Consider the following 144,179-nt stretch of genomic DNA (forward strand, 5'->3'; position numbering starts at 1 on the left):
TCTTTCTACCTACCAATATGGTCTAGTTTGCCTTCTGGTCTGAGACAAAACTCCATTGCCACCTGTCTGGTTTTAATAAAATGAATTCATATTGCTATTTTCAGTTTAATATGCCAGTTTAGTACCCTAAACCAGATATTGGTATGGCACTGTGCTCTGTCTAGTTATTGTATTTCACTGAAGGACTAGACTCCTTTTGACAAAATACTACAGGAGTAACAATTAAACTAATTGTTGAAGCCTGTTTTCTAAAATAATTGAGGCTTTTCCATCCTGACACTAGCAAGCCCAGGAACAACAGCTCCCTGTTTTTTCCTTGCTTCTGCAGCTGAGCAATGTTCAGCAAGTGGCCAGTCTATAACATCATGCTACCTGTTGCAAAAAGGCTGAACTACTACTCTTCATTTTCCTAGCTGGGCACACTAATTTGGGCATGGTTGCACTGGCCCAGCTCTTCAGTTTCACAGCTCTTGTGTTCAGAGCTCATAACTCTTTAGATGTTACTGACCCATTGGCTGAGCAAGAAAGACACAAATTTCTCTATTAAAAAAATTCTCTACTCTGTAGCTATCCCCCAGATGATTATTTTTCGTTTCAGTTGTACTAATGTCACTTCAGGCTTGGTGAATTATGCCTGAGGACAAGTTCAAGCTCCTGTTACAACTTCTAGTTCCTTTTTGACAGTTCAGATCATCTTATTAATTTAAGGTTGTTAGCCAAATTGCTTCCCATTGGTTCTGCCTCCCTCAGCTCTTTTCACAGGAACGAGTTTCACAGTGAGTTTTGCATCCTGACTGCTCCTAAGCTCCTCTCCCTGGGGACATCCAAGTGGGTACTACAGATTTTGACACAGGGCACCTTTGCTGAAGCCCGACAGGCTGGCATGCCACAGGATGTGGGAATAACACAGCTCTCGAGTTTCTGGAATAAAACATTGCTTTCATGCAGGAAAACAATCAATCTGTTTTCTATCCCAACCCTGAAGTTTAAAGAAATGCACCCTGCAAGTGTCTAATTATTGTCTAGTTAATCTCGTTAAATCTCATGTCTTGCGTTTTCACTCTTCCAGACTAATTTTTTTTTCCATGCATGGTTTCCAGCTTCACCCTGACAAGATTTGTATAAAACACACTGGTTTCACGTTGGTTTCTGTAGCTGAAGGTTTATGCAAACCAATTCATATGAAGGAGCTCCTGCAGAGTCCTTGAAAATGAGAATACTGAAAAAACAAATCTTATCAGGATGAAGGGGGAAGCAGTTAACTCACATTATTTCATCCTAAATTACATTTCCCTCACCAGGAGGAATTTCAAATAAATAATGAAACTTCTAAGAAACAGGTTTTTTAGTGCCATCCATGTTTGCTCCCATTACAATTAGTAATTGATTATACTCATATATAATTCCTATAATTTGCTTTTCATCAATTGAGATGGGGGTATTCTACCTTGATTAGTGAATTCTGAGAGGTAGGTCCCATAGGACTAGAAATACATCTCCTAAATGCTAATTTCAAAAATTTAGGTTAAAAGGCAAGTTGAAGAGGTAAGAAAAAAAAAATCTTAAGATTTCAGATCTATTATGGATGCACAGTGTAAGTTTTTTATTATGTGAGCTCATTTGAGCATTTGTAACAAATACTTGAAGGAATTCAGTAGACAAAATGGAAAATTTCAACCAATACTGAGTCTTCCCCCAAGTGGTGCTAAACTTAACAAGCATTTTCTCTGTTTTTTCTGAACAAATATTTCAACTCCTGCAACATGAAAATTACTCAAAACTGATCTTTTAAAATATTTTATGCGTAGTAGTTGTTTTGTAATTCAAGAACTGCTGGACTATGAAAAACTAATGCTCTATTTAGCTTACTTTTTCACTTTTTCTGGTAACTGTTTACATGAGGATTCCAATTATTTCTTTATAGTTATCTTCTCTTTTAAACTGACTTCATTTTTATTAAATAGCTGCACAAGTAAGTTGCTTAAAACTACGATAATTACTTCTTTGGATTCTTGTTTTCTTGTCACAGCTGGTTACAGAGACACCACCTACAAAAAGAAGTTACATGGATATTGTGTGCCACAAACCACAAACAAAACAATTGATCCTCTGTCTTTTCAAAGTAAATGAGAACTGTTCTGCGGCTTCCAGATCCATCTTCTGATACAACTGCCAACTAGAAACATTTAATTTTGGTTTTCAGAAGCCCAGGATCACATGCAAAAGGCAATTTAAATTAAAATCAGACCCCTGTAATATCAGGGAATATTTGTTTCTCCCTCTTCAGCATTTTTAACCTTTGTTTCAAGTTATTAATGGGCAAGATGTCAATACTCTAAAATTGCAAGATGGTAAAATTTCAGTTTGGTGTGTGATTAGATTCCATGGGCTCCAATCATGAAATAATGAGGCAAAATGTAATGGAGCAATAATGCATCTAATGCACGGGGTTCCATGTTACAACCCTCAAAACCAATCAACCATTAATTCCTTTCCTTTAATTAATTCATATTAAGAATTACTTTTCCAACCCAAATATATTTTGACAGCCCGGACACAGCAATATTAAATATACAGCCTTTAAGAATATGTATGACTTTGAAGACATCCCAGTCCAGTCAGTAAACATATTCCCCACAAACCTGTGTAAATGGACCATACAACAGTTTCTTGATCAGGCAGTAGAGTCCCACGTCAGCTTATTTTGATTAAGAAAACATTGCAAGCTGTTAGCTGTAATTCCCTACATTGTTTCAAGAACAATTTCTGTATGGTAGGAATCCCAAAAGAAACTCACACTGAATAAATATACCAGTAACTATAAACCCAAATAATAGGTCCTCCATTAATATGATACCAGAGCACTCGTAAGTGAACTTTAATACATTCATTTTGGTTGGAAAAGATTTCTAAGATCATCAGATCCAACAAGTTACTGAAATGTCTGAAAACCAGTATTTCCCATCAATTTTATGTTGTTGCTGCTAAGCTAAACATAAACATTTTAAAATCAAGTGATGTGGTAGGTATAAAGATGACAAAATATTTCAGTCTTGAATTTGGCAGTCCAGATGGAGGAGTTCAGAAGTATAATGAGAATATTATTAAATTGTGTCTCAGTAGAAATAAAAGAAGAGCAGTACAATAAGAATTTTATCTTGTTTTTAACATGGACAGCACTAGTAGTTTTGTTAGCAGAGCCATATGAAGTAAATGGGGCCATCTGCAGGACTGAAAATGTCCAAAGTTTACAGGTCAACATGAAGCTTTCTAATTTCAACACTGATAAAAGCATAAATGGAATAATTTCACAGGGCTCCATTCTGTCCTACTGAGTTTTCGTAATTTGTTTAATCTAAGCACCATTCTGAGATTTACAATTAAGATGTTAAAGAAAGCTGCTACAGAAATAAAGGACAGTGAGTTACAGTTTAAAAGTAGAAACACAGCCAAATATTGAGTCAAAGCAGATGCATCTTCAGAATATAAGCTGAGTTTGCCTTCTCTCTGTACTGAGCTTCAGACTTTAAAGAAAAAAGAGAATAAAAGGCAGGTATGCATCTTTGAACTGCTTGTCCCTGAAAGACATTACAAATGTCTGAAAAATTAAGAAGGCAAATTAGTGGTATAACATTTTTATTTTACTATATTGACATTTTATCCACAAATACTTTTTCAGAGTAAAAATAGAAAATAATTGTTTCATGGAAAATTACAAAAAAAAAAAGGCAAAACACAAAAGAAATTTGTAATTATTAGCAGAGTATAAGTGTCTTTATTTAAAGAGTAAAAAGTATGCAAAACCCCTTCTGTTTTACAAAAACGGTGAATATTCTATGTTTTCCTTCTGGCAGCAACAGAAAATCCTTTGACAATATATTCCATATCTTTTGTTTTACTGCAGACATCAAGTTAGTCACAGATTTCTCCCTCAACTACAGACAGCGTGATAATAATTTTATACCACTTGAAAGGTTCTTTCTTTACTAATTAGAACATGGTGGAAAAGCAGATGGAGCCACAACAAAGAACCCCAAGGACCACTGCTCCTGCTGAAAGGCTGCAAACAACAACAGGATGTAATCACAAAGGATGGGAGCAGAAGTTTCCCCCCTGGGACTTACCATGGAACAAGAAGAGGCAGGGGAATGAAGTATTGATACTACTTTTCAATTTTGCTGTGTGTTTACCCACAGTCCAGTTTTATATAGAAAGCTGGTATTTTAAGCTTCTTTTCTTTTTATCCTGTATTTAACTAAAAAGGCCTCTCAAGAACTCTGCTAACTAGAACCAGTGACTTGTACTGGACTTGTGTTTAGTCACAGAATGTTGTTACAAGCAGTGCTGCTGCCCTCAAACATCAACTTCACATAATTCTTGGCTAAGCAAACCAGCATCTCCTGCACAAGACACCTCCAACAGCTGCCAGTCAGTGACATCCACTCTAACAGCAAGAAAAGGGGCGATATTGACATTTCATGACAGAGACATTTACATTTTTTTGCTCAGGGCTTACAATTTTTTTAAAAGCAAAACTACATGAACATGCTCAGCAGATGGAGTGCTGTAAGAACTCAAGGATGAAAACAACAGTAAGAGTTACTGAAAGAACCCAGAAAAAACCCTTTGATTTTATAATCATGTCAATGACGAAAAAACACAAGTTATAACTAAATGCAAACCTTCTAGTCAAACAAAAACTATCTGATCATCCCCCTACAACAAACCTTGTCCTCAACACATCCTTAGGATACACACAAGTCTTTGTATTCTCTGCCTTCTGCCTGCAAGTGTAACCATTCCTGCTCGGCTCAAGAGCAGCAGCCCAGTGCTCTCACTGCTCAGCACAAACACACTTTGTTCAGAATCTCACTGTTCAAGAACTTTGGGTTTAAGGTTTAAGAGTAGCTCGATCCCTAACAGAATTAAAGGTCTTCCATTGTTAAGTGTTACCAGAGGGGGTTTAATTTATAAAAAGTTGGTGAACATCAATGCTGACATAGTCATTATGCTGTTCATTAGCAGGAAGAGGCAAAAGCAACCCCCAAATGATACCATTCTCAGACATCAAAAGAAGCAGTCTAACAGACACTACAGAAACTCAAAAGCTGAAGCCTACTTTTTACTGCATGTGTAAGTTTGCAAGAAGCACTGAGTAGCTCAGAATTCAGGATATATCCCAACTATTTCTGACTCATCATCCAGACTTCAATTGCACCCAGCTCTGGAGCATGCATTTGGCTTAAGAAGCTTCAAAAATATCACTTGAAGTTCAAAGAGAATTTAATTTTAAACAAAAGGTACCTCTTTGTAGTAAATATACGTTAGACTGTACAATGATTGGGAAATTAAACTACAGTTCTCTGTAAAACTATTTTCAATTTGCTTTCTGTTCCTAACCAGGGACTACCGACTGTGATTAACTTAAGTCTTTGGATACTAAGGTTGACTAACATGCAGGTATAAGCACCTTGCAGAACACAGCACTAATACTCCCCACCAAAACAATCTACTCTTTGGGTGAGGGCTGTTCTTTCAAGTTTTTGAATTACCTGATGGGGGATGGCATGGGGGGAAGAAGTTCACCTTTACCTTCTGCAAAATGGCTAATATCATGTATTTCAAAACAAGCATTTGCCCTCATATATATATATTATGTGCATACTACAATGAAGTACTCATAATTGGCTTTTCACTTAAGCCATATCTAAACCCGGATCTTCTTCTTCAGCACTGATCTCCAGTTAAGTCTAGTCTTAAGTTTCCTTTGCTATTAAACACAGAAGCTATTTTAAGAACTTGATGCTTTGTAACATTTAACATGTCTTTCAGCTCCACTTGATTAACAGAATAATGAACACATTGTAAACTTTGAAAGCATCAAATTTCATTTGGTAGTTCAGCAGAAAACAAAAGACTGGAAAAGGCTGCATTCACACAACTGATCAACCTGGGGACTACAGGGACTCAATTTTTGTTCTAAGTGTTGCAGAAATTATTTGCACAGCTGTGGTCACAGGCTCCACCTCTCACTAGCTGCAGAAGTTGGGGTGATCCCTTAACTTACATTAAAATATATGCTGTTAAAAGATCCAAATTTATGCAAGTCTGAGTTCTTTATAGAAATTCACGTTCTGTATTGTACAATCAAGAAAACAAAAGAGTTTCCAATTCTGATCAAGGTAAGAGCACTAAGTGCTCTGGTTATAGAGGAAAGGCCTCAGGTTCCCACCTACAGGTTGCAGGGCTTAATTATCTTTCTCTGCTTGCAGGGATGCTGTAGCCAGTGCCACTGCTGTGACTGGCTGTGCAATGCCATGGAGCTGCATCTTGGCCAGTTTCTTCTGCTCACACTCCGTCACCAGGCGGTTCAGCTCTGCTGCGCTGTACCCAATCAGAGTCTTCAGGTCACACACGAATTTGTACACAAACCTCTTGCCTTGCACCTTGCAGATCATGTCTCCATCATAGTAATACCTGCAAAACAGAAATCAGCAGCAGAGAGTTTTAGCATCTGCAATTTTCATATGCATGCATTACGTACTTAAGGTCACTAGAGGCTAAAACATTATTCTTTTTCTCACCGAGATCCTCATAATTTCATATTCCAATATATTGCTTAGGCATTTTCTAATATGAGAAAAGGGAAGTGTTGAAAATTGTCTCTGTACCTTGGTATATTAAGGAGATATAAAACACAGCAATTATTTTACAGGCTACTGGAAGCACCAGTTCAGGAATAAGTCTTAGAGCAGTTTAAAAACATCTTGGAAGAGAAGATCTCTTATATATTTGCCTTAATAGGAAAATACTGTCTTTCCCCTTATTATGATCCTTTACTTTGCTTTTCTGAAGAAAAAAATTAAAGCTGGAAACAGGTTGAAAATTAACAAGCAGTTTCTATGATATAAAAGCAGCTATTCTCTCCATACTGTCTTCAAAGATAGAAATAAAGCTATAAAGGCATGGATGGGATTTGTGGGGTTTTGTTGGTTTCGTTTTGTTTGTTTTTTGTTGGGTTGGGGTTTTTTGGTTATAATTCATATGCTGTCAAAACTACATCTTTGCCTTTATTTACAACTGAAAGTGAGTTCTCTACCTATAAATATATTTTATATTGTATAACAAAAGAATTATCAGATTGGGCAGAAATATTGTGAGATAACAAGGTCTACATGACACCCCCCCCACCCGAGACAGTTTAGGTCATACCAATAAAACGGAAGTTAGAATTTTGCAGTTTTCTTGCTGTTCTTCTCTCACTACAAGCTTTAATAAAATGTATATAGCATTTCTCATTAAGGAAACTTAAGTGACCAAGATGTAACTTCGATTTGATAAGCTTGAAAGCTTGTGATAAATTTGGAATATAATAAAAACTCAACCAACATAACTCACACAATATCCTTTCCTCAAAACCGTCACCCAGATGTAGAACAAATGAATCCAGATTTCTTAACTGTCTAAAAATTAATCCTGACATGTTCATACAGTAAAGATGATTCTTGTTCAGTAGCAAAATTAAGTAAATTATAAGACAAACTTCTGAATCCCAGCTCTAGTGGAAAAGAAGTAAATAACTAAGAATCCCAGCAAATTCTTCAGACATCTCAAGTTCTGGAAAAAAAAAAGCTTTGTAATTTCTTACTTTTGAGAGTAAGGACCTAAGCAGCAGGACCAAAGATAGATGAGAGACAGACTGTGTAGAAAATAATGTTGGTATATCTGTTGGTTACTGAAATCATGCAAGAAACCACAGAGGTCTGTCAGAGTACAGGAAGTGTCAGAGTAGCTAATTATTGCTCTGTGGGTAAAGACAGTGTGGTTTGTTTACTAAAGCTCTCCAGCTTTTTCCTGAATGACATACAATTATAAAAAAGCTTCCTTTTTAGTCCTCCTCACTTAACCCCTCAAACTACTACCTGCCTCCATCAACTCCTCCATTTCCTTTTCTGCATCTCTCTGCTTACTCTTGGCTTGCTTCCACCCAGCAATTCTTCATGCCAGCCCTGCCCTCCAAAACATCTCAGCTGAAGGAACTGCTGTGGAATGGTGTCCAGCACTTTCAGCCTCTTACTGAGGTTTAGTTGCAGTGGGTTGAATGAACTCTGTAAACATGAGGGTGGGATCATAATTTAAATTCAGTTTTGAAGGAGAATTTTGTAGTACTGGGCAGAATTGGAGAAGGATGAGCAATAACCTGGTGTGTCCCTTGTGTATGAAAGGGAGCACTGGGTTCAGTGAGGGAACACTGGGCAGACTCTCATGTTGAGTATGACAGGGTAGAGGACATAGAGAAACTCAGCTCTGCTCTCCTGGGCCAGTATGAAGCAGAAAGCCAAAGTTTGTACTATGTGGCCATGGCATATGTCAAGTGGCAGTGGTCATCATTTTTTAAAGTTCATTAACTCTGTGCAAGCCTTTCCATTTATTGTAAGTCCCATATAATCATTCCTATCTCAAAAAATGCTGTAGAAAAATGCTTTCAAAAACTGAATATACTTTGAATGGCTTAGTCCACATTACTGATAGGATCAGAAAGGAAAAGGATCACAAGAAATTAGATCATGTTTATATGAAGGCCCAAAACATGCTAGAGTCCCACATCTCATGCTCAAAACACTCAAGTTAAAATTAGTTTATGTGGCGAGAGGATATTTTCAGTATTATGTTGAATGTATTTCTGATTACAGCATTTGCCAACTCAAAAATATAGAAAGCTAAAAATACATACAATTAAATACACATGGAAGTTCACAAAGTTACCAGAACATTCCAAGACACATGGAAACTTTGTTTCAGAATAATACAGGAGATGAGTTATTTTTCTTCAAGTCTCACCTCCCTACTGGATAACTAAACAGATCTGTATTTTTAGGACATTTACCAAGATATGCATAACAAAAAAAAGCTGCTCTTCCCTTTCTGCCTCTCTCCCCTAATCTCTATATGCCTGCTTTTCCTACAGCTGGGCAAAAGAGCCAGTTTATTTCTCAATAATGCCAACATAATTTCCTGTATTAATCAATAACTGACACAGTGATTTCAATACATTAGTAAACAAAACAAAAAATGTAATAATTTATTAAACTTCAGCTTGGCAACAGTGTTTATCACAGGAGTAGCAAGAGGCATTAAATATCATTTCAGACATTAAACTGTTAGAAAACATGTCAATGTTGATGCAGCTGCCAAAATGACACCACTTTGATGAATGTGATGTCTGTAATTCTGTGACTAAAATATAAATATGAAACTTTTCTAATAGTGATTTATTCAAACTGGTGTTTAATATCCCACTGATAAGAACATTATTCCAAAGGAAAAGCATGAGAGTAAGCATCAACCACTGCTCCTCCTTGCTATTAGTGACCTGAGGCTCAGGAACTCCTGTAAGTTGCATCTTTTAATACCTAATATCATTCAAAATATTTATTTTTCATTAATTTTTCCACTTGTCTGTCAAACACATAAAATAATTTTGGCATCTGCAGTACTGTGCCTAAAGAAGTTCTAAAACAAACAAAAGGGTACAGTTTAGTATGTGCATGTCATGCCTATCAAATGCTAATTAAATACTCCCTAATAGGGTAAAGAAAGCCAGAAAATGATACTTTACCATAATTTCTTACAGAGGTATTTTCAAATAAAAGTTGCTATTTTTATATAATGCTAGAGGAGATTACTTGAAAAAAAACGATCAAGCAAACAACACGTATCCAAAAGTGAAAATGCTAGTAAGTAAAACAGACCTCAATCAAAATGCAGCTTCACTCACACAAAAAGAATTTCTGAACCTGCTTGAATAATTTGCAGGATTAAGCAAAAAATATCTTTATTGAAAATAAATCAAGAGAAATATATTTAACAATATCAGAATAAAAAATCAGAAGTTCACTCTCACTGATTTCAAAGAACGTGGATGAATTTTCAAATTATTCCAGAGACTAAAACAATCAGGGAAAAGTAGTTTAAAATTCAGGTACTTGCATGCTTCCCTCTCCTCAAGTACCTTACCCACAGTGAATCAATAATACAAGTCCCTTTTATCAATGTCAAACTAAAAATCACAACGAAATGAAGATACTGAAACACTTAAATTTTTTCAGATCACTGTAATGTTGGAATCGCAACTATTGGAACATAGCTGTCAACTGTATTTTTCAATTTAAGATCCACACAATAAGAACAATGAAATGAAACAATGGATATTTGAAGTTAGAAAAGGTTCTTACATACAGAATATCACTAACAATTACATGCTTTATTCCATAACATGAGCAAAAAGAACACAGACAGCAGAACATAAAAATAAGTTAATAATTCACATATTTCTGTGTCTTTCATCGATAATCAGTATTGTTTGGCATGTTACTAAAAGCATAAACATTGAAGATAAATAAAAAAGAGGTATATTTCGGGAAGCGAGCAGCCCAAATTAATGATCTTGAAAAAAGAAAATCTAATTTCAAGAAATTATTCTACTAGCATCTTTAAAAATGAAAATAAGAAAAACCAAAACAAAGGCAAGAAGCCCAGCAAATACCTCTCCCCTAAGATTAGCAGCATCTCATTGCAAGGACCAGCTTCAGAAGATTTGCCTTTACTAAAAAAGCTGCAAGTTTTGCATTATGCTAATTAAGAATGAGGTAGTCAAATGAGAGCAAATCATTCCCCACGAGTTCCTGAAGCTGCTTACCTCAAAGCCCGACTAAGCTTCTCGTAGTTCATTGTGGGCTTGTTCTTGCGCTGTCCCCATTTCTGTGCAACCAGTTCAGGTTGATTCAACTTAAACTCTCCCTCATCACCAACCCAAGAAATACAGTCCCGAGCATCTTTGTCTGTGAGAAGTTCCAATAAAAACTGCCACAGCTGGATCTGCCCGTTGTTCCCTGTTAAGATAGGAATAACAAGTTTCACTTCAACTTGTCCTTTTTATGTTCCACTCATGGCTAAAACCTTGCAACCAACATATTAAAGCAGACCAACATAGACTACATGAGGGGAGGAAAACTTCCACTCAATGAATCCCTTCTAATGAGTCTTTTGCAAACATTTTCCTGCAAAGTCATCAGTACCCGTATTTATTAAAAAAGTTATGAATACAGGAAAAAATTAATCAAGATTTCACATAAATCTTCCCCTAGAACTTAAAAAAAAATACAACTCCACCAACATAATAATTTAGATGCTATCTGTCTTTAAAATAGAACAGATTTATCAAGAGTTGCTAATTCCTCTTCACACACATATATGTGTAATAGATGTTCTTTAAAAAAAAATTTGGTCTCAAATTTTCAACATGAAATATGAGAAACACAAAAGAAACCCCCTAATTTCAGTTTACATCAATGTTGCATCTTTCACATCTAATCATTAAGATATTTTTCCAACTCAAGTACCTGCAGTAAAATTCCTAAATTCTCAATGAGATAAAGAGAGAAGACCTGATAAATAAAGAGAGAAACACAGCATATTCCTCACTAATGTCAGCCAATAAAACCTTGGCCTTAAAATTCTGAATTATATCATTAGAGGCCTTTATAGAGTCTAAAACAAATAAAGACTTGAGGAAGAGAAGGAAGGATGTAACAGAAAAATTCACAACATCAAAGAGAAGCAAACCAAAAATGACAGCAAGAAAAAATATAGAAATTAATAATTAAAGAGTATGTACAAATAACAGTAATTCCAAAATTAAACTACAAATTTAGTGTGCAGTTTTCAGACATGCATTCATTTAACTAAAAAATATGAAACTTTATACATTTTGAAGTCACCACATTGGGGAAAAACAGAAGAGGCGCAAAACAGACAATAAAAGTAGCAGCTAGGCTACATTTTACAACACAGAGTTTATTTTCTTCCCTTTCTGAAAATAGAAAGAAGCTAAAGCTTGAATAAATGCCATGCAGTGGTTTGAGAGGACAGACTGTTAAGTCATGAGGAAATATATCCATTTTATTTGCAACAGGCTGGAAAAACTGCAGCATCATGTTGGCATGGTGCCTGTGTGAGCTGACCAACCTGCCAGGGCTGCCTGTGCTTACCACAGATTTTTTGTACCTATGGCTCCCTTCACACCACTCCCTTCACACCGACTCCTACAAACATCACATTTGGAGCTACAAAGACGTTTTTCACCAAACTGCAATTCAAATTAATTACTGTTACTGTTCAGTGCATTAGCATGTAAAAATATTGGAGTTAATACCTGTTCTGTTCCCAGGGGAACTCCTATCTTCCCCAGAGATCCTTGGAGCTCTCTGTACTTTAGCAGCTTTTGCACTGCTGTTTATCACTTTGATGGTGGTTGGGGTAGCAGGCTGTACAGATGCTGGTATAATCTGCACAGCTGTGAAGCAGAGAATGTTGCAGAACAACAAATTATAAATTGCTCACACAGAAATAGGCATATTTTATTTATTACTTGTATTATCATAACATCTAGAAGCTAGTTTTTTCCTTTGCTAAAAAGGCACACTGCATTAAGTCACAATGCTAAGTATAATTTAAAGACCTTTTTACCTCTTATATGAAAATTGCAGTTTTAGACTCATTGCAGAAGTGTCATATTACAGATAAAACACCAGTTTTAGTTTATTACTACGTGTATAGTTTATTACATACTTCCACAAAAAGAACCCAAATTCTCTCAAACCCTTGTTTTCATCTTCATGCTGTTCCCACATGATCTGCCCTAATGCCCTTTTCTCTACAGCCACTACACAACCTCCATAGCTGATAATCAAACAGCAAACACCTTCTATTGCAATGGTGTAGGAGGATACAGATGCCCCACTCAAACTGGCTTTAACTAGACACAACCACAGGATGCAATAAACATTATGTCTATTTAACATACAAGATGCTTATAAGTAACCTGAAAATTTATTCATTTTAATAATTGATGGCACTGCTTAGCTGAAAGAATGAGTTTCAAGTAACTGGAAAGTTACTTTAATGTACTATTTCTAATACTGGTTTCTAAGTAAGTAATCTCTTCCACAGAACCCTTCAGTTTTTTGAAATACTTTTTTATTTGAAATTAATATTTAAATAGATTCAGTCATTAATGCAATATATAACCTAAAGCCCTGAAACAACTAAGAACCTCAAATATGTATCCTACACAGTTTATTTCAAGAAAGTGAAAAATCTACCATCCAAAACTGAAGTTATAAACTTCCATAGTTCAGGTCAAACACTACCTTTCAGCCAGTAACAAAATACAGAGAAACTCAATGTTATGTTTTGAAGTTTAAAATATGTCCTCCTCCCTTTCCCATGGAAAAATAGTCTCTGAAGTGATTTTTGAAATGTTACACTATCATGCTCCTGAACTACAGTAGAGTGCTAAACCTGCACACTGTGAATTGTGTGAATTAATGCTGACAGAAGTACTTACGCTGATCAATTGTAACAGTTGCTATTTCTCCAGAGTGTTCTTGGCTAGCCAACACATCTACAAATTGGAAAAAAAACCCAGAAGGTTTATATTTAACTCACAAACAGTAAGACACCTGAAGATCAAAAACTTTCTTGTTTTATAGGGGAAAAGAAATAAAAATTTGATGTCAGTTTGCAAGAGACATGTACAGTTCATGGTCTTACAAGTGGAGACACTTAACATCTGTCACTCCTTTTTAGAAGGGTGTACATGGCAAATTTCCACTAGCTCCATCCCCAAAAACCTTCTGCTGTATTATGTAAATGAAGACAGAAATAGTTATTAATCTGGCGAGTTACCTCCAAGCATGGTACATGTGAAATGCACATATATGTTCCTGTAGTATGCACATACAGTGCATCACTTACCAGCTGTGTTGTGTACCATCTAAGGATTTCACTTCCTGTGCTTAAAAATCTCCACTTCAATATGACACAGAAATGTACATTTAATAACTCAAAATCAATGTTTAATTATAGAACTAGTAAATTCAGTGGTTGCACAAACTATGAAGTTTTAAAAAAAACAAGGGCAGGATAATCATTCACGACCTTCTACCAGTTATGAGGTTTGATAAAAGACAGGCAGTGTTCAGTATGCAGACAATGTTTCATGGCAGCAGACATTCTAATACCTTCTCTTATCTTGTATTCATACTCTTGTTTTTACCATCAAATCAAGTAAAGGAAAAATGACTGCTCATAATTGGTTTTATAGTTCAGGAAAAAAGTCTTAAAAAAAAAAAAAGCAAACTGCCATACACTTTCGAAGAAGCTCCAGGTGGCTCCAGAGGATTTCTCCCCGTGGGACACGCTGGAAGAAATCTTCTTGGCTGAGGTTGCAGAGGTCCCGCCCAGGAATGCTGAGTGTGTTGAGGTCAATGTCAGTCATGCTGAACTCCTTCATCACCCACACCACCCAGTGGAGCACCTGATCTGTTGACCACTGAACTGGGTCTGGAAAAGATGGATGAAACTGCAAATCACCTCATCATACAGTGCAAGGTTATTATATAATAACTTCCATAAGAGTAAAAGCACAGCATCAAGAAGCAGAGTTACTGAGACCAAAGCTACCTGGAAAGTTGTGGACTGCACTTAAAATGGTGATGGAATGGCGTGGGTTGGTGGGGTGACAGTAAAGGTGAAAGAATGATTTTCTTTAGAGAAAGTTTTTATATCAGATCTATGCCTGACAAACACAAAAAAATAATTTTCTTCTTCCACAGGTCTTCAGCTTCAAGAAAAGAGTACCTTGTCTCACAGAAGGATACTCTCCTTCAAAAATGTTGATCAGTTTGTGATTATGAAAAAATACTACATTCTAAACTCATTCACATCATCTCAATTTCTACTGACAAAAACCACCACTGGGTATGTCTTCTTCTTCCCAGAAGCCCCTATTGTATTGTACTTTAGGCTGGTGACCAAACCACTGTTAATAACACACTGAGATATTTTGTCCACTGCTGAGCAGTGCTTGCAGAGGTCACAAAGATGTGGCTTAGTCCAACACAGAGAACATGAACCACAAAACTAGCAAGAGAATTTTGAAGAGAACATAGGGCTTGAGTTGGCTGCAACCCATGTTCTCCTTCCTGGCCATTAGGAACACCTACCCTTGTGATGGTGAGTTTATTACAGACACCTGTACCAGGAATCCTGTTGGGATAGGAATTGGGGTTGTGTGATGTTCTGAAACTGCTGTATTCATTCAAGTATATCTTACCTCTGTGCTGGGTTTTAATGTACCTTGTATCACTCTACTAAACCAGAAATCCCATGTAATATCAATGATTTTCAAGTAAATTTGATATTCAATATTACATCCTCCACACATGGAACATCTAGAACAAACTATCTCATCAGACTATTTGACTCCAATGCAAGTCTTTCTGTTTTTCATTCAGCCACCCAGTGAGTAGACAGGGGGTGCACACAAAACTGAGGAGGGAGAGCTGACCTCCACTGACCAAAGGCATACTCCACACTAAAGGGAATACTGAGCAATAAAACTGAGGGCCAGTTTTTTTTCAAGTATCCCTTGCACAGAGCCTGTGTGAGCACTGGCCTACTGGAGGGGAGGGATTGCTTCTGCATGACCTTTTCAGCCAGAGCATCAAGTTTTGGGATGTTAACGTTGTATACAACGTGTTAAAATTTGTCGACAGGTAAGAACAAGAAACTAAAGAAGGACATCTACTTTTCAGATGATGTATTTTTAAATTCTGATATCCCAAGCACATATCACCTTGACAATTTTTTACTTTAAGATTTAAAAGAAATAAAATTAAGCATTAAGAAAAATTAAGAAAATTAAGATTTAGAGAAAGCAAAGTATCCTAAGTCTATAAACATTTATCTAGGAGCTATAAATGTAATTTTGGTTAACAGATAACAGCTACATGGTATAATTTTTCATTCATGGTACCTAAAACAATGCAATATAATCCTGTGGTAAAAGGCACAGCACAGGAGAGTTGATCTACCAAACATCAGCAGCAATGAGCTTCCATCAAAAAGCTGCTAATTTGTTCTCATTGAGAGAACACAATCTTCAAGGAAACAAATAATTACTTTCTCTAACCACTTCTGTGGTTTCCAAGCTTTCTGCTGCTCCATTTTCTGCATTTATTTCTCATAACAATTAATATTTTCCTTCCTTCTAGGTACCAAATATTTGAATTATAATAGCAGAAATACTTGTAACAGAAAAAAATATTTATAATCTCTAATAAAATCCACCCAAAACATAACATAAACATAAAACAACATTTCAAAGACCTACTAAATGCTAGTTTTCCATTTGCAGCAAACCAGAGAAGCCTGTAAGGATGAAGACAATGAACCACTACTTTTCTGGATGATTATTTATTGACTAGCCTTGACTCTTAACATCAATGCATCCCGTCTTCTGAAAACATTCAATAAGTAATTTTGGATTATAATGCAGAATGTATGAGCACCTTATTTCAGTCCAAGATCCTGTAATGTCTACTCAGAAAACAGTTAAAATGTTATTATTTTTAGGAATGTTATTTAGCACATTTTTTTTATATCAAGAGAACACTATTTTTCATAATCTACGGATCTCTGTCATAATGAATTAATATGATTTTCCTGAAAAATCTGCACTCCTATGGCCCAAAAATCATTGAACTTTTGAAGTCACAGTTGTGGGTTATAGGGTTTTCTTAAAGAATCAACATTATTAAATTTTATTTAAAATATTATTCAACATAACAACATCGGTTTAAGTAATTTTATTCCAATGTGATATCATGTGATAGCATGATGAAAAGTATGTTTCTGATAATACCTCACTTTTTTTTTCAAATATTACACATCAAATCCCTGATTATCAACAGACATAACATGAGGAAAACTATTTTTAAGTGCTTACCAATGAGAAAACTAAAAAGCCATGAAAAAGCCTTTGCTTTAGTAATCAAAAATATGCTATAAATATTGGCACGCTACATGTCCTGCAAAGATGTGACTTGATTGGAATTCTTAAACACTTCCAAACTTCCCCCTAGACAAATATATGCCAGTTTTACAGGTCTGCTCATATAGAACAGCTTCCTGAATATGTCCTGACAGTACATTTCTGTCAGCCACAAGAAGCAATTCAGCTGGATAATCTCCCAACCATGACATAGGCCTACATCCCACAGTTTCAGTTCAATCTTAAGCAGACATTCAGAGATGTTTTTTAAGCTAACATTAAAAGAGCAACCTGCTAAGTAACAATTAACTGCAACTAATTAACTAACTGCAACTAATTAGCAACCTGCTAATTAATTAGTAACCTGCTAATTAACTCCAAAAAAGATGATCATCTAGAAGAATATTTTTGTCTAGAAGAATACTTATTTTATTAAAATAATAAATTATTTTAATTTATTAATTAAAATAATATTTAAAATAATATTTTAAAAATATTTATTTATTTCTAGTAAATAAATAAATATTTATTTATCTACTGGAAGATGCTGAATCATCTTCTTCCAGTATGATGAAGTCCAGCACAACTTCTCACACAAAAGCTAATTTCAGCATTCTCCAGTCCATGAACAATTTGTTTCAGCAACTTTACAGGCAATGCCCCAATACCAAGTCTGTTCAATTCCACACACACCTGAAGAGCTTTATCACGAACACACATATTTTAAGGAGGGCAGGAAGAAAAGTGCTTTCTAAAAATTGTATTGACAAGGTAGTCATGGCACAAAAGCACACATTTAATGAAATTATTATGAGCATTCATTTTAATTCTCCTTGGTTTTTAGATTAGGTATTAGGAAAAGATTCCTCCCTTAGGTTTTCTAAAAACCTCCTTGGTTTTTAGATTAGATATTAGGAAAAAATTCAGAGGTGTGAGGCCCTGGCACAGTGCCCATAGAAGCTGAGGCTGCCCCATTCCTGGATGTGTTTGAGGCCAAGCTAGACCTCATCAAGTGGAAGCTGTCCCTGCCCATGGCAGGGGGTTGGAACTAGATTGCCTTTAAGGTCCCTTCCAAGCCAAACCATTCCATGATTCTACGATTCCCTTATGCAGAATACTTGCATTGTACTAAGCCATACCACAGGTTTTCTCCTCTAAAGTCCTTGAGCACCAGCCTCACACAGAACACGAGAGCAGCCCCGAGCAGAGCGCTATTACCGTAAGGTATTCCAAGGCGCTCCTGCTCCTTCCGGTAGCCCTCCAACGCCGCGGCCCATCGTGTCACTTGCTCAGATGTTTCATCTGAGATTGTTGCAATGTGTTTTGTTCCATCCAAGGTTATCACTTGAGCTTCCTCAACAAGGTGAGCTTCAGCCTCTGCGTGATGAGCATCTGGATCAATCACAACCTCCACGGTCTCCACAGGCTTCACGATTTCCAGGATGTTCAACTTGGGCTCTATCCCTAAGCATGGAAACACCACAAAACTTAAAGACAGTAATGCAAATATGACAAAAGCATTGTTTTGAAGCTTTCCGATTAGTAGGGCTACCAAACTCTTTGTTTTGAAACTCATTTGTTTTGAAGCTTTCTGATTAGTAGGGCTAGGAAAGAAGCAGGACACAGGAGCATCATCAAATTTCTGTAAGTGTCCTGAATTAAAATTACATACTCTATTATAGAGCATATACTTCAGTAAGGTGAATAACAAAGCCGTCCCCCCTTCCTCCCCCAGTATTACAGCTTCCTGTTCTATTAAAGTGATCTGTTTCACAGATCTTGAAAAGAATGTTCAGCATGTGAGTATAAAGTACAGTATTTTGGTCTGTAAGAAATATACCAAATTAAAAACCTCAGAACAAATAGAAAAAACAACCTCCAAAAGGACCCAGAACAAGTATCCAGCTTTACTCCAACCATAAGGCATTTCTTTCAGCCTTTACAATACTTCCCTGCTATCTCTAGGGTCTACACAAAGCAGTTAACATTTTCTTTCAGTACCCTGAAGCAGGCAGTGTGTTAAACAGCAAATTAAAAGAAACCTAGAAAATTCTTCACATCTTAGGCTTCATCAGCTATTAATATTTTGGCTTTTTGTCTGTTATTTCAGATATTAGATCACGGAGCTAACCAGGCATGTCTGTATCTATTCTGCATCAAGAAAGAACACATTCACTAATGCTTTGTATCACCACCTTCTCTGTTGTCTTCTGAGGTATTCTCTGTTGTGTTCTGAGGTCCAGCTGGTGCCTCATCTATTTTCACTCATTGCACAGAAGAATTTTTCAAAATTATTTCAATTTTTATGACATACAATTTTCATTATAATGCCAATAACCACATTTATTTTAAGAGATTTTTATTAAACATATTTTCACATACAAAAAGAATCCTTACAATTCTATTTTATCATGAATTGGAAAACCTTGACTATGGTTAGGCTGATGAAAGCAGGATTCACAGAACATTATATGGCCAGAGTAACTTCAGAATCTTGTACTGTAAAGATATTACTATGTGTGCTTCCTGTCTAATCTATATTAAAGCACAGCATGAGATGGTTCTGCAAGTAACAGCCTTAAATGCTAAATCCACAATCCAGTCATAGTTTGTAAAGGAAAACAAATTGAGTATGTACCTGTATTACAAGTAAGAAAAAACAAGACTTTTTCAGACAAGCATTCCTCTAGATTTTAATAGGCATTCAGCTTGAAAAAATATTAGAAAGGTAACAAACACTATAAAGACCCTGGAATACAAAATTCAGCAATGTGAAGTCAAGGACATGAAAATAGATGTTGACAACCAGTAGGTGGTTGATCAGATGAAGAATTAAATGTGAAGAAAAAGGAAACAAATACCTTACTTAGGAGAGAGTTTTATCTAGGCTATGAAAAATTATTATGCACATCACAGGCTTCTTTCAAAATCATATGAAAATGGGTAAGGGAAGCTCTTAAGGGTTAAGATTCTATTTTTGATCTTCAAAAAAGAAAGTAAAGAAAAAAGAGGTACAGTTCATTACTGCTCAACAAAATAATTCACGGTGTGTCATAAAACTACATGTCAAAAGAACTTTGTGCTTCATTTGCAATACAAACATGGAGATCAAAGCAATGAGTCTCTGTAGAGGAAACACCTTGTAAGTAAAAATGTGAATTAACAATCTGCCATCTAACTTACTGCAACACTAGAACAACATTAATTCCCTGGGTTTTCCTGCATCTCTCCTCACAACTCTTCTCCCTTTACCTACAGCATAAGAGATGACCAGTTCCAGAATCCCATTCCTCCAGAGGAAATAAGTTAGGCAAGGCAGAGCTTCTAAGAGTGTTATTAGTAAAATGAAAAAATAGAAATGCTATTTTATCTGCTGTAGAATGAAATGCTAAAAAAGACCTACACTTAAGTTCAACTATAGAAGAACTAAATTTCACCTGCTGTCTTTGAATTTAAAGCCAGCTCATCAAAGTTTGGTAGAACATTTGAACTGACATAGCAGCTTTTCTTTCAAGAAAGTCCAATCCACCACAAGGATTAGCATCACTGATTACTCTCAGTTGAATTCTATACATTACATAAGTGAGGGGAAAATAAATGTAAGTGAACTAAGAATCTCTCAAAACCTCATTCATGCATGTAAAATATGAGGATGGAGCAAGAAGCCATTTTTTCCCACCTGGCTCAAAGGGGTACTGTGGTCAAGAGTAACAAGTCCATGTTGTTGTTAGTGATCCAGGTATCTTCCTTTTGTTTATATCAATGCTAATTGTTTTCTGATATTCTGCCCTGCCATATTTTACATGCCTTCAGCAAACAGGCATGAGTTGCTAAAGTATCAAGGCCTGAAAAACAACACTGAGGAGTGCTCCAAAGTGACACAGAAGTACTTAATATTCAAGTGTTTCTTTTAAGATGGGAGCAGGGAGTGAGTGAGGGGGGGAGACAAGGTTTGATGGGGGCAAGAAGCTCCTTGTGCTATGTGATCATGAACCTCAGTTTTACATTAAAGGGAAAAAACAAAACACAGGAAGAACATTGTGGCAGTTTCAGTTTGAAACCAGGCAGAAACACCAATTTCATGTAGTGGTTTTGGTTTGCCAATTTGAGATTTTGCCAATTTTGAGATTTCCTGGATGGCGCACCAAGGAGTGTGGTGGGTTCAGTGCTGGCCAATGACCAATGCACACACTTTCTGCTGTGAGGTAGGATTAGGAGAAAGGCCAAGCAGGCTCAAAACTTTAAAAGGGTATAAAGAAAAATTTGTTAACGTTAACTAAAAGAAAGAGTTATAAGAATCAGAACAAAACCTTCAGAACACTTCTCCTCCCCCACAACTTTTTCTTTCCCACTGACAATGTAAAGAAACAAAACCTACAATTTCAATCAGTTTACCAGCTCTAGAATAGTCTTTCTTCAGTTCACTTAGGGAGAGAAGTCCCTCTTGTTAATGTTATGGAGACTTCTCCACGAGGGAAAAAAACCTAGTTCTCTCATGTCTCTCAATTTGTCACGAATAGCAGTTGCCTGGGGCAATCTGTAATCGTGAAGTCCCTCCCATTTTCCACAAGCTTTTCCCACAGCTGTGTTTATGGGCCATGTCTAATTATGGGGTACTGTTTTAAAGATGAGCTGTTCAAAGGCAAAAGTTCTCATTATTATTATTAAAAAAATCACCTGTAGCTGTTCCCACAGCTCTATATATAAATGGTCTATGAAGAGTGGTGGCTGTCTGGCTATAAAACATACAGAAGGGGCAAAGCAGAAAACTAGGACAAAAAGTAAAACAATGAAGCTGCTAGTTTCTGAGAATTTGACAAGGGGAAATCCTTTCATACCAGATAATACAAATAAAAATTATGCCTTAACAAATCCGTATCCAACTGGTTAATGTTCCTCTTCCACAATGGTTTATTCTGACTTCTCATCCAAAGAGAACAGACAATAGACAGTGATCATGGATCTTGATAAGGATTTTCAGTTAGCTACATTTACTTTCAAAATGTAATTGTTCCTAAAGCACACAAGCTCACTCACATCACAGGGATGAAACTGTCACCTACCTACACAAAAATGTTTTGCCTGAGTCGGTATTTGGTCTGATATGAGTAACTACTCAACCTTGAGGAAAAACCTCATACTATAACTGATACTATTCGACTAAGAGTTGTTTGGGTTTTGGGTTTGTGTTTAATTTTATTACTTATTAAAATGATATGAAATTATTTTAAAAACCATTTCAAATAGCATTAGTGCATAACATGTATTTTAATTTTACTACTTAGAACTAGAGTACACAATGAAAAAGACATTCTGAAGCTCTGTGACCATTCATTGATTTTCTCAATTTTACAGCTAGGAATAGGAGATTAGTATTGCTCACAACTATAGGTGCAATATTAGTTTGTCTGTACAACAGACAAATGTAACTGCTTACCTTGCCTAGATATTACTTGTACACTGAGTTGCACTGTTCCATCTGTTTTCACTCCTTGATCAAAAAGGCTTCTATCTGGGTCCAGCTTAAAAAAAAGCATTAAAAATTAAAAAATTAAAAATATGTATTAGTCTCATAGATACAGTAAACTTACTCTCCTTTAAATTTTAGAAACATTGGGTGCCTGCAGCAAATTTTCAGAAGAGGTGTACAAATATTTTTAGTACTGTCCAGACATAGCACATAACAGAAAAAAATTTATTGTATTTGAAACTTCCCACTTTGTTCTGTTTAAGATATTTTTGCCTACAGGAACATTTTTTGATGTAAAAGAAATAATGCAATAGGGGGAGGTACCTTCCACTACCTGAAAACTATCTACAGTTCCTTCTCTGAGTTTTTAACACCTTCATAAAAATTCTTATCTTTATAACAATATTTTCCTGTTGTTGCTGCTGCAAAAGCCACAGATGTCTGATTGTAACTTCAAATAAAACACAAAACATTTACAGTGTCTAACATGTGTCAATGCCTGTAAATATGAGGGTGGAGGGACTACCTCTATACCTCAATAATACAGAAACCTTCTCATTTAGATTAAAAAAAAGATTAGAATTCTGGCAGCAACAAATGATGTGGGCTACCTCAAAAGAAAGTAGTATGGTCATCGCCCTCATTCTTCTTTCACTTGCAAGGTGGTTTCTTAACCTCACACCAGGAACTCCAAGAATATTTTGACTGTATTCACACAGAGTTCAGTGTGCCTATATTAAATGGTCAGATGATAATGAACCTGACATAGAATTAAACTCTTAACTGTAGTTAATATTCCATATGAAGCATGAATTCCACAGATACTGGAAAAAAAAGGGAAAAAGTATGTAAAACACTTCTCCATTACGAAGTTAAATCTTTCATAACCTTTCAATTTACCTGGATATCTTGCAGACAAATCTCGTGTGCATCCAAGGAACACTGCAGTCTGGGTTCCAGCAACTTCTTAAGATTTCCAATGGGTTCACTGATGTCAATAGCCTGACTCACAAATTCTGCGGTGGTGTAGCTTTGCTCAACAATGCTTAAATAGCAAATTAATATAATAAATCATTACTTACATGTTAATAGAGCAGGCATAGGAAAGCTTAATAAAAGTTGGAAGTAAACTAGAGAAAAAGTAATTATGACTCTGAAATCTTAGTATCATGCAGTATTAGTTTGAGTACTCTTTGTTTAAGTAAAGTCAATTACTAAATTCGGTCTTATTAATTTTACAGTTGTGCAATTCTTCTTTCACCCTCTCACCATTAAAAAACTCAGGTAAATACCAAGACTCAGATCACATTTTTCAAGACAGTAAGCCATGGTGAGCATACTATATATTGTTAACTTGCATGTAGAGTAAATTAATTTTATTTGCTTAGCCTGGACTTTATTTAAAAGATATTCAAGTTAAAAGCAAACACAGAAACACAGGGAAAATAGAAGTAAAAAAATGCTCACATTTGTACATAGCAACTTTCCATGTCTTTTCACCAGTCAGTACAAGAATAGTAAGCTTAACACATAAAAGGGACAACCAGAAGGAAGTACAGCAACATGGAGCCATGAAGGAACTATGAGTCACATGAAGTGCTGTCCCGCTCTACAGTGACGGTACTGGCACAAGTATTCGGAAATGTCATTGTTATGGGACACGTGTTATAACAATGACCTTACAAAGCCTCTTCATTTACAAAGAAGGAAACCAGAATGTACACAGATATAGCCTGTAAGTGGTAAAAATACACAAGGAACTTAGAACAGTAAGAAACTACTAAGTGGCGTTGAATCAGTTCTCCAGAATAGGTTCTTAAAGAGTAGTTAACCTAACCTCAGCCTCAGTTCTTTCTACCTGTTGGAGACTGAAATGTTATGGTATATGGCTTAAACATCTTTATGAAGGACTTCTACCTGTTATAGCAAAAGTAGGTAACAAGAACTGCACCACTGCACCCTGAATGGGCCTCCTGACTTGAGGACCTCAACTGCAAGTTAACAGAGATAAGATAATGTGACCTAAGTCTGGGCTGGGAGAAAATAATACATTCACAAGAGTGTGATAAATGATACTCACTTCTAACAAGTTTAAAAGGTTTATTTAAATCTTATCAAAAATACAACAGAAAACTGAATAGAGAAAATATTACAACACCAGGAGCAAAGGATTTTTCCTACCATGTGCTCATCTACGCAATGGATGTTTAGTTTTTAACCATTTAGCCCCTCCCAAAGCTCTGCCTATCCTCCTTTTTCACTGTCCAGTGGTGGAGTTCACTTCTTTACATCTTGATTGGAGGTCAGGCACTGCCATAGTAGCAAGCTGATCCTCCCAAATGTTCCGACTACTCAGGTCACCCCGTAATAGCAACACAACAGGGGTAAAATATAACAATAAAACTTCTCCTAACATATGCATAATATTACATAATATTTGCCTTTTAATTGTGAGAGTCAACCATCGCATTACTTAGCTATCACAAAAGGATTAAACTGAGCACTTTTGGGGTAGAAGCCACACCCCAGGTTTTTCTGCTGCCAGGCTCCCACAGATCCCTACAGCAAAGCAGGGAAGGAGGAGAGGTTTTGGGTGCGTGACGTGGCCTCTGGCCAGATGCAGTGAGTACCCATCCTCCACTGGGCAGACTGGCACAGCTGTGGGGTCTTCCACCCCTGGAAGGCCACATCTGTGTGAGGGACAACCGTGTGAGGGACAAGTGAGGGGGTGTCATGGCTCATCAAAGGCCCCCCACCAAAGGGGTCCCCAGACCCTGCACTGCATGCGATACTCCCTGATGCAACAGATCCGCGGTCTTGCAAGGGACAGTGTCAAACCTGCCCCTCCACCAGGAGGTACCTGGGTGCTCCCACCTGCCCAAATGGATATTCATCCATTGGATTCTAACTTTTCAGCAGGGACTCTCACCACCAAGAAGACAAGATGAAGGGAAGCAATGAGATATCCTTGGTACCCTTGGAAGGGTGATATGCTTCTACTTAATATTTGCCATTCTCCCTGACCCCACCTACCACTTCCTTTTCTATTTCTTTTGTTCTTTCTTTCTCTTTACCTCTTATATTATTAAATAAAATATATCCATTTTTTTGGTATCAACATCTAAGCTCATTTGATTTAATCAAGTTTTGGGGTATATTTCATACCTTTCTGGGTTCGATCAGTTTTATTCAGAGAATTAATTTTCTTTGCTTTTCTGTGATTAACTGGATTGCAACACTATCCTATGCATTAAATGATGCTCTGAACTTCCAAACACAGTAGTGAAAATTAGAAGAGAAGCATTCAAAACTAAAAATCCAGGTTGAGGTAATTAAATCAGAGGCTATCCTGCTTCAGAATGTACAGTTTCAATAGCCCTAACAATAGTATAGTTGATACCCAGCATCATTTCTGCTCTGTTAAAAACAAATCATCCTGTACAAATCCTGTGTAACAGTAAAGCAAAGGAATGGAGATATAGAAAGGTTCATCTCAATTACAGAAGGATCCACTGAAGCTGAAAGGTTTGCAGCACACACACAGACATACTACTACACGAAAACAGGAAAAGTAAAGTAATAATAACATAGCAAGAGATGACCGAAACAGTTTGGGATTTAGATAATTAAGGTTGAGGAACATGACAGCACTACACTGATTTCCTTTAGTGGCTACATATCAACTTCTGGAAAACCACTCTTTAATTAGACAAGAAACAGCAAAATTAATTAGTCAATTAATTGCTGCCTAAAGATGCCAAAAAGCAAAGACAGTACATACCTTTCTTCAGTGCATTCCTGTTTCTCAGTTCCATCAATCTCAATTTCTATCAGCTCCTCTGCCTCTCTCTTAGTCATGGCTGCAACGTCTTAAGAACGGAGCTATGAACAGAAAATAATTTTTTGTGTATGTCACAGACCAACAAGACTAGACAATATTTTGTGCCCTATCACACACTTTTTAAACCAAATATCATAATAGCCTTTTAAAGCCAAAAATAAATCCAAAAGCTAATACATATTTCACAAAATATATTACTATACCTATTCTCAAATAAATGTTCTAGAAGCAAACATGGGACTACTAAGACATTTGCACAGATCCCAAAGCCTGATTCTCTTGGAGGTACCCAAATTTATGGATTTTTTTTGTTGTTGCTACTGGCCACCTACAGCAAAGCACATCTGAAAATCCAAACTACTTCCTAACATGGCTGAAAGATGCTTATAAATTTAAGCAGCATTTTACATGAAATGATGCAGGAGGCCGTTAGGAAGAAGATGCATGATTTCTTCATAGGCAAATAAAGTCAACAACCAAGTGTTTGTTGACTATCCCTTCTTTTCATCCGTGCCTCCCACAGGTGAACAGGTGAACATGAGCACAATGAACGTATCTCGTGAAGTCTCAAACTAAAGCAGGACATTAGTAATGAAAAGAAAAGCTATTCTGTGACAACATTCTCACTAACACTGCAGATTTTCATGCCCTGTAAAACACTGTAATCTGTTGGGAACATAAGTGGGAAACAAAGAATTACAGCACTTGGTCTGTAAAGACATAGTCTGTTATTACTGTTTTTCACTAACCAGCACATATACCATAACTATAAAATACATATGATAAAAACCAGGCCAAATTACATTAGCAGTTTACAATAAATAACATAATGAACTCACAGCAAAAGAAGTAGGAATTAGAAGTACATAGGAAGAAAGAAAGAAAGAAAGAAAGAAAAAAAAACACTGGAGAAAAAGCAAAGCATTACTACTATTTAAATATCCAAAACAGAAGAGGTCACCAAGATTTCCATCCTGGAATCATCCTTTCCCAGGTATTACTCTATTCCACCCCAACTTTAGCAAAAGTATCTACTGAAGACAAGATAATAAGGATATGCATTTAATCTTTAAATCTTCTCAGAAGTAATAGTAACCAACTATGTTTTACAGCTGATACAACTGTCTAAAGAAATTCAAACTACTCATCATCTCCTTCAAAAACTGTTTTGTAAGATCAGCTGTCAAGAAATTAAGTGCTCCATGTGGTTCATTCTGTAAGAAATTACCAAGGTTAGGAAGTAAAAAATCACTTTATCAACATGCCACCACTAGAAGCAAACCCAGAATCTGTTCATAGATCTGGCTCCATGAAAATCTCCAAAGGTCTGGTGTAGTGTCCACTGAATAGGGCCCCAGGAATCCAATTCCTGTATCACTTAATCTTGCATATTGTTTTCATGATAAATGGGAAAGACTGAAACACAACTTCTGAAGAATGCAGACAGGCTTAAATATCCGAATGCACTGAAATCCACGTGGTTACAGGTGATCTGTCAGACTGTTAAAAAATATTTCAAACCCAAGATTTGAGCCATGTCTCTTGCCAAAAACTCCCAAAGAAGCAAACTGATATGATAAAAAAGGGGTGAGTGTCTTTCTGTATTAGCAATCAGATTAAAAACACAAAACAAAGGTAAATTGTCTTTTTTGTGATGGAGTTTACCAGTAAGGTCACAAAGAGGTTAGGCTGGGACTTCTGCTCTTTGACATATTCATACATTATTTACTGAGAAAACAGTGCAAACTTAAAGAAAGAACTCACCACCTCTATATGTTTCTGGCAGAAATTATTCAATACAGCTAAATCCAGAGTGATACAGAGTGAGAAAATACTACTGCCCAGAGTAGCAGTACAGAGTTAGTTAAGGCATTTAGAAGTCCCTATGGATTGGACTCCAAACTGGCAGCTGGGACTAGTAACTGTTCATTCACTCCCTCTTCAAAGGCAGTTCATGATTGAATCTCTCAGGCTTCGCTGTATTTCCAGATCCCTGGAGGGACAGGAAAGAGGAACCCAGGCACAAAGAGCAGGTGCACAAAAAGGAACAAAGATGGTTCCGCTGAGCACACATAGAAAGAAGGGAGATGGGTATAAAGAATAATAACATAATGCAAACACATAAATTTATTAAAGTTCATAGAAACTTAAAGGGGAAAATTATTCAGTCTTCCCTATACTAGCATAAAGAGATTTCTTACAATAGAAGCATTTCACATGAAGTCTAGCAGTTTGCTCCTACAGGATGATGCAGTTTGAAAGTGAATATAGGTTTAGGTGAAACTGAACTGCCTGCCCCTTCCCTGAAGGCCACTGAGAGACAAGAAGGCTCAAAGAGCCTGGCTTGCATGGAGGGTTCATGTGGCAGGAACACTACAAGAGCAGCATTTGTTCAAAGGAACATAAAACCTGTGGTTTTATGAAGGTTCAGCCTACTGATTTCTGCTTGTTTCTCCTTTTTCCTTCAACCTAACAAGCCCTAAGACTTACCTGGCAGCCAAGAAGAAGACTGACCTCTACTAAGATACAAGAAGGCACCTGTCAAAAGAGCCTTTTTCCCAGGTGATAGCCCCGTGCTACTCCAGTATCTTTTACAGTAAGGACAGTAGTGCCCCTGCTCTGTTTAAGATCCATCTTTTCCCTAGAACACAAGGAGTTAAGCAAGGAATGAGCCCACTGTGAAATGGCACAAACTTTCTGAGCAGAATTATGGTTGCTATCCCACCAGGTGAAATGGGGTCCAGTTCTGGAGCTCATACACATAATCAGCTGATACTGAAGCCAAATCACTGGAGTTATTTGTGCTCCAGAGAAGCTCTGGTGTGTGCAGCACATGGTTCCTATCTATCATATTACCCAAATTTAAGATACCAAAACAAAGCAGATAGCCTGTCCTTTACAGATCAGCTTTTACAACTCATGAGCCAGTTCAGTTTTATGATGGAGACAGTGAAGCACTGAATAGAGTGGGGGAAAATCACACCAGATTTGCTGTGTTTAACTTCCCTATCAACAGCCTGAAGTGAGACAATAAAGCCAAACTGAGAGCTGTGGCTGTGCAGCATGTACCTGGCCGAACATGAGGAAGCAAACTATGCAAGATTCACGGGATCAATTAGGTTGAAAAAGACCTTCGAAATCATGACTGAACACCTTGTCAACTAGACCATGGCACTAAGTGCCACATCCAGTCTTTCCTTTAACATCTCCAGGGATGGCAATTCCACCACCTCCACGGGCTGCCTGTTCCAATGTCTAGTCACCCTTCCAGCGAAGAAATTCTTCTTACTGTCCAACCTAAACCTCCCTTGGCACAGCTTAAGACTCTTTATTACTGGTTTGTGGAGGAGCAGGGCCTGACGCCCACCTGGCTGCAACCTCCTATCTGGGAATTGTGAACAGATTTAGGGATAATATAATATATAGTCCCCCCAGCTCCTCCTCATCAGCCTTGTGCTCCAGACCCTTTCCCAACTCCGCTGCCTTTCTCGCCATTTGCTCCAGCCCCTCTAGTGTCCTTCTCGTTCTGAAACGTAAACTTTTAAGGAATTTAGAGATTTTAGAGGAGCTAAGATTTTAGTTAGAAATAAGATTTACTAGTTAATTAAAATAATAATAATAAATGAGTAGGCCTTGATGAAGTTAGGAGTTAGTAGTTAACTAATAATTGATTTCTTGTCAGCACAATGTTTAGTTAGATGGGTTTATAATGAAGAATATAGAAACTGACAAAGAGCTTTAAGAATATAAGACAATTGTGGGCATCCTCTGTTCTGAAACCAATTGAAGACAAGGAATGGGAGTTCTACCAAGAGTTCATTTGTCATATTTGCATTGAAAAGATAGAAAGGTCAGAAGGAGGAAGACTTCATTTACTTCCTCATTTTGGGACCCCTCCCCATGGAAGGGACACCGACCCATTTCAAGGGACAAACTAGGCATGCTTAATAGCTTTTGGAGTGATCAGCATTGGAAGAGAGGAATGGATGTACCAAAATGATGAATATGTATTTGTATTTTGTGAATTCAATACTTGTATGGATTAAAAGACTCTGTAATCACCTGGAAGGCATGGTGTGGATTTGGGAGCTATCCTGCACATTGCCTGGCGTCGAATAAACACACACTTTGGGACTTTAAACTGTTAGAGAGTTTTTGTCCATCACAGCTGGATATCGGTAATAGATCAATATCCATATTTTTTAAATAAATCAGTTCAAAGTGGCTCACAACTCCAGCCACATCACTCGAGGGGCTTCTCACCGCTGCAAGGGGAGAACCACAAGACGCCACACATCCTGTGACGTTTTCAGCCGAAATAATGTTTTTTTACAAGCGGGGATGATTTTTCACCCGCCGGGGAGGCCTGGCGAGCCCCGCGGCGGCAGCGCTGGCTCCGGTCCCCGAGGCCGCACGGCGCCGCCTCCCCGCGGGCCCCGCTTCCCGCGGCGCCTCCGCGTCGTTGTTTGAACCCGAAACGGAAATGGGACCGCGGAGCCGCCGGGAGACAAACGGAAACAAAACACGGGCCGGGCCGCGCTCACCTGCCGCCGCCGCCGCCCGTCCGTCCGTCCGCTCGCCCGCCGCACCGGCACGTCCCGCCGCGCGTCCGCCTCAGGGAGCTCGCCCAGCTCCGGCTCCGGGAGCGGCTCCGGGAGCGGCTCCGGGAGCGGCAGCGCCGCGATCGGGGCGGCGCGCAGGCCCAGCGCGGGGAAACGCGCGACAGCGCCGCGCCCCGCACGAACTACGAGTCCCAGCAGCCCCCGCGGCTCCGGAAGGCCCCGAGCCGCTTTCCCTCGGCTGGGAGCGGCTCTGTGCGGAACGAGGAGCGCGGGGCTCTCCGCTGGAAGCGGCTCTGCGTGGGTACCACGCTGCCGGGTCTCGGTGGGAAGCGGCTCTGCGTGGGTACCACGCTGCCGGGTCTCGGTGGGAAGCGGCTCTGCGTGGGTACCACGCGTGCCGGGCTCTTCGCAGGCCGGGCGGTGTGCGCGGCTGCCGGTGTGCGCGGGGAGGAGGGGATGGGGACGGTGATTCCCGGCGCGCACTGCGAGGGCGGCGGGGCCGGGCTGCCCCGGGGGTTCGGCCAAGGTGACTCTGGGGTTGGAATTGTCGCCTTTTTTCCCTGCTTTGACAGCGCGGAGAGCGGAATTCACGGTTTGTCTGGGTTGTTCTGTCGTGGTTCCGTGCCGGACGGGTCGCGCACCCACGGTGCCCTCGGGTTCAGTGGTTGCTGGAATTTCCCCTCCCCCCACGCTATTTTAAATAACCTTTGAATATAACTGTTTTATATATATATATAAATATATAAACCTTTATATATATATATATATATATATATATATATATATATATATAAACCTGCTGTTTTATATATATATAAATTTATATATAACCTTTATATATAACCTTTGAATATGCTCCTTTGAAATAACCTCTGCTTTAAAGTTCAGCCCCAACGTACATTTTTCTTTCTTTCTTCTGCATTTATCTTAATAAGATCTTAAAGGAAATATTTTTTAAATACTTTTCTGGTTTTTGCTCCAAGCTGTTTTTTTTTTTTTCCTGCTTTTTGAATGCGTTTGTTATATCGCTGTGACTGATTCTTTATTCCTGCTTTTGTGTTTTATTAATGGTTAAAGTAGTAGTGCCATCATGATCCTGCAGCAGATCTTGCGGCTTTCCTCCCTTTTCCACTCCGCCGTGGCCACTCACGTGCGCAGGAACATTGGGCTCTCTGCCATTGTCTTCAACAAGGCAAAAGAACTTGACCCAGTCCAGAAGCTCTTCTTGGACAAGATCAGAGAGTACAACACTAAGAGCAAGTAAGTAAAAGAAATTGTCTTAAGGAGGGGGCTGATGGCAAAAGGGGGAAATCTGTTGATTTTGACATAAGAACATCAGACCTGAAGTGGTTGGTTTTTGACAATTTGATACTCCTGGTAGGCTGGTCTGTAAATATTTAAGGTGTGTTTTCCTGCAACGCTTACGGTTTCACTAGTGGGAAAGGTTGTTCTTGCATGTCTAATAGAAAATACCAATTTTTTTCCCTTAAAAAAGAAAAAATGTGATGTCATTCTTCTTGGGCGGTTAAACCACACAGTTAAAGTCTCTTACATGCTGCATTAATGTAGTGTTATGTTAATTTTTACCCATCTACATACTCTATAAATAGGGGGGGGGAAAGGCTAAACAAACCCTTTCTTTCTTTTTTTTTGGCTGTTTTCCACAGTTATTCTGTAGTCTTGTTTCCAGAAGCTGAATGGAAATAGCCACCAAAATCAGTTGAGAATTAATGGAATTATCAGGATGGTTCATTTAACATCTTAAGTTAATAAGCAGTTCCTAAAAAATGGAACCCTAGATTCTTGTAATGTTTGAATGAACTGCTGACCAGGAAACAAAAACTATAGTAATTCTGTGTAATTTATTCTCGGGAAATATTCCTGGGAAGGAATTAAGATGCTTCTTAGCTCTGCTGGTAGTAGACATGTCTGTCCTTACTTACAAACCCATCTGTGTAGGGAGGCAGATATTTGATGGTTTTACCAATTGTAAGCATGGATCCTGTGCTGGTACAACGGAGTGCTGGCAGTCTAAAGAGTTACTATTTTAGTTATCTGATGCTTGAATCCCAAGAAGCTCCTGTTTTGCTTCTTTAGTATTCAAAATGCATTTTCTTTGTAAGAACAGGTAAGCTTTACTAACTGAGATAACTAGTTCAGAGACAGAAGAGTTGGAAATCACAATTTTGTTAGAATTCACCTGGAACAAACAAAACTAAGAGCCTGGAGAGCCTCCATACTCGTCAGTGTTTTTGCCTCATAAGACCACCTTTTGTCTCAGGATTTTCATCCCTGATAGTTGGATTTTCATCACTGACAGCAGAAAACCTTTACCCTGAGAATCTTGTTTGTGTGTAAGGTAAGGAGGCCCTAAGGTGTAATATGTTGAGTTTTGGAAATACCTTAAATTATTTCTTTTGACTGGATGTTAGGAAGGTTTTAATTTATAAATGGGATTGAAAATGTAGAATTTTCCATGTGAAATATTAGAACTGAGTTGTTAATCACAGCTTTTAATGTTTATTAGGCAAACTGGAGGGCCTGTTGATGCAGGACCTGAATTTCAGAAAGATATGAATGAATCCCTTGCAAGACTCCAACGGGCGTATGGTGAGGGAGATCTCACCAAGTTTCCAGAATTTAAATTTGAGGGTGAGTTAACAACTTTACTGAATTCTAATTGCAAGTAGAGACATGTCCACTCACAGTTTTTTTTACATTCCCCTTTAGTTTATATTTGTACCATTAATTTTTTGTAAAATGCCCTCTGGGAATCTTATGCTTTTCCACAGTTCACATCTGTTTCCATGTGACTCCTGTTTTGATTATTTGCCTTTTCTAGCAGAGGTATGGTTTTCATTATACTAATTAACAAAATTCTCAGTCAGATCAGGCTATCTTAATTGTCCTTCAAAAAGAAGGACACCCTAAAGAAAGAGCTCAAATAGAAATAGCCTAGGGTCTGTATTTTTCTCATCTTGCCAAAAAGATAAGCGGACTGTAATGTGAATATCAGTCTTAATATCATCCAAACTGTGCCTTTTTTGATTTTGTAAGCATCTCTGGAAAGCCACTGATCTCAGAAAATGAACATAGGACTTAATTTCCTTACTTATGGATATTTTGTGGCTGAATTATGTTAAGCCACATATTTTTTCTTCATTGATTTGGTTATGACTTCTGTTTAGCTGCTCTAAGTTTGTTTTAGCATGGAAGGGAAAGGGCAGACAGCAGGAGGCTTGGTGGGTACCTGGCAACCAGCCAACGCCAAGCAACCATAGTCAGCAACTTGCAGTTCTGATCAGACTGTCTGGGAATTCTAATTTAGACTTGGAGCACACTTGAAAATGTTTTGGATTTTGTAAGTATTTTAGTTGGGTAAAGTTGGTATCAGGTTGTTACTGGTGCAGATAAAGCAGAGTACTTGTAAAGTAGAATCTTTGGTTTTCCTTTTTTTTATTTTTCCACAATTTTAGGGAGGTAATTTCTCTACGTTCAGTTCTATTTCCGTGTCATACGTGAAACTATACATATTAAAATTGTACTTGTTTTCGTAAGGAAAAAGAATTTGTGTGACCATAGGAACAGAGCAAAGCACAGACACAACGTGACTTTGTTCTTTTGCCACTGTTTCCTATCTTTGATCTAATTTCATTTAGGCTTCAAATTGTAATTAATATGAGTAATTATATGAGTAGAAACATGAATTTTTTTACCTTAGGGATGCTTACTATAAGCTGAGCCTTGCCTCTAAGACTTTGTATTAATGACAGCAGGCATGAGTAGCCCAAAGTCCTAACCTTTGTGAGCTGTACCTTTGACATCAAGAACTCCTTGGTCAGTGTTTGCATGTGGAGAGTATCTTGCCAAGTTGAGTTTAAATTGTGTGCTCCTCTCTGTTACTACACACTGATGATACACTAATGAAAGGGAGAGAAGAGAGATTACTTGTTATTAGAGCTATGTTGGAAATATACTTGTCCAATAACGTTCTGGTTGACTTCTTCAGTTTCTCTGCTATCTTCTCCCCTATCCCAGGTGTCACTAGGAGCTGTTTAGGCAGAATATTACTGAGGCTTAGCCTTGATACATGACTCCCACAAGGTGGAAAAGACCTGTCTCCAGCCTCGTTACTGTTTACTGCTGCCCACAATTAATCAGTCAGTGGGGGTGTAGACTGCAATGCACTGCTTTAGCTTGCCAATGTAATGGTTAGTTTTCTTTGAATTACAAATAAATTGTGGTGTTTGAAAATGGAATAAAAAGAGACTAATAGGAATTTTCTCTCTCCCATTCCTCCTGTAGAGCCCAAGTTTGAGGAGACTCCAAAGTGATCTCTGCATCTTGTACACCAAACAGCAATGTACAGGCATGGAGTTGCTGAAAATGGCACCAGTTGTAATTTAATAAATGTAGTGCTTCAGTTTGATTTCAGTGGTGTGAAGAAGTTCTTAACTGCGTGGTGAGTGTAGCTAGCTGTGATCACCAACTCTTACATGACAAGAGGCAGCTGAATAGTGCTGCTCAGTGTTAACTGCAAAACTCCTTTGTGTACTATGCTTTAATTCTTAGATATTATAACATTTATAATTATATATCAGGAAGGAACTATTTGTTCTGTTGAGTTTATCCAAAAGGCTTCTGCAGGAAAAAAATCTCCATGAACCTTAATTCTGTAGCAAAGCCCTACAGTAGTGATGGAGCTGCACAGTCAAAAGCATAGGCACAAATGCCCTAATTCTACACTGCATCAATGAACACAAAGGTGATGAAGTTAATCTTCCAGAAGAAAATGAAGTCTTCTAAAGATATTGTAAGGTGTTAATTTCTGTGACTGAACTATTGACACAAACACTTTAGCTTATGAGGAGCTATTTATTTATAATAATTATATCTGAGAAACTACATAAGCACTTCGACAGTTAGAGTCTACATACTACAGTTTGAATTGTATGGACGTGATTTTTCTTCAGAATGAAACTACATACACAGTCTACAGAGAGGCTTCCACATTAAACACTAAAACACTGATTGAGCTTTTATTACAGGGGGATTTATTTTGTCAGCATAGTGAGTTTACTTCTACACACTTTGAAATTGTATCAGATTCCCAAAATCATCTCTAAGTTTTAGTAAATCAAAATTGCAGGAGAAATTTGAGCCCTTGACAATGGTTGAGACACAAGTAGTGAGACTATCTATGAAAATTATTTTAATAGATTGTTCCAAGCTGCAAGAGTGAATCTTGTATTGCTGCATATACATATGAACAAAATGAGAAGCTTTCATGCAGAACTAAATTGAAGAGACAAGTTAATTTGTCTTTAAGTTTATTTGGAAGTTGTTTTGGTTTTTTTTTAATGCCATCACAGCTAGGTTGACTAAATATTGGTAGTTTCTATTTTGAGCATGCAAGACATGGAAGCAATATTTATAGAGCAGAAATCAAAAGATCCCTTGATGTTGTGGTTTAACCCCAGTTGGCAACTAAGTATCCCATAGCCTCTGGCTCACTCCCTGTCCCCTCCCCCTACTGTAGGGAAGGGAATTAGAAACAAAATCTGTGGGTTGAGATAAAGCACTTAAATAATTGAACCAAAGTAATAATATGGGAAAGAGGGAGAAAACCTGAGAAGCACAAGTGCCAGTCACCACTCACTGACTGATGCCCAGCCTGTTCCCCAGCAGCAAATGGTCCCTCCCAGCCAACTTCCCCCAGTTTAAATACTGGGCATGGTGTTATATCCCTTTGCCCAGTTCATGTCAGAGTCCTGGCCCTGTTCCCTCGTGGCTTGAACACCTTCTCACTGGCAGAGCATCAGACACTGAAAAGTCTTTGACTCGGGGTAAGTACTGCTGAGCAACAACTGGAACATTACTGTGTTATTGACATTATTCTAATTCTAAAGAAATCGGCTCTGTACCAGCTACTAGGAAGAAAATTAACTCCCAGCTGAAACCAGAAAAGTAGTAGCTGCTTACTCCATATCATTTGTCATGCTGGATCCCACACTTCCTGATACACCACCACCTTTCCCGTCTTTTTATAGATGCACGCCATTTCCTTAATTCCCATACAAGTCTGTTGAATTAATTTAGTCTGTGACTTTTGGCTTATGACAGTCATGACTTGTGAGTGTTGGATTGTTACATGTTGAAGCCAGTTCTGATTCCGTCGCTGCTCTGCTTGACCAGTTACATCAACGTTCGTTCTTAATATGGCAGTTGAAGGGGAGTTGGGTTCAGATCCCTAAAGCTGGAGGGGTGGAGACAGGCACCATGAGGTGCCCAGTGCAATCATGGGCATGCAGCTGATGTAGAAGTGCTAATACACAGCAATTAGCATCACACAATGCACTGGCTATTCAATCAAATCCACTCAATGCACAAACCAGACTTGCCCATCCTCCTGTCTTAACAAGTGTGCCCAAGTCCTCAAGCAAAAACAATCCCATAAATGAGGTTGCCTTTGCCCAAGGCAGGAACAACCCAGACTGTCTTCCGCAGTACAGTTTTCATATGCACTACAATAACTTTATTCTCTTCTACAGTAAAAGTTTTGATTGGGCAGGGCCAGCCCACTTGGCAGATCTAGTGCTGACTCACCAGGTGGCCTTTGCCAATGTGCATCCCAATGTTTGAAGGCTGCCCCTGGCCGTTGCCCTCAGTGTAGTCTAACAGCCCAATGGATCATGTTGTTTTTCTCAGGTGGTGCATGATACAATATATCCACTAAATGCCATGTTCCTTGGCCCAAGCATCTGTGAGTATTTTCCAAGTATTTCTAGTTCATTCTGTTCAAAAGCTTGGTGATGTTGCTCAGGGCCCCTGTGAAATCATTCTTCTGAATCACGTGATAAAGAGGGCTTACATGGTTCGGGATATGCATTTCCAAAAAACCCACATCTAAGCTTACTTTTTGAAGAAATGGATTAGAATTCCATTCCATAGGATTAGGAGTAAATTCAGCCCTTCCACTCTGCCTGGGAAACCATCCACTGGAGACAGGAGTAGCAGCTTTCCTGGAAGAACCCCCATTTGGGATTGTTTTCCTTAAAATTCATATGTCTAAGGTCGAGGTAGGTCTCCCATCCCAATTCTTCATGCCTTCTCTGTGGTCTCAGCTAAACCCACAGGGTATCCCATGTCATGTACCTTCCATATCCTCCCTCTTGAGCCAATGCTTACTGTCAGTAGCATGGGTCTGTAGAGGTGGGGAATAGAACATAACCTCTTTGAACTGCTGAAACTCCTGGGACAGTTTATCTGATAGTTTCTCCACAGATGAAAGAGGAAGAGAGATTGTCTTCACATTCCCAGAGATGGCAAGCCACCGTATCCACAGATGGTGGTGTGATGTCTTTTTAGAGTAACACTGGCAGTGGGTTGGTGTGTACTCTTGGTACACTCTGCAAACTTCCACCACGTGGGTCACATACAAATTGGTCTGGATCTGTGGGGAACCTTGTATTGTCCAGGCCAAAATAAATCTCTAGCATGGCTAATTCCCTCAAGTATTGGATATCTTTCCACTTGCATGGTGACATGTAACATCATTCTTGTAAGGATACCTTTCCTTCAGGTTTGACAGGAGTTGCTTCCAGAGGCTGGTAACTTGTGTCTCTCTTGCAATCACCTTGTCAATGCATGCTTTCTTAGAAAGTGATTCCTACCCTCTAATTCCAATCCATTAGTCCCGTTATCCCAGCATCAGAACAGCTGGCTGGTAGTATGCTTATCATGACAACAGCTGAAATATTTATGTATATCCTGCAGCTCACTCAGGAATAAGTTTTGAATGGTTGCTTCTTGTTGACCTGTTACTGAAGTTTGTATAGGTACAGAATGTGTTGGTGGGGTTTCCGTAGCCACAGATTTGTTTCTTAACCTTAAAGAAGGCCTGAACCATATGCAACAACATACTGATTGTTACCAAAAGGACCAGGTCGGTTTCAGGGGTAGTCACAGGATATGCAAAGTCTTTAAAATTCTCAAATGCTCAAATTGTAATCATCCTGGAGGGGAAGGAAGGTGTTTTTCCCATGGGTTTGCTCTGAGGGTAGAAGGCAGTAGATGTAACTGTGGATAGTTTCCACCAGATGGCTCCCAAAGGGCAGCGGGGACACGCCAGACAGGCTCCTGACCAGCCATTCCATCATACCACAAGCCAGTACAACACAGAACAACACCGTGATAACCTTAGCCTAGGCCTAGAGCAAATGAATCAGTATGGTGACCAGCAACTATTAAACCAATACAATGAAGGCTTATAACAAACTTGTTTTAACATGCTTTAGTCAGATCTGTTTTTATCTCAACCTTTTGAGTCCCACGTTGAGTGCCAAAAAGAACTGCCAGCAGCTCAGTCCCATGTGGCTGCTTGCTTACTGTCCCCACCCCAGCCCAGTGGGAGAACTGGGGAAAAAAAAAAGTAAAACTGGTGGGTTGAGAGAACAACAGTTTAATAATTGAAACAAAGTAAAATAAGATACTAATAATGCTAATGACATTAATAACAACAATAATATGAATTGTAGTGAAAAGGAGAGAGAGGAGTAAAGCCCAAGAAAGGCAAGTGATGCACAACAGTTTCTCACCGCCCGCTGACTGATGACCAGCCTGTTCCCCAGCAGCAGTTGGCTCCTCTGGGCCAACTTCCCCAATTTAAATACTGAGCATGATATTCTGGCGTGGAGGTGGTCACTGAGCACCAAGGCTGTTTGAGTTCCAGAAGTGTTTGGACAATGCTTTCAGGAGCATGGTGTGATTCTTGGGGTGTCCTGTGCAGGGCCAGGAGTTGGACTTCATGATCCTGATGGGTCCCTTCCAACTCAGCTTATTCTATGATTCTGTGATTCTGTGCATATCCCTTTGGACAACTCAGATGAGCTGTCCCAGCTGTGTTCTGTCCATGCTTCTTTTGCAGCTCCTCACTGGAAGACCATAGGAATCTGAGGACTCTTTGACTTGGAGTAAGCACTACTCAGCAGCAACTAAAACATCAGTGTGTTATCAACTTTATTCTCATATTAAATCCAAAACACAGCTACTATGAAGAAAATTAACCCAGCTGAAACCAGGACATTGATACTTTTGTATAACAAGTAGTAATTTGATGTCCCTCATAGAGGCTGAAATCTTCTAAATAAAAAAGGACTTGGTATGCTTGAAATCCTAAATGAAGCAAACAAGGTTACAATAAATAATAGTTCAAAGATTTTAAGCAGGTTAATATTTAGTGTACATTTCAGAAGAAACTAAGGCACTCAGCTTGACAAGAAATGTGTCTGATGTACTCTTAGTAAATGTTTATTCTTTTCTGAGACGGGAGATCTACAATGTGCACTCTACACATAAATACAGGTATCGAGCAGCTCTGTTCAGCATCTGATTTTTAAGTGCATTAACAATGATAAGCAGATACCATAGCTCTTCAAAGCTTTATCTTTCTCAAAGCAAACAGACTGTCTCAGGAAGTTTCTTATATACATACTAGATCAAGGATTAAGCTTATGCAATTTAGTATATTTTGTTTCAATTAAGGAAATGGGTGGTGTTCAGGGATCTTTTAAGGTTACGTCAGTAGTACTCATGCTACTTAAACTCCTAATGTCCTTAAACTGTAGATGGTGATATTCAGTCACTCCTAGTTGAAGTTTTACTTAGAACTCTATTCTTTTAGCACCAATCTCTAAAGCTGGAATGATGTAGGTGTAGCTAAAGCCCTTGGAGCCGACTCAAGGAAGTGGGGGTGGAAGTAGTAAATTCAGCTTCCATATTTAGTCAAGTTTTTTGACCCACATTATTCTTAGAAGAGTTAGAGCCAATCTTTCTCTCACTGCTGTCTTGGTCTGTGTCTCAGTTAATTACTCAATGTGTACAAGAAGATGCAAAGTATGGAGCAAAATGCTGCAGCTGTGTTGCACTTAAGACTATGCAATAGGAAGCTGTAAATGCAAAGTGTTGCCAGGTATGGGCATGGCAGGAGTGAGGAGATTGCGTACATGTGGAAAGACATGACAGATCTAAGGAACTTTGAAGATATCAAAAGCTTTTAAAATACACTACTGAACACAGAAGACTTGCCTTTTCACTTGTAGATTGATAGTTCATCTTCTTTCTGTTAACAGAGCAGGAAAGGAATACAGGTTAAATAGCTACTTTTCCAGTACTTCCTTTTGGGAGCTTTATATATGAATGCATTTTTCCAGATTTCCAGTAATCCTTGGGGATTTTTTTCCCCTTCTCTTATAAAAAACTTACAGTAACAAATCCATTGAATGCTTTTAGATATCAGTCATGATCTCATAAACCACTGCCAAATACCTTCTCTAGCTTGTCTTTCCCAGTCTTCCAGTTACACTTTTTGTCTAGGTCATGACCAAAACTAAAATAGCTTGAGGAATTTTGACTTGCTACTGAGAAATTTGAGTGAAATAAATCCATATCAAAGGAATAGACCAGGCACTGTCAGAAAGTTTCCACCAGTTATATTTTTACAAAACACTTCCTGAAATAACTTACGGATATGAGAGCAGTTCAATTTGGTTCTGATTGTCTTTTGTCTAGTTTGAAGAGAAGACACATGAATAGCTGAGTTAGGAGTGTAAGCTATAACTATGTAAAAAGACACATATCTGTGTATTTACCACATTAATGTAATGATTCACTTTCTGACCACCACACTAGTTTCTATTTAAGAAAGCAGCTAGTGTGTAGGATCAGATTTATCTCAGTGCCAAGAAAGCTATTGCACAAAAATATGTTAGAAAGGCTGTAAAAATCATTATAGTTACTAAAAAATCTGAAATGTAAATGAGGTTTGCAGTGATTTATGTACTTGCTTACTTACTGGGAAGAACTTTCCTCTGAAAAAGAAAGAAAAGAAAAGAATTAGTACAGGAATAGTTTCCTTAGCTGATCTGAAGTTTTTTGAAGTAGTTATTCCTAGAATATTCAGCTCTTCAGTTTCTAGAAGGACTTTCTGACCCAAATGTCTCTTTTTGGTGTAGTGAGTTTAGGCAGAAGAAAGATTAGGTTGCTTTCAAGGGTAAATGAAGCTCCAAGTGGACTCTAACGAGCAGCTCTGAAGCCTCTGGTAATTTCAGGCAGCTGACCTTTACAGACCCCAATGTTTGGCATCTGTTGTTGCTGTGCTCAAGCCTATAGGTACCAATGTAAAGGCTACAGAGAGGGTTGCTGGATATCAAGCTTTATACAGCAATCCCTAAATGCAAACTTTTCCCATGACCCAGAGGAAGAAGACAGTTAATTTAGTTTCATCGGAATTTAATTGGTCAGGCATTGTTGACTAAAGTGGGCTTATTTTATTTTGCCTTTATTAGGCATTCCTTATCAAAACTAGGGTGGAGAGGTTCCAAGAACCAGAGTCAGGCTTGTTGCTTTCCCTAGGTTGTTGTTTGGTAGCCTTAAGCAACTGTGCAAACATCTCCGTGTCATTTTCAAAGTACCTTTTGCAGTAGACGTTGGCAGAATAAAAATGTCTGCACAAAATTTGTTGTTTTAATGCTCTCTAGCTTTAGTACCATGGAGCTAGAACCTTTATGGAAAGGAGGACATCATCAGAATCATAAAATCATGGAATGGTTTGGGTAGGAAGGGACTTTAATGATCATCTGGTTCTAAATCCCTGCCATAAGCAGGGACACCTTCCACTAGAACGGGTTGCTCGGGACTCCCTCCAACCTGTCCTTGAACACTTCTAGGGATGGGGCATCCACAGCTTCTCTAGGCAAGAGAGAATGTAATGGAAATACTGCTAAATAAAGACATTTTTTGACTCAAGAAAGGAGTGATTTTATTCTACTTACTTGCAAAGTAGCCCTTTTTTTGGGCATAGAATACTCCAAGGCCACACAGAACCATCACCAGAGCCACCAATACTACAGCCACAATGATACCACTTACATTAAGGTCATCTGTAATTATAAAGCAGAAGTCCTCTGTTCTAAATTGTAAAAATTTCTACTGGCTGGATTTTTCCCTAATTAACACAGGCATTTTTATATCTATAGGTGAGCTTTGGCCCAAGATGCATAAGTTAATTAGTAACAGATGTAAGTAAGCAGTAAAAAGCCACTAATGTCCCACAGTCACTAACAGAAGTGCTTGGTACACATCAGCTCCTTAGTTTGGATCAAAAGTAAGAAAAGAATAAGAAGAACCAAGGGATACATATTTTTTATCATATCTACCCCAGAAAAATATTACCCAAGTCATATATCTCTGAAGAAAAACATAATGAAATCTTTTTAAGTGTTAAAGTAAGTTTCATCATTTGCTTAACACAACTGAAACAACTGGTGGCAATTGAGTTCCACTTGTAGAGAACTCTTCAAATTAGTTACTTGAAACTCAATGATTTTTAAATTTTTAAATAATAAGGCTTTTAAAATACAACACAATAAAGTTGAGTTTCCTGAAGTTAAACTCTACACCAGGCTACTGAAACATCTGGCCATTTTTATTTTGAAGGTGATGGCTTGACTTCAACCATGACAAAGACTATACTCATATCCTGATATAATCGCTAAGAGCTTCAAACTTATTCATTTTAGGAAAACCAAAATGATCAAGAAGGAGAAACATTTTCATAGGTTTTTGTTTTGTTTCCATTTATTTGGATCCCAACTTTAGGCTGACATTTTTACCCCAAAACCTAACAAATTTTTGTACGATTTAGGCTGACAGCAGTTTAGGATTTACTGCATATTTTCACAGAGTGATTCTATCTCAGTAGCTTGAGGAAAATTTGCTCATAATCCACCAAGAATGCATTAAAACCCATGGCACAATGATTTTCAGCTAAGTTCCATGAAAGCAACATATGGAACTTTGCAGTTCCATGTGCTGCTTTATGGAATACTTGGACAGGGTCTTCCCTGCAGTACTTAATAGAATTTGTTACCATTTGCTTTCCTATGATATCTGCAAGAACCAGTTGTATATTTTGCAAAAAATCCTCACACATTTTGGTTTATTAAAGACTGTTACATTAAGATTTCCCATGAATGAATCCCAAAAGGGAGGCTTTATATAAAGAAAATGCCCCAGTGATCTGGCACACTCTTCTGTAAGCCTTCCACAAAAGCATTTGGAAATATTAAAGTTCTCATATAGCTGATGCTTTTCTGTGAAGTTTAGTGTTTAGCAATCTAAAAGCTAATTACTCAATAAGGAGCTTATTATTTCTCCTCCCCACAAATGCCATAATCAAATAAAAAGATTTAATTCAATCTGGTCTTAGATTCTTAGCTACCATGCAATTACATAAATCCTACTGCAAGATTGTTTTCCACCATTATTTTCTTTAACACATACCAACTTGCATTCGCTTTACTGAACATTTCTGAGATAATCCAATCCCATTGGAGGCTTCACAGAAATACTCTCCAGTGTCATTCTTTGTAACTGTATTAAACAGCTGTTAAGAAACAATCCAAAACCATTATCAGGGGAAAAAATCCTGTAGGATAGAAATTTTGACATGTCAATGTAGATTTGCTTGTTTTAAACAAATGAAACCCTGAAGGCAAGTAAGAAATTCTGTTCCATTTCAACCTCGTAACAGCTCCCTAGTCACATTCCCTGGTCCTTCAACTTTTACTAGTTGCCTAAGAGGTTCCTTTAGATGGACATTTAAACTCAGTGGAGTGTATCTACAAGGAAATTAATTTTCAGTGGACCAGAACTTTATGCTTTTTAAATAATAATAATAATAATATCCACTTTTTTAGATGTGCTCTAATTTCAGAATACTTGAAATCAAACTGTTTCTTCGTTTTATCAAAACAATAACACCAGTAACTGATCCTTCAAAAAACTTGCCACATACTACTTATGATGCAATGTCAACAGAAATTTTTCAGAAGAGTTGTTTGCACTTTGTCTTCTTCCAACAGAGAAATGGTAAACAGTACTATTTATTAAATACTGCTACTGTAAAAATGAAAATGAAATGCAAACGAGACTAGCAGGACATCTCCCCTTCCACAGAAGAGCTTATCTCTTGCTTGCTAGTTGGTGCAATAACTCAGAGCATCTTGCTCTCACATGAGCCTCACAGGAGCCTCGGTGAAGTAACTCAATCAGGACAGTTTATCTTGTAGTGAATTATTTCATTGCCATAGGAGTGATGCTTTCAGCTGACAGTAAACATCTTGCTATGGAAGCAGATGTGAAAAGACAAGCTGGAATTTCTGACTGACATACACTTCACAAATTGTAAAAGCTACACCGTATTTTCACAAAGCAAGAATCTTCTGCACATTCCCTGCAAAAGTGTGAGCTCTCCTCACCAAAGTCAGTACCCCACTTTGTGGTTGCTGTCCTGGGGGCTGAGTGTAAGAACTCTTTGTACCCTATCAGCAATGTGGTGGTAAGTTACATTGACTCCTAACCTGCACTATTTCCTTGCTAGCCGTAATATAGATACCTTAAAGTCATGCACGATTTTATGTAATCTACTAGTAGTTCTTTTATTTTACACTGTGTGATAAATAAGTGTTTAAGGCCTCTTGTCTGTAACTTTCTGCCAATTCAGTAAGTAACTCTATTTATAATAGATCTAACTGTTCCCTCTTAAGAACTTGTGAGCCAGAGAGATTTAGGTGCAGGTCACCTAAGTAGAGCTGCTGCAAAAAATCTAAGCCTAAGGCAGGGCTTTTCTAAATCTCTCACTTGATCCATTACAAAGAGATGGATAGAAACTGACCTCATGTCAATTCCAGTATTTCTATTTCCATAATTATTAGACTTGTTAACTGTGTTTTTTTAATGTATGCCATACTTAGATATTTTCAGAAGTGATTAGTAAGTTTGAATAGTGATTAAGTTTGAATAGTCCACCTGATTTCCGTGATGAGCATTCAGAACATCTGAATGCTTAGTCATACTTCAATTTCCATGTTTGATTCTGCACAAGAGTAGTGTTTTTAGAATAACTCTTTACTTCTGAAAAATCTCAGCTTCCTAAGTAGCATCAAGTTCTTTTGAAGGATCAGTTAATGGGGTAAGAATGAGAGAGACAGCCAGCTCTGAAGGCAAATAAAACCCAACATTACGACCCACAAAACAAACTACAACTAAAACGAAGAGCTAAGCTTACTTACAGTCCCAACTCATTCCCACTGACTTCACAGGTCCTGGATGGGAACTTGTAAATAGCATTGGAGTGCAGAGTTTCTGTACTGCCCTCAGTGCTGCACTCCCCTTGAAGTATATGAAGCTACTATTCCAAATTTTAAGGTTCTGTCAAATATATCTCTGTTGCCATACTGAGACCTCATTCTCACCTGGCACTAGTTTACCAACTCACAAGGTAAAATTTGTCATGTATTTCTAGATTCTCAATTATCACTACTGCACCCTCGCTCCTCACCCAGTTTGTACGTGTCATTCAATGTCTACGGCTTGTCACTGGTTTGAGGCAGAAACCACCTTCTGCATTTTCTCAGCACATTTCAGCATGACATTGACCTCCAACAAAGACCTTGTGAATTTCTGGATTTAGATCCCTAGATAATTTTACTGAACAGTAAATTTGGTCTCCTCGATAGCCGTCTATGACAGAGTTGGTTATTACACTTACCAGCGTGCCAGACTTTTTATTCATGGTGTAAGTTATGTTTGCTGCTCTAGCACTGCCTGTTCCTGTCTTCTCCAGCAAGGCAACACCATTCTTGTACCACTGGTACTCAGACGGAGGGGAGCCCTCAGTTTCCTTACAACTCATCTGCACGACCGTTCCTGTCATTGCGGAGCTGGGTACCTCACACACTGGAGTAGTCGGAGCCACTGGACAGTGAAATTGAACTTGTTACAAATGTACTTATACTGTCCACATGTGTCAGAGTCTGAAATAGTTCATGCCTCAAACATTGATGTTAAGTTTTGCCCATTATAACAAAAACTGTATTAAGAAGCTACAACCAAAGAAGCCTCCCTAAAGATACCTGACTTGGAGTTCGGACTGAAAGTCAAATGCTGAGATTAAATAAAGTGAAAACTCATTCTTAATCACCTGAAACAAGCAAGTAAACATGGAAAAGGATGTGCGGTAAACCCAGCAGCCATGCTAAGAATCATCTTGGGCTTGCTTTGGAGTGAGGGAGGCCATAGACTGTCACTGATGGAGACAGGAATGCAACGTATACACACCAAGGTTCATACAGCAACAGCCAGAGTTTATTGATGTGTGCCCTCTTATACAGGGGCTTTGAATTTCCCATGCTTCCAGATATTATTGGTCAAAAGTCTTAACTCTGCACAGCTCACTGGCCAATGATACAGGTGCATTCCTGGTTCAAAGGGATTGGCTGGGGTCCCCTTGTTTGAACTTGAATTCAGCCTATTGACTTAAAACCTGGGGACTTGTTTACTACTTATTCTCTAACGAGTTAGGCTGGTCGGGTTGGTATCTGTTATGGCCTAATTATCTGTGCTGCTATAGACCAGCTATAGCTGTCACAGTAGCCCACAGGAGCAGGCTGGGAGCAGGTTTGCACAGATTTTCCCCCCAGCTGATGTAGGGGGAGGAAGTTTCGGTGTGTTGTAACCTCTGCTCAGGGGCAGGGAACCCATCCTCCCTTACACAAACTGGCTATGGAACCACCAACCTTGGGAAGGCCACATCCATGGGATATTCATGTGAGAGGCAGCTGAGGGGGTGCCTTAATCCATCAAAAGCCTACTAAAGTGCTCCCCAGTGTCATTCCTGAAGCCTTGCACCACTGGACTGCACGTGATACAACAAACCCAGCATGTAAGAGACAATGGTAAACTCCCCCTGCCCCCCAGGGGAGGAGCCTGGATTTTCCTACCTAGACTGAGTATTTATTCACCTATTAGATTCTGTGCTTTCAGGGGGGACCTTCACCACCAAGACCAGCTGGAGAGGATCAGTGAAACATCATTGGGATCCATGGAGTGGTGGTATTTTCCTTATTCTGTCCTTGTTACTCTCTGTCCCTCTCACCTATTTCTTATTTCTCTCTCTCTCCTTCTCTCATATACTTACTATTAAATAAGCCCCATACTATTGTCACTGGCATATGATCTAGTTTGCTCCTTAATTCGGGCAGAGGCATTTCTAAGAACTTTCCTAATGGGATCATGGTAACATGACAGCAGGCTGACAGTCATTGTGAGGAGGCAAGCACTTGTGCATGTTTGATAACTAGCATATCAATGAAATGAGGTGTAGGAGAAGGGCTGGAAGGCACAATCCTGCTACTGAGAGCACAGTAAAATTTATGAGTTGCTAAAAATGAAAGAGATGCTTACTGCCAGCCTCCCCCCACCATATGCTGTGTCATCCTGTCTCCGGTCTGTGCACTTTCATCCAACCCTAGAGTTTGTTTCACCTCGTTTCTTGTATGCAACCTCTTGTTCACAGACAGATGGGATAACTCAGAATCTGAAGTCCAGCAATTGGCCCCTTCTCTACCCTAGTATTTAAAAACCTAAGTGAGGAGGAGGAAAAAGAATTTTTGTATTAAAAGGAGTCAATTTTTGAAAAGTGAATGTCAGAAAGATTCACCGAGACATTGGCAATGGTCATAGGTACTTTATAAACCCCAATGTGAGGACCAAAACCAATTGGTTACTACATTCCAGTTTAAATTAAAAATGAACATTCCCCCACACAGATGCAGGAGAACTATTTGCTCCTTCTCCTATGAGGATGAATGTATCTTTTTTGATTTTTAATATGAACAGAAAAGGAATTAAATTTTTTTTTTGGTACTTAACATTATATAGAAGAAAAATAATGGTGAAGAGGCATCCATGGAACATTAAAAGAACAACTGACACCTTAACTAGTATAGCTGGTTTTTTCTTGGTTAATTTTAAGATAAAAAGCAGAGATATAGAAAACCAAATGAAATACTAATTCACATTAACTTTCAAAAAGGTTTGTAAGCAACACGTGCTGCCCCCCCCACTTCTCTTTGGCCTTGAGGACTTCAACTTTAAATTAAGAAGTCACATTTAAAACAGAAAAGCTGTTGGGAAAGTAGAAGACAGTGGGGTTACCTCATTGTTGATGCTTATCAGAAGTTTGTGCATTTATCATCTTTTATGAAGAACTTAGAAACTTTATGTATAATTTTGAATGATCAATTATTACTATCTTTAATAGGACAAATCTAGAGTCTACAAAAACAAGTATTTTCTTTTGTCCTTGTACAGGTAAAAAAAAAGAAAACTATTGGCCTCTACCACTCATCCAGTGCAACAAATACCAAACCCAATGTGAGAACAATGTGCTCAGTATTCACTTTTCCATCAATTCCTTAACTGGGAAAGAAAACAAGACCCACAAAGAACAACTTCTCCCCAGCAGGCACCACCATCTCTCCTGTGAATAAAGCCCACTGACTGCCAGCTCTCTGGCTGTCATTGCACAAAAACTCCTTCCAAAACCAGGACAAGACTGTAGCATATTGGAATGAACTTCTGCTTGTGAATATTTGATAAGTGTTGACAGATGCTGACTTTCCAGTGCCAAACACCATGATCATCTTATCCAGATTCTCAGTCACTGAGCGATTTCAGTTTTGAGAACTGAAACTCACTCTGATTTAATAAAACCCTAGTTAAGTCCCTTTCTAATGCAAGTGTGACTTTTGCCAAGCTCTTTTGTGATGTTGTACAATGTTTGTGTGCAAGTGTGTTTATAAACCCAGCCTGAAGAAGACCCAAAAACCCAGCAGCCACATGCTGTGTGGACAACCCTACGTTCAGCACCCCAACACCTCATCATCCAGTTTCTTTAAAAAGCCTAAGTAATAAAATTGGTACCCAATACTGTGAGAGTAATAGTAGCTTCTCCCAGGCGTTGCCCCTCTTCACTCTTGGCACTGATTTCACAGCGGTAGGTCCCAGAATCCCTTCTAGTCACATTCCTAATTCGGATTCCTGTATTCAGCATCTCTGCTCGGCCTCGAAGATCACCTTTAGGGAGAACAAGACAGAGAGGTTTCTGCTCTTTGCTTATAAAATCATAGAATCACAGAATGGTTTGGATTGGAAGGGACCTTGAAGATCATCTTGTTCTATCCCCACTGCCATGGGCAGGGACACCTTCCACTAGACCAAGTTGTTCCAAGCCCCATCCAACCTGGTCTGGAACACTTCCAGGGATGGGGCAGGCACAGCTTCTCTGGACAACCTGTGCCAGGGCCTCACCATCCTCACAGGGAAGAACTTCCTTCATATATTTCCTCTGTATATCTAGAATAAATTTCTCCTCTTTCAGTCTGAAGCAAATATCTATGCCTCATTGGCTTATTCTGGAATCATGTGCAATATATTGACATTTTACATCATATTGTACATGAAACTATTGCTCATTTGTTCAGTGTTAGTTACCTATCAGCAAAGAGCAATATGTAAGCCCCTTCTCAAAACAGTATGAACCTTCCATTTAGTCCAAAAAAACACCTTCAATTCAAAAAACCTCCATCTGCCATACATTATCCACTTGGAATCCACATTATCCATTTTTCTGCAGGTGGTTCAAGAAAATACATATAGCAGTAGTGAGGTGACTGAAAGACATCCCTTTCCATTAAAGGCATGGCAATCACTAACTCAATTGCCTTAAAGAAAAGGTTGTGAGTGAGACCACAGCAGAGTATTTGACATTTTAACCTGGCAAGAAAAACCTGATGGATTTAGCAAAAACACTGCCATCAGACTTCCTACAATGAATAAGTCTTTTTAATTCTACAGCTTATTATGAAAGTTACATGCACACACAGAAGCATGAGTCTGAGTGTTTCTCTAAATTAAATATATGCAGAAAAAAAACAAGTTCATCAAGGTCAACACATCTGCAAGCTCTACAAACTAACAAAATCTCTGTGCTTTTATTTCTCAACCTTTGTTTGTTGTGTACAATGTAACAGAGACTCATATGTTCTCCAACACACAAAGCTGAAGAAATCCTTTTCAAACCATACAAAGAGAAATTCTACTTCTGAAAAGAATACAAATAATTTATAATATATAGCTGAGTTTATATTTTATGTATATAAAAAATTCTGCATTATTCATATCTAAGCCTCCTGCTTTACAGGAGGCTTGAGAAACCTCTTTTTAGGATGAGAGTGCAGAGCCTGCAGTAGTTTAGGGGAGTTTACATCCGCATGTAATTTCATTGTTGAAAAATCCCAAGGAATCTGCAGTACCATTTTTCTTAGTCTTCAATTTTTATTATATTTAAGTTAATTAAAAAGTAAATAATAATTTATAAAGAAATGTCTTTTTTTTTCCCCTGACAAGAATTCTCTTTCTGAAAAGGACAGCTCTTCTATATGAACAGCCAAGAGCCTTCTTGTTCAGTCTTATTCTTGGTGTTGCTCCCCAAGAAAGAGTCAATAGCTGTGCTAGAGAATGACATGTTAAACCATGCAGTACTGTACCTGTAAATTCACTGTTGTAGTAGACAAATGAAACTCCTTGAGACTGGATTTTCTTCCACTCTATTCTTAAACTCATCCCTTTCGAAAATTTGTGTTTGCAACTAAGAATAGCCTCTAGAGAGAAGAAAAAAATTAATAAAGGCAAAAGGGAAAATTAGAGATTTTAGTATTGTGTTGGTATACATTCAAGCTCCCTGAAATTCATGTTCCTCCTTCAAAAGAACTTGTACAGTCAGCAATGGCTAGATCTACTTCTCAAAGTGATGCTTCTCCAGATTTACACACAGCGGGGAGAAAGAAACCAGTAATTTTCTTATACTTCAGTGGCTTTTGGGTCAGACCTCAGATGCTGGGGATTCCCATGCTGGATAGGGTTTATTACTTTCCCCATCTAACATAGGAATATCTACTTTACCAATTACATTCTTTATTACTACCCTCATTTTAGTTTAAAAATTTCTGACCAGATCATCCCTAAAAAAGGCGACTCTAACCCTGTTATAAACATATTTTTTGAAGTACCATTCTGAATTCAGTATCAATAGCTTTTCTGTTTAAATGTATAACTTAATGGAGATGAAAAATATTCCAGTAAGATGGTTAAAGAAACAAATGCAATATAGACCTTGCTACCTGTAAGCTATCAATTTTCCAATATAGACCACAATATCCAAAGTAAATAAAATAAAATCCTTTTTAGTTTTGACAAAGACTGTCTAGCTTTCATAATGCTAACATGCACTGTTCAAACATAATCAACCATCACATTTCTTTACAGTCTAAACAAATGAGGCTGGAAGGTAATTAAGAGCTGCAGAGAGATCTACTCCTTTGCCCTTCAGAGTCTGATTTCCTAGGTCTGCTCAGAAAAGAAACAAAAACCCAGACTGGTAGCCTTGGTGATACCTCATAGGGGTAAAAAAAAATATCCAGACTTGAAAGAAAAATTGAGGCAGGAGAGCATTCCTTGCCAGAAACATGTTACACATGCACTGGCTGTTTTGAAAAACATACTGTGCACTCAGGAAGTCTGAGGTTCCTGACTTCAGGTTGAGTGTATGGGTGGAGGCTTCCTGAATCTTAAGATTTGCTAGTTTCCTTTCCATTTTGTTTTTGTATCCTTCTAACAAAGAGAAACCATCATTCAAGCTCAGCTTGCTTTTGCTACTGGCCTGCTGACAGTTGGCTTGTCAAATGAGCTGGTCTGTGTTAGCTGACACAGAGCTCAGCTGAAGTGTTCCCAGCTGAACAAGTCACCTCTGTCCCAAATGAGCTGCCCTTTTCTTGCATGCCACATGTTTTTGTTTCAGAAAAAACCTAGCACTGATGCCCACCCACTAATCTTATTCAGAGAAAAGGAATGGATGGAAGAAAGGGAGTGTGCACAGAACAGAGACAACACAGTAAAATCATCCTCAGTTATAGCTCCCCTCTCCTGCTTTTTCCCATAGGAATGGAGTCAGGGAGAAGTATTTTCCAGAGCAGGTGTACTTGATTTGCATTAAGGTAGGTCCACAGGATACTGTGCATCAGCACTGGTACTGCTGGGCCCACAAAAGCCCTCTGGAATCGTGGAGAGATCTGCACAATATTTAATTTGGATTTACAGCTGGTCTGGAGGCTATCATTGGCGATAGAATTATAGAATATCTCGAGTTGGAAGGAATGCTAAGAGTCAGTGAGCCCAACTCCCTTCTCCTTGCAGAACTACCTAAAACAAAACCATGACTAACAGTGTCACCTAGATGCTCCTTGAGCTCTGTCAGGCCTGGTACCATGACCACTCCCCTGGGAAGCCTGTCCCAGTGCCTGACCATCCTCCTCTACAGTAAGAGGAGTTAGAGGAGAGAAGGAAAATGCATTTCAGACCAGCTGCACTCACAATGGAATAACTGCCTATTGGCCCCACCATTCCTTAGTTCTCACATGGAGAACTTGGCTTGGCATCTGGGCTGTGCTAAACTGATTCCATTCAATGTGCAAGTAACAAAAGCCAAAATACAAGCCATATACCACATAAAAAGACAGAACCTGATCAAGTTTTAGTATTACCTGAAACATTTCTCTGTGGTTTTGCCTGCCTTGAGCTCTAAATGGATTCTGTCAAGAAAAGAATACTTAACAGAAGTCCAGATGACAATTTTAGAGACCTCTAAAATAGTTGATTATTAGCTCAAGAAGCTGAATAAGGTTTAAAGCTCAGAGAATGGGTTTTTTGATCCCAAATTCCTACCTCTCTCCACTCCAACCAAATTCGAAAAACAAACCCACATAACCCACAAACCTCACTCTACAGTACTCCCCTTTCTCATCTACCCACAAAACAGGTTTTCCTCTTTGCCTCTCTAAGTTCTCCACCCCATTATTTGAAGTATTTTGCTATTTTATATATGACACACACATATATATAACATATATAACTATGTAAATAGCCATTACAGCTACTGACAAGTAAAAACAGCCATTAAATTATTGTTAGTTGCAATTAACAAACTTATATCTGTTCTCTCTAGTCCCTCACTTTTCTGTCTTGTAAGATATTTAATGTTTCTCCTTTCCATCAGCTCCCATGGCAGAAGTCACAGGGCTGACACACAAGTCACAGAACCATAGAACAGGTGAGGCTGAAAAGGATCTCTGGGGAGCACCGAGGTCAACTCCACCTCAAGTAAGAGAAAATGGGGACAAGACCAAGATAACACAGAATCAGTGGAGAGAGTAGGCACAAGACCCCTCAGGAAAGAGGAAGACAACCTCAATAGCTGCACAGCTTCTGTATGCATGGTTTGCATGTATTGTGTATACAATAAAAATTATCACAACAATGCCCATACTATACCCTTGAACTCCTCTGCTTTTACATTTTTGTTATCTGTTTCAATGGAGATTCCAGACACATCAGGACCTGCAAGGGGACAGCAAAAAAAAAAGACAATTCAGCAATAAACATTTGTGATTTCACACGTAATTTGGCAGCTGCAAGCAATATTTTTGAGACCTCCTCACACTGTACAAGTTAGACATTGCCTATGAGAGAGTACAGACAAAGAGCTAGACCAGGGCTGGCCTTGAACAGTTAATCTTTTTTCTCCAGGTTCTGGCATCTGTAAAAAATAAGTAATATTTCTTTTTTACAATGGCATAATGATATTTAAGTGTATATAGACAGTAAACATTTTATGCTATGGTAATGTCTGTTTATAACTGGGGAGATATCTATTAATCCATAAGTATATTTTCTATAACATTCTTATTACAAGGCATGCACATTTTCTGAGTACCACTTACAGATTCTACACGGTGAAAAATACGTACAGTAATTGGCAATTATCTCAAATTCTTCTTGAAAAGAGAAGGAAGATAATTAAGATTTATCTAGTTTTAACTCAAAGAAAGAAAAAAAATCCTCATACACTCTTGGATATCTCCTTGTTGCATTCCACTAAGGGGGAACTGCGGGGGGTTCTTCTAAAACAGATGTCTGAGGATGGAATTATGTGAAATGAGGCAAGTATTGTATCTGAGAACCATTTATTGGTAGTGAAAAGAATGTTGCCCTACTAAGGAAAAATAGAAAAGCCAGAAGATGAACAAGGAGAAGGAAAAAGAATGGGCAGAGAAAGAGACGGGGGGCAACTGAGAGAAAAAATGGGCATTACTACCAGAATCTCAGGGTGGGCTGCTGATGTCCGGCTGGCAGGAGGTGTGTGAACGTGCCCCACCAGGGGAGCCTTTGCAGCTCCCAGAGCAAAGGCTCCTGCAGAAACATGAACGGGCAGCCAGAGACGAGGTGAGCGGCGCTCGAGCAGGAGCTGCAGAACTCTGGACAGGTCATAGTGGGGGTCGTGGACACAGGCTAGAGCTGTGATGCAGAGTTGAGAGCAGCTGGCTCAGGCAGGAACAAGGCAGGCAGGGAGAGAAGCAGGTCGGGCATCGCCAGGAGCGCAGGTAGGCAGGACAGGCAGGCTGGAGCACACCAGGGAGATGAAGTGGTAGGGCAGGCCACAGGACGTGGTCAGCAAGTGTCCAGCCAGGGAGGGGTGACAGCAAGAGAGGAAGGGCAAGCAAGGGCCAACGAAGGCAAAAAATGGGGGTAAAAGAACCAGCTAGTTAGGGCAAAATGACAAAAAGCTACTAAGCTTGTGATACAGTTATTTTTATACCCCTGTCTCCTCCCAAGGTCTGCAATGCTGAGAGGAGATCGTTGGCCCAGTCCAACATTCCACTGCAGCCCATTGCCCTTTCACCATCTGACTGGAGAACCTCTCTGGAGATCAGTGTCCTCAGTGGTCTCCTACTAACTGCCTATATTATATGTGAGATGGTTGCCAGGGAAAGTCTCCTGAGAGACAGGGCTTTCCATCTTCTCCTAGCTGCCTCCTGCAAGTAGCACTTGTACAGCCTCTCCCCCCACACCTCCAGTAATTTCAAACAATATTGAAACAGAACTTAGAATTAAATTGGTTCCTCACACTCATGTATTGGGAGCACTGAAATTCCAGAAAGAACATGTGAAATAACCACTAGACCTACATCAACCCCCACCCAGCTACCAGGAATTGGCGCAGGTATTATAATTAATCCACATCAGGCTAGCAAGTGCTTAAAAACAGCTGATCACAGTTCTTTACACAGGTCTACTTCTTTTTTCCTGAAAAGTATCTCAAGTTCTCTTGGTTTAGTACTAGTTTAGAAGACAGCACAGACACTTTTAATGCAGTCCATTTCCTCCGTCTGCATCAGCCAACTGAACAATTGCTACAGCAAGTATGGACAAGAACTGAGAAACTGTTTCATCAATGTTTAGAAACTTGACTTGGTCAAAAACAACCTTCTTTTGACTGACAGAAACTAGGAAAATAGCAAGATTAGACATTCTTAAGCATGCACCTCCTTCGTCTATCCCTAAATAATTAATTTCTCTTTCCCCTGCTTAATGGGGGAAGAGTTGCACAGACCCTAGCAGATGAATATCTAGTCTTGACCTGAAGACACAAACAAATTAACAATCTCTTGATTCTTAAGTTCTTTTAAAAGTTTTGTATGCCTTCTGATGTTTACATATTTCTACTAGAGTTCTCACACACTGTTCATGTAAATAATGATTTTTTTACATTCTTTGTGGGAGGAGAGAATTGATAGACTGTTAGTTTAACCAGTGTAGTGAGAGAGGTAGCAATTTCTTCCTTGAATCACTTTTAAAATTCTATACATTACAAAGTCAGAAATAAAAGTTTCTTCCTTTTACTCTTTTAATCTTAGTGTGAGTGTGTAAGTTATTTCGTGTCCTAGTGCAACAGATTGATACCAGGGGTTGGCCTGACCCAGGTGGAGCACCTTGAATTCAGTCTTTTTAAACCTCATGACATTCCCATGGGCCACTTCTTGAATTAGTCCAGGTCCTTCTGGACGACAATCAAATCCTTCAAGTGGGGCAACAGCACCACTCATCTTGGTGTCACCAGCAAATCTGCCAAGGGTGCACTCGATCCCTTTGTCTATGTCAATAATGAAGACACTAAACAGCACTGGTCCCATACACCATAGTACCCTATCATAGTTTTCTTCTCCATTAAAGATCATTCCTTATGGTTTAAGTCTGACACAACAGAGGGAATTCTTCATTCATTCTGTTCCTACGACCTTTTTCCTCCTTAATTTTCTAGAGTTTTTTTCAGCATCCTTTAAAAATACAAATTACAGTTCTACAGGTATCTATAATCACTGCCTCTGAGCCATGGAGAAACACTCAGAAATGGTGTCTGAGTCCCTGGTATTTTAGCAAGAGTTCAGTTATTAATTCACTGTATATTGTGGTGGGCTGACCTTGGGTGGCTGCCAGACACCCACACAGCTGCTCTCTCACCCATCCTCCTCAACACCACCAAGGAGAAAATAAGATTAAAAAGCTCACGGGTCAAGAGAAAGACAGGGACTCAGGGAGTTTAGTTAGCAGTTACCATCACAGACAGAACAGACTAACTTTAGGAAAAACTAATTACTGCCAGTTTAAAACAGAGTAAATGCAGTAGTTGTGGGAATGTGTTCCTCTCTGCTACTCCTTCTGCTTTCATATGTGCACATTACCAAAAGATACAAATTGTGTATAGCTATCCTGTCTGTAATATGTTTCAATTTTATCCACTTTATGTTACCCCAAAGAATTATAATCAGAAGTTTATAATACTGAATAAATAACACATGAAGAATTCTAGCAATGACATTTACATACCCTGAGAATACTGAAATAGCAAAAAAATATTTGCACTAGAAATAGCACGTAGAAAATTTTTTCATCCTTCCAAGAATGAAAACTTTACTACTGAACTTTAAAGAAAGAAACTGTAATAATCCTCTGTATGAGCCCCCTCACACCCTGTTGAAACCAGAGGAGAAAACCATTTCTCCAGCTCCTCCCAAAGCAACCATTTCTCCTGCAAGTCTACACACAGCCCAGTTCCTTTTTTTTTTTTTTTAAATTTTCTTTTTAACCTATTAGGTCCTATTTAGATTCATGGGAAAAAAAATTAACATGTGACTTTTACCCAAACCATATTTCTAGAACAATATCCCTCTTGCCCCCTCTCCCCCCATATTCTAGATGCCAACAGTTAACAAATCACATTTATCTCTTGAAATACCATCTTCCTTCATGATGGGGAGGAACATTATATTCTGAGACTCTTGACAGCAGCTAACGCTTGATAACATTTCAAAAGGAAGCCTTTCTAGGTGTCCAATGTGTGGATAATTTGCAAATTATTTACAAATTGCCATTTCATCAACCTCTTTAGTCTGGACACAAAACAGCTCTAGTACAACACCATGGTATTATATTTGTAGTTTCATGGGCCTGGAAATTTCTCTCCTTCTCATTTATACAGGTGTCATGCAACTCAAAATATTCAATGATCAAAATATTCACAGAATATGAAGCCAGAAAAGGAAAACACATTTTATGACTTCTGGAGCAGGATCATGGTATTTATTTTCCAGTATGAAAGTCATTACAGAATTACTTTGCATGTTTTTTACTGGGAGCTTGCAATTGCACAAAGTCTCCTTATTTACCCTTACATCAAGGGATTTATAGAATACATGGAGATTATATTATACAATACAATTAAGTAGAAAATATGAGAAAGAGGGGGAGAAAGGGAGAGAAAGAAGTTCAGCATACACACAGCCCTCCTCACATACACAAACCACACATATACATGACCCTTTTCAAGAAGCTGTAGAGTTCAAACACTAATGTACGCTGGTGCAGAGACAGCTGACTATATTAAAACCATTATATATTATGATCAAACAGAAAGATAGGAGAAGTGTTTAAAGCTAGAACATCTCTTCCGTTAGACATCCTTCAAGAAACATCTGTGCCAAATATTCAGAATGCAAGTCTTCAGCTTTGGATTGTAAATTCACCATATAAAGAGCAATAGTGAAAAGATGACATATTACTGTACCAGTAAACCTTCTATTCAGGCTGCTTTTTAAAGACCAGAAATAAAAAAAGAAAAAAAAAAAAAAAGCTGCTTTCACATGTCAGTAGCTATATTTGTTTGGAAGTAAACTCCAAAAAACCTCACTTTCCATTTGATAAATACTCACAGCTGTAAACTGAAACTACTAGCTAGATGAATCATTAAGGAAAAATATGTTAGTCAAATCAAATAAAAAGAAACAGTGTGCCTGGAAGAAATTACATGAGAACAAAATGAAAACAAAGTTAAAAGTACAGGAGACAAAACAGTTTTGCATTTGTTTTGCCAAGTTCTAAACAACAGGTGGTCTAAAGCAAAGTTTAACAAAGAGTTCCTGAGGATACTGTAAATTTAGGAAGTCCAATGTCTCAAGAATAAAGGCAATTCTCTTACTGAGCTCCCTGAAAGAGAATAGGAAACCAGACATTTGTTTGGTGTCAGCATCCTTCAGACGTGACCACTTCAGGGTGAAGCCTCACCTACAGGATTAGGTGCTGATGCAAACTTGTCAGCCATGGAACTACCTACCACAAGGCACTCAAATGACACCTGGAGTTTTGCCATTGTCACGTCATTTAAGGACACCTGTTTTGGCTCCCTTTTTGCCACACTTCACAGAATTCAGAGAATCACTAGGTTGGAAGAGACCTCCAAGATCATCGAGTCCAACCTATGCCTCAACAGATCAACTAAACCATGGCACCAAGTGCCACATCCAATCTTTTCTTAAAAACACATCCATGAATGGTAACTCCACCATGGGATCATTCAGCCTGGAAAAGAGCCTTATTGCAGCCTTTCAGTACCTAAAGTGGATACAAAACCCATGGATAGGGACATTTTACACGAGTATGTAGTGAGAGGACAAGGAGGAATGTCTCTAAACTGGAAGAAGGCAGGTTTAAATTCGATATTAGGAAGAAATTTGTCCTTGTGAGGGTGGTGAGGCACTGGAATAGGTTGTTCAGAGAAGTTTTGTGTGCTCCATTGCTGGAAGTGTTCAAGGCCAGGCTGGATGGAGCTCTGACCAACCTGGTTTAGTGGAAGATGTCCTTGCCCATGGCAAGGGGATTGAAACTAGATGAGTTTTAAGGTCATTGCGATCCACCCCAAGCAGAGAAGAGGAAAGGGAACTAACTCTCTGTGAAAAAAATCTGATCAAAAGCAGAAAAGTTTGAATATACAAAAAAAAAGTGATTAAAACCAAACAAGATTAGATGCTGTTACCGAAAAATTGATATATTGTATTTAATAGTAAAAGAGGGAGAAAGAAAGGGAGAGGGAGGGAGGGAGGTTGTTAAACACCTTTACTACAACAGGCAAAAATCTTTCATAAAGATGTTCAAGCCATAAACCATAACATTTCCATCTCCAACAAGGTTCCTTCAATCCAAACCATTCTGTGACCCTGTGATTAAGTTAACAACATAAACACAGCCTTAAGACCTCAAATTTTGAACAAGAACTAGAGGAAGTTATCCCACATCACTGCAGGGAAAATAGGCAAAAGAAACTCAATTTCAGTCACTCAGTTACCTTAATCCTCAGCTTTGTGGAAACTGTTAAGCCAGCACATCCATCATGGTGTTTTTAGTCTTAGTTTTCAAGTTAAGAAAAAGAAAAAAATAATTAAAAACATCTTTAAAATAAAAGTAACAAAAGACTGAAGTTTTCAGAGCCAATTATCTAAAGTTATCAGTGGGAGTCCTAAGAATTTAAGGTCATGTTAATGGTTAATTTTATTTCAGAGCCCCAAGGACAGTTGGCTCTGGAAACACAAAACTTGAAGTGCTTGTAGAGAAGAAAGTGGAAGGAAAAAAAGTCAAGTGGCACAGGGCAAGAAAGCAAGAGATTATTTAGGTCAACCTTTCTGAAAAACTGAACACAGAAGTACAACAATTTTAGACAAACTCAACAGTCTCCTAAGAGCTTTCAGTAGTCCCAATACTGAAAGAGTACTGCATGAGAGGGGGAAATACTGAGGAAAAAATTATGATTTAATGTTTTATAATTAATATTCAAAATGTAACATTTAATTCCCGTCAGTGTTTATATTGCTTCCTTCTTTTCTACTCACACAGAAGAGAGGAAGGGTTTGAATGCACAGAATGTGCAAGTTGCAAAGGTTCAATGTAGCATGGAGTTTACTCTAACAGAGAGACATCACAGAAAGCATCTGCTGTTAGCCAAATAAATATTTATAGCTCGCACTTTTACAAGTCTCAAAACACCAGTACTCCTCTTGTCTCCATGGCAATTCAGAAGGAGCTTCTGCAAATGGGGGATGGGGGTTTAAACTAGTCAGGCTCTCAAAAAAAGCCTATTTTCCAGCCACCTCCTGGTCCTGCTCAGCAATGGTTTCCACAGCAACTCATTGGCAGCTCAAAGACAGCTTGTAAATGCAGTGAGAGCCTATAGCTGCTTCAGCTGTTGCTTATTTTAAGATGCATCAAGATGCTGAGAACATGTGTCTAGTGCCATCATTTTTTCAAAAGACTATGTGAATAGGCCATTGGTGTAGAAGTCCCTTACCACTGCTGTCCCATCCCCCTCGTATCATACAGTGCAAAGCCGAAGCTGAACAAACAGATTTCCCTTTGCATTTCTAGGGGTAACAATCCAGCACAAAGACTGCCCTGTGCAAACACCTCGTGAAGCTGTATAATGTTATTACATTTGCAAAATAAAGCTTGGTACCCAGTGCAAACCAGCGTGTCCATCTGAAGTCAATAGTACCAAGACTGATTTACATCAACTGTAAAATCAGCTCTGAAACACAAGAGAGTTGGAAAACCAGAGGAAACAAACAATACCCCACCACTCCCCAAATGAGCACAACCATTCTAGCCCTCAATTTGCCATAAAGATCTCTGAAGTCTCCTATAACCTTTAAGTGACTTTTGCTGGAATTGCCAAACAATTTGGAAAGAATAAACACTTTCATGAAGTCACCTCATTTATAAACCTATAAATACACCCATTATTTATCTTAAAATCCTGTGAACAGATTTAGTTTACGTTCAAACTGTATCAACCAGTATTACTTACAATTCCATTATATTCCATATGAAACTGGAGTCTTTGCTCATTCAAAACCAGGGAAGTCAGACAAGTTCCCTTACTGTTGGAGCATATTTCCAGATTATTAAGAAGAACACTTTGACAGTATAATTTTAAATTGTTCTAAGTAAATACATTGGTAAAGTGAGGTGTCTCATCCTGTATTTAGTCCTATTAATTTAAGCTGGAACCAAATTTCTTGTACATCATAAAGTCATAAAATGATTTGGGTTGGAAAAAAAACCTTAAAGATCATCCAGTTTCAACCTGTCTGCCATCCTCAGTCCCTTTCAAATGGATCTTCTCAACACTTTGTTGATTAATCTCAAAATTTCTATAAATCACACTACAGAGGATGGGTACATACAACAGTGTATTAAGTTCTGGCTTCTAAAGGCATAGGAGTAGCTAACTAACCAGAAAACAGCAAACATCTCAAATAGCAGGTAGGATAGCAAATTTGGCCAACTGCAGACAAATGTCTCATTTGCAGCAAAGTATAATGGCCAAGTCAGCATTGCCACATTATTTCCCACTATGTTCCACCAATGAAGGAGATAAAACATCTGAAATAGTTTAAATTTTTTAAAAACCCATTCTCTCTGAAGCAAATATTGACCTAGAATACACTTCTATAGGCATTCCATGTAACTCCTTGAGGTGAGTTTTTTAAAGGGTGTTACATATGCTTTTTCTCATTCAAATTTTGCTGACTTTGGGACACACTACTGTGACTTCATTGTACTTAGCAAGCTCATTTAAAAAAAAAAAAGGTCCTTCCAACTTTTTGGTAGAATGATCTTTAAATACTCTGCAAGGATCTTGTGCAATGCTTTGTGACTTTAGGGTTTCTGAGATGTTTCCAGTAACTGGGGGTGGGAGTGGTGGTTTCACTTCTGTAAATGTCACTTGAACCATGAATTTTAGGACTGCATCCTATTAGAGAGCACTGAACTTAGTTTTTAAGCTTTTTATCCTCCAGACTAAAGACCAGGTTCTTTGCCAGTATGAACAGGGAACATGATGACCAGTTCTCACAGCTAAAATAATATTGTAATCCCTTCCTAAAATCCAAACGCAACGGCCAAATTGCTCATCCCATTTTCACTCATAAATTCTTTTACATTGCCAAGGTTGCTCAATAGTCCTTTCCTGGCAGAATCAACAGCCATGTTTGATGACCAGTAACTTCAATCAACTCTGTAGTTTATGGTATGAATGCATATTTTTAACTTTAATTCTATGTAATAGATAATTTGGTTGTTTAATGGAAAATTTTATAGAAACATCTTCTGGCATGTTTGAACAACACAAGCCACTCTAATTCCATTAAGGCTAACACATGCCAAGAGAAGCTACAGCAAGGAGAAGATGTTTTTCACACTCTAAGGAGAGGGTTGATTAGAAGAAATCCTCCGGAAGGCAGAGGTAGGAACAATAGGTCACAGTATAAGAGGTGCCAAGTTTCCTTAAAGGAAACAAAGAAAATTAAACAACTCAACTACAAAACACAACAGTCTTCATCATAGTAAAAGCTACACAAGCAAAGCAACACACAGGTATTCAGATTAGAAAACATTAGAACAACACTGGAAAGTTACACAGGAAAAAAGATTAAACAAATTCTATTCCTTATCTATTTTAAAATCAAGCATAAATTTTAACTCAGTGATCATCACAGCTTTCCACAGGAAAGATGTTTTAGGAGCCGCATCCTCAAGAGTATTTCCCTGATGAAACACTTTGCAGCTTTGCATCAGAAGAAGGGGAAGCTGAGCATATGAGCCAATATTCACAATTCAGTGGTTTGCTCCTTCATGTAATGGGATTTGATGATCTTGTCTGCAGGTACTTACACTAAGCTCTTTCACTGTCGCAAAAACTGTTTCAGAGTGATTTATTATGATAGTGTATTCCACAATTCTCTGCTCTGTGCCCAAAAATGGGTATAGTATTTTAAGACCCTGTAGCCCAAGACCTGGTGTGTGGGGGACCAGGGGGATGAAGAGTTTTGCTTTTGCACGAGTGTTTTTAAAAACTCCCTGCCCAGCATTTTCATGGCTCTGTGTGGCATGGGTTTTGCTGGGCTGGTTTGGTTTTTGGCCCAGGCAAGAAGCTTTTCCTTTTTTTTGGCTGGGAGGTGCTGCAGTAGCAGTCTTTGGGCTGCCTGAAGGTGAACTGAGCAGCTCCTTGTCAGAGACCAGGGACATTGAGTCAGCAGGACGGAGCTGCCCTACTCTGGTGCAAGGGAGGAAAACACACTGAGAGGCTCCAGCCCAGCTGCTGCAGCTGATGTGATCTGCTGTACTTTGCCCTGGGGAGAAGGTTGGTGCCAGATGAGTCATCCGGCCTCTGTCTGCTGCTGGAACTGCTCCATGAAAACTTCTGCCTTCCAAGATGGAAGCTGACACCATCCCATATTGCATGTTGAGAGCAGGTAATCTCTGGCACTTGGGGTCTTTGTTCCAGTGTGTGGGGGGTGAAATCTAACTGTTTGATATCTAGCAGTTATTTACTTTTTTCCCTGCCCTGTGGGCATTCTGTTTCTTAATAAACTATTGTGCAGTTTTTTTCATTTTCATCTATTAGTATTCATTTTCTATTGCTGGAAAGGAATTGTTGGAACCCATTAGAGGAGGCAATTCATTCCAGAGTATTCTCCTTTAAATCATCTCAAACTGAGACAAAAATGAAACAAACAAAAAAAGATGTCAGCAATCCTGCAATTCTGTAAAAATACAATAAAAATATTTTTTAAAGCCATGATTTTTTTTATAGTAAACCACATGTAATTAAGGATTCTGCCCCCTTAGTCACTACTATCTACAGCATAACTTCCATGCTTAAAAGTCTGGTGGCCAAAATGTCTGTCTACAATACTTCAGTAACACATATAATATAATCAATTTAGTTGTTTAATACCAAATTTTATAGAAACATCTTCTGGCACATTTGAACAGGATTGAAGCCACTCTAATTCCATTAAGGCTAACATATGCCTACAGAAGCTAGAACAAACAGATATTTTTCACACTCAAAGGACAAGGTTGATTAGAAGAAATCAACATTACATTTCTAGAATACTTGTTAGAGTCAACAGATCAACATATTTTATTAAGCCATGCCTGCCATATAAGCAGAATCACTAAAGAAAAGATCTCCAGGACCATCAAATCCATCCCGTGAGCATTCCTGACCTTGTCTCTCAGATCAGAGCACTGAGTGCTGTGTCCAGTCATTCACTGGACACCTCCAGGGGTGGGGACTCCACCACCTCCCTGGGCACCCCATTCCAATGCTTAAGATCACTTCTCAAAAAGAGTTTCTTCCCAAAGTCCAATCTGAATGTTCCCTGACACAACTCAAGGCCATTTCCCCTTGTCCTGTCACTTGTTCCCTGGGAGAAGAGCATGGTCCCCCCTGGCTACACCTTCCTTTCAGGGAGTTGTAGAGAGTGAGGAGTTGCCCCCTGAGCCTCTTTTTCTCCAGGCTGAAAATTCCTAGCTCCCTCAGCTGCTCCACATCAGATTTGTGCTCCAGACCCTTCCCAAGTTCTGCTGCCCTTCTCTGGACATGCTCCAGCACTTTCATGTCTTTCTTGCAGTGAGGGCCCAGAACTGGACACAGGATTTAAGGGGTGGCCTCACCAGTGCTCAGGACAAGACAATTATTGCCCTGGTCCTAATAATACCACTGTTTTGTTAAAATTATCTAAAAAAACATGTAATACATCATTTTTTCCATCCGGACAATAATATGGTTTGTTCCCCTTTGAATCTGATCAAAAGCGTTTGGATGGGTTCAAAAGCATTTTCAATCCTAAAGAAGTTAATCCACCTAAGAGCTGTGAAATATATCTATTGGAACTTCATACTTGTGGGGTCTGTTCTTTCCAGCTCAAACCTCACCATTTTGTACCTCTTTCAACAATCAGAATCAAATTGTAGCTATTTCAATTCAAGTTTTATTTTCCCATCTCTTACTGAAAACCACTAAATTTTGAACTTCTAAAAAGGAATAATTCAAAAAGGTTCAGTACCAGATTTTTTTTTTTCTCATGTTTTCCCTGCAAATAATCCTTGGGAGAAATTGGATGCCTGCTTTAATTTTTATTAACTAGAAAGGTTTACAGACTTACTAGTAGTTCAACAACTAAGACTGTTAATATGACTTGCTGTTTTCAGAAATTGCCATTTTCCCCTTTGTCTTTCTCCAAAAGCTCCTCCACCTCCCACTGTGTTAGAAACCGACAAGTGAACAGGACCAGATGTTCAGCTGCCAAGCTTACTTTCTGCCCAGTTTAAGAATTTTTATGTAAGTACTTGAGTGCTTGATGATATATTGTGAGCATAAAGGTGACAAAGCTAGCTGGAGTCCTCCAGGAAAAAAAGTGACTTTGGAAATATAGGTGAGCACAAGCAATGGCAATCATTCAAATGCTTCTACAGCCTCTTCTGCTGTCTCATTCTTTGAAATACGTATTCAATTCTCTGAAAAACCCTAGCATTTAGATGAAGGAAACAAATAATTTGTCTTGATTACAAGACACCAAAATATTTGCTTTAAGTTTCCTGGAGTTGAATTACAGAACAATCACAATGCTTTGAGCAAGATGTGACAGGCTTTTCTGCAGAAAATATTTTGCTGAAACTGATGGTTCTTTCAAAAGTACTGGCGATGGGAGAAGGCATGCTAGAAAGTAAAACTGTAACAAAGTTAGCTTTTCAAAAGTGGGGTGGGAGAGGGGGTGAGCTAACCAGAATAGAATGAACGACTTGAAACAAAATAAACAGCTTCCATATAACATTTCCCTCAGTTTCCATTAAAGTGCTCTCCCCATGGTACTGAACTAGAACTGAACTAGCCACTGAACTAGCCAGTAAGAACGTGTAAACCATCTCTTTTCCCACACATATGCAAAACTGCCACAAAGTTAACATGGTGGAGAAAAAAAACCCCAGCAAAACAAGAAAAAACAGCAGTAAGACAGCTCATTGTACACATCCACAAGGACACTATTTTATGCAAATTTTGTTTTGCTTGGTATCCTTACATAACTTCAAGGGAGTTTAGCCATTCCATATGGCCCTGGAAAACAGTCTGCAAGGACAAATACATATGTCTACCTTGGGCTCCACCTGCTTTAATATACAAGATATTTATTTTGCACTGTGGACATTTCTGGCTGTGTGCACATTTTTAAGTAACCTTCCTTTACATAAGCATTTGTACTGGAGTCACCTCTAGCATTTCTAAGGGAAATTATGACACTAAGCCTTACTTTAAGAAAAGTGTTCCTAAAAGAGTTCACCATGTGCAGGGAGCAAGTGTCTTCAGAAATGCTTCAACATAAGAATTACATTTTGAGTGTTGATGGATTCTAAGTAGATCATACCAGATGGAAAATTTTACATCCCAACTGCAGAACAATATTACTAGTTGCTCCTGGCTCTCTAAAAGCACTACCAACCCAAATCTATTCCCCCTCGAACAAAGGAAGCTTGCTTACTGCTTCTGCAGAAGGTTCACATTCATGTCACTGTCTATCTTCAGTGAAGAAATACTACTACTATTTACTCATGTGAATTTATGAGAAAACTGAATTTTCTTAGTATCAGATGTACAAGAAGATTCTCCCATACTTCACAATAGGACTTCTCCCTAGTGACCTCTAGCACTTGAGAAGAAATAAAACCACCTGGGGCAACCTTGGAGGAAGGGTAAGTGTCTGCTGTAATGTTTTAAAAACAGGTCTGCACACATCCCAAATAACAATTGGAGTTAGTGAACACAGACAAGTTTGCTAGCTCTAAGTCATGACAGATGAAACTAGGTGTTCTTTTAAATCAATCAATTGAAAAGATGATGTCAAAAAACAACTACTTCTGTATTCTCACCAAATCATTTGCACTGGCATCAGCCAGTTTCTGAAGCAGAACCTGGAAGTTACCAAAATAGGCTGCAGCAGGAATTACAGGAAATAATCACATAAATATCTTTGTGTAATTCAGTTAAATAGACAACGGGAAGACCTCATCCAGGCTCAATTAGATCTGCCAGTCATAGTGGTAGCTTTAACTGTCATTATTAATGCCAGATGCCCTATGATATTCACAGTTACCAGAAATATGTATCCTACAACATGAACAAAGAGTTGTTGCAACTTTAAAGCTGAGAAAACAGGACCTCAGAGGCCAAGCAATACCAAAGTTCTCCTCTTGCACAAGTCCACCTTAAAAAAGAAAAAAAGAATTGCAACTGTCTTGATGTAACATTTCCAGGCACATTTCTTGTCTTGTATACAGTGAGGGAAGACAGCCACCCTCATTTTCTTTTTTTGTGCAGCTTAGAAAAATGATACCATGGGGCCAACCAAGGAAGAGCTCTCTCTGCCTCTGCTGGAGAGAGACAGGAGGGAGACAGAACAGCAACACTTGTGCCTGAGCCCTCTCAGGAAAACAGAGACCCTTCTAAGCAGCATGCCCAGGAAAACAGCATGACTTGCTGAAATGCTGCAAAAGCCATGATTTCTGAGAGAAATCAGTAACTCACAGCCAGTTTCTTCTGAGGTGAGAGGATCTAAGCAAGAGGGAGAAATTGTAAAGGTTACTAAATAAGCAAATAAATACTGCTTCTCACCTAAACCAGCAATGAAATGAACATTCAGTTAATTCCTCTTCCCCCAGTCCTGCTCCAAAACCAGGCTGTCTGCTTTATAGCATTATGCTGAACAGGTATTACTAGAGAAATATGCAGTCTTACAAATTTAAGAAATCCCATCTCACCTGAATATGGCCTAATTTAGGAATCAGTTCCTACCAAGCCAATCCAGCAAAGAGGGTTCAACAAAAGGCTGAGGGTTGACAATAGTCTCCATTTTGAGTACATCAGTTGTCTCTCACATATAGTCAAGAAAGCATAGTTTAAACACTTCCACTGTCACTTCCTACAGCAATGCAGTCAGCTTTATGATTTTTTTTGTTGGGGTTGGGGGGGAAAAGAAACAAAAGGCTTCTTTGGTCTAGAATCTCTGTATCTGAGTGAAAGGTTTCTGAGAATTAAGGAGTGGGGTTTTCTTAAGCCAGAAAAAAATAAACAAAATATCACCTTACTTACTTCTCAAACTACCCCAGTGAGCTCCATCAAATATTTAGGTAAGACTACTATTTATTGCCTCTGCACTGTCCTCTCACACACATATTGTACTGCATTTGCTTCCAGCATCGCCAGCTGAAGGCTCATTTCAGTGTGCACAAATATTAAGAAAAATCACACCTGGATGCTTCTCAGAAAGGCCATTTGGTCAGTACATACTATCTCCTCCCATGAAGCCATGATGGTTAATAACATTTTCTGTACATATTCTGTCTTGCCAACAGAGCTCACAAGTCTTACGCTGCGGCACCTTTTTCAACTTTGAGATGTCAATTCCAGAAGCCTGTGCTGAAAGAGAACATGATTAAAGACTCCCAGCTTCTTTAGTTTCCATAAATTAAAGGTGGAAGGGATGATTAGCTCACAGAAACTACAATTTCTGCATGACTATTTCTTAGCAAGTTCCCAATGAAAAGCAAACATCATCTACCTTGGCTATGCTGATGCCTTGTGACCAACTTACACAGCTTTTAATTTCTGCAGCTACCAAGAAAGTTCTCTATACCTGCTCCACAGAACCATTTAAGCAGAACCATTTAAGCTGGAAAAGATCTCTAAGACCATTGAGTCCAACCTTTGACCAATCAGCACTTTCACAACCAGGGCACTGAGTGCCACATCCAGTTGTTTCTTGAACACTTCCAGGGATGGTGACCCTTCCACCTCCCTGAGAGCCCATTCCAATGCTTAACAACCTTTTCCATGTTCTTCCTGATGTCCTCCCCTGACTCAGCCTGAGGGTGTGTCCTCTTGCCACGTTACCCATATGCTGCTTGTGAGGTATCACTACTTCCTTTTCCTCACTAGTTTCTGCCCATTCTCCACCATCTCCAGAGCACATGGGTCCCACATAAGAGACTGCTCAGCCCATTCAGGTGGCTTGGACACCTGAATTACTCAGCCTTACTGTTCATGTAAACACATTCCAGCCACAGGAGCAGCAGCAGACTTCTGGTTCCTGGATTTCTTCCTGGGTTTCCTCTGACTCCCACAAACAGTAGGCATTTGCACACTCATGCACCTACAATCACTTTCTGAATGAAAGGACTTCTTATCAGCACCTTTCTTGTAAACTTGCTTTCCACCTAGTGTTTCTTTGGAATTGGGACAGTAAGGGGAAAAAAAAAGCCCACCAAGAAGAAACTTTCAAGTCTGATAACGATGTAGGCAGCAGACTTTGATGCACTGTATTGCACGCTCTATCATTTCCTTAGCAGTCAAAGCCAGCACTGCCAACAGACAACTAACCAGAAGGCTGAGCAGCCTGAACACACTGAAATCTGTCACCAAGAAAAAAATCACAGCAGTTTCACCTGCTCAGATATATAATGAAATTAAGAAGAAATAAAGTAAAAAAAAAAAAAAAAAAAAAAAACAAAAAAAAAAAACCACCGGCAAGACATGTTGTTTATTATTATTAGTTACTATGTGAAAGAGTGAAAGAGAATTTCTGCACTAGCTGTTCATTTAACAGCCCAACATTTCCATAAGGTCTTGTAGGAGAATAAATAGAGGGGAAAAAAAATTTCCAAGCCAATGACCTATTAGACATGCATAACTTCAAATATCTCCACTGCAGGACTCTGAAAAAAAAAAAAAAAAAAAAAGGGGGGGGGAAGCTTATATACACAGAGCTTTTTGTTAGGTAATGTTCTATTAAGAGGAATGAAAGGTAAACCTCAAAATATACCCAGCATCAGTACCATGGATGTTCCACATCTACAGTGGATTGAGAACCCATCCTGGGCTGGTCCTAGGTGGTCATTTCATTGGAAGATGGTGCAACATAAATATTTTCAAAACACTATTTTCATGTACAGCCCTTTCCCCAAACATCAGTAAGACACAAAAAGCATAGAATAGAAGCACTGTATGAAGACATGATCTGAAAGTGACAGCCTTATCACAACTGGCACTACTAACAGTGTGATAATTCAGTGGCTCTCCGCAGGTATGTGCTGCACATATCTGCTTTTTCCTATTATTTATGCGTGCTTTCTGTTTGGGGAATCTTTGCTCAACTTATTGTAACCTTAACCTTTTATTTTTAAGGAGTTCGGAGCATAAAAATACTGGAAACTCAAGAACTGTTCCGAAGATGCAGCATCCAGCGCTGGCAACAGAAAACGCGCTCCCGCCCCTCGTTCATTCACCTTGTAAAGGCCAGAAAAACAAAGTATGCAGCCCGCATCCTAAAGTTTGCACGGCGGCAGACGGCCGCTGACTCGCACTTAACCAGGCCGGCCTTTAACAGGTTACATCCGAGCGAAACCATGGAAAGACACACGGAAAGAATGCGTGTGGCGGGGGACGCGCTCGTTTGCGTTTCGCTCCTGGAAACGCTATTTGGCTGCTCTCGCCCCGGGATGAGGGAGGGGAAGCGGCACCTCCAGGAGCCATCCGCCTCAACACACGCGTAAAGACCCCGCGGGGAGCGTCCCCCGCACAGCCCGGCGGCGTGGCGGGTCGGAAAGCCCCGCAAGTAGGGAGCTGGCCGGGGCGGCGGGGCGCGGTGGCCCCGTGGGACAGGGACGCGGGCACTTACAGCTGAAGAACCCCACGAAAAGGAGGAGCAGCAGGCGCGGATTGCGGCTCGCCATCTTCCCGTACCGGCGGCGGCGTGGGGCGGTGCCCGGTGCGCCGGGGGCTCCGCGCCCGCGGAGCTGTTGCCGTGCGCGGCCGCGCTCTGCCTCCTCCGGAGCCGGAGCCGCCTCAAACTTTTAACGTGTCCGAGGAGGCGTCTCCCCGCTCCCAGCGCAGGAACCGGGGCGGGGATGTGCCCTGGCCACCCGCCCGCTCGCCCGCCCGCCCGGCAGCGGGGAGCCGCGGCGGGATGCGGCTCCGGGAGCATCCCTCTCCTCCACCGCCCCCGCAATGCCCCCGCGCATCCCCGGGGCTCTGGGGTGTTGAATACAGCAGTTCTTCTCTCCGTTTTGTTCCTTTTTAAGCTGTGACATCTTCATAAACTCAAGGACATTTGTTGCAACAGAATAAACTTTTCGTTAGGAAAAGATTGAATGTCTCTAAGAAGAGCGTTGTCCCTGTCGGCGCGTTTCCCTTCAGGCAAATCCTCTCAGGGAGGAAGTAGGGATAACGGGGTGAAGTCACGGAACAAACACTTGGATATTCCGGCTAACAAAAAAGCCATGTGAGGGCGAGGCGCTGTTTTAAGGCGAAAGAAGTCACAGTGACTCCTTGTGTGCCTGTCTATACAGCTGGATTGGACAGAATCCCACCTACAGCAGGAGATGGGTTGGTTACACGGTGACCTTCAAAATATTTTTATTATGTTATTATTTTATACCAGACTATGAGAGTTTTTTGTTAAATATACAGGTGGTGTAATAGTTCTTTAAATTTATGAATCAAGGAAAATTACTCATCTTGACAGTGGATAGTGTATCTGAGTAGTTTCCAGTCACATCTTAAAAATGCATTACCACTGATGTAAAGCAATTCTATAACAAGAAAAGTATCACAAGTAATTTTTTTGGTAATCAGAACATCAATGATGGCTATATTTTGTTAGAAAGCAAGAAAATGAAGAAAGATCATTTATAAATAAAATCTCTAACAGCTATTTTAATGGAGAACAAGGAAGTAGGATACCATGATGCTCTTCATGGCAAAATCTTAGTTTATTTTTCACGTGGAAAAAAATGTATACAGAACACAAGTAATATTTCTTTTAAAAGATCTACATACATATATGTATGTATGTATGTCTGTCCAGTATACATTACTGGTATCATGACATGCATTTTATAAAATCAAAACTGTCCCATTGAAAACAGAAAAATTTTTTGTGTGTCCCAGCACATCATAGTTTTAGGCAAGTACAAAGGTTCATTGATTTCAGTAGAACTGCTTTACTATTTAGTCAGACAATGATGGAAATGTTGTCTTGATATAACATTTAAATATGGCAAGAGTCTGGTGGAAAAGTTATAAACATGGGGAATATTAAGAAATGGCAGTATGGAATGAAATTAAAGGGTAGGCAATATAGGATGTTATTAATACTGATGGCTGATGAAAAACTAACATGCCCAGGCTGTGTGTGCTGGAAGCCCCAAAACCCCTCCTTGTGCTGGGCTGCATCCAAAATCCAGTAGGCAACAGGGCAGGGAGGGGATTCTGCCCCTCTGCCCCGCTCTGCTGAGACCCCACCTGCAGGGCTGCATCAGCTCTGGGCTCCAGCACAGCAAGGACAGGGACCTGCTGCAGCCAGGCCAGAGGAGCACCGAGGGGAGCAGAGGGATGGAGAGATCTGCTGGGAGGAGAGGCTGGGAGAACTGGGATTGTTCAGCCTGGAAAAGAGAAGGTTGCATGGACAACTCACAGCAGCTTTCTAGTATCTGAAGGGAGGCAGGAGAGGGAGTCTTCATCAGAAAATGTAGTGACAGGACAAGGAATAATGGGTTCAAACTGAAAGAGAAAAATTTAGGTTTATATATAAACTTAAACCTTACAGTGAGCATGATGGCATGGATTGCCCAGAGCAGCTATGGCTGACTCATCCCTGAAGTGTCCAAGGCTCGAGTGTTCAAGTGTTCTGAGCGACCTGGTCCAATGAAAGGTGTCCCTGCCCATGGCAGGAGGTGGAATGAGATGGACTTTAAGGTCCCTTCCAACCTAAATCTTTCTGTGATTCTGTGATTCATTAATGTAGCTCTTATACTAGAGCAAATCCATTCAAGCATGAGGTCAGACTAAAGTTCCTTTCTTCTGTTCACTATTTTATTTCTCTTGCAAGTGAAGCAAATTCCTAGTGTTTCCCCCACATTTCTCTGTTTTTCGTACAGTTCATATTTTCTTTTCATTCTCTTCTTTTATTTCAGCAATGGCTAGATTATGGTTTTTCCACTTGCTTTATACTACTACAGGAAACACCAGCAATTAAATGATAGTATTTTGAAGGCACTTACAGAATTACTGGAAAAATGGTTGTAATACATATAGTTCATGTAATATATACACTTTTTCTCTATGTACTTTGCTCAACAATTGTATTCTTAAAAATACTGTTAAGTACTTTGTTAGAAGGGCACAAGACTGCTATCCATATTTTTTACCTTTTAAAGTTGGAGTAGAAATGTTTTCATCAAATAACACATAGCGCCCAAAATGGAAGAATTTGTTTGAGATGCTCACTTTAACAGTTATTCTTGGAGAACTTACCACAGACACTCCTTTTTAGAATAATAAAAATAGTTTATAATTAACATCTGCACACAAAATGCTAATCAACAATAACTATCTTACTTTGTGATAGCTGTTCTGGTCAAGTTCTTTGTATAGAAAAGCCTTGAAAAATTGAGTGTAATTGCAACATGATTTCAAGATTTGGATGTCTTGTTACAATCCCAGGAATATAGTTTTTGCTATAATGGGCAAAACTCCTTCATAACAATGTTTAAGGCATGAACCACTTCAGTCTGTGACACACAGTTGAAGAGTTCTGTTCTCACCTAACAGAAAAATTGTTTTGAAAAATAATTTGTAAAAATTCAGTGAAAGACCATAAGCCTCTGTCTCCTCACTTGGGAAACATTTTATCTTTCCTAGCTATATAATGCTAAAAATGAATAAAGAGAAATTAAGTTATATTAAAAGAATCCTCCTTTTGGTGATTTCTCTACTCAAAATGTATTTTATTTTGCAGAGGGGAATAAAACCTCTCTAGATTTATTCTTCTGCAATTAACACGCTGATTTCTAGAATAGCTTTGATGTAAAATAACAACAATAAAAAATCAGTATAACAAATTAGAACTGCTAAATTTGGTTGCAAAAGTTTTGCAATGTAGATACTCAAATCTATCACAGATAGATTACCAAGGAAGATGACTGATTCTGCTTCTCAAAAACCTGCATAGAAGAGGGGCAAAAGTGGTGAAGCAGTGCAGTACATGAAGAAAACTTGCTGCTTAATTAGCACCTTGAAGAGTAAGATGCTAATTTCTATGGAATCTCTTCTTTGTTATGCCTTACACATGCCAGACTAGAAGAGATAATGAATGTTCATCCCTTTACTGCCATTAAAAATAACTTTAGAAAGAAGTTTAATGAATGACAATGTTTCCCTAGTCTGTCACATTCAGGCATATCTCAAGTTTACTCATTGAATTTAAGAAGATTAAATAATGCAACCCTCATTCCATGTAAGAAAGCACATATTTTTACCCCACTGATAAGCAGGTAGTATAGATATGTGGTGATCTGGAAGTAGCAGTTCTCTTGTTTGCAGAGTGAAATGCCAGTGAAAGCATAAAGGATTACAGTTCTGTGCTGCTTTCCCTTTTTCTTCCTGTGCTTTCCTACCATGATTGCTCTTTAAATGTTTTAGTGTCTCTTGGTTCATCTATAATAGAAGATAACCCAGCAAGTTTGTAGACAACCGTGCCTGATAATGATAAGAGTAGCAGTGGGGAAGATGTAGAATATGGAGCCACAAAGGGAGAAAATGAAAGACACAGAAAAAAAAGTGTTCCTGTGAATAATCATGCCTATCATTCTTTATATGGACACTTGAGAGCTCACTGTTATTGGAACTTACATGGTTCAGGCTTTGATCAAGAAGACACCTTAGAATATGCTTCCATATTTAACAAAGAAGAAACAGATTTTTCCATATTTCTAAAAAGAGAAATGTTATGTTTGAGATGGTCAGAGGTGCCATTTGAGATTTGGTGCCACAGCCTGTGCATAAGATCTCTGTACATATTTTTTCTCAGCACACTAAATTGTTGTCACATATATTTGCTCTAATAAATGCTGAATACAGTAGCACACAGCTTGAAGTGACCATTCTGATGTGATTCCAGGCATAGCTATGGGATAAGTTGATGGAAAATTATTTTGTAAAACTGCTAAAACAGACTCCATTTAATTTAGCTCAATTGCCAATACGCATATTTTACAATCAATATCATATTTTTTTTCCTAAAGTCTGTATATTGATGTACTATGCATTTTTTATGCAGCTTTAACTGCCAGCCTGCAGTACATTGAATCTATCAGCTTGAAAGCCTTGCCCTTTAGTGTAAAGAATAATCAACAACCATATGTGGGGACAGGCTGATATTTCCAATTTAAGGGACACATTTTCTTTTGCAATTTTAGTTATCATGGCACCTGGTTTTTTACAATGTCCTGGGGTATTGCTTTAATGGTTGCCACTCCCCTGCCTGTCACCAGGGCCTTGTCTCCTTTTGAGTTCTGTGGCATTTTATTATTTTTTATACCTGATTTATCTGAAAAAGTATCTGCTTGTTTTGTAATTTGAAACTAAAAACTGTGAGCAAGAATATTTTTGAGAAAAGAAGCAAAAAAATATTTTCAGATATGTTTTTTTTTTTCTTCAAGCTGTCACTGATGGCTGTTTAAAGACAGACCATGCCATGGATTAGTTGCGTGGCTATAATGCAATGGACTAGAGTAGTGATAGAACACTGTATTGCTATTAGACTCTTAAAATATTTCATACCTAATGGGACTGTCAAACTTCAATCAAGAAGGCCACAAAATGTGAGGGCAGAGCAAGCAAAGAGCAATACAAATTACTTGTTCTTAGTAGCATTTTTCAGTGAAAACCCCTACAGCCCACCTTCATTTTCTGGAATGTCTTCTATGATTTTATCTTTGACTTGCTAAGTACAGAATCAATGCCTTTTTCTTCTTCTTTTTTTTTTTTTTTTAAACTGAATTTGCAAGATTACTGCCACTGAGTAGGCGGCTCAGTAGCAAATAAAGGTACATTTCAAAAAAAGATCCATCACATAGGACGGCATTGTAGGACACAATTCAGCCTAAGCAACAGTGGACAATGCATTAGCCACAATGCTACTGGTGGAGAATTCGGAATTATTTTGGCACAGTGTTCATAACGCTTTACTGCTCACTAGGTAAAAGAATGCCTGGATGGCAGAGCCCAGACTTCTGGTGAGTGGTGTAAAATCCAGTTGGCAACTGGTCACCAGTGGTGTCCCCAGTGCTCAATATTGGGGACAACCCTATTTCATCTCTTTGTAAGGAGGGGATTGAGTGCATCCCTCGTCAGCTGCAGGTAACACCAAGCTGGGTGGGAATGTTGATCTGCTGGAGGGCAGGCAGGGTCTGGATCAATGGGCTGAGGCCAGTGCTCTGAGGTTCAACCAGGCCAGTTACCAGGAACGGCCCTTAGGTCACAACAACCCCCTGCAGGACAGGCTGCAAAGCAGGAAAAGGACCTGGGGGTGTTGGTTACAGCAGCTGAATGTGAGCCAGCAAGTGTCCTGGTAGCCAAGAAAGCCAATGGCACCTGGCTTGTCTCAGAAAAAGTATGGCCAGCAGGACCAGGACTGTTCCCTGCACTCAGCACTGGTGAGGCCACATCTCGAAACCTGTGTTCAGTTCTGGGCCCCTTAATTCAGGAAGGACATTCATGTGCTGGACCATGTCCAGAAGGGCAATGAAGCTGGGGAAGGATCTGGAGCTCAAGTCTGATGAGGGGTGGCTGAGGAACCTGGAGTTGGTTGCCTGGAGAAAAGGGGAAATCTCATTATTTTCTACAACTACCTCCCAGGATGGTGTAGCCAGTCTGGTCTCTACTCCGAAGTAACAAGTGATAAGAAAGGAGAAAACAGTCTTAAGTCATACCAGGGGAGTTAAAGTTGGATATTAGGAAAAAATTTGTCACAGAAAGGTTTGTAAAGCAGTGAAACAAGCTACACAGGGAAGTGGTGGAAGTGTTCTGAAAATAAGTAGATGTGGTACTTTGTGATATGGTTTAGTACATGTGGTGCTATTCAGTTAAAGATTGGACTTGATTGTCTTGGAGGTCTTTTCCAACTTCAGAGATTCCATGATTCTATAATTCTATGAGAATATAACTCTTAAGATGTAGTTACACTGCATGTTGTCTTACAAGGCTGTTGCTGCTTCTGGCCATGGATTACTGCTTTCACTTTGCTTGTGCATGAAAATTAGTATAAGAAATAATGTTAATCATATGAATAAAACATTATCTTTCAGCAGTACTCATCCTGCAAATTGTATCACTTCAGTGACCTTGCATTCAGTGCCTTGTACAGTGCTGCTATGGTTGTTTACCTAGAGGATGAGCAGTGAGAACAGAAAAGAATGGCAAAGAGAGGCACAGGAATTTTTAAGATGCTGTGGTGTGTTTTGCTTTGAATCCATGTTTGCCCCTTGTTCTCCTCCCTAATCCCCTGACAATCTTCCCAAGCCCTTCCCTAACCTCCTCCCTTCCAAATTGTCAATCCTCCCTTATCCCTACCTCTTTCTCCAGAGAGTTCTGCGTTTGTCCTGTTGCCCTCGACACCCTATTTGTGTATTATTCCCCTCCCTGTTCTCCCTGATAGATTTATAAAATGTTAATCCCACCTTTGACCCCACCCCAGCCCTACCCTCATTACTTAATGTTCCTATACCCCTCCTCCTGGGTTGCTGTATAAAAACTTCTGTTCATCCCCCCCTCCCCAGTTTTCTCTGGGAGCCCAGGAAAAAATCCGGGTTGTTCTACCCCAAGACCCATGTCAAGAACAATTACAGGGTTCCTGTTGCTTCTGAGGGAAACCTTATATTTTGTGACCATTATAAAATAATAGACATGGTTTTCCTGAAAGTTAAAGGGCTTTATGAAGACTGATAGGTTGTAATTCTTCTCGGACAGTTCTGTTAAGTGATCTCTTCTTTGTTTTCCTTTGAGCATTGAGGGATAAATAAATGGGCTGCCCAGGTTCCTTTGGATGCAGCCCAGGACATAATTTGCTTTCTGGGCTATGAGCACTCACTGCTGGTTCATGTTCAGTTTTTCATCAGCCATCACCCCTAAGTCCTTCTACACAAAGCTGCTCTCTGTGTGAAATTTCCAGCATCTTTAGATGTATTTTGATTTTCTCTGGGTTGTACAGCTTTGCACTGTCATTCTGTTAGCTGAGGGTTACCAACGATGCAGATAAACTTGCTCCTCTCTATAACCTTCAGTGTGTTACAAATCTCAGATTTTTAAAAATTTACATTGTGCTTCCAGAGCTACATCAAACAAGTAAAAGGACAGAGCAGGTATCCTACCATCATTTCTTTCTTGAAGATTCAGCTGAATAAAAAGTTGCAAATACTTGTACAAAAGAAGGTTTAGAGATTAGGAAGTGCCAGTTTATAATAGATATGTATAATAAAGTGTGTAGTATTAAGTAGGACTTTACTCCTGTCGTTCAGTACTCCCTCAGAATGACAGAACAGGGTTGTTTCTGTCTCTGTCTGAACATTCTGCATGATCTACTTATAGAATAAAAGTGTTCTTTTTATACCCTACACTAGTAACCTTATTTTGCTTATGTTTTTTTAACCATTTAAACTAAAATGATTATGTCATGTGAATATTGACTGTGTATGATTCCTTAACAGGAGAAATGGTGTAGTTGAGCTGAAATTATTCAAATATTGGCATCATTCTACGTAACTTGTATTTAACTAATTTTAAAGATGAGGAAGCAGGATGATTGAACTGCTGAAATTCTTAACCTATCAAATAATGTTACCAAGGGCACAAATATCTACCTTACTCACACCCCTGGTTTTATGGATGAGAGCCCAGGTAGAGAGGGAAGCTGGTGCCAGGCACCAAACCAAGGGGACCCAGCTGTCCCACTGCTCCACAGATGTGTTTCCGCAGTGGAAGATTCCATGTCTCTCTTTTTTTTTTTTTTTTTTTTTTTTTTTTTTTTTTTTTTATGCTGAGTTTAATTACATGCTTTAGCTCTTAATGACACTAATTCAGTGTAACTGTCTGACATTGGCTTCATGATGGCTGCTTATACCATTGCCAGCTGAGGATTGCAATGAAGACCATCACCAGCTAAACTGTAAAGCATCCAAATGAACTCTTCAGTCATTTCATAAATTTATTTATTTTTTTAAAATGTGAACCATGGTTTTCCTGCATGGGCAGCAGCTAGTTTCTACTTGCATTGCATCTTTTGGGGAGGGTGGGCAGCTGGGAGGTGTGAGGGGTTGGCCTTGGCTGGACACTAAGCGCTCCCCAAACTTTATCACTGCCCTCCTCAACTGGACACGGAAAAACAAAATATAGCGAAAGGCTTGCGGGTTGAGAGATCACTCACAAATGACCCTCCCTGCCCTGCTGCCCACGGGGCTTGGGATGAGCCCAGCACACGGGGATGGATTTCTGAGGAATCCCAGAGGAATGCCCACGGCACTGGATCTTCCGCGGCCGAGCAATGTCCAGCCTCTCACGCACCATGAGAGCGTGCGGCGATCTTTGCGGCTCCCTCCCAACGGAGTAAATGGTAAGTGGTAAATAGTAAATAACAAACAGCACGTTGTGTGGCTGTGGGTCGCGGCGGGGCTGCTGAGGGCGGGTCCCGGGGCGGCGGCGGAACCGCGCGGCTGCCGCCGGTGTTTCCGGCGGAGCGCGGGGAGGCGGCGCCGCGGCGGCGGGAGCATGGCCGGGCCCTGGGCCGGCCGCGGGCTGCGGGCCGGGAGCCGTGAGTGCGGGAACGGGAATGAGGGGGGAACGGGAGTGAGGGGGGGAACGGGAGTGCGGGGGGAACGGGAATGAGGGGGGGAACGGGAATGAATGCAGGAACGGGAGTGAGGGGGGGAACGGGAGTGAGGGGGGGAACGGGAGTGCGGGGGGAACGGGAGTGAGGGGGGGAACGGGAGTGAGGGGGGAACGGGAGTGAGGGGGGGAACGGGAGTGAGGGGGGAACGGGAGTGAGGGGGGGAACGGGAGTGCGGGGGGAACGGGAGTGAGGGGGGAACGGGAGTGAGGGGGGAACGGGAGTGTGGGGGGGAACGGGAATGAATGCAGGAACGGGAGTGCGGGGGGAACGGGAGTGCGGGGGGAACGGGAATGAGGAGGGGAAACGGGAATGCAGGAGGGAAACGGGAGTCCGCGGCCGGGCCGAGCTCGGGCTTGTACTGCGGCGGTGCTTCCGTGGTGAAACGTAAATTTTAAGGAGTTTAGAGATTTTAGAGGAGCTAAGATTTTAGTTGGAGATAAGCCGTACTGGAGTTAATTAAAATAAATGAGTAGGCCTTGATGAAGTTAAAGAGTTAGTAGTTAACTAATAATGGATTGCTTGTCAGCACAATGTTTAGTTGGATGGGTTTGTAATGAAGAATATAGAAACTGACAAATAGCTTTAGGAACATAAGACAATTGTGGGCCTCCTCTGTTCTGAAACCAATTGAAGACAAGGAATGGGAGTTCTACCAAGAGTTCATTTGTCATATTTGCATTGAAAAGGTAGAAGGGTCAGAACGAGGAAGACTTCATTGACTTCCTCATTTTGGGACCCATCCCCATAAAAGGGACACCGACCCATTTCAAGGGACAAACTAGGCATGCTTAATAGCTTTTGGAGTGATTAGCATACGAAGCAGGGAATGGGATGTACCAAAATGATGAATATGTATTTGTATTTTGGGTATTCAATACTTGTGTGGATAAAAGGGCTCTGTAATCAACTGGAAGGCATGGTGTGGATTTGGGAGCTATCCCGCATGCTGCCCGGTGTCGAATAAACACACACTTTCTAACTTTAAACTGTTAGAGAGTTTTTGTCCGTCACAGTTGGATATCGGTACTAGATCAATATCCATATTTTTTTAATAAACCAATGGGCTGAGGTGCCCTTATTAGGCCACAGATAATAAAAGGGAAAGGCCTTTGCAGCCGGGGAGCAACATTAACTTTTGCATAGGACCGACTACCCAGAGTAGATAGGGTTGGAAGAGATTTCTGGAGATCATCCAGGCCTGCCGGGGCAGGGTCACCATGAGCTGGTGACACAGGAGCATGTCCAGGTGGATTTGGAATGTCTCCTCCCCACCCTCCCAGGGCAGCTGTCCATGGAAAGAATTTCTTCCTCATGTTGAAGTGAAACTTCTTGTGTTTTAGTTTATGGCCATTGCTTCTCATCCTGTTGCTGGTCACCACTGAAAGGAGTGAGGCACCAACCTCTTGGCACTTGCCTTTGAGATATTTATGTACATTAATGAGATTCCCTTTCAGTCTTCTCCTCTCCAAACTAAACAGGCCCAGCTCCCATGGTCCCTCCTCATAAGAGAGATGCTTGAGACCCCTCATTATCTTTTTGACCCCTTTTGTTCCCTCAGAGTCCCCTGTTGTGACTTTGTGCAGGCAGTGCAGGGGCCCAGCATGGTCACTTGCTGGAGCTGCAGAAGTTCTGCCTTGTACGTACTGAGACAGACAGGTGGGTGATCAGAAGTGTTGTAGAAACCAAAACCTTGTAAAAAGGCTTCAAAAACTCAGCATGGTTGAGGTTGGAAGGGATCACAGTGGGTCATCTGGTCCAACCTCTCTGCTCAAGTAGGATCATCCCAGAGCACATGGCACAGGATTGCATCCAGATGGTTCTGAAATATCTCCAGTTAGGGAGACTCCATGCCCTCTCTGGAAAATCTGTTCCAGTGCTTGGTCACTGTACAGGAAAATTCTTCTTCATGTTTATGTGGAACTTCTGTGTGTCTGTTTCTACCCCTTGCTTGTTGTTGCATTGCAAGGCAGCACTGAGCAGAGCTTGGTCCATACTCTGACCCTTCCCTGCAGACACTAACACGCATTGATGAGGTCCCCTCTCACTCATCTCTTCTTGAGGTGAACAGGCCCAATTCCCTCAGGCTATTCTCATAAGAGGAATGCTCTGCTGGACTCACCCTAGGATTGCTTACTCCGGGATTCTTGCTTACTCAATATCTCTCCTGTCACCAGGGTACATCTCCACACCAGCTTTCTCTCGACTGACACCCAACGAGGTGGTTCGGATGCGTAATGAGCTCTTCACCAAAGAGAAAGAGAGACAATTGGCTCTTCACCCAAGGATTGAGAAAATTGAAGTGAAATACACTGGGAAGTTGCACCATGGCAGTGTGTTTGTCATGAACAAGGCTCTGTCTACACCGTACAACTGTGCCATGCGTAAGTGGATGGACTTCTGAACTAGCCCATCATGTTTTGCTGTCAATTGAAATAAAAACAGTTAGTTTTTGGAGGCTTATTTCACAGTTCATCCTTCCAGGTCATTTACAAATATGAAACTTGCAGTTCTTAGAAATGCAGCAGTCTGAATTGCTGATCTTGAGAAATATGGTTAATAACTAACTAATACTTCAGGGTTTTTTTTACTTTCTTTAGATTTAAGTGAATGGCATTGCAAGAACTCTGTTTTGGCTTCTGTGGATGGTGAAATCTGGGACATGTACAGACCCCTGACCAAATCATGTGAAATTAAGTTCCTTACCTTCAAAGATGAAGATCCAGAGGAAGTAAACAAGGTAAGTTATTATCCTGTTCCGTTGTAGGTGACCCTGGTTCTCTGTACCTTGTCTTGCAGGTGGCCCTAATTATGACCACTTGATTCTGTGTGCACCTTTCAGTTCCATGCCTGTCTGCTTTCTTGAACTTTGTTGTCATTAAAGTTCAGACATTTTTAATGTCTTTTTAATGGTTCACCATGGCTATCATTAGCTGGACTAGTGTGTGGGCTAGGTGAATTGTTGGCTTTCCTTTCAACTGTTGTATTATTCTCTGATTTCAGATTTAAATATCTCCAGGGGTACATCTGGCTTGCATTCTAAGTGCAGTTTTGATTTTTTAAATTTAATTCTGTTTGGAAGATCATCTCTGAATAGAAGTTTAAATACTAAAGAAAGTAATCATAGAATCATGGAAAAGCTTGGGTTGGAAGGGACATTAGAAGCTCATCCTGTTCCACTCCCTGCCATGGGCAGGGATACCTTCCACTAGACGAAGTTGCTCATAGCCCTGTCCAGTCTGGCCTTGAACACTTCCAGGGGTGGAATGCTTGAGTTGGCAGCTAGGTTTGTGCATCATCCAGTTAAGTTTTAGGGGATTTTTTTTTTTAATAATTAGCTTCTAGGCATTAAATTCCTGTTCTGAAATTCTCTTTGTAGGCATATTGGCGTTCCTGTGCCATGATCATGGCATGTGTGCTAGAGCGAGCATTCAAGGATGAATACTCAGTCAACCTAGTTAAAACTCCAGAAGTGCCAGGTGATAGAAGTGCTTTATATTGATTGTCTTTTGCTGCTTCTCAAGCAAGTTTAATAACCAAACTTAGAGAAAAATGATTTCCAATGATTGATGGTACTTAGCATTGATATGTGTATTGCATGCTGTTGCCTTTAATTTATAATAACCACACTAAAACCAATTTTGTTACCAATGTTCAGAAAAAAGGTCTGTGTGGCCTCTGGATTTCAGACCACTTAGGATTTCATAGCTGAAATTAGTAACTAAACCTCTGTATTGTGAAGTGACATGAGCAAGGTTTCTAGATGTGATGTGACATGTCTCTGTGGAATTTGCTTTAATAACTGCATAAACTTGTCCATCCCTTCAGTTTCTAAAAGTCTGCACCAAATTGGAAGATTATTAAGGTACAATCAACCTTATTTACAACTTCTGCTCATCTGTGATCTAAGATTTAGAAAAGTGAGAAAATGCACAAGAGGTTGTTTCAATAACAAAACCTGCATAACTATGCATTTAATATATGAGAAGGTTGGTTGTTGGTCATGTAGAGTGCTATAACTGCTTCTCTTTTTAGCAATTTTAGCATTTGTTGTGATTGATAAGCACAGGTAAATATTTCACTTCTACCAGAATTTGGAATAATCTTGGATATGCTGAGCTATATCATTGTACTGCATGTATAGAAACAGTGTGATTTTACTGGGTTCACATTCAGTGAAATTAAATTAAAACAACACAAGTTCAATCTGTCATTTTATAGTATAATCAGAGCTGAAAACTTTCGTTTTATTATTTATTTCTAGAAGTAATTCTGTTTTTCTTCTAATTTATTTTGTTGTAAGACTATAGTATGACTGTAAAATGCATACTTTGTTACAAACATGAATATTTTTATCTTTGGAATGGAACTGCAGTGATCTCTGGAGCTTTCTGTTGTGATGTGGTTTTGGACAATAAACTGAATGACTGGAAACCAACAAATGTAAGCACTTCTCAGGTGTAAATCCAAAAAAGTTCTATAGCTTGTGTCCTTGTCCAGTTGTTCTTTTTTAATAGGGGAGAAGAGAGAGCTTTTTTTCCTCTTTTAGTTAGTGCACATTTGGAGTAGTCTGTGGGAGCTGATCTCTGCATTTGCCACACACTGGTGCTATGGCAGAGTGCTCTTGCATTTCCTTTCAGACACAAATAAGCCTTGGGCTGTCTTCCACATGCTTTCAGGCTTTAGGTCTGTGGAGCTAGAGAAAATTCTAGTCTGGTACAAATTCAGAAACAGTTGATGGGGCCGTTGGGACCTCAGTGCCATATTTGTTACTGTAGAGATCTGTTCCTCCTCAGCTGCTCTTGCATGGTAATGTAGATGCAGCCACAGTCTTTGTGTGAGTAGAGATTCTGAAAATAAAAGTGTGTATAAGGCATATTTTCTGGTGGTTTACAGCAGAAGCAGTTTGTTGTTGAATAAAATCTGTGAGCACATTCAGCTGCAGCTCTCCTTAATAGCTTGCTTATGTTTCGTGCTCTGCAGTAAATCTAATAATCTGAATATTCTAAATCTCAACCATTTGTGATCACAAATGTTTTACCCATCTGGTGTCCATTCTTGTTCTTGTGCCCAAAAACCACCAGAGGGGTGTATGGCTAGCAAAGCAATATTGGTACAATGCAGAATTTTTCTTTGATATGATCTTGTGGCTGAAGTAATTTAGTTAGAAATATTTTCTACATGACATTTTAAATGTAATTCCACCGCCTAACAATTTCTTACTTATGAGCAAATGTGAATTATGCAGAACCTCAGATTATGGTCCAAGGTGACACATTTTTATTTATTAAATATTCAGTACCTTTTTTTCATTTTGATCTATCATAATAGAGCTTATTTATAAGTGAAGACACTATTCTGGGAAACAAGATTTATAAATGAGTATTCAACAGTAGCAAGACTGTGTATGTAGTACCATGTAGGAGAAAACCTACTATTAAACTGCCTACATGGGCAGTTTAATTAATATGTATTGGTTTTGATGGAAAAATGCCTATTTCTCATTGAAATGACTGGGCATTGAATCTGTCCATTAAAACAGTGATGACCTATAGTGCTCTTACAATAATAGTAAGACATTCCTACAATACAATTGTTGTATTTAGGGTTTATAGTAGATGATCTTTGTTGCTTTGACTAATATTTAGTGTTTGCTGTGCTTTTTCTGTTCACTACAGCTATGACAAGGTGGTTACAGTTTTTATGTTCTTTTATTAGGACAACTTCAGTTCTCTTACAAGGGATGCCAGAAAGCTAATCCATCAAGACCTTCCCTTCGAAACACTGCATGTTGAAGCAAAAGTAGCACGTGAAATGTTTCAGCATAATGTGTGAGTGTCTGAATTTGCCTTTCTTTCAAAGAGGCAATTAGAAATCAAGTAAAATCTTTGCTTGGTTTTATAAATCTAAAATAAGATGTGACAGGTGAAGTAAGAAGGTACTTCTCCCACTGCTCTGAATGAGCCTGCCTCATTCTTTTTCCACACCAACTTACTTAGTTCTTACTATTCTCTTCAGAGGCCAACACCAGGCACCTTTACTGGATGTAGTTTTGTGACAGACTGGAAGACTGAGACTTCTTTTGTTCACTAGCAAGCTTCAAGATTCCACTGCTATTAAATTGAAACTCTGGTGGTTAGCCTTGACATGGTAGCCTTTTCTGAAAAGCTTCCATACTTTAAGAAATGAATATTTTTCATGTCCTGGTATCTTGAAATGAAGATTTAATGAATTGCAGTTTTTGAACTGTGCAAGGGAAAATGGGTGAAATACTTTGGCCTGTGCTATAAAAATAGGTTTGTTCAAAACCTCCTGTCTTCTTTGCTGAAAAAAATACCTCAGCCATGTTTCTGGTCCACAGCTTTTTGGCAGTTGGAGAGATGTAGGGGGAAAATGAGAAATAATTTATAATTTTGTGAACCAAAATTAAACTACAATAAAGCTAAAGTTTCAAAATAGCAAATTTTTTAGCTTAGTGCTGAAGGTCATTTTAATGTGACATATGGATCATTGTCTCCACTGCATTGACAGCAGGTGGGAGCTGACTTTAGATGGTACCTTTAGATATCATGTATAGAAAGCACAGAGAGCATTTTCCTGTATTGCAGGCAACCAGATGTTAAGGGCTACACATTGCATCAAGTCAGTTTAGGTGATGTCAGGGTATCTTCTAGTCTTACAGGTGACCTGAAAAACTCTTATTTGTAGTAGTAGGTGTATTGTATCTTTCTGAACAAAACTGCTGTGGGAGCATGGCCCTCCTATAAAATATGCACAGAATAGACTGGTATAGATGTTTCAATAGGAAGGGACCTAAAACAGCCACCTAGTTCAGCTGCCTGGCTGATATGGGGCTGACAAGTTATAACAAGTTATTAAAGGCATTGCCCACATGCCTCTTAGTCAGTGACAGGCTTGGGGCATCGACCACCTCTCCAAGAAACTTGGTCAGTGTTTGAATACCATCTCCTAAGGAAATGCTTCCTAGTGTCTAGTTTGAACTGCCTCCCAGCACAGCATTAAACCATTCCCAAACATCCTGTCTCAGGATCCCATGTTGACTGTGCCTGATGATTGCATTATTTTTAAAGTGCCTTTCAGTAGTGCTCAGTAAAATCTCTGTAATTTGTCCATGAACTGAGGTTAACTAACAGGTCTGTTAATGAAGTGTGTCAATATGGGTTCTCATTAGGAATTTAAACCAGTCTCAAAGCTACAAACATGATTTTTAGGAATTTTAAATGAATTAAATTTGTTTTTGAAGTGTTTTTATAAGAGCAAGGTGTTAAAGGTTAGGATTTTAAAATAATTTTTTTTCTTGTCCAGATACAAAATGGAGATGATAGAAAAAAAAGCTGCTCAAAATATGGAAGGAATTGTACCATTACATAGGTAAGCAAAACTGAACTCCCATTCTGTAATGATTCACTGGAACATTTGAGTTTATTACGAGTGAGAAGAGCAAGTTACTTGGGATGGTTTTCAATTTAGAGATCATTTGTATTCATTAATGTCTGTGGTCTGTCTTAAGTTGTTGGTGTGGTTTCTTTGCTTGGTTTTTTTAATATAACCGTTATTTTGTGATACTTTGTGATACTACATTTCTATTTCTTGTTATGTTAAGGATGGTAAGTACTAGAGAAGTCTTACTGTTTTCAGTACTTTTACATGAAAACTAAGGGAATCTCTAGAGCTTGACAGGCTAAATAAAATACAAATCAAATACTTGTTTGAAAACAAGAGTTAGCATTGTATAATGGATTTTTCTTTCAGAGTTGTCACGATCTTCCTAACTTGCAATCTACTGCTTTGTAGTGGTGGAGATGAGAATAGAACAGCATCCTGGGGATACAGTGTAAGATGCAGAGTTCTTAGTCTGGAGGCAGGATAATTGCCTCATATCTCAGGGAGTTCTCTGTCTTAGGCTATTGTAGGATATTCATTTGCATAGATGTTTAAAGAGTTCCTAATTTGTTTTTGTTCTGTCTTAAGGAGCATAATCTATCTAAAAGAACAGATGACTTTGCAATGGTCATTCTTGAAATTTTAGAAAAATGTTTTGTCATTCTCTCCTTCCTCCCACGTTGATTTGCTCAATAAAGGAGAAAATGGGCTTACCTATTGCCTTCTGAGAGAGGTTCATTCTCAGTGTTTCTTTGCTGTACTATGCTGTCTCTCTTTTCTTAATTGATTTGCAGTTTTCCAAGAACTGGAAAGGGAAATAACTGTGCAGGTTGTAAACACTGTACTGTGGGAAACAGATGATCTTAGAGACAAATCTTTTTCTGGTGAATGACAGTTATCTCAGTTGTAGAGCCAACATGACATCAAACTTTCTAAACCCAAGATCCTTTCCTAGACCTGAGGTTTACATTTTCTACGTTCATTTAAGGAAATCGTGTGATCTGTATTTTTAATTTAGGAAACGTAAAAATGCTGAGCTAGAGATTTGTGTAGATTTGGTTTGGGGTTTCTTGTGGATTTTCTTTCTGTGGATTGGAATTTGCTAATCAAAAATAAAACCTCATCTCCTTGTATTTCGCTCCAAATATATTTGGCATATAAGCTGGGGTTTTTTTGTTCTTTCAGGTTTGGTGACTTTGTAGATGTTAGTGAAGGTCCTCATATTCCAAGGACAGGTTTCTGTTTCCAGTACGAGATAACAGCAGCCCATAATCTTCAGACTGACCAGTCTGAATTGATAAGGAGATTCCAGGGTGTGTCCTTGCCAGTCCATTTGAAGGTAAGTAATTAATTTTGCACAGGTTTTCCTTCTTTAAATCAGAACATATAACCTGTGTTTCTATCTTTGTTAGGTGCTGTGTTGGTAGCTAAATGGAATTCATAGTTGAGAACTGTAGAAAGGGAGGGCCCTGATGGTGACTGTGTTGGATATTTGGGGTTCATTTTCTTCAAACAGTTGTGGATGTGCAGTCAGAACTAGAAAAGTTTGCATGAGAGGACCCATGATGTTATTTTTCCTGCATGGATATTTCATTCTGCTTGCCTAAGTGCATGTCAGTCTACTAATCTAGGCTACTGACAGTGCTTAAAAGAGCTTTGTATTTATACTTGTGCTAAAGATACCATTCAAAGAATTTCACAACACCAAAGTAAAAAGTAGCAGCAACAAAAAGTTTCTTAGCTCTAATTAGTCTTAAACAAAGGCTTTGCAGAACTGAAGGTGGAGGCTGGAGTCTTTATTCCCATTTGTGTTGACTTACATAATTTTGACCTTGTGGTCTAGCACATGTACTATTGTCTTAGTTGGGGAAGTTTTCAGGGGTTCCTCAGCTCATCTCTGTGTTCCTTCCTAAGCATAATTCCCATTTTTGCCAATTAATTCCTCAGGGAATTATGATTCAGTGGATGAATCATAGAACCATAAAATGGTTTAGGTTAGAAGGGACCTTAAAATTCATACAGTTCCAATTCTCCTTCCAAGGGGAGGGACACCTTCCACTGGACCAGGTTGCTCAGAGCTCTGTTCAACCTGGCCATGAACACTTCAGGGATGGGGCATGTGATGGGTAGACATTTATTCAAGTCCCCCACATGAATATTGGCAAACTGGACACCAAAATTTTCAGTTGATAAAACAGAACATTTAAACTGGGCATTATTACGGTTTTGTGGCATCATTTCTATACATTAGTAAAATCTGTTCTATGATTATTTTTTACCTCTGCTAACATGATTTAATGACATTTCACACAGGCTCACCACACTGTGTGGCACAGACTGCTGGAAAGATCAAAGAAGCTGGTAAGTTCACTAGTGGTGAAGTACAGGCTACCAAATAGCAAGGTATGCTCTGATAGAGGACACTTTGAATTACAGGTAGGTAGTATACTCAAGAACATATCTTTAGGAATGGAAATATTCACAGGTGAATGGAAATCAGAAATCTAACTGCTAATTTATTAGAGGATGTGGTAGCACTGTTTCTGAAGTCTCTTATTAAAAAGCATTGTGCCATTTAAGAAACATACTATTTGATTTGTCCAATTGAAAAATACTTTGAGGTAAATGGAACTATAAAATATTATAACCCACATATAATCAAATAACCACTATCAAGACATATTTAAACATAGGAAGTCTTTGTAAGAATTAAAGAGCAGCTATTGTAGAGCCTTCTGATCAATAATTGTACTTACTTGTTTGACAAGAGACATAAAAAAAAACCTACTTAATATCTTCTGAAACTTGTTAGCCATGGATATGGCATCTTCCCTGAACTTAGTTTGAATATTCTTGTCCTTCAGGTTGTTTAATTTTGGAGAAGATAGTAGTCTTTGTAGATTGTCCTTTCTTGTTACAGTGACAGTATGAGCAGAGGATTTTCAGGATCAAGGAGAGTGAAATAATTTTAAAAAATATTACAAAATTGATATCTTTCTGCAGGTCACTGAAGAAGAATATTTGGAAGCAGCAGCATCATGTCTTGAGGCAAAAGATGGAACTGAAGAAGGAAAACCTGTATCAGTTTAAATTAAGTTGAACCTCTAAATGTACATAATAATAAAATACGTATTTTTACATTACTTGTTTGTGCCTCTTACAAAAATGTCTTGGGTAATTGTGCTGGTTTGGGACAAATTTGGGTGAAAACCTCCAAATGGGGGCCCCCCAAGAAAGCAAACCCACACAGTCCCTCCCCCTCAACTGGTTCAGGAAAAATTTCCTTGGAGAGAAGTGGGAAAAAACTTGTTTATTTAAACAGGCAAAGCACTCCCCAGCACAAAAAATGAGCAATACCAGATGGCAAAACTCATTTGCTGCTCTGAAGAGATGACAAATTCAGAAAATCTCTCCAGTGGGTGGTGCTCTGTTATCAGTCCCTTGGGCACTGGGAAAAGCTGCTGCCCAGAGCAGGCCCTGCTAGACCACAAAGTGCAAGCTCTCGGTGTTTCCCTGGGTCCCAGTCTGAAACAGGCTTGAACAGTTCCAAGGAAAGGGAAAGAAAACCAGTCCAGGGAAAACAACTTTGCCTTAGCTAGCTAAACTAACTAAAAAGCAAAGGAGCACTCTGTTCTGCCCTGTCCATGCCCAGACACACAGTCAAGCAGAATGTGGAGGAGTGCAGGCTGATAACAAACTCTCTGCTTCTTCTCTGAGAGCCTTCGCTCTCAGAGCCAGTCTTGAAGGCACAGAATACAATATCCAGCATAATAATAATAATTTGGGATACAAACATCATAACCTCACCCTAGGACAGTAATTAATTTGAATTAATGTGACCTAAATCATAGGTAAGTATAGACACAGATATACACAAAATGTTTCAGTCCACTTCAAAGGTTACCTCAAAGAAAAAAAGGAGGGAGTGGAGGGAAGGTAATTTTTTATCTGCAATAAATTTCAAGTTGCCCTGTCCTTACCATGACAACAATAATTGCATGTGTCCACCCATATGTTGTTGCCCACTGCAACTGAAAGATGAGACAAATAGTATCTTAAAAAGGTACCCTTAAAAGTATGTAAAGGTGTAATTGCCATTGCTTTACCAATACAAAAATAGTAGAATGTAAAAGCCAGGAAGTTATTGGAGTTTAATGATTTCTTTCTGCTGGACAAGTGCTGTTAAAGATAATTTTCCAGAATAATACCAATAATTTAGTTCATTACTTGGATCCCTAGTGTACTAAGATTTATTATGCATTTTCTTTCTTTGACATTTAAATATGGTGACTTCAATTACATTTCACAAGGGGGTTTTGTTAGATGATGTTTTCTGACGTTTTGTATTTTTATCCTCAACTCATTAGAACTGTTCTTATTATATCAGAGGAAAATTTTACTACTTTTTGAAGTGCAAATATTTTCTCTGAATTTCATCCCAGTTATTATTTTTACCATTAACTGCATCACATGGTTCTTAATCAGTTGACACCACAGTTTTGTGAGAGCAGGATAGCAGTTCAGTAATATACATTTAGGTATAACCCATGTCTTCTCAGGATGCTTGGAAAACACATGGGGCTTTTTCCTCTTGATTAATATTGCAGAGGATTGTTTATAATGGTATCAGATGCTTATTTTTTAAATAAGATTGTTGATTCAAAGTTTACCTTCAATGTACACTATGCATTTACACATTCTGTATATTTTCATTAAATTGAACTTGCTGGAGTGTACTTTGGTTTTGAACCTGTTGTTCTGGTGCTGTTGAAGAAGCAGGCATTGTTTCTTGTCTTAATAAACACAAAAAATTGCTGTTTGTGTTGGGTTTTTTTGGGGTTTTGTTGTGGTTTTCTTTTAGTTTTGCTTGTTTGGTTGGTTGTTTTTTGTTTGTTGTTTAATGCAGTACTTGCCATCTTTGATTAACCCAAGACCAGAGAAATTTTGCCATTGGGATCCAATCCAGGTGGTCTGGTTTGAATCTTTAACTTGTTCTATTACAATCTAGAAAGCCCCCTGATGTCTGCTTGCTTTTTTGGATATCCAGAATTCCTCCTGGATTCCAACAGCTGCAGAGGAAAGTGAGAGAGATGCTATCACTTAGGACTATACCTTTATTAACCCTGGCTGGAATTTCAGAGCTTTTCTGGTATGTGCTTTTCTGGGGGGTGGGGAGAGAGGTTTTTCTTTTTTTTTGTTTGTTTGTTTGTTATGTTTGGGGTGTGAGGATTTTTGGTTGGAGGAGCAGGAAAGTCATCCCACAGGTGAATACTCACAAAAGGGACTTTTGCAAGTGTGCGACTGCAATACTGAAAATGTTAAGGTTGTGCATAAAATGGTGGAAGCTCAAACTTCTGTAGAACTCCGTGCTCTCTCACACCTTGAATTCCATGGAGTCCCGAAGACAGGTCTCCCTTAGGGAGAGATGTAGCTGGAGAATGTGTTTGAACAGCACCAGGATCCTCACAGAGCACAGCAACAGTTAAGAGAATTGGGCAATAGTGTTCATTTCATTCTCAGCATAGCACATTTTGAAATAGGAATGTAGATTGAAGTCAGTTCTGCCAATGTGGGATTCAGAGCCACATGTGCAGAGAACATCTGTGTTTTTTGGGGGATTGGCTAATATGGTGTTTTGAGTACTCCCTGCCTGATCTGTATTAAGTGATGGCACTGCTAGAAAAGTTCTCAACATTCCTTGAATGAGCGTGAGAACAAATGGAAGCAGTGCTCAGTTTCCCCAGCCACAGGGCAGCAGGGAGATATGACTCTGAGTTCAAGGCCATTTATTTTACCATTGACTGTTGGTGCATAAAATGCTGAAATTGTCTGCTGAGAAGGCTGTTGGAGCAGCTGAGTTAGAGTGGTGCTTCCTTTCTCTTTTTGACTTAGGTTTTCTGAACTTCAGCTGAACTGCAGGGTGGTTTCAGCAGTGCTCAAACACATACCTGCAACTATCACCATATACTAAACTTAAAGCTATGGGGTTATATAAAATACCAAAATGTGTATGGCAAAGGTCTGAGTGTGGATTCTGGATATTTGTGCACTGTCCTGCCTACCCTGGGGCCTGGTCCAATCTTCTCCATTGGAAATAGTCAGAAGACACCATCACTGATCAGTTCAAAAAGAGATAAGAAAGTAGATATTCTTATTTTCTATACTGAAAACTATAGGAAGCTGTAGGGATTAGGGGTGGATAGATGGGCAAAGACACTGCAGAATTTTGCCAATTCCCCTTCTTGGCTATTTTTTAAAATTAAATTTCTGTATGTAAAGAGGCAATTTTTACTCAGCAAAAGAATGGCAGAACCAGCTAAAAGGAAGAATCTAGGAGGACACAATGCTGCAAAGTGGAGAAAGGGGAGGGCAGGGTCACTTAGGCCAATGTCCATGAGCAGAAGCTGATACTGGCCAGATTCTGGTAAGGAATAAGTAAGAATTTTTTTTAAGGTGAAAGCAGTGTGACACTGGAACATGTTGTCCAGAGAACTCATGAGTACCTCAGACTTGGAAATGCTCGAGGTCAGATTGGATGGAACTTGGTGCATCCTGATCTAGTGGAGAGTGTTCCTGCCTATGGCAGGGGGCTTGGAACAGGATGATCTTTAAGGTCCCTTTGAACCCAACCCATTCCAAAATTCTGTAGTAACAGGGGAAAAGGCAGGAACTGAAGCCTTCTTCTTTGTTGGACATCTCAGTGATAGCTTCATGGCTTCTCACACTCAAATTGTTCCTCCTTCTGCATGTTGTTTGAAAGAGCTGAAACTTTTAATTTTTCCTTTTTGCTTACTGGTTTTATCCAAGAAAAGAAAACTTTATATTAAGGCTAAAGCTACTTGGTGTCTTAATCCTAAGAGGTGGCAGAAGGAAAGTCGAGCAGTTTCAGCTGACACATAAAACCAACTGCGAAATTTTCTTCCAAAGAAACATTCTGTATTTCATGTTATCATGGACTTTGGAGATAGAAAAGGCAATTGGGATATAGTATGACTTACTTAATAACAGAAGGAATTAAATGCTAAGAAAGAGTTATTTTTTTCTTACCAGGCAGTAAAGGTCTTCCCTGGGAAATTGAACACATGCAAGTGATGAAAACAATCATCAGTGGACATCAAGTCCTTTCATGACAGCAGCCAGAACAGGTTTCCCTTTCTATTTTAACTTCTGTCAAGGAGTAATCTTCTACTGCTTTTTGGTAACTTATCTAGCAGTATTCCACTCAGCACAGTACTTTGTTATATTTGAAGCCAGTTAACCTGCTGCATTTATTTAATTAGTTTTTACAGACACAGGAACTTGGCAGCATAAAGGCATTTGATTGGAAGAGTTGACAGTGGGTATTTCTTGAAGAACACCAACCATCTGAAAATGGTAATGCTATCATGCTGTGGTTTTTCATGAGACTTAACCCCAGTCATGGACAGCATTAACATTTTTTCAGAGTGAAAAGAAAACGTATTATTTTGGGATCTGCTATTATAATATCCACAACCTAACTATGTCTGCTTTTCTGGGGAACTAGCTATGCAGAAAGAATACACATAATAGTCTAATATTTGACCATATTTATAATTGCTATTTATTTCTTAAGCTTGCATGTTAGTCACATTTTAAAGATAGAAAATGTGAGGGAGCAAATACTTGATTTTTATGGTATGACTATGAATTAGGATGGTGAGGGGAAAGATTTGCTTTCTTCCTTAAGACACCTTCTATTGACGTGTCTATTCAGGACAGATGCTCTAGGATCATCTTTGCTTCAGCAGACCAGTGCTGCTGAATGTGGCCTCAAATGGACAGGGAAATCAAACTGAGCTTCAGTGTCACCCAAGAAATAAGATTGTTTCTGGACTTTTTTCTGTTTTTCCACAATTTTCTTCCTGCATTTAAAGCCATTTTCTCTGGAGTGTTAATAGGAGTATGCTTTTCTTTACCAAAATCTGCTGCACCACTTTGAGAATTCCCTCTCAGAGCTACAGCTCTGACTTTGGAAGGAATAAAAGTGGCTTTTCTTTTTTTGGTGGTTATGCCCCCCCCAGCTGTATGCATCCTGGGGGAGCCACTTAACCTAGAGCCTGATTTGGAAAATATTTATGCCCTGCAGCAGTTCTGTCTGAGTGTAAAAATCACATTCAGCAAGACTTTTTGTATGGGACACTTTTATAAGACCATTGCTTTGTAAATTTCTGTGGTCTTGAGTGCTCTGTAATCATTCCTTGTGCCGGGGATTCACAGGCAGAACACTGATAACAGAAAGAGGTGTTCATATTGATACATCACAATCATTAAACAAATTCTTAATTTATGGAGAATACTTTGAGTTTTTTAGTTTTCTCTTTTGTTCTCAATCAAATTACTGTTTCATAGCTAAACTATTCCCCAAGAAGATTTAAGTAGAGATAAGAGAGAGTTTTAAGGACTGGCTCTGTCACTCAGGTTTTGTGACTGTGAATATTCAGGAACTATTTTGACTTTCCACAAAATAAATATAACAATACTTTCATGTTTCTCTACAATTTTCTAAGACTTCTTAAAGTTTGAAATGCACAGGTAATCCTAAAGTAAACTAAAGATACTTTCGTTTTCTCCTAATGACCCATTGACCCATTTCTCCTAAAGAACTGACAATGGAATCTCAAAGAAACATTTTCTGTCACTTTTTCTCTTGTGTATAATAAAATTCTACAGAAATTAATAGAAGTTGTACACACCAGAAGTTTAATCCATCATTTTTCTTTGCTAAATAAAAATGAAGAAATGAAACATTTGTGTAGGAAGTAAAACCAAAAGAGCTGAAATTTGATAAAGTAAAAGCCAGGTTGTTGCATTCAAAATGTTACACATCCTAGTAAGAACTTGATAATACACAGAGCTGCTATTTTGTCTCCACTTTTCCAGACTCTATACCTAGCAAGCATGCCTGTATGCAGAACAACTTGTCTTTTTATATGTAGAGCAGAGGTTTTTCCCAGCATAGCACTGACTGATTCATGATTTCTGTTCTCCTCCCACAGCAACAGTTTGTTCCATGTGAATTCTGGTAAGAGGCATGGTACAGTGTTAATGCTAACGTGTAGGAGTCAGTCAGAGGTAAAAACCCCTATCACGATTAGCATTAACAACATACAGCCAACAGAAGAACTCCAGAGACTGGAGTATGAGACATAAAGAACACAAAGCACTGGGTTTTCCCCTTGACATACCTAAAGAAGAAAAAAAAAAAGAAAAAAAAGAAGAAAAAAAATGTATCAAGAAATTATGGCAGAAGATGGAGAAATATCAGAGAGGGAATTACTGCAGTTAAATACACAGGAACCATCTGCTGTATGTTTAAACCCAGTCAAACTTGCCATTATTTTAGTTAAAGAATTAGAGTGTATTGAGCAGTGAGTGCATTGAGCTTGCTGTGAGCAGGCAGAATACAGATTGCAGCATGGTCTTGATTAATTTTTTATCCCTTTAGCTATCAGTTAATGAAGATTTCTAATATAAGCCTACTTCCTAAAAATGTTTTAAACTCCCAAAAAAAACAAAACAAAAAATTACTTTATTTATTCTGATTTAACTCAGAAAAAATGCCTCTCAGGAGAGCTGACTCTTTAACAGGATGTGAGAAACAGCACTAAACATAATCATAGTTACATCAGGATACAAGGTTGGTGAGGTAACAAATATTCCTTTGGATTCTGGTATAAATGAGCAGAAAGAAAACCTTTTGGAGAAACCTTTTGGAGAGATTTAATTGCTGGTCTAGAATCCATATGCAGGGCTCCTACACCCTTGTACCTACCTCTAACCAGTAGGTTAGAATGAGAAGAATTAATATAATTGTCTGTGTTGCACTGTTTGCTAATAGCTTCATAATATTAACCATTAATTGATGCTTTGACCATAAAATTAATGTGTTGAATCTTTCTGACCAAAGTTGAACACTTTTTTACTTCTTTCAGCCTATTATCAGTTCTCCTCTGGAAACAAACAAGGAGATACACTTTTAGAAGTCAGCAATTTCAAAAATCTGCAAAGAAATCACATAATTAAATAGAAATACACTCAGTAAAAGCAAGGATGGAGAATCATCATTATATATTAAACTACCTGATTTATTTTTACAATTTTCAATTACTTACATCAGTAATAAGGGTTGAATTGTTGAGACAGTCTTTCCAAGCAGTTTTAAAAAGGCCCAAGTAATGCCCATTTTGTTCTTCACTAAGTATGTCTTGATTGAAATATATTTTTCTTTATCTATTCTTCTGAAATAAAGTATCAGCTCCTGTGCAGAGTTCATAAATAGTTGAATCTTGTTTGTTTTCTCTTTGTCTCCCAGTAACCACTTAAAAAAACAACAACCACCTTTTTGTTGTTCAATCAAAAAGTAACAAGAGAGAAATGAGAAATGAGACAATATATATGAGGCAGTCTTGGAGATCTTTTTGTGTATGTAAATTTAAAGAAACTGATGTACTTTTATAACTTCCTTACTGTTACTAACACATGTTTTAAGAGGAAGTTAAAATGTCATAGTAAGAGTGTGATCTAATTTAGAGATTTTAGGGAAATTACCTTTCACTTTGTGCCACTCTAAATGAAACCAGTCTTGTACATGTCTGCAATATGTGAGGGGCAAGCAAAAATTCCAAGGTGAATACAAAATTTTGGTAGGCAGAAGAAAAGTGGTTTAGAAATTTCCAAACCTCAGGTTTAAAGTGATGATTCAGAGCTCTGGTGAGTGTTCAGAGTAAACTTCCACTGAAGCTGGGCACAGAGAGCTGTGGTGTAAGATTTGCATTTTGGGGCAGTGAAGTGAACAGTTTTTAAACCTGTGATAAAATTTTGTGTGTCTATTTGTGGTATGTGTTCATAAAGTGAGGGACACAGGCCACAGGAGAAGGATAAAAGATTCAAGTTAAGGTATTAATTTTGGTGGGGATTTTTGTTTTGTTTTGTTTTATTTTGGGCTTTTTGGTTTTTGGTTTTTTTTTTTTTTTTGAAAGAAGGCAAACCTGTAATTTATGTCAATGAAAGTTTTTGTCTTACCTAATTTCATTCTGCATTGAACCTTCTTTGAGGAGGGCTTTGAATTTGATGATGTTCAGAGAATCTTTTTAACCTAAATTATTCTTGAATTCAATTATTGTGCTTTTAATATCTCTAATTCCCTAAATCCTTATTCACTTGATGTCACACAGTGGGCAAAGCTATGTATGAAGGGCTCAATGAAAAACATCAATTCCTTTTGTGGAAACACAAAATTTGTCTCCATTAAGCTTTGGAAAAGGATCACTTTAGGCAATAGGACAAGAGCTTTCATACCAAAAGCTTCTGTCACATCCAAGTCTACTGCCCCTAGAATATTTGTAGAATATGTTTGTTAATTTGCACTCTCTCAAATGTATTCCAGGTTGCTATTCTTTACGCCATGCTTACAAATTCTAATTATTTTATGTCTTAAATGGGTTCTGCTAAAAAGCAAATGTTTTTATCTGGTTTGCAGCAGCCATTTGCAGTTGACAGTACTTTTTTTCTTCAGTCTGGCTGTGTTCAGACTTGGAGAAGGGATAGTTTTGAAACTGATCACTTGGATAGTCTAATCATTGTTTCTCTAAAGAAGCTGAATGAGTGCTGTGCTTGCCCATGCCAACTTCCAGCAGTATTGTTGAGCAGTGATAGAAGTGAGAGACTTTGGGCAGCAGTTTTAGACTAAGCAGTGTGACAAGAACAGATTAAATTTATGGTTTAATCTGTTCTTGGTCTAAAACATTTGAGATGGATATTTGAGTATTTTTAAAATAATCTCTCCCCATTCTCCTCTATTCCTTTGCCACAGTTTCTGGCACTTCAACTTGTGCTATCCTGTGTCTTAAAGTAAAATTAATTGCCTTTATGAGAAAATATGTTTTTCTTGTGGACACCAAAATTCTGCCCAAGTTACTCTTTAAGTGCCTACTACTGTGATAATGAAATTGTGCTGATGAGACAAAGAGAAGACAGAATGTGATTGCTCAGATCTATCTTCCTTGGTTTCTGCAGCTTTACTCCAGAGCCAGCCCTTCCTGGCAAAGGCCACAAGGCCACAACCACAGATGAGAATTTACTTTGGGGCTTTTCTGCTCCCATGAGCTTGGATTTATGTAATGGGATAGTTTTGCCTGGGCTGCTACACTTGCATTTCAGTTTTGCATTTAAAAGCAGCTTAGCACCTCCAACACTGCAAACTATTTGTCTTCTGCGTGCTAGAGGTAGAAATACAAATCATGCTTTATCAGGAAGTGGTGAGAAATGACACGTGTTTCCTCTTGCTGAACCTTTGTAACAGACTTTTGTAAAGCTGTCAGGTTTCCTTTACATGAACAAATACCTGTATTGCTCCCTGCTGTCTTCTCAAGCAGCTCTAAAAATGTGGCCTTGACACCAGTGGAAACAGTGACCATCTACTCAGGTTTAAATACAACAAAATAAAATCCCCTTGCAACATTAATAAAGAAAAAGCTCATTAGATCTGGTGTGACTTTCCTCTTCTCTTTTCCAGCACTGTCTTTCTTCCCCTATAATCAGAATAAAACATCCTGTCTTATCTGCTGACCTCTGGCCATTAGGTCCTATCCACTCATCTGCTTTTCTGTTCCTTCATCTGTTGCAGTGACTTCAGACAGGTTTGTGTTTTATTTTCATTTTAAGACTTCATTCATGCTACTGCTTTCATGGAAGCTGTCCTATTAAAAAGTCAAATTCCCTTCAGAAGTATCAGCAAAAGTGCAGTTCAAAGTACTTAGTTAAACTGTGACAAATGCTTCTTTCCCCACCTGTACTTTTGGACATTTTTGTATGGTACCTAAAGGTTCTGAGGGGATTTATGGTAGTCCACTGAAGGATTAGAAACTCATTAGTCATGTGAGTCTTAGCCAGTTTTGCCTCTCCAGTTCCAATGACCAAATTCTTATTTACTTATTGCCCAACTGGAGGTGATTCTTTGTCATAAATCTGGAATAAAATTCAACCTTTTGTCCCTGGGTTGAGAGGAAGAAGACATGCAAGCTTTGGTAGTACTTCCCAATATATATATATATTTTTTAATGAAAAGCATGTGCAGCTTAGGAAAGTAATACCAACTCTGCAAAATTCAGTAGCCAGTTTAGAAAGATAAAAAGTGTTCTCCAAACAGCAAAAAGAATTTAGAACTTGCCTTTTGGGAAGCCTTATCTGCTGATGCTTAGGGCTGTGCTGTCACCTCTAACAAGTCCTTTTCTGGTGGGAGGAGAGGCAGAAGTCTGCAGTGCTCACACATGAGTAAGTAAACTCCCAGTCATGTTGGAAGATTCAGACTGTGATAGACTCCAAGCCTGATGCTTTGGTAGTGTGAGAGTGTCTTCTGAATATTTATTGTTCTGCAGTCATGGAAAAACCTATTTTTTGTAAAAAAATAAGACCAAAATGTAATGTACCAGTTTCAGAGGTGTTTTTAGCTTTGAATAGCAGAAATCTAATTTTAACTGAAAGAGAATTAGAGTAAATAAAATTAACAATTCTAGTAATGTCTTAATTACCTACAAAAGGCTGTTACATATGAACAGTATACAACGATCTCTTTTCAGATACCCTGTTTACATTTTCAGGAGGTTCTCATGTAATTTCTCAGAAAGTAGAGCTATTTAAAAAAAAAAATTTAAAAAAAATTGAATTCAGTTTTTTAAGATACTTGGAGAGCTCCAAAGATGTGTATATAGATAGAAAAACTTTTCTCTGTCAAAAACTTTCCTGTATAATAAAACATGCCTCCACTTTGTGGCTCAGTAGCTGGATAATACATTTTTTTAAATACTAACTTTCAGCTATTTTGCTTGCTCCTTTGTAAATTAAAAATTACCATATTTAAAACCTAGTAGAATAAATTATTGATCCTAGATATTTGCTGCCAAAATTTGAATCCAGAGCAAAATTTTATCATCAAATAAAACCTTAGAGTTTTCAACAGACAGGTATTAATGCTGAGATCCTGTTTTGTTAATATTATTAGGGATTTCAAGAAAACTATGTTGAGTTCTTGTATCAGCATTGGAATCATGTTAATTTTAAAAATAATTAAAACAAACCATAGTAAATGATGCAAGTCTAATGGGTATATTTTAAAGAAGACATTTCTCTGCTTCTTATTTATGAAACGAGGACAAAAACTTGACACATTATCCAAAACTACTTCTTTGGTCAAAATTTGAAAAGTTAGTTTTGCACACCTCAAAATGCCTCTGACAAGCTGGAGGCAAGACAGCAAATACAGATGCATCACAAAACTCTTCCATGTAGGCAATTGAAATGCTGGAGAAATTCTATTCCATGTTGTATGGTCTTTTAAACTGTTGACCTTAGAACAAAAGAAGGATGAACCAAAAAAAACCCAAAGCATGCGCTAACAGGCAGCATGCAGGCACCTTTCCTGTGTGTGCTGGCCCAGCAGATCCATGAGGTCACCATGAAGGTGAATTCAAAACCAGCATGGGGGCTGTTTGCATTCCCTGGAGGCATATTCCATAAGGATGCCTTCTAGAGTATTTCTGCATTTGTGCAAAAGGTTGAAGTTCAGCCTCCCTGCCTCTTGAGTCCTCCAAGCCCTGCCCCAGGGGCCCCTCCCTTTACCTGGTCTGTCTCTTTTAGCACATGAGCTTCTCATTTTTTTTAAAAAAGAGTGCATGCAAAAATAAACAAACACCAAAGAACCAAGCTGAAAAACCTACCTGCTCTGAGGCAGTGTCCTCACACAGAGATACAAGCAAAACCAACGCAGCAAGGAGGCCACAGACTTCCTTTGTTCCATCTCACAGGTTAACCATGATCACCCAGCTTGGCTTGCTTTTTTTTTTTCCTCCCTTTTAAAGAAGAGAGAGAGCAAAAGAGAGACACAGAGAAAGAAGGTCAATGAAAAATGAGGCAGTTGCCACAGAGATGTGTTGGTCTGGCTGGTCTCCTGATATCCTTTCAGCATTAGTTAGGTGAAGAAAGCCCGCTCCAAACAACTTGAGACCCTTTATAAGTCATGAAGGTGACTCATAGGTAACCGACTTGCCCTGCTTTGAGTAAATCCCCCGCTTTCCTTTTCTTAGAACAGAGCTTAAAAAAAAAAGAAGAAGAAGAAAAAAAAGTAGAGAAACCCCAAGGAAAACAGAAAACTCCAATGAAATTGAGGATTTTTTTAAAATGCACCATGTACTTTCCTTGCCTCAGACATCTTGACATCAGCCTTTGAACTGAGTAATAATATTAATAAATAAATGCAAATTAATGTTTAGTGGTGCTGGTAGACTTGAACAGGTTGTGGGTATATTGTGTGAGTGAGAGAGTTCATGCCAGTATCTTCTGACTGAAGAGGGAGTTCATTGTGGTGAGGCATTTCCTACTTTTCTCTATAATCCTTTCATATCCAGGTCTGTCCTGCATGGACTTTTTGTGTAACAACCCTGGCAGATTTAGGCACAAAAAAAAAAAAATAAGCCTTAAGAAATATTCAGAGGCACTGGACAGCTGTAGCTGGAACAGCTGCAAAACCTTTAAAACCAGGAACATACTTTAGTGAAATTATGTGGAGGACTGAAAACCAGTGGGTTGTGGAAACCTGTAACTAAAATTATATAGCATTTTTTTAACAGCATTGAAAGACCACTGCAGATGACTGGAAAGGCAGGTTGGTCTAAATGGACAGGAGACAGGAGATACAGTATTATACAGTCCTTAGGTTCTAAACATATTCTCTGAAAAATCCAGTTTATTTTAATTTCCAGCAGCAAAAATGCTGGCTGCTACTGCCTGATTCTTCTCAGACACCGAGATTTGTATATTTTCAAAATTAATACATTTTCACTGTGAATACAGGATCTTTTTGCCTTCAACTTTGGAAGTTCTGTGATGTTTTTAATAATATTTTCTTTCATATATCACTAAGATGGCTGAAATACAATAGTTCCATTTACCTACCACTGAAATATAAGGAAAAAATTCCATCGTTCTCTTTGTTTTAAGACATTACAAATGTCTTAATCTTCCCCAGTAAGCCCACATAAATTTCTGGTGTTTGCCCTCAGGTTTGCACTTCCATGGTTCCACCAGGCCATCATTGCTCATTAACAATAGGACAGAGTTTGGCTTTCGTGGTTATAGAGATGAGCTGGAAGCTGTGGCTGAAGCTGTGATGTTTCCCTGACACATCCCAGGCAAAGCAGCTCTTGGAAACACCAAAAATTTGTTCCCTGCTCTGGGAACACTGGTACTGCCCATGCCCTCTCTTTGTCCTTCCTGCATCTGTGGCTTGAGACAAGGCTGGATTTCTCTTGGGCTCTTACTGAGGAAAAATTTAAAAATCCTGATCTGCTTGGTCCTCATCCCCAGTGATCTCCTATGTGGTACTTGATGTGGGGCCAGATTTTATGGGAAGGAAGCGTGATATTAGACACTGAGATTGTGTCCAACCTGATCATATTACAAGATAATTTCTTAATTTTTACCTCAAATTATTTCTATTTTTTTTAACTTGCTTGATTCACTTAATTTCAGTATAAATTGAAAACCTAAGGAGATGAGACTTAGGGAATATTTTTTATCTCTGTGAGCATATCTTTTTGGTCTCCTTTCTAATAACTTGAAATCAGAGATTAATTTGAACACATTTGATGATGAAGGGGCATTTCAAGGATAATTTCTCCTATAATTTCTGTGGAAATAAATGTGGCGATTAGAAAAGACATTATTAAAATTCCCTTTTGTGGTAAGGTGGGTAATTGGAGTTCAACTCTTATTAAATATCACAATTTTGCAATTCTGTAGGCAATAAGATTTTGCTCCTTTTGCCACTCAAAAAATGACCAGGTTTCGAAGGGATTATTTTAAATGTATCAAAACACCACTTGATACATTGATTGATACAGAATTTTGGGTAAAACAACATATAAAATCCTAATGTTGCTAAGAACAATATGCACTGGTTATTTAGCAGGATAACTGTCAATTAGGTATGGATGCCTAACTAGCCTGTTTAGGGTTCTGTACATGCATTTGATTGAAGGCAGGTAGAAAAGCAGCTCCAAATGCTCAAACCACAGATGCTGTGAGGGGTCTGGTGGCATTCCTGAGGTCTGGGGTGCTGCTGAGGCTGTCCCAAGTTCTCTTCCTGCTCCTCTGGCTTTCACTCCCTAAACTCTATTTTGCACCTTTCAGCAATTATCAACATGGTTCTGCACTTTAGTAGGGTGCAGCATAATTTCTGGGGAGAGGATAAACACTATTTGTATTTTCAGGTGTGTTCATATGATTCCAGTGAGGCCCAAAGCAATATCACCTTGCAGGAATGTAAAAAAAAAAAAACAAACAAACCCTGGAGTCTTTCTAGTTGTCCAGCTTACATAGAAACATAAATCTACTGGATGACAAGGCAAAGATGCTTTGGTTTTCTGTCTTCTGTGAGCAATATATTCATACAAGGAATAGATTCCAGTCCAAAATTTATGGGGTTCAAGGTGAGTTTGAGCTGAGTATGACACTGGTCAGACACTCAGTGCTAGCTTCACTTGAGGTAGTGGTTAGGGTTCAAAATAATTTACCAGAGACAGGAGCAAATCACAATTTGGGCTCTATTTAAAAATAGACAATGAAGGAGGTAGAAATGCTAGGTTTAATTAAAGTTGTATAATGACAGAAGTATTATTTTCAAACAGAGTTTCTCCATGAGTAACTGCAGAGCTTTAAAATATGGGTCACTGGAAAAGGTAATAAAAATCTAGATGTAGCAAGCTTCTCATTTAATTAGCTGCAATTTTTTCAGACTTGTCCAGATTTATCTTCTCCCTTTTGAAATAAGTTTTGTTTCTTAATGAGGCTTTTTCCATTGAAAACTTCAAAATTGCTAAAACTTGTCTTTGCAATGAAAGCTGCCTGTAAATTTTTATTTTCAGTACCCTTTCAATATTTTCATGGAAATTTTGACATTTATTAGACAAGATATTTTTGAACAAAAGTTCCTTAAATGTTACCATTTCAGTTAGCCAAAAAGTATTCTATATGGTTTAATCTGTTCTTGTCACACTGCTTAGTCTAAAACATTTGAGATGGATATTTGAGGCTTTTTAAAATAATCTCTTCCCATTCTCCTCTATTCCTTTGCCACAGTTTCTGGCACTTCAACTTGTGCTATCCTGTGTCTTAAAGTAAAATTAATTGCTTTTATGAGAAAATATGTTTTTCTTGTGGACACCAAAATTCTGCCCAAGTTACTCTTTAAGTGCCTACTACTGTGATAATGAAATTGTGCTGATGAGACAAAGAGAAGACAGAATGTGATTGCTCAGATCTATCTTCCTTTTCTGGTGGAGCTTTAAAACTGATGAACAGTGCCTTCTCTTTCTTGCCTGTCTTCTTGTCCTTGCAATGGAGATGCTGCTTTCTAAATCTGCCACAAAACCCAAGATGCTCTGCAGGACCTACTTGGATCCTTTCTTTCCTGAAGACCTAGAGCTAGAGCCAGTGCCCCAGGAGATGTGCAGGCTCAGGAAAACCTTGTGGTCCTCCTCCACTCATGTCAAAATGGACAGTGAGGAATCCAGGAGCACATACCAGAACAAGAAATAGGTGGTGCAGATGGTGGAGTGCAGCGTGGAGGGTGTTCCATTAAAAAAACTGGACATCAGAATTTGAACATCAACTCCAAAGTCTCTATGCCCCAAGCCCTGGAAAGACACAGCAGTGATGGAGAAAACTGCTTGAAAAGCTGGTTCCTATGGAAAAGAGATTTCTTCTACTTCTCTAAAGGAAAAACTCAGTCCCAGAAAGCAACGAAAACTGGAACTAGCAAGCAGTTTTTAATACAAGAAGGAAATGGATGTTAATGTGAATTGCTTTTGAGATTAACTTTACATGGCAGAATGGGCTATGGTCATAAAATACAGGTTTTAATGCATCCTGGATAAATCTAAAGGTGACTGAATAGAATTCAGGTATAATTAAAAAGATGTTTTTAATGCCTAAATACTCTGTGTAATTTTTAAGTGCTTTGAATTTTATCCAGGCTTCAAATAATAATGTTTGCATTTATATCCTAATGTCATTTTTCCTAACAGATTCCTCAGCTTACAGTTGGAGCTTGCATAGTTTCTGGATGTTTTCTTTATTATGGCCTTTCATTCTTAAAGGAGAACCAGGCTTTCAGTAATTTTAATTTCTAGCAGACTGTGACACAGTCCTTTATTTTTCACTATGTTTATCTTCCATGCTTTTTCCATTTTGCTTCTAGGAAGAAAGGGACAATATAGGACAGGTAGAAGAGAAATCCGTGTTGGGCTTGGCAGGAGGGAAAAGGAGCGAGGAGAGGGAAGTGCTGCCTGTGTAATGAAGTAGCAAAAGATGCTTTTGTAGCAGAGTTTAGAAAAGTTGAATTTCCATGTGTCTCCTCATGAAGAACTTATTGGAGCTTTCCTGTTCAGCTGTATAATATAGTCTACAATTGCATTAGGCATTGAAAATATGACTGAGGAAATTAATCACCCCAAAAGTGTGTTTAGTCCAAGCTGGGACCACAAAAATATGTAGTAACCTTAAGCAGGGATGATTTATGTTTCTTTTGCTTTTTTTACCCTTGTTGTTGGTAGGCATGGGACAAGACAACTCCAGCTTGGAGGAAAGACCTTCAAAACCCCTTAGGTTCCTCACTAAGCTAAAACATCCAGTACATGTTTTAGCTGGGATCACAGCTGAGCTTCAACCCAAAATCAAAAGAGAATTTTTTCTCTCATCCTAGCCCAGCTGTTGCACTTGTATTTTCACAGGGAAGGGGAAAACAGAAAACTCTGACTGCCTTCATAGTTGTGGAAGCTCCTTCTAGCTGTAGGCCATTTACTCCTGTATGCCTTCTTTGTGTGGCATTTGAGAATAAGTATCCTGAGTAATCAGAACAGTAGTTGTATGATTTTTATACAAGTTACACAGAAAAATGTGTTGATCACAGGTAAATGCCCCCAGGGGCAGACCAGATAATAATCCTTTAGTTATGACTTCCTTCTGAAAAGTCAGAATTAAATTTTTGGGAATCAGAACAACATTTGTATAGATTATTGATCACTTAAGCTGAAGAAAACTGCAAGTCTGTGGAATTTATTGTCTCAGAAGTTTTATTGTACTTCTGAGGGTTGTAATTGTGAGGTTTTTTGCATAAGCTAAGTTAGTGCTGTGAAAGAAATGCTCTATTCTCTTGTTCCCACCTTTCTCCAAATAAGTAATTTTAGATATGAAACTGGACCAAGGGACATCTGGCTTCAAATTAATCACTAACTATTTGAACTTACTGAAATATTATTATTATATTCCAAAAATACATGGTGACATATCCTCAGTGAAAGTGTGGGAAGCAGAACAGCAGTTCAGAAGTTACGAGAATGTAAGACTGAATACAAAGCAAAAGAATGGCAAGCCTCTTGTTTCCTCACAAAAGAAGAGTTGGCAATATTTTAGGGCGTATCTGCATGTATCTTTTTCTGAATGTTACTGGAAAGTCAAAAATCCTTTCCCTGAAATAAGACCTATTTTGCCTTTAAAGATGATTCACATGCTGCTCCTTCCTGAGCTGCATGTATTCTCTTTGGTGGTTGTGTTTACTCACTTTGCCCCATGGTCAGATGCAGTGAGATTAGGTTGATCTTGTAATTGAATTTCCTTCCAACCTGGTGTTATTCAGGGGGTCCAACAGGAGAATTCAGGTAGAATATAGCATAGATAAAGGATTTCTTGGAAAAGAATGCAAAACTCACAGGTAGTAAACAAAATATTATGATCGATGAAGTTAATGGTATATGTTTTGGGGTTTGACTCTTGAGTTTATGATCACTGCTCACCTCTTGTTATGGTGTGAGCTAAGGACCTCTGCCCTATTGTCTGTCCTTTGTACTGAAAATTTTATCCATATGGAATATTAGGATACTTCTAAGTGAGCATCTATTTTGATAAGCCATTGTCTGCAGAACATTAAGAATCATTAAGAATTCCACAGTGCGAGATATCCTTACAGCTCCACAGTTTCTCTTTGTCTAGATGTCTAGGGAAATTCAGATAAGGATTATGAATTTGTATTGTTTTATTCACAGCTCCTAATCTCTTGCAGTCTGCACATCTCTAATCATCCAGCAAAGGACTTCAGAAAGAGCTAAATCAGAAATACCTACCATGACTTGATAATTTACAGCTGGGTCTGAGCTCATGGCACAGCTCTGTTTCAACAGCATACTGCCAAATAGACAAGAAAAATAGGTGTTAATTTTCTAGGTTGAAAGAGTATGCTGAATTTTTGTATGAGAAAAATATGTTGTAGCTGTTAGTAAAAGCAATGTTGTAAAGAACACGAAAACTTCCACAAATATTTTCTGTGGTTAAATAAATTACCCAATGAGTAGAACAAAAAGTTCATAAAGAAAAAAAAAAAACCTCCCCACAGCCACTGTTGTTTCCCACTGAGGCTGTTTTTCTGTTTTAAGGCATGCGAGGTTACAAGCGTGTAAATATAACATGTGCTGAAAGGGTTAATGGAGTTTGTTTCCTTCTTTCACACTTGCAGGAAAATGACTGAGATCAATTTCCTGTACAATACAGAGCTCTGTCACACCACGAAACACTCAGCTGACAGTTTTATGGCAAGAAGTGGAAGGAGCAGCTCTGTGAGATCTTCAAAGACAATAATGTGGGTGGGGAATTTTTACAAGCTATACAAATGTTCAAAAATTTCTGAAGAAGTCAGTCTTCAATCAGTGATTTTTCTTTCTGTAAAGTACCTGGGATTTTGTGCTTTTTTTCTCCATGATAAGTATTTCCTTCTCAGGATACCCATAATAACAACATTGGTTGGTACTACAGAGACATGAGATTAATGAAAGAAAAAAGATTGCCTGGTAATATGGTAGTAAGCATTTTTGTGTCAGAGAGAGAAAGAGACGGATGCTGAATGAAAAATTACATGTTTAGATGCATTCTATGCTTTTCTGTGTGCCTAGAAAAACAGAATAACTTTATAAATTGTTCTACAATTGTATTTTCTCCTTAAATGTTAGTAAGGTGTATTAATAAACATCAATAAAGTTTATTAATAAAGTAGCAGTAGCAAGAGTAGGAACAACAACAAATAATTTAAAAACTCATTTGCTGAATCACAGTCATTAAAAATTTTCATTTAGATACAAGCACTCTGCATTCAAGAAATGGTAAGTAAAACAAAAGCAACACATTAACAAGTGGAGAAGGCTTTCAGTGAGGTAATACATCTCTGAGGAAGATTTTTAGGCAGAAGAGTGTCACAAAGTCATAGCTGGGAGCGGAAACTCATTGGGTAGGAAAGATGTCACTGTAACCAATTTCACTATAATTTCACTTCTATTTAGCTTTTTAGAAGAAAGGAAAACTGGGGTCTGCCTTTTCTGGGCTGGCATCCTGGAAGCTGATGGATGCAGGGAGGACAGGGTGTTTCAATGCCATGAGGAGCTCTAGGGCTCCCAGTCACAGCCTTCTCTAAGTGGCAATGGCAGAACTAAAATAATCAAGCCTTCAGGGTATAACAGCATGTGGTGCCAGCATCAGGTTGTCTTGGGAAACCAACTAGTAATTATATGCCTAAAAATCATGTTATTACATCACATCTAACGTGGCCTTCAAAGGAGAGGCAGTGGTCTTCAGTGGGGCCATCACTTTTATTTTGAGTCACAGCCTGAACAGATTTTTTTTTCTCTGTTGGAGGGAGGGATAAAGCAATATGTCTGTCTTATTAGAAACAGAGCAACAAAACCCCTCACTGAGAAAAGTTACAGCTGCATGTACCAGCATGAGCTCTTTAAAAAAGGACATAGCACTGAGGACTGTGAGATGAGAGTCCTTCCCTTCAGTCATGTGTTGGGTTAAACACTCATGTCTGTTAATGGTAGGAGCTGGATCATCTACACTTCTGGAACTAGAGAAAAGCAAATTAAAATACTACAGAGCAGAGTTTGCCTCAACACATATGAAGAAACACATATGAGCAGAGAAGTAGCATTATACCTAATAAACTGGCTGACTGTGTGACAGTGTAGCAGAGTATATCTATTTTATCTATCGATCTATCTATCTATCTATCTATCTAGCTATCTATCTAGCTATCTATCTATCTAATTTCCATGTGGGCTGTAGTTCTATGAATATTCCAAGTATTTCAAGATACCTCAGCCTAAGAATGGCTTACCTGGAAACATTGGTCACTGCATGAAAGTGAAGCAGAAGTGAGATTCCTCAAATGTGACTCAGCTGGAGGTCTGGGCTATAATCAGTGGCTGCTTCTAGCAGCCATCAAATTGTGGGCAGGTATTTCCACCCAGAGAATCTCAGGCACACAGGAGTGGTTGAATCCTGCTACGAAATGCAAAGCCCAGGAGAATAGCTGGTTTCAGAAGAGACTCCACAAAACTCTGCATAGTGGGACACAACAGGGACCAAGGTTCCAGATCCTCCAGAACTGCTGGAGTTTTTGCTAAGGCGTCTTAAAAATCCTACTTTAAGGCAATTTGGTCCTGAGGCTTTAATTTAGGGTAGTTTGGTCCTGAGGCAATCCTAGTGGAAGGGAAGTAAGAGTCTAGGGCCAGAAGCCTCAGTGAGCAGAGCTCACTGGGAGAGATGAGGTAGCAGGAAATCAGGGGAAATGCTGCTCCCTAGTTTGTAAAAGTCTTTTGAAACAGAAATGTTTCCATGAAGTCTATGGTCATCATAAAATTACACTGTGTTCAAGATTCTTAACTAACAACTGTATGTGAAAAAGCTTTGGTCAGAAGCAAGATGCCAGCATATTGACTTAGAAGTGGTAAACCAATTTTTTTCCTGTTCCTTCATGTATTCTTGCTTTCAGGATAATTTTTTCTCTTTCTTTGTGTGCCGCCATGAGGGCTTGCAAGCTTCCCTGAGTAAAAACTGGAACTATGATGTTACAACAGAATTAAGAGCTGAAGTTTGCTAAGGAAAACACCCAATAGCCTAACACTTAATGCTGTGCTCTGCCCAGAGAAATGTAGCCCCTGCAGAACCTCATTCTTTTAGCTTGTGCTTTGTTACCTTGCATTCTCCTATCCTGCAAGAAGAGCAGGTTGCAGAGTAGAACAAGGAAGATCTGGTATCAGCCAGAACACTGACTTCTGTCATTTCAGCTCCAGGCAGTAGCTCTCAGCTAGTAAGCACAAGTGAAACTTTGTGGGACATAGTCCCTTCTAATAATTTAAAGCATCAGACAACCGTGTTGCTGTGCATTGGATGCTACAAAGAGATAAATTGGTATGAATTTCCAGTTTTCAGCATGCAAAAGTGCATTTTTTGGTCAGAAAGTTTGCTGCCAAGGCAGAGCTAGTGAGATGGAAAGGGATGATTTAGTTGGGAGAGAGGAGATAGATCAGTAGCTGTAAAACCCCTCAACCCAAGGGAAGAGAGTTTGAGATGAAGAAGTTGGTTACAAGCAGAAGTCAATTCCTCCTAGGACATGTAAAGACCTTGCTCAGTCTGCACTTGGGGGTTGAATGCAATCATTGTAAGTGTGTATTAACATGGATTTATCTCTTCTGTCTCCACCCCAGCCCATGGTGGTCTTTGCTGTAGGTCCTCAGATGACTGTGGGCACTTTTCAGAATGCTAAATGTGTCAATGAATGATTTTCAGAAAAAAAATAAGACAACATCAGATGGAGGATCAGTAGATCTATAAATTAATTTATGATTCCAGAAAATGTACAAGGTTACAACTCACTGATACACATGCACATACACTTCTTGCCCAAGATCCTAAACCCCCTTCTATAGGGTGTATCTACATTCTAGCATAAAAAGAAAACCTTCAGGTATTAAATGTTACATATTTCTCTGAAATTTCAGCCTTTGAAAGATGAACATTTATAAAGGACAGCCCAAAACTAATAACAAGAATTGTGTCTACTATTTTCTTGCCCTCCACATAGGTATACTCTTTTCCAAGTGACATAGCTTCATGCACAAAATTTGAAATTCTGAAGTGACTCGTGAAATGCATGCACGCTCTGTTTATGATTTCACCTTCTTAAACAAAGAATGCCAAACCACTGAACGTTAGGAAGCATTCCTACTTCATTTCTTAGAAGTTTTTGCTGTTCCCCTTTCTAATGAAGGCTGCCGTTACAGTCATATGTCAAAAAATGATTCATATAACACATGATAAGTTTACATATGCCTAACTTTGTGTACTTTCACTTATTCATAAACTTACACACTCATTCTTGCTTTAGATTTTATTTAAGTCCTATATAAGGATGTGTGTTCATTTACTTACAGATACACCATTTATTTTATTGCATAGATTTTTGTGCATAACCTTTGTTGCTTGGGCACTTGGACACTTTATTTTTGAAAAAACCAGATATTTAAAAACAAAGTCTAAAAACTAGCTTGTCCAGATACATGCATTTTTGTCTCCTGTACGTCACACTACAGGTACATGTCCTTATTTTACATTTACTGTCCTAATTTTACTAGTTTAGGCAATGATAGTCATTTGTATAGTAATTCATTTGCTCTACTGCAGCACATTGTGACTTCACAGATTTCCAGATGCTGTCAACACGGGCTACTGGACATTTCAAAAGTAAGTAAGAGGTGTCTAGGGCAGAGTTTAACTATTTCATATAAAAACTAGAACCAAGCAGGTCTGGATGCATGGAAAGGCTCAATTCTTGCTCAGGATTTACTGCACATGCAGGTGGCCAAAGTAGGTTAATGGAGTCCTTTGTTGCCAGCAATGTTCCAGGGACAATAATTTTAATGGACTTGGGACTTTGTGTCAGAGCAGGGTGATTCTGAAGTCCCTTTGGGCTTGAATGCAAACAGGTTTAGGTCGTTGACAAGGGATTAATCTCATGAGATGGACTTTAATGATATTGATATCTGTGATATCTGTGTCTGTGTTAGCTGGATTCTCTGTACAGCCTGTAAGTGGGAAGAAATATACTTTTTTGGACACAGTTCATCTGGCCTGGTTTAGATTTCTACTTTAGATGGAGATGACTTGTAATCTAGAAGACCTATTTATCTCCATGACTATGCAGAAAACCTACACATTTACCTCAGATGCTCAGGTCTACATGCTAGACACTACATTTTTTCAGACAAATCCTATTCCTGGAGCCTAGGCCAAGTCACAGATTAAGCAGAAGAGCCCAAGGGAATGCACTAATCTCAGCATCCTCCTGAAGCAGGGGGTTATATAGTTATAGTAACTGAGATCCAGTGTTGATTACCAACTTTACCAATACGAGCACAATTCCAAAGTTTTCCTAGAGTTATTCTAAAATATTTCAGGTGTGTATTTACAAAACTGATTTATTTAAACATATTATGTTGCAGATGAATACATGAATTTGCTATAACATGATCTAAATAAGTCTCTTAAGATTCTACACTTAAAAAGTAAAAACATCTGAATCCATTTATGAAAGCTACTACATGTACTTTATCAATTTGCAGTTTTATCTACCACTGTCTCAAATAAATCATCAGAGTAATGTACATGTAATGACGTCTGCTTGCCAAAGTCTGTAAATAAGGAGAGGGGCTGGACATTTTCAGGCAGAGTGAGGCCTTTCTTGACAGGCAGTGATTGCAGCTAACTGAATAGTTTCTTATTTATGGAGTGCAATGCAAAAACATTTATCATGATTTAAATATCAAAACTTTCAGTGGATGTTTATGTCCAAATTATGATAACCATATTTGAGCCCTTAAAGGCTTGTCCTATTCAGATTATCAACTTTGTTTGGAGTTAGTAGACTGGATTTAGTGCCCACTTGTCTGCTGGCCATAATCTAGCAATGCCACAGACATAAAAGGGTGGATAGGGAAAGAATTTACTCACAACTTTACAGAAGTACACATTATAACTTTATTTAGATGTGTCATTAAGGACCTCCTCTGATGTTGCATTTCTACTGCCTGGTAAAATAGGTAAGACAATACACATGGGTACTGAGTGCAGGGAATAGTTTTACATAAATTCTGAGCTTAAACAATGGTTATTCTGTACCGCAGAGCTCAGAGCACTGTGCTGTGAAAGCAGTTGCACCACTTGAGTGTTTCTGGCATTGCATGCTCCTGAAAGGTTCTGTTGCTCCCCTCTTTCAAACAGGAAATGCCACTCAATTTTATCAGATTTTTTTTAAAACAGGACTGTGTTTTAGCCACAGCATTTGCTCTGTGAAACAAAACTACTATATTCTGACTGACTTCTGGGACGTGCACATGCAGAGGGACAAAAAAGTAATTATTTTTTAAAGAAAAATCTAACTTGGATTTCAGCAAAAGTTAGGATCAAAGAATCGAAGAATATTCTGAGTTAGAAGGGTCCCATCAGGATCATCAAGTCCATCTCCTGGCTCTGCACAGGTTACCCCAAGCATCCCACCCTGTTCCCAACAGTTGTCCAAATGCTTCTGGAACTTTGTCTGGTTTGGTGCTGTGACCATTTCCCTGAGGAGCCAGTCCAATGCCCAACCACCCTCTGGGTGAAGAACCTTTTCCTCATATCCAGCCTAAACCTTCCCTAACTCAGCTCCAGCATTTCTTTGAGTCCTGTCACTGATCACGAGATTAAAGAGATTTAACTTGTGGAGTAGGGTGACATAGAAGGACTTGGAAAAAGAAAGATGTTTCATTCCAATCAATTACATTAATGGAAATCTGGGATTCTCAGTTCCTTCTGGGGGATAGGCTACTAAGAAAGGTAATTTGTCAATTAAATATCAAACACGTGATATTTAATTTAAAATCACAACAATAAAACTTTTGAGCTGGTATACATATTCCTACTTATTTTTTAAATGCAGGATGAGTTTTCCAGACTTTGCTAAGGAACTATAAAATAAACCTAAATAGAAAGAAATGTATTATCATCTGGAATATATAATTAAATTTAACAACGATGGAGTAGGGAGCCAATTTTCTTGTAGGGTATAATGTGGCATTAACAACGAATAGTGGTTACTCATTAGTTGAATGGATTCCTAAAACTAGTTACTTATTCAAACCCATATTAACTAGTGTCTTGTGATCTTAATACTGAAGCCCACGGGACATATACCATAAGAATAGAAGGTTTTATTTTGTTTGAATATTATGTAAAATTGACTGTAGAGAATGAATGGATTTTCTTCATGCTACATATATATATATACATATATATCATAATGTTATAGTTACTGAAGACTCACACTTTTGTCATTGTAACTTTGGAAAAAGCTGGGTCCAAATATATGAAGACAGAAAATATGAACTATTCATAAGAACAAAATGTTAATATATATATGTGATATGTATATATACCTTGGTATGATACATGCACTTACTCAGAGAAACTGTGAACACAAACTGTTAAATTCAGTAGAAAATCTTGTGTAATCTTATTTTTTATCATATACAGCTGTTACTTATTTTTGATTTTCCAATGTCTCAACAGCTAGAAAAACAATATGGAGACAGATTTCTCTATTTGAAGTAGAAGATCCCATCTGGGTTTTATAAAAATTTAATTAAATTTGGAGCTCAACTAATATCTTTTATTCAAAATCAAAAATAAGGTCCCGGAATGAAAAACTAATTGAAACTGAAAGAACATGAAGACTTACACAAGTGTCACTTCTTCATGTTTCTGCTCAAGAAATGAATCTGATTTTTGTAGTGGCCTGTGGTCATTTTAAGCTGAGAATCTCACTAGTGTGGGGATGGGTTGACAGTTCTCTTGGGAATGTTACAAGGAAAATCTAAAACCTCTCACTTTTGCACCTTTCATGCTGAAACTTTGTGTGCTAACATGAAATTACTCAGAGTTCTTACCAGTTGTAGAGTAAGAGTGTGCTCCCAAACTTGTCTTCTGCTCTCAGAGAGGATGAAGTGGTGCCTTCCCTCAATTTTTCCTGGTCTACAGGCCCACTATCGTTGTTGTGCACACAGAAGTGAGAACTTCTCTGTTCAACATGTCAGAAGTCAATGCATCTATTCTCTTTTTGCAAAGCATTAAGTGTGGTAAAAGTAATGATACCTGCTCTCAGTACTTTTTTATTTTTTTATTAGTTCACTATTAATTTCTTGAATACACTTTAAATTATTTTATTCCAGGAGCATGTCCAGATAGAATAGGAGGTATTTCAGCAATATTCAGTGTGTGTGCAGTTCTCCTTGACATGACATGAAGTGTCCTACATCTCACTTTCACTCCTAATGCCCTACTCAGCAACCTGCTTCTTTGAAAAATATTTTAATGAGCTTTGGAAACTTTCCTGTAGTCATAGAAATCCTGATAACAGTGCTTAGCTTTATGTGAAAGAGGAATTTCAGCAAACCTAATGACAGTATTCAAAAGTTTAAGGTAGAGTAAATCTGTTTATAGGGTCAGAGCCTGAATTTCTGCAGGATCCATGGGGATCACTGTGATGCACAGGAGAAGACAGTGAAATTATTTTTTAGATCCCTTGTTACAAACCCTTGAGAAAGGCTATTACCTAAAGTACATTTACATCTCATTTTTGGCTGGTAATCTGTCTCCTTCTTGGGACCTACACCTGTAATGAGCAATTTTTTTTGTATTTTAAGGCCACTAAATTACAGACAGAGAGAGAAGGCGGTGAGAGGGCTATTATTTCCTTTGGATACTTACATTCCATTAATTTCCCTTATAATTCCAGCTGTTTCTTGCATCCCAGGGTGGAGTTATTTTACTGTGTGATATATATGAATACTGTTCCGTGATAATTCTGAATCATTGTATGTTTTCATCTCTTGAAATCTGCTTATGCTAATTTTTGCAGATATTCATGCCTTTGCCACAAAGAGAAAAAAAATCTAAACCAAGTTTGCCACCAAACTACAGACAATAATTTAAAAAGAATGATTAGTTTTGTATATATTCATGAATAAATGTATCTCTCTGCTATTACTGCAGTCTTAGAGCTATGAAGCAACATGGCTTACACAGAGTGGACTTAAAATACATACAGAAATAATAGGAAATGAAAGCTTTGACTTAAAAAACCAATATATTTTTTTGTGATTTTAAGCCCAAGGTGTCTGGAACAACATCTCTGGTTTTGGGTAGGCCAGGTTGAACTACTGCTATGATTCATCCTGGCGATTCTCAGTTGATTTTATACATTGAATGGGGATTCCCACTGAGCAAGGGTAATTCTAAAAGAGTGCTTGAAAGTGAATTTCTGCATCTCAGCAGATTTCTGAGCCTTTCTCAGCCCTGTTGTGAAGATCAGGACTTTATCATCCTACATGTGCATCTGCTGCTGTGCTCACTCTGATACTCACTCATGTTCCCTCTACCTAAATCTGAGGGGGGCACTGAACTGTGCAGGGGAGGGGGTCATGGTACCATTTCCTTGTGAGAGCTGTCTTTTTCTTTCATACTGTTTTCCTCATTGCCTGTACCTTCTTTTCCTTTTCCAAAAATCTTTGTCAGAAACAATAAAGAAAAACTCTTTTTGATCTCACTCTCTTGGCTTCCTGAGTTTTTTATCTGAGACATTTTGTCATTTACCAGCATTCCTGCTTAACCCAGAAAGGTTGCAGTTGACTGGAAATTAGCAAATATATCATTTATCTATAAAAAGGGATGGAAGGTCTATAGGGGCAACTACAGGGCTATCAGCCTGACCTCAGTGCTGGGGAAGGTCATGGAGCAGACCATCCTGAGTGCAATCACACAGCATGTGCAGGATGGCCAGCACTGATTGTGAAAGGCAGGTCCTGCCTGACCAATCCAGTGGCCTTCCATGAGAAGGTGACCTGCTTAGTAAATGAAGGAAGGATGAGGGTTATTGTCTTACCTGGACTCTAATAAAGCCTTTGACACCATTTCCCACAGCATTCTCCTGGAGAAACTGGCTGCTTGTGTCTTGGACAGGTGTATTCTTCACTGAGTTAAAAACTGTCTGTATGGCCAGGCTCAGAGAGTGGTGGGGAAGGGAGATAAATCCAGCTGGCTGCTGGTCACATGTGGCATCCCCAGGGCTCAGAAATGGGGAAAACCCTGTTTCACCTCTTTATCAGTGATTTGGATGAAGAGATTGAGAGCACCCTCCGTCAGTCTGCAGATGACACCTAGCTGGGCAGGAGCGTGGATCTGCTGGAGGGAAGGAAGGGTCTGCAGAGGGATCAGACTTGGTCAACAGACTGAGGCCACTGGTCTGAGGTTCAGCCAGGCAATTACTGGGTCCTGACCTTAAGTCACAAGAACCCCAGGCAGTGCCACAGGCTGGGGACAGAGTGGCTGGAAAGCAGGAAAAGGACTTGTGGGGGGATGGTTACAGCAGCTAAACATAAGCCCAAGTAGGTGACCAAGGTACCCAATGTCATCCTTGGCCTGTATCAGTGATAGTGTGGCAGCAGGATCTCACTGTCCCTCTGTGCTGGGCACTGGTGAGGCCACAGCTCTAATCCTGCATTCAGTTTTGGGCCCCTCACTACAAGAAAGACATTGAGGGGCTGGAGTGTGCCCAGAGAAGGGCAACAGAGCTGGGGAAGGGTCTGGAGCACAAGTCTGGTGAGGAGCAGCTGAGGGAGCTAAGGGCACTCAGCCTGGAGAAAAGGAAACTCGGGGGAAACCTTCTCACCTCTACAACCCCCTGACTATACCTGGAGGGTACAGCCATGAGAGGATTGGGCTCTTTTCCCAGGCAACAAGTGACAGGACAAGACTTATGCCAGGAGAGATTTTGGTTGCATCCTAGGAAAACATTCTTCACTGAAAGAAGAAATCAAGCACTAGAAGAAGTGTTTAAGTCACCATCCCTACGGGTGTTTGAAAGGCACATAAATGCAACACTCCAGGACGTGGATTAGCAGTGAACATGGTAATCTTGGGTTTACTCAATTATTTTGGAGGTCTTTTCCAAATCAAAGGATTTTATGACTCTATCTAGTTCCCTCTGCTGTCAACATTTCAGCAACTATGAAGGCTGTCAAAACTGTCTCTGGAAATTTGCTTTCTGAAGAATTTCCAGCATTCAACAAATGTGTGAATACTAGAGGAGACACATTGAGAAGTAGAAAGCAATCAGTCAAAATAGTGGTGTGCATTTGTGACTGACGTTCTAGCACTTTTAATATGGAGCTGTATTTTTCGTTCCAAGAAGTAAATTATGACATTATTGCTAAAAGCTAAAAGCAGATAAAGAAAATTTGTTTCTTAAATGCAGAACAGATGAAATTTCACTGAAAAGCTAAATCTGAGCAGATGAACTCATATGTGCTGCAATCTTAATCTATTGATAAACCAAACTGAAAATCTGGATGGCCATGGGTGAACTGAAGCATGTTAGAGCACATTTGCTTCCTGTTTTATCTCTGTATCTGCTTTTCCTCAACTCCCCCCTCACAAACACTGGGTCTCATCCTGAAGTGTAGCTGAAACACCTCTAGAGTGACTCCTTGCATGTGGAAGCTCCTCGTACAGACATAGCTGATAAAGTGGTGAAGAAAATGTTTATCCTGGGAAAATATTCCAGGCACATTTCAACTCAACCTTTGCTTCAAGGTGACTGTTTAAACCTGGAGATGGAAATGTGTTGATGATGTTCCAGGTTATAGCAGAAAGATTAGCATCAGGTTTCTCAGTTTGTCTTGAGAATTTTTTTGCTTTCTTCCATCTAGAGCATGGGTAGGCATATGTGAATGGAAAAACAATGACAATAATTGTGTGTTCTTGGCTTTCAAAAGACTTTTATATAGATGATAATAATATACAGGTGATAATTTGGTTTAGATTATTGTTGCTAAAGATACATTTGCTTTATTTTGCTCCTCCAAAAAACCAAATATTTGGCTAAAAAATGGCCATCTAAAACTATGGCATATGGGTTTAACCTGTGCTACCTCTTGGCAGGCTGTTTTCATTCCCTGCAGAGACTGCATTTCATTCAGGAAGGAAAGTATGTCAGTCATCTCAATGAATACAATAAGGAAGATGATGGACTTTCTTTAATTTTTTCTTGAAGACAGTGGATGAAATACTTCTGACAGCAACTTCTAAATCTGCCACACTCAACTGTGCTCGAAAAGAGTCAAAAAGGAATGAGATAATAACACACAAAATACTTAGTGTACAGCTTTTGTAGGAACAAGCATAACTCCTTTAAGGGCCCTGTTCTTTAGGAAGTGTTGCCTTTGTGTTCTGTCAGCTATCCATGGGATTTCGTGTCTGGGGAAATGTCAGCACGTGGTCTACAGGACAACCATGCAGGGCATCACCTCCTACTCCACACCCCTGAAACTGCAAATGGTGGCAAAAGGGAGTGATGCGGTCTACAGGCAGGTTTTGTTGGAGCTGATTTGTGCCTGGGGCAGCTATTTGAAATGAGTGAGCAAGCTTGACGTGGGCTTAAAAAAAGTCTGCAGAAGGATAGGCACATCACAAAGGGAATCTAGGGAGTTATGGACTCTTATTACCAAAAAAATACTGAGACAAATAATGAAACAAGGAATTTATAAACTCTTAAAGGTATAGATTCATTAAAGACAAATTGTGTCAAGGAGTTTCATCCATGAAGGAGGTTTTGTGCTAGGAATGAGGCTTGATTTTACATTTTTTTACACTTTCTTTCATCATTAGTGATTCTTCACCAGAAGAGGAGAATAAATTTTCATTAGTGTCCATGATGAAGAAATAGGGAGCATGATTTATATTTACAGATGACACTAGAAGATAGCATTAGAATTCAAAGTGTTCCTGGTAAACTTGAGAAAAAAATCTGGAAAGAGGTGCTATACAATAAAGACCAATGCCAGGTTGTGCCTTGAAGGTCAACTTACTGGTATATTTACCAGTTCATCAGCCAGAGTATTTCTTTTAATCCTCATGCTACACGAACAATACAGAACAATTGGAGATGATTTAAAAATGAACAGCAAGAATAGTCCATCTCCTAAAACATGTGACCTACAAGGAAATCTTGAAGGATCAGTTGTTTAGTGAGGAAGGAAATGAGAGAGGTAGCAATTCATCAGTTTTGAAAACCAGAAGAAAGAGGAAAAAAATAATCTGTTCTCTGTGTTCTTGATTGTTAGGATAAGAAATAATAGACTCTGATGCAGAAGAAATAATAATGATATAAACTGTTTACTTAAGAAGCTTACACAAAACCCTAAATAATTTCCAACAGGGCATGTATCTTAGGCTTATGCCTTATATAAAGGCATTACTTGAGATTTTTCAGATCAGCTTTTAGGAATAGCAGAGTTCTACACCATTTGGAGCAGGTGAATAGACTAGATGGTGTCTTTAAACTTATTCCTCTCCTGGTTTCTGTGGTTATGTGATACAGCTTTTGATAGAGAAATCACAAGTTGCTGCTTATAGAAGCACTAGTCTTGAATTCAATAACTGTTTTTTGTCCTTCCTGTGTCTCTTTGGTTAGAAATTACTATTTCTGTCTTGCTCTGGCTGGGGACAATCGTGCCAATATTTAGCATGTATTTATGTATTGGTAAAAGCAAGAACCCGTAGCCTGGCATGGCTGTGCTCCTTCTGACTCACCGTTATCAGAGCCTTATGTGCACTAATAAACCATAAACCTCCTGGCCAGCCTCACCTGAGGCTTCCACCCACACTTGTGGCTCCAGGAGCTCTGTATAAAACCAGCCCCAAGCATCCTCAGCCTTGCCTTGGCCTCTCTACAGAGACCTCTGGGCTGGGGAACCACGTGCAGTGGAAGGCAAATTTTACATAGCACAAATAAGTACTCTGGATGAATATCAGGACAGCAATAATTTCTGTTTAGACAGGCAATGCACATATGTGGTTTTGATTCACCTCTTCTAAGTGTAAACCTCTGAAGTACTCATTTTTATGTGACAGTTTTGACCTTTTGCTTATGCCATGTCTATCATGAGACTCCTGAAGTATTTCACAAAATGAAGGAGGCAAAAGGAGGCACAGAATAAAAATCTTAGCAGGAGGATGTATTTTAGATTATAAATTTCCCAATCATGTCAGGACTTCAAAAATGCTTCTTTTTCTACAAATGACATCAGCTTGGAAATAACCTGTGACTTCTCTGGATAGAAGATATTAGTACAGACTCTTGATCATAGTATTAATCAGATTTTTCACTTCTGTTATGCATAACCTGGGTAGTACAAAGTAAAAAACTTTGAACTACAAGATTAAATAACAGGTTATGTATATAAGGGAGACACTTAAATTAGCATTTAAAAGCATAGGCATTAAATTCCTGAGGGAAAACAGAAAAACTGCAAACAACAAATGAAACAATGTAGTTGTATTGTGAATTTTAGTGTAGTACTTTCCAAGATCATTATTTAACTTGATTCATATACTTTCTATTTTTTTACTATTTAAATCTTGTTTGTGCTGAAACTAAAACAATTAACACTGACATCTAGTAGACATATAATGTTTATATACTTATTTTTTTAAAGAAGGCTTGCAAAAAATTAGGAACAGAAATTATGAAAAAATCATAACCCTTTCTATACCCAAACGTTCCCTTTCTACGTCAGTCTTGGAAAATATTACTTGAGTTGTTTTCCTTCTCCTCATAAGTTTTGGGTTTTTTCACTTATAACCTCCTGACTGTAAAAGAAACCAAGTACTCACAGGAACTGAAAAGAAAAAAAACAACCCCTTTGAAATTTATCAGCTCTCCTTCAAAGAATGAGGAAACAATGGAGAAGCTAGGAAAAAGCTGTCTTTAAGGGTTTTCCTAGGAAAGTTATATCACTCTTTATCAAGACAGAAAGTGGCAATATTTGGATTTTCAGGTACATTTTAATGCTGAACTACTTATTAGTGTTTGTTGAATTTTTGACAATCCTGGAATGGCTAAAAGTGCAGAATTAAGAAGCATCTGGCACTTGTCAGAGCTCTTCCTCTTGTAGCAAACTGTTCATTTACAGTCCATTTATAGTAAAAGGTTGCAGATACTTTTTTGATATTTCAGAAAGAGTAAAATTGTAAAATGTTCTATAAAATTTCAATACAGCAGTAGAAATGTTGTTCAAGAAGATGACACTGATTGCTGAGGAACAGTAACAAACAAATGGCAATGTTCTGATCAGTGAATAAATGTATTAGGTTTCATCAAGTACGGCTGTCTAAGAGACATCTGGTTGCACTGAGTAGGACTTTTTTTAACTTAATTTATTCCTGTGAGGTTTTTTTTTCTAAAAATACTAGGTAAAGATAGTTCCTACCAGTGGTTGCTTCAGCCTTATGTTTTTACAGACCTATATTAAGATGAAATTAAGTACCCTGTGGGTGTGACTGTATGACACAAATTTTCTATCAATAAATGCTCATTGGGCTCTTGAACAACTATTACTGCATAACTTTTAATTTGCTTTTCTTCCTGTAAAGAGAACAAAGAAAGCAACTTGGTTCTACTCTGCATTTCCATTAGGCAGCTTGAGTAATATGCCAGGCCCTGCTGAGTGCTGAGTGCTGTGGGCAGGGATGTCACACATATAATATCCAAATTTCTGCAGTAACTCTTGGCTGAAGGAGGCACAGGAAGGTCTCTTGGATCTGCAAAATCAACTGCATCCACTGAGGATTTCCAAGCACCTTACATCTCATATGACAAGGTGTGAGCAATGCATCCAGATCTAGTAACCACAGTGAATCTATTTCTTGTGCAGTCTAACTGGTAATGCTGTAACCTGCATCCCTAATATTCAGTATTCCTATATTCTCTAAACCCTAAAGGTATGTTTTTCTTCCTGTACTAATATCACAAGTGCTTTTCAACTGTATATATTACTGATAATTTTTCAAGTACCATTAGCTAAATTGCTCTAAAACATTTTTGAGTACAAAAGTCCCCTGCAGAACTACACATATGCTCATAGTTCTGCTCCATACACTAAAGATGAAAAATCTGGGGGCAGCTCTGATTAATTTTTTTGGGGAGAAAAGCCCTGTACCAAATATCAGAAGGACTCCTCATAGAGTAAAATTTTTAAAAAGCAGAAGCTGCTGCTTCTTGCTTGTAAAGAGTCACTTTCCAGCCCCTCTTAGAACTGTCCTTTCCATATACTGTGATTTATCTTCTTCCTCATCTTCAGTAATTCAACAGTACCTTTTCTTTCCAAGCTTAGCATTCCTCTTTAGTATCTGAATATTAAAAGAGAATTCTCATGCTCAGATAATTCTCTGTTTATAGTCTTTGATATATCCTCTCCCCAGAATTTTAAAATTGATTCAGTTTTGATGATTTTTCTTACTGAGAAATCCCTCGAGTAGAAAAATATTGCTTTTTCACAATTTAAAAATGGGACCTCCCTTTTAGCAAAAATCTTTTGTGTTGGCAGTTTTGTTCCATATAGCAAGTCATCACCTATTATCAAAAAAATCCTCACAATTCTAGTCATAAACCTCAGTTTATTTTCTCATCATTTTGCCAGTCTATGACCAGTAAAAACAAAATTTTGCAAGTTGGTCATCTTCCATCCAAAAGTTTTGTTTCAGATAATTATGGTAATAAGTGGCCACGAATATGCATCTGAGGGCAGCTTTAAGAGCTGAACCTTTAAGAGCTGGTCTGAAAGTTTACATTTGGATCATAGAGCTAGATTAACTTTGGAATGAGATGGATATTTCTGGTTAGTCCTTCACTGTTCTTCTGAAAGTTCAGTAATCAGTGTAGGAAGGATTTCCCCTATAGTAATTAGTAATTTTGAAAAAGACAAAAGTGTCTCAACCACAGAAGCAACCTTTCCAATAAAATTTCCTTTAAAATGTTAAACAGTCTGTACAACAAGTGAGTAAAGATTTAATCATAACTAAAGCATCACTAAAAGGCAGTTTGGGGAGCTGGATTGAAGCCAATCTACCACAAAAAAGCACACCACATGTTGTCCTGGTATATGAAAGATTATTTTTAAACCTGACAGTCTTTTGCCTTTTTAATAGGCTGATGTATATTGAGTCTCAAAAAAAAAAATCAACTTCTAGTGTTATTAGTACACAAAAGTTCCTTTTACCACAAAGCTACCTTTGCTGTCTTTCTTGTTGCTCAACACAGACATGGTCATGTAAATACAAATTTCTACCTTTGGTTTACCTACTGCAATTGTCTTTGTATCTGAGTGATTACTTCTGTCTGCTTAAATATACATTAGCAACAGCCAAGTTTCCATAACAATAAAGCCATACACTTAGTTTTTTTGCTAATTGATGTCTGTAGTCTATCCCAGTGATAGGAGCTTTAAAATGTAACAATCTTGTGAGACAAAAAATGCTGAACCAAATGAAGTGAAATATTTGGAACTCTTGTAGTTATGAGGTGTTGCTGATAAGATGCAATTGTGAGTTTGCCCTATTCTAGAGCTGAAGAAAAAACATTTCCAATTTGATGGCAATATTACCATATAATTATGCTGATTCTTGCAAAGCTATCAAAATGATCCAGTATTTGTAATTCAATCAGTGACTAGAGTGAAGGGGATTACCTGAAATTTAAATACTAAAAATCTAATCTTTCTTATGTAGAAAGGAACCTGCTGCAAAATCAAGATTCTTGAGCATAAAAGAATCAAAAACTAAGGTTTTCTCTGTGTGTGAAACCTTACTGCTGAGCAAAACCCTTATGCATATATTCTTTGAGGTATTCTGTTTATTTTTTATTGTTTCAATTTTATGCTTACTTAGTGAGAAGCTATTTAATATTTTATTAATACCACAGTGTGATTCACTGCAATATTTACTCTAATTTGCCTTCTTTGAAGACAAAATAATAACTTGTGATCTTGATTATTGAATTATGATAAATTTGTTTTGTATACTACATGTATAGAGATGTAAAAATATCAGCTTGTACTTTACAGAGGGGAAACTGAGGTACAATATGATTTTAGGTCCAAAGTGTTTCAATCTTGAATGCCAACTTCAGGTTGTCTGGAGTTTGATTTTTATCCAGGCATTTAATGAGAAACTTATAATTACTAGACACCTGAGAAAATAACTTAAAAACTTTTCTGACCACTGTTGAGTCTCTGTGACAGAGGCAGGGATAAAATGTGATTCAGTGGGATAGATTTCAGCTGTCTTCTCGGAAACCCATCTTGATTAGAATTTCAGTTTACATCTCCCAGTGTCAATGACAAATCAAACCAAGGTGTTATGAGCAAGTGCTTATTTTGCTGCAAAGCAGTGATGTGTTCCAAGAAATGATTTGTACTCTATACTGAGAGAGGTAGAAATCTGTACAACATGTGATAATATAATTAAGACCTTTACAAAGCATTCAACCAGGAGTAAGAAATGTGACAGATACCACTTTAATCCTCACATTTCTTAATTTTAGTGTAATTAATTTGACAGCAGTCACTTAAAAATATGCAATTAGGCATAATTTTCAAGATCACAAATCTTGAAAGGCAAAGACAAAAAAATCACAAGACAAAGAGCTAAGAAAGAAAATTAGAGCCTATAACAACATACAACTATGAGGCCAGTTGCTCTTAAATCAATAACTCATACTTCTGGCATTTAAATTAAAAGCAACTGATAAAACTGACATTTATTCTCTGTGTACTGCTACTAAAATGGTGCTAAAACTTTCATTTGGCCAGTGGATTTCACACTTTCTCTCTAATATCAGAGGAACTTAACCTGGGAAATCTTAGCCACTGATAAAGGACTTAGAGTATTTTAATATGTTACTAATTTTGGATTTTTTTTCATGTTGATATTCTTGGAAATTGTTTAGCATTTCTCTCATCCTGGTCCTAGATACTATTTGCTTGAGACAGAGACAGTCTTTGTCTTCTGTACATGGTACTCTTGGCTGCAGAATTCTGGTGTTGATACATGCTGGTGGGGGGCTGCAATTCTGGTGTGTGCTATTGCAGTACAGTTAAACACATATATTCACTCTTCTTTCTGAAGTTTAGGCCTGGTCATCCACCAAGGAAGTATGCTGCATGGAGATCGAGCACATTGTAATGCATTATATATTCAGTTTTTAATTATCATGGTTCTCCAATTCCAGCTCATCTGCAGAATCTATTTGCTCATGGTTAAAGCTTTTTTTCCTCCAGCATATTTGATTCAATAAAGATGGAAAGTATTATAATATTTTATTATTGGCAGCAATATCGTCTCAGTATTATATTTATTATTATTATTGCCAGTATGATAATTATTTTCTGATAACTGAAGCAGCTAATTTCTTTTTACCAATATCTCACTTGACGCTCCTCCAATTTTCTGCAACAATTTATAAACAGGACAAGAGGATGCAAGACTTCAGCTGGAAAAAAATTGTTCAGAAGAATGAAAGTGCCTGGAAACATAACTGCATTGTGGAAAAATCAGTCTGCTTCTCAGAGCAACTGAAAACTTGAAAACTCTCCCTTTCAGCAGAGCTTGTTATTACCTGTCAAATATTTTAGGTGAGCTATTCTTCAGAAACCTGAAGACACCAGATATAAATATATCTTCTAAATAGATTTTAACAAAGCCTTGAAAACTCCTTATTTCTGATAATCATCAGATATTTTTTTCTTCAGTATATGCAAAGAATCTTTTATGGTATCAATATCAAGATATAATTCCTGAACTGGATATTCCAGGGACAGAAAGGTTGTAAAAAAATTATTTGTACTCTGATTCCTCACCTTCAGGATCCTTAGATACCAACCAGAATCTGCTATATGTTATGGTAGTCAGATTGGTGAAATGATGGAGTTCTCATCCAGATGCTGTTTCTGACTGTCAGAAAAGGGGTTCACAAGTTGAACATGAATGAGCAAAGTGCAGTGAAGGAAAGAACCACCCATATCTACTGTATTAGCAAAAGTTAGTCAGCAGGCTCACAGAAATGATCATGATCATTCCCTTCTGTTAAGAATTTGGGCTGGACTACTGTGGCTTGTTTGGGGCTTTCCCAGTACAAGAAAGACGTAGGCATACTGGAGAAAGTTCCCTGGAGGGAAACTGGAACAAAAAGTGGGCTGGAATATGTGATGTACAAGTGCTGTCTTTGTTCTGTGTTGAGATAAAAAGGCTGAGATGGGGAGATTTTAATTGCTGCTTTCAGATAGTGAATAAACAAGTATAACGAGGAAGGAGCCAGAGTATTATTTCAGTTGAATAGGGAAGGGCTAGGAGATACAGGGCATAAAAAGCAGTACAGCAAACTCCAATGAGATACTAGAATTTTTTTTTTTTTTTTTTTTTTGCAATAAGGTTATTCAAATAATAGACCAGATGTTCTAAAGAGATCGTGAAATCTCCAGCCTTGGAGGTGTCCATAATTCAACTAAGCAACAGGCTCTGAATTCATCCTGCTTTGAGCAGACCTCCACAGGTCTTTTACAACCTATACAGATCCATAATCTCTAAAAAGTCTCTTTGCCTGGACAAGACAAACTTTTAAAGTAAGACTCAGCAATATGTTTTTTACTGACAATCATCTCTTGGTGCTGAGGGTTACAATATAGTAAATATGCTCATCTATCTATGATAAAGCTCTGGGTCATCAAAGTGAGAAGCACTTGTACACTGAACACCTCTGAGTGCAAAGCAGTTTGCTGATACCATATGGCACAGTCACTTTTTTGGGATAGCACACCTTTGAGATACAGTTATGGTGATTATAAAAAGGGAGTAAAGTCTTCCAGTCCCAGGTAGCTGCTTTGTTAAAACGATGGTGTAACGGGAGTCTTTGATCTGTATTTTCCAATCATTTGAGTTGTACAGTCCCTGTTTGGGACTGTTTTCACTGTTGGTAAAGTACTCCTGTACAGAGTCAAGGAGTCAAATGGGATTTTCAATTTCTATTTCAACCACTCATCCCAGCTGTGTATGAGAAATTGTCACAGTTGCTAATTATTTGTGCCACTTGGCACCAAAGAATATTCAGTGAATATCTTTTCTAGCAGCAATATCCTCTTAGTGAACACCTGTAATTTCTTTACTGTGGTAAAAATTTTTGAATGGTAGTATGAGTTATAGAATCCTAAAGATGCTGATTCAAACTTTTCTCTCCAAATATAGTTTTCCTTTTCCATCAGAAGAAGAAAGGGCTATCTACAGTTGAATGGTCTTGGCAGTGCTCTAATGTGCCAATCCTTTCATATAAAATTAAGAGCATTTAATATATTGTCATAAGATATGGCCAGGATGGAATAGTAAACACTTTATTCCTTCTCTGCAGTAGGAATTGCATGGACCTTCTTTGTAGGGTACTATCTGCTAAATTCCCATATCATGGTTTCTTCTTTTCAAGAAGTCACTGTGGGACCTCAAGAACTGGGCCACCCATTGCTCACACTCTAATTTCTTTCTGGTTTTTGTGTGGGTGTGTATTAACTCTATGGAACTGGTGGCAGATGAACCATGTAAGCCTTGATTTTATGTGGTCAGGCTTGAAGTTCTCAGGACAGAGAAATATTGCTAGTTTCTATGGGCTCCAAGGTAAAATGAATTGTGGTGGATTCAGTGTTGGCCAATCAATAGTGCACTCACTAGAATGTACTTACTAGTTTCTTGCTGTGAGATACGATTAGGAAAAAGGCAAAGAAGGCTCAAAATTTTAAAAGGGTCTAAAGAAAAATCTGCTAACAGTAACTAAAAGAGAGAGTAATAAGAATCAGAACAAAACCTTCAGAACACTTCCCCCTACAACTTTTTCTTTCTTACTGACATTGCACAGAGACAAACTTAACATTTTCAGTCAGTTTACCACCTCTAGAATAGTCTTTCTTAAGGTCACTTAGGGAGAGAAGTCCCTCTTGTTAATGTTATGGAGACTTCTCCACAAGAAAACAGTTCTCTTGTAGCTCTCATTTTCCATGAATAGCAGTTGCTCAGAAAAAAATCTGCAACTGCAGTCCCTCCAATTTTTTCACAGTTTTGCCCACAACTGTTTCTATGGGCCATATCAACTCATGGGGTACTAGTTCAAAGATGAGCTGTTCAAGAACAAAGGTTTTCTTCATCTGCCTCTGGAGTCATCTTCATCTCTGGGAGCAGATGTCTTCTTCTCTCTCCCTCTGGGGGCACAGGGTCTCAATGCTCTTCTCTCCTTCTCTGTTCAAACTTCTCATGAGATCACAGCTACTTCAACATTTCCTTACTTTAGCATGGAGGCCTTTGCCTACAATTTGAACAAGTCACCTCCCCATACTTGCATGGAGTTTGATGTATCAATTACATCCTTCTCCACTGTTACATTGCCCTCAAACATGCCTTTCCCCCATTCCCCAGGACCCCTGTGACTCTGATCAGATAACCCTGGACCCCTCCTTCCTGCCCTGACAGGGTTGGCAGAGAGTCAAGTAGCCCTCCCTGTCCAAAGTCTATACAGACCCCTGACATTTCCTGTTCATCCTCTTTTGCCCCGCTCTCCCCATGGACATCACAGAATAAAGAGAGCTGAACCAACATATATTAGGGTAAGAGCCTCTTTTGGAAATCTTTGCCATCTCCTGATATTCCTCCGCTCAAAGCCTCGGATCTCTAGGCTAACCTAATAATTTAAGGGCTGAGAGGGGAGAAACATCACTCCACAGCTTTACAAGAGGATTTCAGCCCTACGATAAAGGCATCTCCTCATCCCTCCCAACAGGGACTTGACTCTTTCTTCACTGACTTTTGTGTCATCGTGTTACTCTCTATATGCCTGCACTTGTCCTTTTCTCTCACTCAAGGGAGGATTGAAGCACTGAAAGAATTAATATCTTGCCCGGGTCCTGCAGATGGTCACTAACCCCGGCTGGGCTCAGCAGCTTGTGGCAGGATGGTGGGGGGAAGTGGCTATGATTCCAGCAGCCAGCATGTCAGGGCTGATGGCTTCTCCCGCCCCCTGCCCGGTGGTTGTGGGTGAATCTCAATGGTGGCAGAATCTTGGCCGAGTTGGCCTGGCCCGGGGCTGCTCCTGGAGCCCTGTGGACCCTGGCTCAGCCGGGGGCAGCAGGGCAGGACCTAATGTCAGCAGGACATCATCAGCCACATCATCAGCAGGATGTCATCAGCCACAGCCCAGCCCTACCTTGGCTGGAGGCCCCACGGCCTCCCCTCCCCTGCCCAGCCACCAGGACAGGAATGGGGAGGACAACCTCTTTTTCCAGGTGCCAGAATGAAAAAGAGGGAGTTTCTGGGTTTCTTTCATCTTTAATATGTTTTTCACAGAGGCGTGTACAGCTTTTCAGTGGTTCAACAGATTGTCAATTCCCAAAACCAACCACTGATTGGTTTCCTGTCAGACATGGAGGAAACTTCCAGCAGCCTCTCCCAAAACATCACTTCCATGATGTAAAACATGAATTAAGCCAGCAGTTTCCATTCATACAGAATTTCTGATGGCACGTGATTAAGGCTTTCTAATGTAAACCAAGAGTGACAACAATGAGCGGAACAAACCGAAGTCTGCAAAATTGATATTTTTGTTGCAATGTTTTGCTTTCCAATTGGGAAACCAAGCTCCATATTTCCTTTCAGACTGAATCTACCTGAACGGAAACACGGTGGTTTGTTGAACTGAGTTTGCATTCAGGCCAGATTGAGTTGATGTGGTAGCGCCTGGGAGCAGCAGTTGTGGGGAAAGTAATAATATGTCTTGATTCTCTTAGGAAGAAGTGAAATTGAAATGAGTAAGGCTGACCATGTACTTTATCTTCTGGCATTTTCAGGTCCAACTAAGAATCACAGCTATTTAAATGCATATATTTTGAATGGTACATATATGTACAAATGTATGCATTTCTAGGAGAAAAAGATCTTGAAATACTTTTACATATAGGTAAATGTATATATAAATGTATCCTGTTATACTTGCGTTTTTATAAATGTAATAAAATGTATTTTTCTTTCCTTTGGGAAAGCATGACTGGAGCCCAAAGGGGTCTGCAAAGTAAGAATCTCTCTTTTCAGGTATGTTGTCCTGATACATAGTGTTTTATATTTTCATACATGGCTATGCTTTATCTGAACTGTTCATGTGTATACAACTAAAACTGGCAATCCTCTGCCACAGACAGGGACTTGGAGAGCTAAGACTGGAACTTAGTTGAAGTCTAGAAATGAATGAGTTTATGTTCTTAGGTCTCTGTGTAACACAGCCACGAGATGGCAGGAGCACATCAGTTTATTTTCACAGAACTTCCATCCTATTTTCCTAGTTTTCTTGAATTGCATTGCACTTTACATAGTTTTGATGGTTTTAAAAGCCAACTCAGTTCAACAGCAAGTAATTTGAAAGGTTTCAGGTCTGTTACTCTGTATGCCAGAATCCAGAGTAAATGCAATAGTAACATTAAAAGCTTAAGTGTTGTACTAATGGAAGAATGAGCCATGAAATCCATAATATTTTCTTTACTTAGAAAATAAATTGTACCTCCATAATATTTTCAACTCCTTAGGAAATTAACTTTTTCTTTCTTGATCAAGTTAATGATGTTAAAAACTTTTAATGAACTGAAAAAACTCTCACAATCTATTCCTCACGTTTGAATTTTGAAAAAAAAAATGCAAACAGCACCATAACCAAGTTAGTGACAGACTACTATAATCTTCTACTACTGGAGGGAAGTGCACCAGGTGCAAAGCTATCACAGTCTCACACAGCTAGTGCAGATATGGAATGTTGCCCACAATTTGATAGGTGTAAACAATTTTGGAAGGCTCCAGCAAAGGAAGATTAGCTTTAAAACTCCTCACACTCTTAAAAATATTTAGCAGCTATTTATGAGGCACCTATAGCATATCTGTGATTTGAAGAACTGTTGAAAATAGGAAGGGATCCTTCAGGATCAACAATTTTCACCATCTCTAGGAAATGGGCCCACATTTGACCATATTATTAGCCTAGATGATTATTATTGTACAAGTACCTAGCAGAATTGTATTATGGGCCCTTCAGTTTAGGAAGGACATTGAGGCACTTGAGCATGTCCAGAAGAGGGCAACTAGGTTGGTAAGGGGCTTGGAACACAAACCCTGTGAGGGACAACTGAGGGAGCTGGGGCTGTTTAGCCTGGAGAAAAGAGACTCAGGGGTCACCTTATTGTTCTCTACAACTTCCTGAAAGGTGGCTCTAGTCAGGTGGGAATTGGGCTCTTTCACCAGGCAGCAACTGACAGAAGAAGAAGGCACAGTCTCAAGCTGCATCAAATATAGGTTGGATATTAGGAAAAGGTTTTTCATGGAAAAAGTAATAAAGTTCTGGAATGATCTGCCTGGGGAGGTGGTAGAGTCAATCATACTTGGATGTATTAAAAAAAACCATGGATATGTCACTCGATGATATGGTTTAGTTGAGGTGTTGGGGCATGGGCTGGACTTGATGATCTTGAAGGTCTCTTCCAACATATTCATTCTGTAAAGTAATTTTACACGCACAAATATTGTTCCTTCACTGCAGTGCTGTGCTGTCTGTTGGAGAGACTGCTGTTCTTTACAAAGCTGCAATTCAGTACTCCTGGAGCAAAAACCCTTTGCTCAGGCATTGAGCAGCAAGACAAAGGCAGGGTGATTTCCCACCCACCCACCCATGGTATGTGTAAGCAGGGACTGCATCTAAAATCTGACTTTTTTTGGTATTAATATCTTGTTTTCAGTTTCTTAGAAGATTTCACAGCTTAAAATGTTCTCTATGAAAATGCCCATGCAGGGTGTCATTCATTCTTTTATTTGTATAAGAGGTACAACTGCACAGTTAGATAATTTCCCACAATGTAAATAGGGGGAAGTACATTTGACATTTTAAAAGATTTTAAATGTTTCACTGAGATGAACTGGCACTTTTGTGTTTGGAAACATCTCTTGTGGGACTTTTTTTCTGAATAAAGGCCTTTTTTAATGAAAAGGAGATGACAATTGATTAAATTATGCATAACTAAGAAAATTGTGCAGTACACATAGTAATCCATGTATATAGAAAAACACCTGGTAAACCAGATTGACTACATCTATTTCCTCTCAGTGTTATATAGGCTGGTAGCTTCTGCTACTGGCTGGAAATGAGATTGCTCCTTGCTAGCAGCAATCCTTAAGGAGTGACACTGAAGCATCTGTAAATCTAGAGTCTAAATTATCTCCTCCCTTGTCTTTTACCCTGCTCCCCTCACCCATTTTTCTGCCCCTCTGTTCCTCTGTGTCCTGTTTCTGTTTTGAGAGGGCCAGCAAAATTAAACTCCTATTTCTGAGAAGCTGTGAACTAGCTCAGACTAGTTCACCCAGATGGAAATCAGGGGATTGCTTTAACATGAAACATCTGAGGAAATTTAAAGTGCTAGGCTAATCAGTGTAACACCTACAGATAGCACCAATTCCTATGGCAAACACATAATTAATTTGACAGAAAATCTTAACTTTTATATTTATAAACTCTTAGAAGCCTCACATGGTAGCTTTTTTTTTGACCTTTGATGTAACTAAGGCATGTGCACGTACATAAAATTTTTGTGTTTGTCTACTGCAATCTCCTTATCTAGCTATCTAGTTCTCTTGACATGAATTATAATCTATTCTAACACAAATCCACAGCTTTGTATTTCTTAGTAAAGTAGAAAATATAAGTGGTAATTTTGCTAGCAGAGAAAATCTATTTGAAGGTTTTCTCTTGATGGCAGTTGCTTCTTGAATTTTTATCTTCTTTAACATAATGTGGGATGCTAAAATACACACCTACCCAGAGGGATCATAATCCATTTTAGCTGTTCAAACAGCATTAAAGGACTTTTGATTTCAGAGCCGTCTCATTGTACTGGGCTTTTTTTTTACTGCAGCAGTATATTTTGCCTCATTCTAGTCCATTTTATACCCCCTCTCTGTTGTAATCTCATATTATTTACTGCGAGTGTTGCATATAATAATCTGCAATTTGTATTGTTACATTTATTTAACATATTTTAGAGCCAATACCTAGATAAATACTAAAGAAAAAGCAAAAATTGACCTGCTCACTTCTGTCCTCATGTCAATCACTTCTCCTCTAATGTTTCAAAAGGAAAAAAAAATTGGAAATTGGGGGATTGACCTTTTCACCTTTATCAAATGAAGGCTCCAGCTTGTGAAACCTGTAGTGTGATTTGGTTCTTTACTTGAGCTCCTGTTGTATTGTGTTGTTTAAATTGTTCTGTTTCCTTAAATGTTTTGGCCGTGTACCTCCAAGCAAATGGTTCTGCCCTCCCTTACCCCCTCCCATTCAATGTCAATCTTGTTCCTCTTCCACCCCTACCCATCAAAATCTACCAAGTCATTCTCTTAACCCCACCCCAGGGTCTGCCTGTCACTCGACAGTCCTTCCCCTCCATTCAGAAAGTTCCATCGGGGCATCAAGTGATAGGTCAGGCACTGGGGTCCCCCTGCCTCCACTCCCGCTATAGGTGCCTGTTCCTGCCCATTTTCCCTGCTGCCACTCCCCTCTACCTCCCCACTGTGAGAAGATCACACCCCTGTTTCCACCCCCATTTAAATGTTACTGCACAGCTCAGTTCGGGGTCTTGTTGGTTGTTCTCCCATGGGTTAAGGAGCTCGTTGTTGAAGACCACCCTGGGTTGCGGGATGGCTCCGTGTGGTGGAAAAACTTCTCCAACCCGTGCTTCCAGCTCAGCAGTCTCTTGTTGTCCAGTCTCAAGGTTGTTTATTGCAAGTTATCTAAAAGATTTTCTTCTGGGGCTGCTGTGGTTTGCTCACAGCTCAGGCAGAGGCACACACACACCCTGACATCCTCTCTGACTCCCGACTGCTTCTTCTCTCCCCGTCCAGGGCTGCTGCTGTCTTTTATATGGGACATTACGTGTTACATGTTTACAGTTTTCCCCAATGCCTATTACCTATATTAAATGGTGCTTTTCTATCTTTTATATGGTACATTACGTGTTACATGGTTACAGTTTTCCCCAATGCCTATTACCTATATTAAATGGTGCTTCTCTATCTTTTATATGGTACATTACGTGTTACATGGTTACAGTTTTCTCCCAATGCCTATTACCTATATTAAATGGTGCCTTTCTACTCTAAACCAATCTGTGAGTGCCAACATCACCAAGAACATGGAGGCAAGGAAGAAGAAAGAGGAAGGACAGGACTGGCCAAAATCCCTCCATCTTAAAACCTCTGACCCCCATGTACGAAACTAAAACCCCCCTGTACAGCACTAAAAAAATTCTTCCTCTACTTTGTAACTACTTTTACTATAATACCTAAACTTTTGTGACTTCTTATCCTTCCTGCAAGGTTGGTAAATCATTCCATGGTTCAAACCCAAAATCACAGCTGTCTCCAGCTGCCTGCCAGGGTCTCAAATGCTTCTGACCTGGGCCTGGAACCTCCAAAAATGTCTGAGGGACATTTTGAGTTCCCATAGCTCGTCAGAGCTTTGCAATAAACCTGGACTTTGAACCCCAGCGAGAGTCAGCTCCTTTCTTCTGTCTTTGCTGTCCAAGTCTCTCCCGCGGTCAAGGGCCAACCCAAAGCTGCCCTCCTCCTCCTGGGAGGTGCCCACGCTGCCCGCAGTGTCAGAGCAAGCTGGGAACCCTCCAAGGAATCAGCTGGAGTGGACATGGCAGCAAACTCCCAGAGCTATTTCTGCAATATATACCCGTGACGCAGCTGCTGCAGGCATCTCAATTGCATTATTTGGGAATCCTATTAGAAACACAAATATCTGTGAACATGTTTGAACTTGTTATTTTACTAAGAATTTGAAGGAAGAGATAATGTATACTTTTACTGCCTGCAGCGTAGCTATAATGCCAAAATGCATACAGAAAACTATATAGCATTAACTGTAAAATGGAATTATTTCCATCATTGAACAGGATAACATACCAGGCGTTATTATTTGCATCTTTTCCTATGCTTGGTTTGTCATGTCATGCTTTGATAAGCCTCCAGAATTACAATGTATCTTGTGTGTGTGTGTGTGAAGAATTTAAAATAATTTGAATTTAGTTTTCTGTAAGATTACAATTTTTTTGTGGCATTTGACCAAATGGAATAGTAAATACGGAACTACTGAAAAATGATTCTCAGCACATCCTTAATCCTTATGGAGTTTGTGCTAAATACAAGGTTTCTTTCTGCTGCCTTTGCTTATGAAACCAGATGAAAATGTTTGTAAAGACATGAAGATATATAGGGAGATAAAATTCAGACATTTTATGAATTTATCTATTTTATGAAGCTTGGGAAAGGCAATGTCAACTATGAAGGATATCTCCAGGAGAAAGAGAACATAGCTGTAATCTCCCACACTTAGTGACCACCTTCCTGTAACACCCCCCTTTACACTGAAAATTCTTCTTTCCATAGGAAGTATGAAAATACTGCACTCTGCTGGTCTAGCCTGTGTGCATCCTCTGGACTGAGGATCCCCAGTGCTTTACCCTGGAAAAGAGCCTGGAAAGGGTGAATTTACAAGTCCTTAGCTATGGAACAGTCAAAATGCATTCATATTGAACCATTGTTTATGTTGGAAAGGAAGGTTATTTTGGGGAACAGTAGGCAGTAACAGTAGTTAGGAGTGGTTAATTTAAAAATAATCTCTAAAACATGTGTTTTTTTCATTAAAAAAAGATAGCTTGTTAGCTGCACTGAGTAATTTGTCCATGTCATAGAAGAGTACGGATGAGTAATTGAATATATACTTCTATTTGTGTTTGAGCTTTAAAAAGAAAAGAAAAAGACTCCTTCACAAGCTATTAAGAAGATAAGCCCTTGGTTGTTAGGTAAATTAAATTAAATAACATCTGTATGTGATCTTCACAGTTACAACTAAATATTAGACATCAACCCATTTATTGTCCCTTTGGTATCTAGCTTGTAAAATATTTTTCATTGAACAAATAGAAAGAATTCATGTGAACAATCAGATTGCAAGAAACTTTTGTCTGTTTTCCATTGAACAAATCTGTGGGTTTTCATTAAAAATGCTTTTGTCCTAGGTATTAATAAAAATATCTCTATTGTTATTACCATAATTTTCCAGTCTTCATTGTCAGAAATAAATATCATGGTGACTGACAAGAAACTATTTTACACTTTAACTTTTGCTGAAAAAAATAGAAATTAGGTCTCACTGATGAGCTGGTCTCCATCATAATAATGAGAAAAACAATTATCTAATAAGGGTTATTCACATAAACCTTTACATGTATCAACATACATTTTTCAGGTATACGTTTTCAGAGCATAATACTGAGGGCTAAAACCTTACCATTAATATGAAACCCTGCATTTTCCTTGTTAGGAATATATAAGATGTATGGTATAGGATCATATTTAAAAGCATTTTTAGAAGAGAAATGAAATGTTTACTTTTGTGTACTCAGATTTAGTACAGAAATAGATGGTACTTAGCAATGGTGTAGATTTTTCTATGGTGTTTTTTGGTTGTTTTTCAACAGGGAAATGTTTTAACTGTGTTACTTGGGAGTACAGCTGGACCAAAACATTAATTTCTTGATCAGTGAATATTTTCTTATAACATTTATCCATCCAGAAAAACCCTGTGCCTCAAATTACAAGGAAGATTCATAGCCCTCATTCAAAAATCTCCCATAACCTAAATTTCATCTGTAGTAGTGTTAATGATGTTGTGATTAATTTGAAACATAATATTGCGATATAAATAATGTTTTACATTATAGGCATTAGTCCAGAGTTGTCATTTAGATACCGTGTATGTAGACACTTGAGAAAGCCATAACCTCCCTCTTTGTGTGGTGAGGGTGTTCCATGGAAGTTCCTCTGGCAGTCCAGAATGCAGAAGGAATGGGCAGTTGGAGCTGTGACTGTTAGGGTGCTTTCACTGCATCTTTAACAGAACCAAGCTAATGCAGCCCTTAAGGCCAACGATTAGAAATTGAGAACTTGAGACCTCAAGTGCAAAATCGGAATTGCTAATAATCAGAATAATAGGAATTGCTAATGTAATAGGTAAAAGTGATCAAGCCAAATTAATAATTAATAAGATAGATTTTTTATTTCACGACCGAGATTCGGTCTAAGATATCCACAATAAAAAAAGCAGTGCCAAGCCCGGGATCAGCTCTGGGTGAACACAGGTCTGACCTCTACAGCATCAGATCTCCTATGTTCACTCTGACTGTTCTGCCCCAGCAGTTCTTATACCATCTATTCTGTCTGAGGCAGGGTTTCTTTTCTTCTTTTCAGACCTTCACATATTCATGTAGTTTCTTTTCTCTGTGCTGAGCTGAACAAAACAAAAATATAAGAAAATATTTCAAAATGTGCCACTTCATTTTCCCCCCTCTTATTTTACCTCAAAGGGGAACACAGCAATGACATTATAAAGAAAATGTTACCTTAGTAGCCTCATATGCTGTTCAAGTTTTAGATGCTCATTTTCAGGCCTTTGTGGATTTTGATTGAATTAGTTGCTTGGAAGTATTAGTAATCTGCTTCTTCCTTGAAACCCATATGTTCTACTAAAGAATCTTTATTTTCACAGGACTGTTGTATACAGCACCTCAAAAGTGCCTTGTCTCTAATGGGAAATAAAACATGAAGATTAGCAAAACATAATGTCCTCTAAAATCTAATGTTAAATGTATTCCTTACTACAATTAATTATATTCAGCACATGTAAAAAGCAAAAAAACACTGACACCATAATTTTCTGTATCTTCCAAGGTCACAAACAAGTTCTTCTATTGTATCTTTATCTGACTGTTTTGATCAAGTTTATATGGGTTGTGAAACAAGGAAGAGGAAAGTTGTAGTGGAAACGATATGTGGAAATTAGATAATTTTAGAAGGTGTAAGAGTAACAAAGGAAAGCAGTAAGTCATTGTTATTTTGTGGGCTTGAGGCAATATGTAGAATGGTTAACTGCCGCGCTCCCGCCCCGGTTCCCTTTGTCTCAGCCCCGGCTAGCTCTTGTGGGGCGAGGGCGGGCGATGGAGGCACCCTCCGCCGCTCCCAGCTGGGGTTTGGAGAGTGCCTTTGTGGGTCCCGAGCAGCGCTAGCAAGCCTCGCGGTGGTAAATGAAGAGCGGATCTTGCTGGGGGCTAAGTCCGAGTTTATTGTAGCCCAACGGGGCCAAATATCCTAGAACGGTGCCAGCCAACAGGAACAAGCACAAGGTGCTTGCACTGGCTTATAAACTGTAAGGGAGGGGTATCCAACGACCAATGGGGATAGGGATAGGGGGTGGCTCCGGGATGGGGGGATATGGTGGGGTCCAATGGGGGAAGGATATGGGGGGAGCCCCAGGTCCTCGCCCAATCACCCGGTGCCCTGAGTAGAAGCTTCTGGATGGATGGGAAGGGGCACCGAGTGATAGACAAGGCACCCGGGGGGGGTAAAATGCCTCTTTCAGGGTGATGGATAGATACTGGGAAGGCGGGAAGGGAGGACAAGGCGGGAAAACTGGGGATAAACCAAGTTGCACACGGGGGTACAAAGGAATAAACCAATACATAATACAGGGATAATAAAACATATACATAACGCAACTCCACATCTCCTCCTTTTTTTGTTTAAAAAGAAAGAAAGGTGAAGAGGATAAAGTAAGTCTTTAAACGGGGGCTTCACAGTCACTGGGCTCATTTTGAAACTAGATGTTTCCTTTTTCTGGAAATTCTTCTTCTTGAAACCCTTCTTTGTTCAAGGGTTTCAGTTCATCACTACGCTAAAGCTTGTAATAAACACGATGAGTCCCAGCAGCAGCAAAAGTCCTGTTTCTTTAGAAAGCAACTGAAATTAATAGTCGAGGTAGGGGAGGTCTAACTCAAAGGGGAACAGAGAATCCCAGGAGCCAGGGAGGGAAGAGGGGGGACCAGGTGAGGGGGACCTTTTCCGCCGTCGGAGGGCGGCGTACCCAACTTGAGGACTGTCCGGTTTTTTCTTCTGGGTCTTAGGGACATATGGTCTGACGAATCTGGAAGGGACCCATCTCAGGCCTGAGGGCGTGGATACGCAAGCGTACCCTCGTCCCCAGGTGACCAAGTCATAGGGTCCCTCCTGCCGCCAGGTCTCAGGGTTTTTAATGAGAACTGGCGGCTTTTCCCTGACCTTGCTCTGCTCGTAGGAATTAAAGTGCCTCGCGATGGGGGGGTTGAGGCACTCGAAGGAACAGTTTAAGAAATTGATGGTAAAAAGGGCCCGCGCTAACTGAACCTGGGGGGACTCATTTTTAGCTGACGACTGTTGTTGTTTAAGCATCCTTTTGATGCTTTGATGAGTCCTCTCTACCACGGCTTGACCTGTCGGGGAATAGGCGATGCCAGTTTTATGTTCTATTCCCCATTGCTGCAGGAAGCCTGCGAATTCCTTGGATGTGTACCCGGGGGCATTGTCTGTTTTTATCTGTTTTGGGACGCCTAGCATGGAGAAGGCTTGTATCAGGTGTTTCTCTACTTCCTTGGCCTTCTCCCCTGTGTGGGCAGAGGCGAAAACTGCTCCAGAGAAGGTGTCCACGGAGACATGGACGTACTTCATCTTCCCGAAGGAGGGGATATGAGTAACGTCCATCTGCCACACCTCACAGGACTTTAGACCCCTAGGGTTAGCCCCTGCGCTCACTGATGGTAGTGGGAGCGACTTACAGGACGGGCATGTGGCCACAATGGCCTTGGCCTGGTCCCGGGTTAGATGGAACTGCCGGACCAGACCAGGCGCATTTTGATGGTAAAGCTGGTGGCTTATTTTGGCTTGCTGGAACTTGTCCGGGAGCGGCGCCAGCTGTGCGGGGGCGGCAGCGAGGGAATCGGCACGGCGATTGCCCTCGGCCAAGAACCCCGGCAGGTCGTTGTGTGACCTGATATGCATCACATAAAACGGTTGCTCTCGGTGGGAGACTAGCTTTATCAGCTTAGAGAGCAACTTGTTAAGGGCATCGTTGGAGACACCTTGCAGGATTGCATCCTGTGCTTTAGACACTACACCTGCTACATAGGCCGAATCAGTTACCAAATTAAAAGGTTCAGAGAACCGCTCAAAAGCTCTAACGACTGCGGCCAACTCAGCTACTTGAGGGGATCCTTCTACTTCAACAACATCTGCCTCCCACTGCTGAGTTTGAGGATCTTTCCAAGTCACTACTGACTTGTGGGACCCTCCGGACGCGTCCGTAAAAACTGTTAGAGCCTTTAAGGGTTTTTTGCTCTGAATTTGTTTTGTTGACAGAGTGAATTGGATTTCGGAATTGAAAATTTTGTGGGCCGGTCTCAAAACAGAAATTTTTCCGGTGTAGCTGTCCAGTGCAAACTGCAATGATTCATTCTCTTGCAGCAGGTGTTCTAACATTGCCTTTGTGAATTGGCCCGATTCTAATTTCAAAGGAATGTGGATGTGATCAAAGTCACACCCCGCCAGCTCCCGTATCCGCGTTCTCGCTTTGCGGATTAGCTCTGCCACCAGCTCTTGTGGCCGTGTCAACCTTTTGGATCGTGAATGACTCAGGAATACCCACTCTATGATGGAGAGTGGGTCCCTTTTGTCCTGATCCTTGCCCTTTCCTAGGGTGTCTGCCCATTGGAAGATGACACCGTGGAGGTGTGGCAGTCTGCCCAATATGATGAATCTGAAGGGCAGGCCCGGATCGTACCTGTGGGCCTGCCTGGCAGACATTGCCTCCTGAACCTTCTGCAAAGCAGCTTTGGCCTCTGGAGTGAGTTCCCTGGGAGAACTAGGCTCTTCCCCCCCTTTCAATAAATTGAAAAGAGGGGCTAGGTCTTCGTTGTTAATACTTAACCAGGGTCTCACCCAGTTTAAAGATCCACACAGCTGCTGCACGTCGGCTAGAGTCCGAATTGAATTTTTTATGGCCAATTTCTGCGGAACAATGGTCCGCTTGTTTATTTCTAAACCCAGGTACTTCCAAGGTGGCATTTTTTGAATCTTATCCTCTCGCAGCTCGAACCCTACAGCAACCAACGCACTGGTTGTCAGTTCAAGCGCGTGTGTAAGTAGATCGCTGTTGGGGGCACAAATAAGAATATCATCCATATAGTGCTGGATGATCACGCCCTCGGTGGCTGCACGCACAGGGGACAGTAATGAAGAGACGTACCACTGGCAAATGCTTGGGCTGACTTTCATGCCTTGGGGAAGAACTTTCCAGTGGTATCTCTCCATTGGGGCTTCTCGGTTGATGGAAGGAACCGAGAAGGCGAACCGTGGTGCGTCATCAGGGTGTAGGGGAATTTGGAAAAAACAATTTTTGATGTCAATGACAGCTAATTCCCAATTTTCTGGTAACATCGTGGGGGACGGCATCCCT

At 39.0% G+C, this 144,179-nt stretch overlaps 4 protein-coding genes and 1 long non-coding RNA gene across 28 annotated transcripts; 3 read left to right on the forward strand and 2 right to left on the reverse strand.

Moving 5' to 3' along the window:
• Window positions 1–3,619: 3,619 nt before the first annotated feature.
• Window positions 3,620–30,917, reverse strand: GABPA (GA binding protein transcription factor subunit alpha). The gene is made up of 10 exons (XM_021532401.4): window positions 30,753–30,917; window positions 26,149–26,249; window positions 23,268–23,412; window positions 22,335–22,419; window positions 18,116–18,361; window positions 14,212–14,406; window positions 13,409–13,465; window positions 12,215–12,355; window positions 10,700–10,892; window positions 3,620–6,477 (listed from the first exon to the last, which is right to left on the reverse strand). The coding sequence occupies exons 2-10, from the start codon at window positions 26,223–26,225 to the stop codon at window positions 6,249–6,251; spliced, it is 1,368 nt and encodes a 455-aa protein (XP_021388076.1). The 5' UTR covers window positions 26,226–26,249; window positions 30,753–30,917; the 3' UTR covers window positions 3,620–6,248.
• A 79-nt stretch (window positions 30,918–30,996) lies between these two features.
• ATP5PF (ATP synthase peripheral stalk subunit F6) lies at window positions 30,997–35,199 on the forward strand. Of its 19 annotated transcripts, none has more exons than XM_077790948.2 (4): window positions 30,997–31,296; window positions 31,851–32,030; window positions 33,298–33,422; window positions 35,076–35,199. In XM_077790948.2, the coding sequence occupies exons 2-4, from the start codon at window positions 31,861–31,863 to the stop codon at window positions 35,102–35,104; spliced, it is 324 nt and encodes a 107-aa protein (XP_077647074.1). In that variant the 5' UTR covers window positions 30,997–31,296; window positions 31,851–31,860; the 3' UTR covers window positions 35,105–35,199. The 19 variants fall into 19 exon arrangements, with proteins under 19 accessions (XP_077647074.1, XP_085447556.1, XP_085447594.1 ...); XM_085591430.1 differs by having other exon boundaries at window positions 30,997–31,155; window positions 31,848–32,030; XM_085591468.1 differs by having other exon boundaries at window positions 30,997–31,155.
• A 4,016-nt stretch (window positions 35,200–39,215) lies between these two features.
• Window positions 39,216–71,797, reverse strand: JAM2 (junctional adhesion molecule 2). 4 transcript variants are annotated; one of them, XM_021532402.3, is made up of 10 exons: window positions 71,468–71,652; window positions 54,060–54,125; window positions 51,221–51,334; window positions 49,596–49,748; window positions 46,381–46,586; window positions 44,112–44,214; window positions 42,602–42,709; window positions 41,623–41,638; window positions 40,857–40,890; window positions 39,216–39,944 (listed from the first exon to the last, which is right to left on the reverse strand). In XM_021532402.3, the coding sequence occupies exons 1-10, from the start codon at window positions 71,520–71,522 to the stop codon at window positions 39,912–39,914; spliced, it is 888 nt and encodes a 295-aa protein (XP_021388077.1). In that variant the 5' UTR covers window positions 71,523–71,652; the 3' UTR covers window positions 39,216–39,911. The 4 variants fall into 4 exon arrangements, with proteins under 4 accessions (XP_021388077.1, XP_085448706.1, XP_085448647.1 ...); XM_085592580.1 differs by lacking the exon at window positions 41,623–41,638 and having other exon boundaries at window positions 42,598–42,709; window positions 71,468–71,797; XM_085592406.1 differs by lacking the exon at window positions 39,216–39,944 and having other exon boundaries at window positions 40,676–40,890.
• Window positions 64,066–67,492, forward strand: LOC146768578 (uncharacterized). The gene is made up of 3 exons (XR_014958569.1): window positions 64,066–64,204; window positions 65,987–66,081; window positions 67,380–67,492. It is a non-coding gene; the product is annotated as an uncharacterized LOC146768578 (long non-coding RNA).
• Window positions 71,798–79,956: 8,159 nt separating the features above from the next.
• MRPL39 (mitochondrial ribosomal protein L39) lies at window positions 79,957–92,728 on the forward strand. 3 transcript variants are annotated; one of them, XM_085591206.1, is made up of 10 exons: window positions 79,957–80,236; window positions 82,687–82,893; window positions 83,110–83,249; window positions 83,889–83,988; window positions 84,885–84,952; window positions 86,228–86,340; window positions 87,836–87,901; window positions 89,099–89,252; window positions 90,227–90,274; window positions 90,917–92,728. In XM_085591206.1, exons 1-10 carry the CDS (start codon window positions 80,053–80,055, stop codon window positions 91,001–91,003), a joined length of 1,167 nt encoding a protein of 388 aa, XP_085447332.1. In that variant the 5' UTR covers window positions 79,957–80,052; the 3' UTR covers window positions 91,004–92,728. The 3 variants fall into 3 exon arrangements, with proteins under 3 accessions (XP_085447332.1, XP_021388075.3, XP_085447434.1); XM_021532400.3 differs by lacking the exon at window positions 79,957–80,236 and adding an exon at window positions 80,375–80,434; XM_085591308.1 differs by lacking the exon at window positions 79,957–80,236 and adding an exon at window positions 81,073–81,198.
• The last annotated feature ends 51,451 nt before the right edge of the window (window positions 92,729–144,179 follow it).

This window comes from Lonchura striata, chromosome 1 (assembly GCF_050655825.1).
Source record: "Lonchura striata isolate lonStrDom1 chromosome 1, ASM5065582v1, whole genome shotgun sequence".
Classification (NCBI taxonomy): Eukaryota; Metazoa; Chordata; class Aves; order Passeriformes; family Estrildidae; genus Lonchura; species Lonchura striata.

What these genes read in the sequence shown, in the direction of transcription:
- MRPL39 (XM_085591206.1), top strand. Translation starts at nt 80,053, where the DNA reads ATGACCCTCCCTGCCCTGCTGCCCACGGGGCTTGGGATGAGCCCAGCA. An exon ending in ACCGTACAACTGTGCCATGC is followed by an intron (nt 82,894 to 83,109) that starts GTAAGTGGATGG and finishes TACTTTCTTTAG; the next exon opens with ATTTAAGTGAATGGCATTGC. An exon ending in GAAATGTTTCAGCATAATGT is followed by an intron (nt 86,341 to 87,835) that starts GTGAGTGTCTGA and finishes TTTCTTGTCCAG; the next exon opens with ATACAAAATGGAGATGATAG.
- ATP5PF (XM_077790948.2), top strand. Translation starts at nt 31,861, where the DNA reads ATGATCCTGCAGCAGATCTTGCGGCTTTCCTCCCTTTTCCACTCCGCC. An exon ending in GAGTACAACACTAAGAGCAA is followed by an intron (nt 32,031 to 33,297) that starts GTAAGTAAAAGA and finishes AATGTTTATTAG; the next exon opens with GCAAACTGGAGGGCCTGTTG. An exon ending in TCCAGAATTTAAATTTGAGG is followed by an intron (nt 33,423 to 35,075) that starts GTGAGTTAACAA and finishes TTCCTCCTGTAG; the next exon opens with AGCCCAAGTTTGAGGAGACT.
- JAM2 (XM_085592406.1), bottom strand. Translation starts at nt 71,522, where the DNA reads ATGGCGAGCCGCAATCCGCGCCTGCTGCTCCTCCTTTTCGTGGGGTTC. An exon ending in AAAAGCAGAGGAGTTCAAGG is followed by an intron (nt 51,335 to 54,059) that starts GTATAGTATGGG and finishes TCTTCTCTCTAG; the next exon opens with AGGCTATTCTTAGTTGCAAA. An exon ending in AGTAAAGCGAATGCAAGTTG is followed by an intron (nt 42,710 to 44,111) that starts GTATGTGTTAAA and finishes TTATAATTACAG; the next exon opens with ATGACCTTAATGTAAGTGGT.
- GABPA (XM_021532401.4), bottom strand. Translation starts at nt 26,225, where the DNA reads ATGACTAAGAGAGAGGCAGAGGAGCTGATAGAAATTGAGATTGATGGA. An exon ending in GCGCCTTGGAATACCTTACG is followed by an intron (nt 14,407 to 18,115) that starts GTAATAGCGCTC and finishes CATCTTTTCCAG; the next exon opens with ACCCAGTTCAGTGGTCAACA. An exon ending in AACTGTTACAATTGATCAGC is followed by an intron (nt 12,356 to 13,408) that starts GTAAGTACTTCT and finishes TCTGCTTCACAG; the next exon opens with CTGTGCAGATTATACCAGCA.